General features: G+C 46.3%; 4 protein-coding genes across 15 annotated transcripts; 2 read left to right on the top strand and 2 right to left on the bottom strand.

Moving 5' to 3' along the window:
• Positions 1-7,738: 7,738 nt before the first annotated feature.
• LOC125105228 (cytochrome c oxidase subunit 5A, mitochondrial) lies at positions 7,739-22,988 on the bottom strand. Its single transcript, XM_047738459.1, has 5 exons — positions 22,790-22,988; positions 14,246-14,362; positions 12,672-12,793; positions 9,489-9,611; positions 7,739-7,905 (listed from the first exon to the last, which is right to left on the bottom strand). Exons 1-4 carry the CDS (start codon positions 22,893-22,895, stop codon positions 9,498-9,500), a joined length of 459 nt encoding a protein of 152 aa, XP_047594415.1. The 5' UTR covers positions 22,896-22,988; the 3' UTR covers positions 7,739-7,905; positions 9,489-9,497.
• Positions 22,989-34,175: 11,187 nt separating this feature from the next.
• RPP25 (ribonuclease P and MRP subunit p25) lies at positions 34,176-37,123 on the bottom strand. The gene has a single exon (XM_047738930.1). It carries the CDS (start codon positions 36,621-36,623, stop codon positions 35,982-35,984), a length of 642 nt encoding a protein of 213 aa, XP_047594886.1. The 5' UTR covers positions 36,624-37,123; the 3' UTR covers positions 34,176-35,981.
• A 17,452-nt stretch (positions 37,124-54,575) lies between these two features.
• SCAMP5 (secretory carrier membrane protein 5) lies at positions 54,576-79,286 on the top strand. Of its 4 annotated transcripts, none has more exons than XM_047736551.1 (9): positions 54,576-54,739; positions 66,061-66,124; positions 66,474-66,479; positions 66,864-66,992; positions 70,018-70,174; positions 71,285-71,386; positions 71,789-71,906; positions 72,172-72,362; positions 73,030-74,882. In XM_047736551.1, exons 2-9 carry the CDS (start codon positions 66,118-66,120, stop codon positions 73,103-73,105), a joined length of 786 nt encoding a protein of 261 aa, XP_047592507.1. In that variant the 5' UTR covers positions 54,576-54,739; positions 66,061-66,117; the 3' UTR covers positions 73,106-74,882. The 4 variants fall into 4 exon arrangements, with proteins under 4 accessions (XP_047592507.1, XP_047592506.1, XP_047592504.1 ...); XM_047736550.1 differs by lacking the exon at positions 73,030-74,882 and adding an exon at positions 79,137-79,286 and having other exon boundaries at positions 54,661-54,739; XM_047736548.1 differs by lacking the exon at positions 66,474-66,479 and having other exon boundaries at positions 54,661-54,739.
• Positions 79,148-106,127, top strand: PPCDC (phosphopantothenoylcysteine decarboxylase). 9 transcript variants are annotated; one of them, XM_047736552.1, is made up of 6 exons: positions 79,148-79,287; positions 80,483-80,691; positions 95,297-95,392; positions 96,278-96,406; positions 100,394-100,562; positions 100,987-101,700. In XM_047736552.1, the coding sequence occupies exons 2-6, from the start codon at positions 80,557-80,559 to the stop codon at positions 101,070-101,072; spliced, it is 615 nt and encodes a 204-aa protein (XP_047592508.1). In that variant the 5' UTR covers positions 79,148-79,287; positions 80,483-80,556; the 3' UTR covers positions 101,073-101,700. The 9 variants fall into 9 exon arrangements, with proteins under 9 accessions (XP_047592508.1, XP_047592511.1, XP_047592510.1 ...); XM_047736555.1 differs by lacking the exons at positions 100,394-100,562; positions 100,987-101,700 and adding an exon at positions 105,759-106,127; XM_047736554.1 differs by lacking the exon at positions 95,297-95,392 and having other exon boundaries at positions 100,987-101,886.
• The last annotated feature ends 35,660 nt before the right edge of the window (positions 106,128-141,787 follow it).

The raw sequence follows: 141,787 nt of genomic DNA, 5'->3' as shown, positions 1-141,787 counted from the left end.
GACTTTTATCCACCCCCTACCCCCATTCTTATGTTGAAACTCCAAACCCTCAGCATAACAGTTCTTGGGAGATAAAGCCTTTAAGGAAGTGATTAAATGAAGTCAAAAGGGGGGGACCCTAATCCAATAGAACCGGTATCCTTTTTTTTTTTTTTAAGTTTTTATTTATTTGAGAGCACAGCAGGGGGAGCAGCAAGCAAAGGGAGAGGGAGAAAGAGGCTGGCAGAGCAGGGAGCCCGATGTGGGGGTCCATCTTGGGACTCTGGGATCATGACCTGAGCCAAAGGCAGATGCTCAACGACTGAACTACCCAAGCACCCTAGGGCGGTATCCTTACAAGAAAAGGAAAAGACACCAGGGATTGTGAACAGAGGAAAAAAAGCCGCATTTCTTCATTATATTATTACATTATTATCTCCCATCAGCTGATGGGTAAATATACAAAGATGCTAGGACATAATATCACATCCGTCTTGAGGAGATCTAACTGAATCTCACATCACCTGTGCAGTATTCTTTATAATTTTTATTTTTTAAAAAAGATTTTATTTGAGAGAGAGAGACAGAAAGCATGAGCAAGGGAAGGGAAAATGGAGAGGGAAAACCAGACTCTGCACTGAGTGTGGAGCCCAAGGTGGGGCTGGATCCCAGGACATTGAGATCATGACCTGGGCTGAAGACAGATGTTTTACCAACTGAGCCACCCAGGTGCCCTTAATTTTTAATCATTTTTAAAGTTTTTGTTTATTTATTTGATAGAGACAGACACAGAGAGAGAGGTAACATGAGCAGGGGGAGTGGGAGAGGGAGAAGCAGGCTTCCCACCGAGCAGGGAGCCTGATGTGGGGCTCAATCCCAGGACCCTGGGATCATGACCTGAGCAAAAGGCAGACGCTTGACAACTGAGCCACCCAGGTGCCTCAATTTTTAATTTTTTTAAAGTAACCTCTACACCCAACATGGGGCTCAAACTCACAACCCTGAGATCAAGAGTCACACACTACTGACTGCGCCAGCCAGGCGCCCCTCATCTGTGTAGTATTCTTGCCAAAAATTGTTTAACGGATTTTAATAACGAGGAAGCAAACAGAAAGCAGAATGTAGGGCATTCTAAACCACCACTGCCTGGACTCTCCAGAAAAATGGACTGTATGCATTTTATGGCAAAGTTTTTTTTTTTTTTTTAAAGATTTTATTTATTTACTTATTTATTTGACAGAGAGAGACACAGCGAGAGAGGGAACACAAGCAGAGGGAGTGGGAGAGGGAGAAGCAGGCTTCCTGCAGAGCTCGATCCCAGGACTCTGGGATCATGACTCAAGCTGAAGGGAGATGCTCAACGACTGAGTCACCCAGGTGCCCCAAACTTCTTTAAGTATATTAACAGTATTGTGGTAACGTAGGAAGAGAAAAATCCTTATTTCTAGATAGCTGCTTAAGTATTTAGGGGTAAAATGCCATGACTGCAATTTACTTTCAAATGATTGAGGAAAAAATTGTATATATAGTAGGAATAAAATAAATGTAGCAAACTATTAGTTTTTAATTTTTCAAAATAAAGAATAAGGAAAGAGCAAGTTCAAAACCCCATTCTGTTAGGGTAGAAGCCCTTTACATCAAGCTGTGGAAGCATACTTTTTCTTTAAATTGTGAACGTTACTTATTGTCTATTTCTTTTAGGTAGAACTAGAGTCCATTAAGCTAAAAGATAACCTGTTTTCTCCAGCACAGTAAAGGAGTCAATCAAATTTGACTTATGACAATGAGGGAATTGACCTGGCAAATGGGCATTTGATAGGAGCCAAGAGATTTATCAGTAGACTTAATTTACCTAGTCACCTTTGTTGCTTAGTAATAGGACTAGGATTTAGAAATTTGCTTGCTTTGAAAATAATTTCCATTATTAGGGGTTGACAAACTTTTTCTATAGATTGTCAGATAGAAAACATTTTTGACTTTGTGAACTTGTGGATAGCACACAGTGTCTATCAGCTCTGCCATCGTAGTGCAAAAGCAGCCACAGAAACTGCAGGCGCCTGGGTGCTGTGTCTGTTGAGTGTCTGCCTTGGAGGGGGTTGTGATCCCAGTCCCCCATCAGGCTCCTTGCTCAGCAGGGAGCCTAATTCTCCCTCTGCCTCTAGCTCCCCCTGCTTGTGCTTTCTCTGTCAAATAAATAAAGAAATTCTCAAGAAAGGAAGGAAGGAAGGAAGGAAGGAAGAAAGAAGGAAGGAAGGAGACTGCACAATACACATGTAATTAATGCCACTGAACTGCACACTTAAAAAATCTTGACTTCTGATTTCAGCTCAGGTCAGAACCCTGAGATCAAGCAGCGTACTCAGTGTGGAGTCTGCCTTAAGACTCCCTCTGCTCCTCTGGATGCACGTGCATGTGCACAAGAACTTCAGTCTCTCTCAAATAAATCAATCTTTAAAAACAGAACAATAAAACAAAAACAAAACTTAATGGGACGCCTGGGTGGCTTAGCTGGTTAAGCGTCTGCCTCCAGCTGAGATCAGGATCCCAGAGTCCTGGGATCAAGTCCAGCATCAGACTCCCTGTCTAGTCGGGGCCTGTTTCTCCTTCTGCCTGCCACTCCCCCTGCTTGTGCCTTGCACTCTCTCACACAAAGAAATAAATAAATATTTGAGGGTCTGAGTCAGTTAGGCGGCTGCTTCTGCTCAGGTCATGATCCCAGGGTCCTGGGATTGAGCCCCAGGACGGGCTCTCTGCTCAGCGGGGAGCCTGTTTTTCCCTCTCCCTCTGCCTGCTGCTCCCCCTGCTTGTGCTCTCTCTCTGAAGAAATAAATAAAAATCCTGAAAACAACAACAACAAACACTTAAGGGGCACCTGGGTGGCTCAGTGGTTTGACCCCTCTGCCTTTGGCTCAGGTCAGGATCCCATGTTGGGTGTAGAGGTTACTTTAAAAAAATTAAAAATTGAGGCACCTGGGTGGCTCAGTTGTCAAGCGTCTGCCTTTTGCTCAGGTCATGATCCCAGGGTCCTGGGATTGATCCCCACATCAGGCTCTCTGCTCACCAGGGAGCCTGCTTCCCCCTTTCTCTGTGCCTGCTGCACTGCCTACTCGTGATCTCTCCGTGTCAAACAAATAAATAAAATCTTAAAAAAAAAAAACCTTAAAATACATAAAAATGCAAAAAAGCAGCCATAGATGATATGCAAATGACTACGTGGCAGTGTTCCCTGCTTATGGGCAATGAATTCTGAATTTCATATACCTTTGTCACAAAATCTTAATGTATTGACTTTCATCCATTTAAAATGTAAAAAACAATTCTTAGCTTGTGGGCAGTAGAAAGACAGGTGATGGCCTGGATCTGGCCTGAGGCTATACTTTGCCACACTTATCTTGGAGACAAAGGAGATACACAATGAGAGCAATTTATTAATTTTTTAAGAAAGATTTTATTTATTTGACAGAGAGACAGGGCACAAGCAGGGAGAACAGCACAGGGAGAGGGGGAATCAGGGAACCTGATGCAGGGCTGGATCCCAGGACCCTGAGATCATGACCTGAGCTGAAGGCAGACACTTAACCAACTGAGCCACCCAGGGTCCCAATGAGAGCAATTTAAAACGCAGTGCTTATTTCTACAGTCTAAGGTACTGTTGTAACAAACATTAAGGGGCCTAAAAGTTAGCATTTACAATAAATTTAGAGTACCCATCTGTTTCTAGTAGCACAAATGACTTACTTAGGCAAAAACAAAATTTAGAAATCTCAACAGAACTTACTATGCAAAGAAGACTTCCAACTACCTACCAATTCTTTCCAGCTCCATACAAAATCTCCAGCACGTTAAAAAGTACCAATACTTTTTTTAACTAACACCATCTTTCCAATTATCCTCTTGGGACTTAATTATTCTTTTTTTTTTTCTTTTAAGATTTTGTCCATCAGAAAGAGTGAGCAAGCGATCAAGCACAAGCAGGGTGATCAGCAGGCAGAAGCTGGCAGAGGGAGAAGCAGGCTCCCCGCCAAGCAAGGAGCCCAATGCCGGACTCAATTCCAGGAACCTGGATCACGACCGGATTCGAAGGCAGATACTTAACCAACGGAGCCACTCAGGTGTCCCAGGACTTAATCATTTTTGAGGACTCCTCTCCCCTCCCTCCCGCCTCACTGCCTAGAACCACTTTTTTCACCACCTCTAACTCAGCCACAAGTTCATTATTAAAGCATCACCCAAGCTGAAAATTCCAAACCATGGAATATTATGTCCCATTAAAAAGCAGGAGACAGACATGTGTTAACTGATATAGAAAATGGTTTGCAACAGTAGTCTTGACCTAGCAAAGGGGAGATAAACAAGTTTGTAAAACAGCATGCAAAAAGTATATGCACATGCACAAAGGAGAAACATCTGGAAAGATGGTCATCAGAATACTAGTGGTGGCTGTAACTGGGTGGGGAATTTCAGGTATGTTTTATTCTTGTACTTTTATTGTTTCATGAACATGTATCATCTTTAAAATGAGAAAACCCAGGAGTGCCTGGGTGGCTCAGTCAGTTAAGCATCCAACTCTTAATTTCGGCTTGGTTCATAATCTCAGGGTTGTGGGATCGAGCCCCGTGTCGGCTCAGTGCTGGGGGGTAGAGCCTGCCTGAGAGTCTCTCTTTCTCACATGCCACTTCTGTGTTCTCTCTCATGCTCTCCCCATCTCAAAAAAAAAAAAAAAAAAAAGAGAGAGAGAGAGAGAAAATCCAGTAAAGATATTTTTATTTTAAGAAAAAAAGACCACCACCAAAAATTCCTTTAAAAAAAAAAAAAAAAAAAAAAAGTTGTTTAGGGGCACCTGGGTGGGTCAGTCGTTAAGCATCTGCCTTTGGCTCAGGTCATGATCCTACCTGGGATTGGGCCCCACATCAGGCTCTCTGCTCAACGGAAAGCCTGATTCTTCTTCTCTCACTCCCCCTGCTTGTGTTCCCTCTCTCACTGTGTTTCTGTCAAATAAATAAATAAAATCTCTAAGAAAAAAAAAAAGTTTAAGTCTTTATTGCAGATGTGCTTAAATATACTTTGAAGATATTTCAAAATATTTATTTACAATGAAATAACATACCTGAGATCCGATTCAAAATATTTGGGGGGCGCATGAGTGGCTCAGATGGTTAAGCTGCTGACTCTTGATTTTGGCTGAGGTCATGATCTCAGGTTTGTGAAACTGGGCCCTGGATTGGGCTCTGCACTCAGCAGGGAGCATGCTTCAAGTTTCTTTCTCCCTCTGCTCCCCCACCCACTGTCACTCTCTAACAAATAAATAATCTTCAAAATATTTAGCGGGGGTAAATTATATAGATGAAAAGTGTGGCCATGTACTGATAATTGCTGAAGCAGACTGAGGAGTACCTGGAAACTTATAATAATACTTTTATCTTTGTAATGTTTGACATTTTCTCTAAGCTACTCCTCTCTTTCCTGCTCAATGTACCTGCTCCTGCAATTTCAGCCATTAGCCTACTTTATGTTTGCATCCAAATGGTCTTCCACAGAAATTTCCCTTTTTGTTGTTTCAAACCTTAAATTCTTTAGTTTTAGGCTTTTTTTCAGAACTCTAGGCCTATCCTACCCACTGATGTCTGTAATTTGACAGGTCCAAAATCAAATATATATTTTTTTAAAGAATTTTAAGTCATCTCTGGGAGCCTGGGGGGCTCAGTCATTAAGTGTCTGCTTTCAGCTCAGGTCATAATCCCAGGGTCCTGGGTTACACTGAGCCACCCAGGCGCCCCGTGCTTTTTTTTTTTGAAGATTATATTTATTCATTTGACAGAGAGAGAGATCACAAGTAGGCAGAGATGCAGGCAGGGGTACGGGGAGCAGGCTCCCTACTGAGCAGAGAGAGCCAGATTCGGGGCTCCATCTCAGGATCCTAAGATCACAACCTGAGCCGAAGGCAGAGGCTTAACCCACTGTGCCACCCAGGCATCCCCTGAATTGTGATCTTAACATCAGTTTCTCCAGACTCCAAATCTATTTCTCCTAATTAATGCTCTATTATTAAATACCTGGCACAATGCTTGGTATATAGTAGGTATTCAATAAACGTGGTGTGAAAGCCGCCGTAATACTCATTTCTTACCCTTGCAGATAGTTGTAAACCTATGTTCCCTCCTCAGGCCTCTCCTACGATCTTAAAAGCAGAAACCATTTCTATCATTTTGCATTCCTCCTATAAGGTAAGGGCCCATGATATTGATATGGTCCTTTTCCAGCTAGTTATAGTAAATCCTTTAGATCTGGTGAACTGAAAAAGGAGATTTTTTTTTTTTTAAGATTTTATTTATTTGAGAGAGAGAGAGAGAGATCACAAGTAGGCAGAGAGGCAGGCAGAGAGAGAGAGAGGGAAGCAGGCTCCCCGCTGAGCAGAGAGCCAAATGCGGGGCTTGATCCCAGTACCCTGAGATCATGACCTGAGCCGAAGGCAGAGGCTTTAACCCACTGAGCCACCCAGGCGCCCCTGAAAAAGGAGATTTAAAGGTGATTATTTATGCACATAGGGAAACTGTCAAAAAAAAAAAAAAAAAAAAAAATCCCTCCTCCCCAATGGTGCAAAGGCCAAACATGTCATATAATAAATAAAATTACCTTTTAGATAAAGCTGTGAGTAAACAAAGCACCTCCAATCCTTTAGGCTTCAACTTAAAATGTCATTTCCTCTTCAGGACAGTATCCATATGTACCCATTATGTATAATCAGAACAGTACCCATATGTACGTTCTCAGGTGTTTAAGATAATCTCTGCCATGATGTCTTTATATAGGTGACTGTTCTGTTTATGACCTCTCTTGGCCCCTCTCTCTAGGATTTGGAAGGTAGACCTATGATGATGTCATCCCTAGTGGGAAGCAACCTGACAAGAATCTGGAGGAAAAACCAAGCAGTGTGACTGGGACATTATACTACATGGAATGAGGAGGGGAAGAACTGCCTATGGAGGGGTCAAACCTAAGAACCATACCTACCAACTACACAATTAAATAAACCTATGTGGGGATGCCTGGGTGGCTCCGTCATTAAGCGTCTGCCTTTGGCTCTGGTCATGATCCCATAGTCCTGGGATCTAACCCCACATCCAGCTCCCTGCTCAGCGGTGGGAAGCCTGGTTCTCCCTTTCCCTCTGCCTCTGCTTATGTTCCCTCTCTCGCTGTGTCTGTCAAATAAATAAATAAAATCTTAAAAAAAAAAAAAAAGAGAGAGAGAGAGGAAAGATATCTAAACCTCAACCTAATATTAATCCTGTTTCCCTGGCACTGTAGTCAGAATGGCTATACTAGAAGTCATTTAAACCTAAAATCTTTCTCCAAGAGCTAGTCTCCAATAACATGGGCCTTCTAAACTAAGACGGGATTTGTGTACTTTATTAATTCTCTCAAGAAGTAAACCCATTTATTTAGTTCTTAAAGAACTAAAAATCTATCATATAGATTTTCACATATCAAATATATTAGTATTTGATGTCCAAGGCGAATACTGCACTGCGAGAGAAGAACAGGTAGGGAAGGAAAAGGCCACTAAGAGAGAAGCTGGCTACCACACAGCATATTCTCAAGACTATCTCGATAACCAGTTTTAAATTTATTTCATGTCAGATGGTTTCCAGAGAATTAAGGCAGTTCTCTCAGCACATACTGGCAACAAAACCATGGAATCAATGGCTCTATGATGGCTCATTTTCTGCTTTTCAAAGCAAACACATGGAACGATACCTAATTTCAGTTCAAACTCATTTCCCTTTTATTAAAGTCCAAGTTACCATTACATGGTTTGGTACTCAATAAAGGAAAACTTGTTCAAATAAGGTAATATGTTATCATCAGTATTTCCAGGTGATTGTTTACAATCAAGTAGCATTATGAATAAATCCTTGAGAAGCCCATCTGTAAGAAAAAACATGAAGAATTAGCCAAAAAATAAAGGAAAGGTAGAAATCTTACTAAAAATAACCTTCTTTAGAGCAACAGTCCAGGGAAATCACTGGCTCTGTGTAGCCTTTTCTGTTCTCACTGCCTAGAGCTAATTCACAAGGGACTAGCTCTGTGGCTTTTTTGTGTTTATACACCTAGTACTTACTGGGGTGGTCCTCTTTTCCAATCATAAAGTGTTGGGGAGTTGCCCTATAATTTTTTTTTTTTAAGAAATATGTCATCGTAGCCAGAATAGATTCTATGTACAAAGATCTTCTGGACTCCTGGGAACTACTTGATAAATAAAAATTAAGCTAAAGTGTTTAAATATCCTTATAAGAGTCCACTATGGAATATGAACCACACACAAGAGCTTCAATAATGTAAGGAGGAAATCTATTCTGAATGCCTAGTTTTCTCACAAAAATCATTATTAGTACACACCTTTAAAAAATAAAGCCCTTCATGTATTACAAAGATGAGCTAAAGGACTTCAGGGAGGTGGTGGTGGTCGGGGGATGGACAAAGATAAAATCAAGACTCCTGCTCCACAGCAATCTCTAACCAGGCTCACTGGACCTTTATCCTGTGAGAGAGCTGATTTAGCTCCTTCAAGAATTTTGGGTTCACTTTTATTGAAACTTTTATTAGGCAGTTTACTTCCACTATTTTAAAAATCAATGTCCTCCTATTCTTAGGAAGCAAATCCTCTAAGCCTCACTGTTTACCACTGAGAAATGAATATAGCCTCAGTAAATGCCTACACAGGGTGTGCAGCACAGTGAGAGCAATGGACTTGGGCTGGACTGGCTGGCTTTAAGTGTGGGTTCCAGTACTGGCTATATGACCTTGGACAAGGTGCCTCAGTTTCCTCATTAATAAAAGAGTAAAACGGGAATAATAATAGTAACTACCTCAAGGGATGGTTTATGAGGGTTAAATGAGTTAATATTTATAGAGCACTTAAAACAGTGCCTGACATAAGAGTCATATACACTGTATGTGTTTAAATAAAATAAAAAACAAGTCACTGCTTATGTATTTTCTGCACACTCTCACTATCTAAAAAATCTTGTGGCTGGTTCTATTACCTGCCTTCCCAAAGAGAACAAGGTATCAAGTAAGTTTTTATTATCAGTAAATATTTACTTGACTGTTAAAATTCTAATGTGGGCACACAAAAACGAATGCATCAAATTAATAAAACTCTGTTAAAAATAAAGAGATGCATAAAAGCATGTGTGATGAACACCTTGTATGCAGTGGACTGCTACCTTTAGTTTGGGGGAGGTAAAAGGAATGAAATTTTATGTTTTAAATATTTTATATAGATTTTTAATGGAGGCTTCCTCTTGCCTTTAGACTAGTAAGAGAATATAACAACTAAAAATGACAATTCTAGCTCCTTAAACTTACCATCATTAGTACTCTCTAAATCTTTCTGTTCATGGCCTCTAACGAGGCCAATAAAAGATCTTACGCTGAGAAATTAAAATGTCACTCACTCCCCACTCCTTGGATTCATTTCTTGCCTTATTCAATGGTGTGTTGCTTACCCATGGGGTTTACACTTTGTCAAGGCCCAGTTCCTCTGGAGTGGAGATTCCCAGTTCATTTAAAGTTGGTCTAAGTTCTTGGATGACATAGGGGTAGATTTCCTTATGAGGTCCTGCTTTGTCCTGATGGCAAAGAAAATACTTACATTTAGCTCTCTGAAAAGCTGTCTCTATTAAAAAAATGAACTTGAGAATGTTTTTAATCACATATGCAGAGGCTAGTAGCAGAGAATACATGTCACCTATTTTTAACATAGAACAACTAATGCAGGCACTATTCAAAGTAGGTTTATAAGCACCTCAAGAATAACTAAGACCATTAGATTAAATCCAGAAAAAAACAAACAAAATAAAACAGGTTTTTAAAAAAGATTTATTTGACAGAGAGAGGCACAGCAAGAGAGGGAACATAAGCAAGGGGAGTGGGGAGGGAGAAGCAGGCTTCCCGCTGAGCAGGAAGCCCAAAATGGGGCTCAATCCCAGGACCCTGGGATCACCACCGGAGCCAAAGGCAGATGCCTACCAACTGAGTCACCCAGGTGCCCCAAACAAAACATTTTAAAGCCTCAAATTACTAGAAAAGGTGGTGATGACAGAATTTTGTGAAGATAATTAAACATGCCCAGCAGGCAATAGGAATAATTAAGTTAACACAAGAAAAGTTTTTGAATTTGCTTCCAATCTGAGATCTTAACTGAATTAAGTACTGGTGCTGAATAGATTGATAGCCTACAGAACCCTTAATTATCTACCCACTGTAGATAAAGTCATGTCACACTTTCCCTCTTACAGACTTGCATTTCTTTCTTGTGGACCATGTCCCTTCGTGGAGAGCTATACTTATTCCCAGGGCAAGAGAGTTTTGACAAACACTCTTTGTCTTTGACAAACACCATAAAATGTAATTATACCTATATTTTCACATGCTTCCTCAGGGACAAATATTAAAAAGTCAACTGGGGGGCGCCTGGGTGGCTCAGTGGGTTAAGCCGCTGCCTTCGGCTCAGGTCATGATCTCAGGGTCCTGGGATCGAGCCCCACATCGGGCTCTCTGCTCGGCAGGGGCCTGCTTCCCTCTCTCTCTGTCTCTGCCTGCCTCTCTGTCTACTTGTGATCTCTCTCTGTCAAATAAATAAATAAATAAATAATCTTTTAAAAAAAATTAAAAAAAAAAAAAAAAAAAAAGTCAACTGGGGGCCCCCTGGAGAGTTCACCCCCTGGATGGCTCAGCCAGCTACCTTTGGCTCAGGTCGCAAACCCAGAGTTTTGGGTCAGGCTCCCTGCTCAGCCAAAAGTCTGCTTCTTCCTCTCCCTCTGCTCTTCCCACCCCCACTCGTGTTCTCTCAATCTCTCTCAAATAAATATGTAAAATCTTAAAAAAAAAAAAAAAAAAAAAAAAGTCAAATGGACTAAGAGAGTGCCAAGCTGCTATTCATCTGCCTTTAACAAATTCTAGGTCTCCATAATTGTATTTTTCTAAAAAGATTCATTTTGGGGTGCCTGGGTAGCTCAGTCATTAAGCATCTGCCTTCAGCTCAGGTCATGACCCCAGAGTCCTGGGATCAAGCCCCGCACTGGTCTCCCTGCTCAGCAGGACGCCTGCTTCTCCCTCTCCCATTCCCCTCGCTTGAGTTCCCTCTCTCGCTGTGTCTCTGTCAAATAAATAAAATCTTTAGAAAGAAAGAAAGATTGATTAATTTCTGGCATGCCTGGGTGACTCAGTCAGTTGGGCATATGCCTTCGGCTCAGGTCCTGAGATCAAGTCCTGCATCAGTCTCCTTGCTCAGCAGGTAGCCTGGTTCTCCCTCTGCCGGCTGCTCCCCCTGCTTGTGCTCACTCTCTCTCTCTGACATACAAATAATAGTCTTAAAAAAAAAAGATGTATTTCTTTATTTAAGAGAGAGTGCAGTGCACAAGCAGGGGAAAGGGGAGAGGGAAGGAGAGAACCTCAAGCAGGCTCCCCACCATGCAAGAAGCCTGAGGCAGAGCTTGGTCCCATGACCCTGAGATCATGACCCAAGCAGAAATCAAGAATTAGAAGCTCAACCAACTGAGCCACCAGGCATCCCTTAATCGTTTTAAATTATAAAATTCTTGTTTAAAATGCAATGTATTCATTTTTCATTACAGAAAAATCAGGAGCTATAATCAAGAGAGAGGAGGGCAAGTATATATCCTCCTACATTTTCATCTAAGTATTTTTTAAAAATAAAATGGGGTCACACCATAAAAATTGTTTCATAATTTTCTTCAGTTAATATACTATAAATTGTTAGGGCGCCTGAGTGGCTCAGTTGGTTAAGCGACTGCCTTCTCTGGTCATGATCCTGGAGGCCCAGGATCGAATTCCGAATCCCACATCTGGCTCCCTGCTCAGCAGGGAGTCTGCTTCTCCTGCTGACCTCTCTTCTCTCTTGCTCTCTCTCCTTCTCAAATAAATAAAATCTTTTAAAAAAAGTATATATATATAAAATAAATTGTTGGGCACCTGCCGGTTCAGTTGGTAGAGTGTGTGATTCTTGATCACAGGGTTCTGAATTCAAGCTCCACATTGGGTATGGAGCCTAATTAAAATAATAAAAAAAAAATAATAGTAAGAAGGAGAATACACTACTGTTGAACACATTTCCACAACATTAATAGATAACCTCTTCTGCGAAGTCCCATCTTAAGAAACGACTAACAACATTTAACTTCATACCACAAATAGCACAAATAACCTTTGTACATCCTTAATTATTTCCTTAAGATAAATTCTCAAATGGAATTGCTGAACAAAAGGGTTATTAAGCAGAAATCTTTTTAAAATTTTATTTATTTGACACAGAAAGGGAGAGAGCAAGCATAAGCAAGGAGAGGGGCAGAGGGAGAGGAAGAAGCAGTCTCCTCACTAAGCAAGGGGCTCAATCCCAGGACCCTAAGGTCATGACCCAAGCCAAAGGCAGATGCTTAACCAGCTGAGCTACTGGTCCATGGGCTTGAGGCACCCCCCAAGCACATTTTTAAAACTTTGCATAAATTCTGCCAAATTGCCCTCCGGAAAGATTGCAATTGCAATGCACATTTCCTATAGGTATAAGAATTAATTTTAGGGATTTTAACAAATTCAAAAACAGAGGATACACTGATACCTAACAACAGCCCACCCATATCCAACAACTTTAGCATTGTTATTTCACTGACCTTAACAACCTCTAGGATGCGAACTGCACTAGCAAAATCATTTAACCGTCTGCATGCCCGTAAAGCAGCATCAATGATTTTGGGTTCTGGAACCAGATCATAGCCAACGAGTGTGTTCATCCCTGTCAAATAAAAAAAAAAAGGATCCATATCAACCTGGAATATCCTCATATAAACTACAATTTAATTATTTACATTTTTACTGAATCATAGACATGTGATCTTGTCTGTTTGGACCTCTAGACTCCTGTCTATAAAGTAAATTATGAGACTCTACTTTTAACAAGTTCTAGATAGTAAGATCATAATGGATCTTCCACAGTGAAGTAGTGGACAGAACGAACTATGCAGCCACATGCAGGCTGAAGATTAAAAAAAGAAAAAGAAAAAGAAAAAAGAAACCAGAATGTTCTTAAATGCTAATACTGTTTTTATAATAATTAGCTGGCTCTCTTTCAAACAAGAGGGTCATTTTCAACTCATAGCCTTAACTCTTAGCACAATGTATATACTTTGGTTGCTTTAAAATAGATTTGATTGGAAAATAATCTAAAAACCACCCGAGAAATGATTAAGGAGAGTTAATGAAGCCCAAATGAGGACATTATGGAGATCTAGAGAAGCATTAGTGCACATTCAACCAGAAAATGACGGGCATGATTACTTTCAGCTCTGCACAAAATGACATATCATAAAATTTAAAATTCTCTTAATGGGAATGCAGAATTACTGTTCTTTTCATTACTGCTATTCAAGATTACTCAGTAAGAATTTTCCTGGTTGCAGCAAAGTAAGAGTCATTATTACGTTACTGCAGATAAGTCTGAAGCACTTAGGTGTCCTGCTTTCAGTTATTTTAATATATGTAAACAAAAGACACAGTGACTACAATGCTAGAATATAGTCACAGAGACTGAACTCTTTGTACGAGATAAATTACGTACACTTGAAATTAGTTTTCTACTTGACTCTTAGACTAGTCATCATAAATGTTACCTACTCATGTTCGATGCACATCTGCAAATTAGGAAAAACAACTTCTAGGTTACTTAAACTGAACGGTAATTCAGGGCAAGACAAATCATAAGTTAGAATAAAAGTAACAAAAGACCCAAACCATTACCAAGAGTGGGGGGTGGGGAGAACCAAATGCCTACTTGCTTAACTTATCTAAAAGGTACAAAATTGTTAATTCTTGTTCATCCTGATCTATCATCATAGCGATGGTTTTCAATCAGGGGTGATTTTGTCCCCCAGCAAACATTTTTGGTTGTCACACTGCCGGGTGGTAGGGGTGAGATGGTGGTTGGCACCTAGTAGGCTGAAGTCAAACATCCTACAATGCAAAGGACAGGCCCACAACGAAGAATCATCTGGCCCAAAAAGTCAATTGTGCCTACTTTACAAGAAATACTACGAAGGCTATAAACTTTGCCAAATGCAAGTTGCATGACAATACCTAGTTTACATGAGGCATATTTTCAAAATAGTGGCTTTCAACAGAGTAGTGAAAGACTATAAAGTACTTGCCAATTCTATGCCAAAGCAGACAAAAATGCCCACGTTCCAATTACCTTTACGCAATTCCCAGGCATCAATATCTGGCTTGTTGAAGTACGTCACCCAGCGAGCATCAAACTCCTCATCTGTCTCATGTGACCCATGGGAGTAGCAGCGAAGAGACTGGACAGCTATAATGAAGAAAGAACAATGACTTCAATATACAGAAAGAAATAATACTTGACATACCCTGTCAATACATTAAGGTTATTTGTTTTCTTTTTAAAAATTGTGTTAAAAGAAGTGCCTGGGTGGCTCAGTGGGTTAACCTCTGCCTTCAGCCTGGGTCATGACCTCAGCAGCAGGGAGCCTGCTTCCCCATCTTCCTCTGCCTGCCTCTCTGCCTACTTGTGATTTCTCTGTCAAATAAATAAATAAATAAAAATCTTTTAAAAATATTAAAAAATAGGGACGCCTGGGTGGCTCAGTTGGTTAGACGACTGCCTTCGGCTCGGGTCATGATCCCAGAGTCCTGGGATCGAGTCCTGCATCGGGCTCCCAGCTCCATGGGGAGTCTGCTTCTCCCTCTGACCTTCTCCTTGCTCATGCTGTCTCTCACTGTCTCTCTCTCAAATAAATAAATAAAATCTTTAAAAAAAAAATAAAATAAAAATATTAAAAAATAATAGTAAAACTGTGGTAAAATATATACATCAGGTTTACCATCTTAACCACTTTTAATTGTACAGCCCAAGGAAGTAAACTATATCCAATGCATTAAATTCTGAATCAACTATATATATCATGGTAGGAAGATTACTCAGCAGGTTGAATAAAACAAATCTTATGTATTGATATGAAAAAAACATCTTAAAAACTAAGCAAAGAAAAGCAAGTAGAACAAAAAGTACTATGTATGTATGTTTATACTTTTTCCCCCCTAATGTGTAATATAGCTTCAAATTGTTAAAAGTGGTCATCCTTGGAAGGAAAAACTATTTCTTTACATACTTCCGAAATATGTGAATTTTTATGATAAGCACAGTATTAATTCCTAGTTTTAAAAAAATGCCCATTCTAGTTTTATTTTTTCAAAGATTTTATTTATTTGACAGACAGAGATCACAAGTAGGCAGAGAGGCAGGCAGAAGGGCGGGGGGTGGGGGGGCCAGGGGACAGGAAACAGGCTCCCTGCTGACAGAGAGCCCCCATGCGGGGCTCCATCCCAGGGCCCTGAGACCATGACCTGAACCGAAGGCAGAGGTCCAGCCCACTGAACCACCCAGGTGCCCCCCCCATTCCAGTTCTTAAGCAAATTTTTAATTTGCATTTTTAATACATTAAAAAGAAATATATTCTCCATTAAATTATATTCCAAAATAAATCACTGGGACGCCTGGGTGGCTCAGTTGGTTGGACTGCCTTCGGCTCAGGTCATGATCCCGGGGTCCCGGGATCGAGTCCCACATCGGGCTCCCAGCTCCATGGGGAGTCTGCTTCTCCTCTGACCTTCTCCTTGCTCATGCTGTCTCTCACTGTCTCTCTCTCAAATAAATAAATAAAATCTTTAAAAAAAAAATAAAATAAAATAAATCACACAACCTGACAAAACAACAGTGATTTAAAAAATTATTTTATCAAACTACAGTCCCCTCCTGGCAAATTCTGATAAACCCCTAAGAGGGAACATACTCTCTCTTACACCCCATGAAAAAAAACTGCTCTGTAAGATATCTAAGAAGTGAGAGTTTTAAATATAACAAATGTAGGAGCGCCTGGGTGGCTCAGTGGCTTAAGCCTCTGCTTTCAGGTCAGGTCATGATCTCAGGGTCCTGGGATCGAGCCCCGAATCCGTCTCTCCGCTTGGCAGGAGGCCTGCTCCCCCACACCCCACCGCTTTCCTCTCTGCCTACTTGTGATCTCTGTCAAATAAATAAATAAAATCTTTAAAAAAAATATATATATATATATATATAACATATGTAAAAAACAACAACAACAACAATACAGGACACACTGGGGAAAAGATAGTCTCTTTAATAAATGGTGTTGGGAAAACTGGACAATTACATGCAGAAGAATGAAATGGTACCACTTTTTTACATCACACACGAAAATAAACTCAAATGGATTAAAGATGTGAATGTAAGACTGGAAACCATAAAATTCCTAAGAAAACATAGGCAGTTAAGTTCTTGGACATCAATCTGAACAGTATTTTTTTGGATCTGTCTCCTAAGGAAAGGCAACAAAAGCAAAAATAAACAAATGGGACTATATAAAACTAAAAAGCGTTTGCAGAGTGAAGGAAACCATCAACAAAAGGAAAAGGCAATGTACTGAATGGGGGAAAAGATCTGCAAATGATAAAAGTGGTAAGGGTTTAATATCCAAAATATATTAAAAAATCACACAACTCAATATCAAAAGAGCAATCCAATTAAAAATGGGCTGAGGGCCTGAATAGACATTTCTCCAAAGAAGAGAGACAAATGGCCAACAGACACATGAAAAGATGCTCAACATCACTAACCATCAAGGAAATGCAAATTGTAATCACTATAAGATACTACATTATACCTGTCAGAATGGCTATTACCAAAAGGCAAGAAATAACAAGTGTTGGTGAGGACGTGGAGAAAAGGGAACCCTTGTGCACTGTTGGTGGGAATGCAAACTGGTGCACCTACTATGCAAAACAGTATGGAGGTTCCTCAAAATATTATAAACAGAATTCCATATGATCCAACAATTTCACTTCTGGGTATTTATCTCAAGAAAACAAAAATACTTCAGAAAGATACATACATGCACCTCTATGTTCACTGCAGCACTATCTACAGTAGACAAAACATGGATGGAACCAACCTAAGTGTCCATAAATAGATAAATGGATAAAGAAGATGTGGTATTTATATTTACAATGAAATACTACTTAGCCATAAAAAGAACGAAATCTTGCCATTTATGACAACATGGATGGACCTAGAGTATTATGGAAAGGGAAATGAGCCAGAGAAAGAAAAATAGCATACGATTTCACTTGCATATGGATCTAAAAGATAAACAAAACAAAGAGACTCAGATACAGAGAACAATCTGGTGATTGCCAAAGGGAAAGGAGCATGGAGGTGATGGGCACATACAGGGATTAAAAAAAAACAGAAAAACTGTAGAACAAACATTTAGAATTCTCCTCCCTATATGAGGCAGCTGGTCGGCTCAGTTGGTTGAACATCTGACTCAGGATTTCAGCTCAGGATCCTGGGATCAAGCCCCAAGCCTCGCCACCCATGTCAGGCTCCCCATTCAGCAGGAGTCTGCTTGAGATTCTCTCCCTCTGCCCCTTCCCCACTCGTGCTCTCTCTCAAATAAAGAAATCTTTTTTTTTTTTGAAAAAAAAAAAAAAAGTTTTAAGATTTTATTTATTTGTCAGAGAGAGAGAGACAGAGAGAGAAAGCACAAGCAGGAGAAGAGGCAGGCAGAGGGAGAGGGAGAACCAGACTCCCTGCTGAGCAAGGAGCCCTGACGCAGGACTTGATCCCAGGACCCTGGGAAGGAAAAGGTGTGGGGGAGGAGGAGGAGGAGAAGGAGTCACATGCTCTATGGACTGTGTCAGCCAGGGGCCCCTATCCTACACATCCTTAATGTAATATCTGTCAGGAGAAAGAGCAGAGAAAAAAGAAAACAGAAAGATGAATAGGTGGAACGACTAGCCAGTTCTGGAAATGGACTGTTACTGCTATATCAAGTGAAGATTCTCATTTAAATTACCATTTGAGCCCAGAGCCAAATTCTGCCTAATGGCACAGAGGACCACAATACAAGTAAGTTCCCATCTTCCCATAGACATAAGTAACCTCCTTATCCAAGCTCAGAATGAAGAAAAACATGCCACTGGAAATGCCCATGCTTTACTTTCTATTACAAGAAAAAATAATGTATCTCTAGACTTAAATGTATCTGGTACATAAGTTCCAGAGTAGGAAAAGAGAAGTGTCTGGAAATGAACATTTCTATAAACTCAATCTAAAAAACTATTTCTAACACTACTTTTTGGCATTCAGTTAAACTCTCTGCCTGCCTCGCTGCCTACTTGTAATCTCTATCTGTCAAATAAATAAAATCTTAAAAAATATATATCCTTAGCTGAATACTTAAAGCACAGTAAAAAATGTTATAATCACTTTGGAAGACTGTTTAGTGCTTTTTCTTTTTTTCCCCCGAAGACTTTTTATTTGTTTGTTTATGTGTGTGTGTGTGTGAGAGAGAGAGAGCGCGCACGTGCGCATAAAAGCAGGGGAGCAACAGGCAGAGGGAGAAGCAAGCTCCTACGGGGCTCCATTCCAGGACCCTGAGATCATGACCTGACTGGAAGGCAGATGCTTAATCCACTGAGTCACCCAGGTCATCCTTTACTGCTTTCTTTTTTTCTTCTTTTTTTACCTTTTAAGATTATTCTATCTATCTATCTATTTATTTATTTATTTATTTATTTATTTATTTGACAGAGACCACAAGTAGCAGAGAGGAAGGCAGAGAGAGGGGGAACACAGGCTCCCAGCTAAGCAGAGAGCCCAATGTGGGGCTCGATCCCAGGACCCTGAGATCATGACCCCAGCCGAAGGCAGAGGCTTAACCCACTAAGCCACCCAGGCACGGCAAGTTAAACACACACCCTACCATACTGCTCAATAAATCCACTTCTAATTGTTTTCCCAAGAAAAATTAAATAATACGTACGTATTCCTTCCCTAGAGGTATTTACATGTACCTTTCCTACCACTCAGAAAAGTGTTTAATACCCATTTCCTTTAGCTTACTGCTGGGTATGATTTCACTAGATGACTAGCAGCTTTGTTTTGTTTCTAACCAAAGATAAAGATGACCAGCAATTACAAATCCTAAGCAAGGAGAATGATGGGTAACCTTTAATAATTTGCGCACTTTCCTTCTGGAAGTCCCAAATTACAAACTAATTGTATTAGCAAAAAAGCTTTTATGAAACAACTGTTTATAATACCAAGCATGATCTGGGAACATACATCCCCCTTCCAACATGGCAAAATCAGACTCTCCCACATGGTTCAAATTGTATTACTAACTTCAGTACTTCAGTAAGGGTAGGAGTAGAATCTACTCTCCTAGATGTGCACATGCCCATCATATATTTAACATTTTGATTTTTAGGTGAACTACACAGGCATTCTCTCCCCGCTACCAATCCAACTTATGTAGAGCATTTTCACTTAGGTTTGAGGTATGCAAAGTCCTTTGAAAACAACTGCTCAGTGCTTTTATACAACCTGAAGATTCCAGAGTAGGAAAAGAGAAGTGTCTGAAAATGAACATTTCTTTTTTTTTTTAAAAGATTTTATTTATTTCTTTGACAGAGAGAGATCACAAGTATACAGAGAGGCAGGCAGAGAGAGAGGAGGAAGCAGGCTCCCTGCCGAGCAGAGAGCCCGCTTCCTCCTCTCTCTCTGCCTGCCTCTCTGCCTACTTGTGATCTCTCTGTCAAATAAATAAATAAAAATAAAATCTTTAAAAATAAATAAATAAAATAAAAAAAATAAATAAAAAGCTATTTCTAACACTACTTTTTGGCATTCAGTTAAGCATTCTGTTAAAAAAAAAAAAAAACAAAAACAAACACAAAAGGGGTGCCTGGCTTGCTCAGTTGGTTAAGGGTCTGGTTTGGGCTCAGGTCATGATCCCAGGGTCCTGGGATTGAGCCCCTCATCCTTCCTCTCACTCTCAAATACATAAAATGTTTAAAATCAACAATAACAACAACCAACCAAAAACCTAACATACTTAGAAGAATTAATCCCTTTAGTTTAAATTTAATTAAATCAGAGAGCTTTCCTTTCCACTTAATAACTAATCAGCTCAGATAAAGTCTCCCCAAATGGTCCTTTTGGTGTTGGTAATTCTAGGAGAAAGGGAAAGAAATGAATAATGCAGAGGGCACATAAACAACCTCAAAGGCAGGACTGCTGAGGTGCAAGCCTGAAGAGCTTCCATGGACTTTGGAGCCTAAAGGCTGGAAATCCAGAAGTGTAGGAGTAGTGCAGAAAAGGTTGGACGGTTATCAGAAAGCGCTACCTAAATTCAGCCCTTGGCAAGAAAAGGAAGAGAAAACTCCCACTCTTCTGAGTTATCAGGGTCAGGATGTAGTAGCCAGGACTGTTAAAGTCTTAAGGGCTGACTAAAGAACCTAACTACTATTTTAAAATATTTTAATTCAGCAGTTTTCGGAAAACAATGTTTCAAGTTGGAGGCTTCTGGAATTTAACTAGCCACTTAACTAGAGCAAACTTGAGGTCCCTCAGGTTAACCCCTCCAGAGCTCTCTCTTTTTAAAGATTTTATTTATTTGACAGAGAGAGAGAGAGAGAGAGCGCACAAGCAGGGGGAGCAGCAGGGTGCCCACTGAGCAGGGAGCCCCACAGATGCCAGACTCAATCACAGGACCCTGAGCTAAAGGCAGATGCTTAACTGACTAAACCACCTAGGCACACCTCAGAGCTCTCTTTCAAGTGTACCCTGATTTGGCCTTAACAGCCTCATCCAAAAAATTTTATTCTCTTTGACTTTCAAATTATAAAAGCTGTTCAGTTTTGCATGGATAACAAAGCCTAACATATAATTTGCAAAAATGGAATCTGCTATAATAAAGCAAATATGTATTTAAGCATTTGTGCCAGGCAAGATGCTACGAGTTACATTATTTCATTTAAGCCTCACAACTACCAAAGATCCTGATTTTAGAGATGAGGTAACTGATCTTTAATGTTAATTAACATGCCCAAGGTCACACAATTAGAAAGTAGCTGATGTAAACGTAACCAACACAAACGCTTAAAATAAAGATTTTTGTTTATAAATTATACCCAAGAATGGGAATAGAACTCCTAGAAGATAAACAAAGGAGAAGAATCCCCTTACTCTACAGTCTGCTAAAAATCTCTGCCTTTTCCCTAGCCTGCCACAAAATGGAGCAATTTTTTTGAAGAGGTGACAAGAAAACTCCCCAAAAGGTATCTATATGAAAATATTGTAGTACTTTAGCATTTAGATAAGGAAAATGCAAAATAAAACAAAACAAAAATCATAAAATTTGACAAACATCAGGATGGGCCAAAAATAACTACAGCCAAGAAACTGAAAATAGTTCCACCGCTAGTAAAGGAAATCAGTTTCCCAAGATGCGCCTCAATTTCCTCCTTTTTATAAAATAAGAGTCTTAGTGAAGTGCATGCCAGTTTTACTGTTCTATGATAAACGAAGAGAAAACACATTTCTTAGGTTCTGAAGGATCTAGTTATTAACACTCAAGAGTCAAGAGAACAACCTTATTTCTTTTGCGTTCATAGGCGTAAATTTGCATGCTTAGGGCCTAATTTTCACACCCCACATATACTACTACCATCATGGACCAAGACCAAAGTGCAGTTACGCTAATTAAAAGTACAGTGCTGGGGGTGCCTGGGTGGCTCAGTGGGTTAAGCCGCTGCCTTCGGCTCAGGTCATGATCTCAGGGTCCTGGGATCGAGTCCCACATCGGGCTCTCTGTTCAGCAGGAAGCCTGCTTCCCGCCCCCCCTCTCTCTCTGCCTTCCTCTCCGTCTACTTGTGATCTCTCTCTGTCAAATAAATAAATGAAATCTTTAAAAAAAAAAAAAAAGTACAGTGCTGGAAACAAAATCTCCGCAAACACATATAGGGGGAAGGCACAGTCAAGAGAGAGGAATCAGCAGCACAATTCATATCCCAGCAATCAGATTTTCGACTGGAAGCAAAAAAAGAAAAAAGAAAAAAAAAAAAAAAAAAAGCTTCCCTTCTGTCTGTAGAACTCAGTATTTCTGAGCGTGTGGGGCCCAATTTTCGAAAGATGTATGTATATACTTTGCCTAAGACCTATCAATATTCAGGCTCTGTTCCAGATTTCAGGAAACAACCATACATGGTTTTTCTTAAGATAGATCTTAAGAATGGAAGAGTTGGAACGCGGCACAACAGTCTCTAAAACGGCAGAACGGTCTTCGAAGGTGACATAGAAAACGCTAACCGAAAAGGCCTGATTAAAAAAAAAGTCTACTGTGTTCCACAAGGAAGCATTTGGTGTCCCCAGGAGACGCTATCGGTGTCCGTGCCCGCGTCTCCGGAAGGGCCACCCCTGCCCCTACACGGATCGCGACGCGCCGGGCGGCTCAATGTCACCTTCGCCGACGCGCTGTAAGCCGGCGGCGGACACTCCCAGTCAGGTGGCTGCAGGGGTCAGCGCCGGGGCACGGTCACGGCCCGGGGACCGAAGGAGTTCCGTGGGCGCGGGAGGCGCGCTGCGCCCCTTCCCTGGAGCCCACAGCAGGTCCACACCTGATCGGTCCGCGGTGCCCGCACCAGGAAGTCGCGCTAGGGGAGGCCCCGGGGGCCGCGTCTTCGAGTACCCCATTTAAGTGGAGGCAGCGGGGAGAGAGGACAGCGGCCACCAGGTTCGTCCGCCCGCCCGCAGGGCAGGGGCTAGGCCGCGGGGCAGGCCTGCCCTCGAGTGACGGCGGGGGACCAGGTCACCGCAAGGACACGCGGGCGCTAGCAGTGACGGCGGGGGCCTTACCGGCGGCGGAGCCGGGGACCGGGCTTGAGTACTGGAGGCCTCGAGGGCTGGCACGGGCGGCTGCGGCTGCGGCTACAGCGCAACGGCGGAGAGCGGCGCCGAGCATGACGGCGATGGCGGCGCTCAGTCCAAGGCTGAAGAGAAGCCGGGTGTGAACTCACGGGCCGCTCCGGAGCTCACGGGGGCCGGACTCACGCACCGACGTACGGTGGGTGGAGCGTGAGTCCCCGCCCACTGCGGCGCTCGCGCCTCGGCGGGCAGACTGCGGACGCCGGCGGGCTACGGCGGCGCGCTAAGGACAAAACATTTTCACGCTGTGCCGGCCCAGCCCCGTCCCACCCAGTCTCAGTCTCGCCGTTGGTGGAGCCGGGATGTAAGGTTGGTGAACTGCCGGGCCGGGGACGGTACCGTAGTTCACGTCCGGAAGCGATTCCATCAACCCCAAGTGGGAGCAATAAGGGGGCTTTTGGCGGGCTCAGTCGGTAAAGCATGCGACTGTTGATCTCGGGGTCGTGAGATGGAGCCCCACGTTGGTCTTACAGATTAAGGAAATAAAGAGATTTAAACGGGAGTGTTAACAAGGATAGCAAGGACAAGTTATAATAAAAATACCCTCTTTGTTTAACCTCTTCCCTTCCCTTTTGGAGCCTAAAATAAGAAAGTGGGGAAAAACACAACTGCGTACTTGTAAGGGATTTTATTAGTAACCCTTCTTAGATCACAAACCCGCAAGCATTAAAAAGTGAGCTCAACCACTTCACTCTACATGTAACAAACTCATAAGTCAGGTTGCTTGTTGGCAATCAAGGCTCTCAAATCCCCAGTTCTCAGGACTTACCTGGATATTTGTTGTATACCGACTTGTGATTTCAAACCCATGTTTTGAAATCTTGTTTTGGACAAAGTTGTTCGTGGCTTGAATTTGTTTAGAATGACTTATTTTAATGAAATTGCTTTGAAGTTGGATATTAGGACTTTCTAATGGAACAGTTGCACCTGGAGCACAAAAGACCCCTAGGTCGTTTGCAGCATAGTAAGGGCAGTGGTGTCAATCACCTGATGGACTTTCAAACTTTATAAAGAATTTGTGAGGACTTACCAAGAGCATCCCGCCTGGACAAGACTGCCCTTTGCTGGGTACTTGAGACACTTTCTCCTGCCATGGCCAGGCTGGCTGCTTTTGGTTGTCAGTGGTAATAAACCATACAGTAGTCCCATTAAATAAGGGACATCTGTTCCCGGTTGGCAAGGGTACTCCTTGTAAGCTTGTGATGGTTCCTGGAGTAATAACCTTTAAAGCAGCCTACTTTGCTTACCAACACTAGTGCCTTGGCCTGCTTGCTATGTGCCCCAATAGTGAGGGGTCGAGGCAGGCAGCTGATATCCAGCTTTTAGTTGAAGGACTGACTACCAAGAACCAACTCACAGAAAGATGCACCTCAATTAAATTTGGAATTTTTTTTTTCTAAATTTGGACTTTATTTCTTTCATCTCCACTTTGTTCGGAACAGTAATGTATTTAATTGGTCATTGGTTTGGAATATGTTATTTTTAAATTTCTCCATAAGAGACATTATCCTCTATGCTTTTGGCTTGTGAAATGTTGTTATAAGTTATAATTAAGCCAGTGAACCTGTGTTAAGCAAATTATTGGCAAAGACAATTTCAGTCTCTGAGCATCATTTGTCTCAAATAAAACAGTATTTCTGGCCAGAGGCCTGCCCCCAGTATCTACAGGAGGGCTCCTGTAGCAGGCTGCTGTGACATGGGGTTGATCACATTCCAAGGCTCTTAACAACTAGTCTGGCCTTATTAACTATATCCTGACTTTGAGCTCTTGGGCAGTGGGGCCGCTTCCCCAGGCCTGAATTACCACTATGCCACAGGAGTTAATGAGACAGTCTCTTGTCTTGGTGTCCTTCATTCTCTATCCCTGAACTCACTGAGGAAAGAAAAAATGGACGTTCAGCTTCCTTTTCTCACTCCAGGCCCTTTCTCCTGGGTGTGGCATCTGCCTTTCTGTTTTCCCTCCCTAGCAGTGTGGCTCTAGGCGGTATGATCCTGGCTGGCAAAAGGATAAAAAAGCTTTTCTTGGGCGCCTGGGTGGCTCAGTGGGTTGGGCCGCTGCCTTCGGCTCAGGTCATGATCTCAGGGTCCTGGGATCGAGTCCTGCATCGGGCTCTCTGCTCAGCGGGGAGCCTGCTTCCCTCTCTCTCTCTCTGCCTGCCTCTCTGCCTACTTGTGATCTCTCTCTGTCAAATAAACAAATAAAATCTTTAAAAAAAAAAAAAAGCTTTTCTTTTCAAAGCACCTGCCCTCACCTTCTCCCACCAGCCAAACCACAGAACACTTGGAAAAGCTTTAACCTCATTGCATTTCAATTAATATTTATCAAATCAAGAGCTGGAAGCTCAGGATGAGGTCAGGGCTCCCATAATTAAGAAAGTACTAAATGGGGTATATTGGAATTCAGGCCCTGAATCCCAACTGGTCTCTCTGTTTTGCCTACAGTACCTTAGATTGGCTACTAGAGTGTTATTTAATACAATTATGGCTATAATTTATTATGTGTCACTGAATGCTGCAAATTATTTTTTTAAATAAATTCTACCCCCAACGTGGGGCTCGAACTCACAACTCCAAGATCAAGAGTCATATGCTCTACCAACTGAGCCAGCCAGGCACCCTTACAAACTATTATCCCATCTAATACTCATAACAGCCTTGTGAGATAAGAATTTATCCGTTTTATGGTTAAAGGAATAGACTCAAAGGGCACTTGTCCAAGAATCACACAGCTAATAAATAGTAATTTTTGTATTTGAGACCAGGTTTGTTTGATTCTAGAAATTGTGGTAGGCTTTGATAGCTTCTCAGTGAATTCCAAAGCTCCTGCTATCTTGGGGGGGGCAGTTCTCAGCCCTCATCACCAGTATTCATTTTCTATTGCTGCATAACAAGTTACCACAAACTAAGCAGTTTAAAACAATTCCCATTTATTATTTCCCCATTTCTGTAGGTCAGAAGTCCAGGCATGGCATGATTGGTTCTCTGTTCAGGGTCTCAGAAAACTGAAATCAAGACGTTAGTCTGGTCTGAGGTCTCATCTGGAAATCAGAGTCCTCTCCCCTGCTCGTTCAAGTGGTTGGCAAAATTTGGTTCCTCAGAGTTGTAGGACTGAGTGCCCATTTTTTCTTGCTGGTAGCAGAGAGCCCTTCTCAGCTCTTACCACATGGGCCCTCCCTAGGCCCTCTCACAGTACTGCAGCTTACCTCTTTTAAAGGTTTTCTTTTGGTTGTTTTTTTTGTTATTTTTTTTAAAGATTTTATTTTTATTTGACAGAGAGAGATCACATAGTAGGCAGAGAGGCAGGCAGAGAGAGCGGGGGAAGCAGGCTCCCTGACTAGCAGAGAGCCCAATGTGGGCTTGATCCCAGGATCCCAAGATCATGACGTGAGCTGAAGGCAGAGGCCCAACCCACTGAGCCACCCAGGCACCCCAGCTTACCTCTTTTAAAGACCTCATCTAATTAGGTCAGGCATATCCAGGGAGACCTTTCTTTTTTTCCTTTCTTCCTTCCTTTCTTTCTTTCTTTTTTTTTTTTTAAGATTTTATTTATTTGACAGAGAGACTCAGGGAGAGAGGGAACAAAAGCAGGGGGAGTGGGAGAAGGAGAATCAGACTCCCTGCTGAGCAGGGAGCCCAGTGTGGGGCTCAATCCCAGGACCCTGGGATCATGACCTGAGCCGAAGGCAGACACTTAACAACTGAGCCACCCAGGTGCCCCACGAAACCCTTCTTTTGATTACACTCCAAGTAGCCTAATCTTGGAAATGATATCCCATCAAATTCACAGATTCTGCCCCAATTATACAAGGTCTGTATACCAGCAGGGACAAATCTTAGGGGCCTTCTTTGAATTCAGCCAACCACACCACTTAGGTGTGTGTGCGGGGGTGCTCCTTCCCAAGTTTGCCCCCAGCTGGGCCCCCAGACCCCAGTCCATTCTGTTGCTTCTGGTGGGTGTTCCTTCCCAGAAGGGTTGAGGCCAGACATCCTGGCTCTTGCCCAAGGCTGTCAGGGTCTTTGGTCTCTTCCTGTCATCATCTGCTCTGAAATCATTTTCTGTCCCTCTGGAAGAGCAGCTGCTGGGCTACCGATGCTTGATGGATGTCTTGACCATCAGTTGATGACCACATCAGTTTCAGCCTTCCTCCTGGAGGGGTTGTAACAAGGCCCTTCTGGTGTGTGCAGAGGAGACAGATGATGGCATTGAAGAACTTGCAAGGATAAAGGCACTGTTCCACCCTGGGAATTTCTAGTAAAAGGAAGATCACTGTCCAGAAAAGCTCTTATTTTTCCCTGATGAGCATGAAGTGTACTGGGAAAAAGTGAATGCTGCTTGTCAAGGCTGGAAGTCACCCTTGAGGCCAGTAGTCTGACTGATCCTACATTGCTTCCCCTTCCTCAGGCCCTCCTGGAGCACCTCCAATGATGAGGATCCCACTGCTAGGGGGGTGGGGATGAATGAGAGAAGGCACCTGGGAGAATGACATGCTTGTTGCTACTGTATTATTGCTCTGCCACATGCCCTTAGACGTGTTACTTCACTTTCTTGAACCACTTCCCTCCTTTGTAAAATGGTAATAATAATGGAACCTACCCAATAGGTTATCGGGCAGATTCATAAGATGTAGTGTTTGTTGTGCATGGAAACCATGGTCCTGGCAGGCACACGGTCATGTCTCAATAAATGGTGATGAGAGAAAGCATTTTCCTTGGCTGCCTGGGTGGCTCAGTCAGTTAAGCATCTGCCTTGGGCTCAGGTCATGATCCCAAGGTCCTAGGATCCAGCCCCACATTCGGCTGCCTGCTCAGTGGGGAGACTGCTTCTCCCTTTCCCTCTGCTGCTCCCCCTGCTTGTGCTCTCTTTCTCTCAAATAAATAAAATCTTCTTTAAAAAAGTATTTTGCTGGGGCGCCTGGGTGGCTCAGTGGGTTAAGCCGCTGCCTTCGGCTCAGGTCATGATCCCAGGTCCTGGGTTCGAGCCCCACATCGGGCTTTCTGCTCGGCAGGGAGCCTGCTTCCTCCTCTCTCTCTGCCTGCCTCTCTGCTTACTTGTGATTTCTCTCTGTCAAATAAATAAATAAAATCTTAAAAAAAATAAAAATAAAAAAGTATTTTGCTGTTGTAAAATTATAGTTCTTTTCCCTGGGCAGGGCAGCTTGCGATATGGGGGATAAGGTATGGAGATAATGTGGATAAACATACCACCTTGGTTGCCTGAGAATCAGGGAGAAGGGGTGGTAAAAGGAAGCAGCCTTCAAAAAAAGTCTTGTGGGGCTGCCGTTTGGAGGCTGGCTTGCTTTATTTAGATTTTATTTATTTGTCAGGGAGAGAGAGAGAGAGACAGATGAGCACAAGCAGGGAGAGCGGCAGGCCGATGGAGAAGCAGACTCCCTGCTGAGGAACGCAGGAACCCAGTGCAGGACTGGATCTCAGGACTCTGGAATTGTGACTTGAACTGAAGGCAGATGCTTAACTGACTGAGCCATCCAGACACCCCCAGTAGGAGGCTTTAATGGTCCTTTTTCACACTGTACTTACTTATTTCTAGTATGTAATTTCCCAAAATATTACTTTTTAATTAGAAAATCATTAAAGGAGGGGTGCCTGTGTGGCTCGGTCATTAAGCGTCTGCCTTCAGCTCAGGTCATGATCCCAGGGTCCTGGGATCGAGCCCCGAATCGGGCTACCTGCTAGCGGGAAGCCTACTTCTCCCTCTCCCACTTCCCCTGCTTGAGTGCCCTCTCTCGCTGTGTCTCTCTCTGTCAAATAAATATATAAAATCTTTTAAAAAATCATTAAAGGGGGGCGCCTGGGTGGCTCAGTGGGTTGAGCCGCTGCCTTCGGCTCGGGTCATGATCTCGGAGTCCTGGAATCAAGTCCCGCGTCGGGCTCTCTGCTCAGCAGGGAGCCTGCTTCCTCCTGTCTCTCTGCCTGCCTCTCTGCCTGCTTGTGATCTCTCTCTGTCAAATAAATAAATAAAATCTTAAAAAAAATCATTAAAGGATATAATTTTTGAGATACGACTTACATACTGTAAGGTCCACCCTTTTTTTTTTTTTAAAGATTTTATTTATTTATTTGACAGAGAGAGATCACAAGTAGATGGAGAGGAAGGCAGAGAGAGAGAGAGAGAGAGCGAGGGAAGCAGGCTTCTTGCTGAGCAGAGAGCCCGATGTGGGACTCGATCCCAGGACCCTGAGATCATGACCTGAGCCAAAGGCAGCGGCTTAACCCACTGAGCCACCCAGGCGCCCCAAGGTCCACCCTTTTGAAGAGCACAGTTCAGTTGCAATATACGTACTCTCATGTGTAATCACGATCACTAATTCCAGAACATTTTAATTGCCCCCAAAAGAATCTCTCTACCCAATGACACCCACCAACCCTATTTTAAGCAACTACTAGTTTATCTTCTGTCTCTGTGGATTTGCTTATTCTGGACATGTCATATGAATAGAATCATACAATATGTGTTTTTTTTGTGTGTCTGTTATCTTTCACTTAGCATAATGTTTTCATTGTTATAGCATGGATCAGTACCTCATTCTTTCTTGGGGCAGAATTATACTCCGTTATGTGGATAGACCACATTTTGGATACCCACTCATCAGTTAATGGACATTGGAGTTGTTTCCATGTTTTGGCTATTAGGGATAAGGCGGCTATGAACATTGTGTCCATGTTTTCCTATGGATGTATATTTTCAGGGTGGTTTTTTTTTTTTTAATTTTATTTTCAGTTCTTTTGGGTGTGCCTGTAGGAGTATCATATGGGCCAAATGGTAACTCTGTGTTTTAACTCTTTGAAGACTTGCCTTATTCCAAAGCACCTTCTACTGTTTCACATTCAGTTTTTCCACACCCTTACACTTTTTCTTTTTTAAACAAAGAAAGTGAAGTCTTTGTAACTGATTGGTCTGGACCCCACACCCTCAGTTTCCTTTCTCGAAACAGGACCCAGGGCAGGGACGCTGTGGGCTCTGGGTCTATTAGCTGCCCATTTCCCTCCGCCTCCCAAGTCCTGCAGCCAGTTTCTCTCTCCCAGAACCACCTCTAGGGGGCAGCTCATAACAGTTCTTTAACAGTTAGGTTTTCTCCAGAAAAGGTTCAAACTGGCTGAACGCAAAGGGAAAGAGAAGGGGATTTAATTTCATGTCTCTCCTACCAGTGTGAGTGCTGTTCTTATATTTAAGCTCAGGGAATAGTCAACCCTGATTAACTATCAAAAATCATATGAGGATCTAGGGGTGCTTGGATGGCTGAGTCAGTTAAAGCATCTGCCTTTGGCTCAGGTCATGATCCTGGGATCATGGAATCCAGCCCAGTGTTGGGCTCCCTGCTCAGCAGGGAGTCTGCTTCTCCCTCTGCCCCTCCCTCAGCTCGCCCTCTCTCTCTCTCTCAAATAAATAAATAAAATCTTTAAACAAAAAAATCATGAGGATCTTATTTTTGAAAAATTTTAAATAATTAGAGATAGTCTTTTTTATTTTTAAATATTGAAAACATTATTTTAAATATTTTTAAATATTATTTATCTTACAGAGAGAGCACACAAGCAGGGGGAGCACAGGCAGAGGGAGAGGGAGAAGCAGGCTCCCTGCTGAGCAAGGAGCCCCACAGGGGCCTCTATCCCAGCCCCTGGGATGGTGACCTGAGTCAAGGCAGACACTTATCCCCCTCATGAGGGTCTTATTAAAATACCTATTTTCAGGTCCTTCTTAGGTATTCTGATCCTGTTGGTTTTGGAGTTCAGACCAGGAAATCTGCAGTTTTAACAAGTCCCCTAGGCTGATTCTGCTGATGAACCATGGTTGGGAAGCAAGCTATTATATCCTTTATCCCATAGTAATCTAGGCCATTCTGCAGATGAGAAAGCTGAGGCTCAGAGAATTAACTTGCCCCAAATCACGGCCTTTCTCCAAAGCCTATAGGTTCTATATGACGCCAGGCATTATATTTGGTAGTATAGGCCTGCAGAGTAGAGAGCCTGTGTCTCTACTGGGGGACTGGAAATTCTGGCAGGACTGAAATTCTGATAACAAGGACCTTGGCAAACGCCCTACAGTCCTCTTCCCTACTTCCACTGAATGTGGTGAGAATGCATATTGTATTTGATTCCTAAGGCTGTTTATAAACAAAATACCACAGGCTGGGTGACTTAAAGCAACAGAAATTTATTTTTTCACAGGTGTGGAAGTTCAAAATCCAAAAGCAAGATATCGGCAGGACCATGCATTTTTCCTAGCTTCGGCTGTTTGCTGGCAATCCTTGGCATTCCTTGGTTTGCAGCTGTCTCCATCCTCTCGTGTTGTTCATCTCTCTGTGTGTTTGTCTCTTCTCCTCTTTTTATAAGGACACAGTCATACTAGGTTAAGGACCCACCCTACTTCAGTATGATCTCTTCTTACATCTGCAAAGACCCTGTTTCAAAATAAGGTCACATTCACAGGTACACACTTCAACCCACCATATCTATGATAATATCTATGATAATCAGCAGGTGTCACACAAAACCAGAATCCTCATGCCAGGCATACAAATCCAATCACTATGGTGATGATTCATTTCTAAAAGCAGGTAGAACCTAAGGGTCCAGATGGGAGGAGAAGCTTGGTGGGCACAGGGGAAGATCTGGCCACCGTCCTTGGCAGGTAAGGACTTTGATGTGGCATTAGAATAGTTCATAAATCTGGCTCAACCAGACTTTATTCATTAAGTCAATAGCTCTGTGGGCTTCCTGTGTGCCAAGAATTGGGTGGGGAAGTAAGGCAGGCAGGATCCATTCAAACATGGCTTCTGGTTTTTGGGGTTACTGATAACCAGAGGAACACTCTAATGAGGGCACAATTACAAACTAAGATTTGTGCTCTAAGAAAAACCTGATGTCACCAAGGAGACGCTCCTATGGCTGTATTTTCTCCTTTCTTTCCTTCCTTCTTCACTTCTCCTCCCTCTCTCTTGTCCTTCCTTTCTTCCTCCCTCCCTCCCTTTTATCATTATCCTTCTCTTGTGAGACCTGGAGGTGTTGCAACATCTTATGGACTAGAGGGGACTAGAGCACCCTAGCAGGGTGGGCACAGTAACAGCCCCAAAGTACAGGACTAATGGGGTAGAGGCTGGGAGATGGAGGGATGGGGAGGTTCCTGTTGAGGGATAAGGGTGGGAGAAGGTCTTACCCAGGGTTTCCCCGTACTGCGCAGTGAACGTGCCCTGGCAGACTCATGGCCAATGGACAACAGCTCCTAAAGCTTCTACCAATTTGAAACTGTGGATCTCCTCCCCTCCAAAGGCTTTATTGTTTCAACCTTACATAGCGTGTCCCCTGGGATGCCAAGAAAGCAGGCCTGGCCCTGGCCAGGGTAGGGTTAATGCCACAAGAAGCCCCGCTCTGATCTGGCAATAATGGCTATGAAATCCTACCTAGCCTGGGTAGCTCTCAAATCTGTCTCCATCTCCTTCCCTAGTACCACGGTCCCATGGATGAAGGATAGTTGGAAGGCAGGCAGGCACAAGGGCCCCTTGCCCTAAGAGAGAACTCCTTGAAAGGATTACACCACCCTGGAAGGAGCCCTCCACCCTTTCCCATGTTTGGATGACAGGCGCAGGGAGGGTTAATCAGATGAAAACAGCCTGCGAACAAGCCCATAAAACCCCCTAGACTTAGAAACCCCGTTGGCAACCCTCTTGGGTCCCCTTCCTCCTTGGCAGCTTTGTGCGGCCTTTCTTTTTTTTCTTTTTATTTTATATTCATCTTTTTTTTTTTTTAAGATTTTATTTATTTATTTGACAGACAGAGATCACAAGTAGGCAGAGAGGCAGGCAGAGAGAGAGGCGGGGAAGCAGGCTCCCCGCTGAGCAGAACACGGACCAACAGAGGACGCAGGGCTCCATCCCAGTACCCTGGGATCATGACCTGAACCGAACAAAGACAGAGGCCCAACCCACTGAGCCACCCAGGCGCCCCAGTGTGCTGTCTTTCAATAAACCTGCTCTACTGCCCACTACTCTGCCTGATCTACCTCTCCATTCTTGGAAGTGGCATGGCCAAGAACCACAGGCCCCAAAGGAGAAGAAATCCTGTAACACCATCTCTTACCTCCTTGTGTCCTTGGGGATCCAGTCAGGCTCCTTCCAAGCCACCGCCCACCTATACAAGTGTCAGAGGGATACTTCTCAAATGCCAATCAAACTGGGGCACTCCATGGCTCCCACCGGCCTCCCACTTACTTCAGGGAGGCTCTCAGTGACCTGGCTCCGACTTGGTACTCCAACCCCACCTGCCTCTTGACAGGTATCCTTCAGACACTGTGGCTGCCGCAACACCAGACACAGTATCCCTTCTCTATGCTCTGCTTGGGACTGCCTGTCCAGTCCTGTTCTGCTGGCTACCTCCTTCTGATACTCGGGGAACCACCTCCATCAGCATCCCTGCTTCCCAGCCACACCGTGTGCCTAGACTAGGATCTGGCACAACAACAATGAAGTCCCTTAAGGACCTGCTGAAGATCCACTGCCCATCTAACCCGCGCTCCAGTCTTGGATTATATATACACGTATATGCTCCCAAATTGATGGCGTGACCTGACAATTTCGTGGGTGTGAGTCTTCACTGCCACCCCTAGCCTGCAAGTGCCCCAGGCAGGGCCCAGAAAGCTCCTGGATAGAGGTCACTATTAGAAAGATGGGGTCTCACAGAGCAGCTTCCCCTCCCTCCTGCTCTGCCCTGCAGTCAGGGAGCCATCCCTGAGGTGCTTCTGTAGCCAACTACCCCACCCCCCACCCTCACTGCCTTATTTCAGCACTTCTCAGGTTCCCACCTCAGTCCTGGGGGTGGGGGTGTGTAGGGATATGGGTCCTTCCTTTGGAGTCTGCTCCTGGATCAGCAGGGCTGGAGGATCTGTAAGGCAGGGATAGGGTGCCCATGGGTGCTGGCACCATGAGCACCTATCAAAAGCCTGGGAACGGAACTCGCTGGGGTGGAGTGGGGGGTGCAGAAAGGAAAGTGTTTCATAACCTGCCTTCTGGCATGGGAGGCAGGAGCTCAGGCCACCATCAGGGCAGGTTAATGCTCTGAAGGTAGGGAAGCAAGGCCCTCTCTTCCCCATACCGCAGGATGAATTTCTAGGCAGGAAAGGGACTTAATCTGATCCCCACCGTCAAGAGAAGAAAGCCTCTGCAGACTTCCCTCCCTGACAAGCCTCTGCTTGCATGGTCCTGTGACCGGGCACTCAGGATTTCAGATTCTGGTTTTGGAAAGGTGGCCATTTTCTAGCACCAAGACCAGTCTTCTATAAGCATCTATCATGCAGGACCTCTTCCAAGAGTTTTATCATTTTCTTCAGATGCACATGCCCAGGACCAGCCCAGGGCACCTTAGCTGTCAGGATAGTGCATTTTTTCAAACCTTCTTGGACCACCAATGAGAGTCGAACAAGCGCACATAAACCCCCTGGCCCTTCGCAGGCATTCGAGAACAAGAAATTAGGGAAAGCAAACCATGCTGGAGTCTGGATGACAGGGCTCACTAATCCAAAGCTCGAGGGGAGAACTCCCTAAAGAGCCCCTCCTGTCAGCGGCCGAAACTCACCTCTTGTCGCTGGATTTATTTCAGAGTTCTGCCAGCAAAGTGACTTACATCCTCCCCCATCTCCTTTCCAGAGGTGCCGTTGAGTTGCATGTGGTAGGGTGTGTTTCTGACATCCTGGGGTTAGATGCCACCCCCCACCCTTACCAACTAGAGTCCTTCCAGCACACAACACTCCTCCCCCACCCCCAGCCCGGGCTGACTTCGGCTTGGACTTGGACGGAGAGGCTTTTGAGGCTGTTATCTCTTAACAGACAGCTGTGCAGGGCTGGAGGCAGCAGCTTATCAGGGAGCCTGCAGTGATTCACAACCCAAGTTCCAGCTTCTCTGCTGAATAGTAATTTCCAGCAGTGGATTTGTGCTCGGTCTCTCTCCTCCCCCTCTCCCAAGGGTGTGCTGTCCTTTCTGAGAGAGAGAGCAGTGAAGGGGAGATCCTACGGATGGTGATGAGAGGTTTTGTGCCAGCTTTCTGGATACGGCTGTCAATTGGCAGGAGGCTGCAGGTTTAGGGAGCCCAGTGGGGTGTGCTCCCTTGGCAGTGACACCCCCCCCCTCAGAAGAGTTCACTGGTGCTTGCCTTCCTTTGTTCCTTCCCAGAAAGGCAATGTGCTCCTCCTTTTCCCTCAGTGGTAATGCACCAGGTGACAAAGGCCCCCCTTCTGGCCCCAAGCCCCTGAGACTAGTGCCAGACAGGGAAGGCTGAGAGAGGGAGAAGCCAGGGAGCGGGCAGTGTGCCTCTCGTTCCAGTTTGAAGCTGTCCAGTCTCTGTGTCTGACTGTGAAGACTCCGAAACCCAAAGTCTCCAGGCTGGAGGGGACTGAGACATAGCGGGGCAGGCCAAAGCAGTTTCCATATAGGTTAAGTGCTAAAGAAAAAACCTAGGGCCAGAGCCATTTTTGGGTTTGTTTTATTAGAAGCACGACTTCAGCTCTGAGACTCAGGGGAGAAGGCAAAGAGTTTTGTCCTGGGTCTCTCCTTCTGGGCCAGTGGGAAAGGGGTTTTTTAAAAGAGCTAGAGCCCATAGAGGTGGCCCTGCACCTCGTCTCAGGATGCTCCTTGATAGCAGGGTAAGGTAGCAGTCTCCCCAGGTGAGGGGCAGAACAGAGCCCCATCAATTCAGACTCCCTTGCCTTCAAGCAGTCCTTTTCTCATCCCCTGCCCTCAACCAGTCAATGGTGGAGGTGATTCCAAGAGCTCTCCTTAGGTTACACCCCGGGGAGGGGGGAGCTCATGACTACTACATGCCTTTAACCCTTGGGGGTCCTGAGCAAGGTTCAGGATTCCCATGGTCCACCACTCCCTCCCTGAAGAAGGTTCCAGCAGGGCTCAGAAAAGCTGAAGGTGGAGTTCTGCATCTTCAGACAACACAAGTGGTGGAACGAAGCTTCCCTGGGGTCCCTCTCATTGCCTTGGGGTCCATGCTGACCGTCTGAGGAGCTATGTCCAGAGCACCGAGGCGTGAAAGGCTGGAGATGCGTCTCAAGGTCGAGGCCCTGGGGGTGAGATCCAGCGCATCTACGTGGACCAGACCCACGAGCTCTCAGGCCTTCTGGTCCTCTTCCGCAGCGCTTGGCTCAGGCTGCAACCGCTTCGAAGAGCCTTCTCCAGCCGCAGGTTCCCCTAGGCTCCTCTTGGACGTTGGTGTAGCTGGCTGGGACGAGGGTCCAGGATGGGAGCTCGGGGGCTGGTAGCCGGGTTGGCACGGATCCAGTGCATCCTTGGAAAGTAGGATGGCGAGGCTGGGCACATTCTTAAGTACACTGAGACTGGCAACCGGCTCGCCAGGCTTCTGACTGGGAGTGGGCCCCGGCGGGAGGCTCTGCCACACCTCGCGCACGCTCCGGTAGCGCAGCCGCGTGACCTGATGCAGGCCCGCCAGGCGGCGCTTGAGGATCTCAGCGCACGTGACGGTCTTGGTGGTGGCCCGACCGCAGCCGCTGAAGACGATGGCGCGCGTGGCTGGCTGCGCCATGCTGGCAGTGGCGAAAGCCAGCAGGTTCCGGATCTTGCTGCCCTCTTTGACCCGCATGTGCACAGCACCAGGCGCCAGGTCCGCGAAGGGGCTGGAGCCCGGGCCGCCCCCCTCAGCCCCACCCCCCACCGGCGCCTCCTCCGAGTGCACCTTACGGAAGTTCTCCATGCGCCGTCGTTGCCCGGACCGCGGGGACGCTGGCTTCGCCATGGGGCCGCCTCAGCCCTGGGGCTGCATGGCCGCCGGTCGCGCCGGCAAGGACCGGCAGGGGTAAGGGTGCGGGAGCGGCGTGGACGCTGGCGGGCGGGCTGGGACGGCGCGATCTTCGTCTCCGACTTCACTCCAGCCGGCGCTGCTCTACGCCGTGCTCTCGGCGCCGGGTGCTCCGCGCCTTTAGCGGAGGCCCCGCCTGGGAGCCTGGGAGCCCCCGCCCCTACCGTCAGGCTCCGCCCCTAACTCCGCTTGGCCCGCCCCCGTCCTAGCCTCTGCCGGCTCCGGGATCCAGTCCCGCCCGAGTCTAGCCACTGGGGCTAGGGAGCCTCGCGCTCCGAGAGGTGTAGTGGCAGCCAGGGGGTGACCTGCCGGGCGAAGTTCCCCTACAGTCGCCATCTGCCCTCCCTGAGCCAACCATCATAAACGGGCGACCTAAATAAAAACTGTGTTTGCGGTACAAAAGCTGCTTCAAGCCGGGTCCCCGAGCCTTGCGCGTTGGCCGCCTCTGTCACCTCTCAAGGAGGGTTTTCCGAGAGGCCTGCTGGCGCCTCTTTCCCCCACTCCTCAGGGAACACTCCCACTCCGTCCCTCCCGCGCCGGAGCCGCTCTTGTCGCCTCAAGGACAGCCTGTGCATGGTCAGCAGAGTGCGGAGGCGCTGCCCTCGGACGACTACGTCGCGGCATGGTCTTCGCAGGGCGGCGGGAGACTGAGGTCTCAGCTCGCTGCGCCTGACCGGAGGCTCCGGGACCCCCGTACGCCTGGGCTGAGGGGTGAGGCGCTGGGCCAGGCTGTCCCTGAGGCGAAAGGGAAGAGAACAAGGAGAGCCCTTCTCAAGGGGAGTTAAGCTCCCCGCACCCATGGAGCGTCCGCTAAGAGAGAGGCATGCTTTAGGGTAAGCCAGGCACAGTTCCCTGGTAATGTGGATCCCCTTCTTCCCAGGTGGAACTCGTCAGCCAGCCTTGGCCCCCTGAGACTCAGTGGGGTCCTTTTTCAAAAAGGAGGCTGGATGAAGGCAGGTGTTGGGAGGAGAAGGGAGGAAGGTGGAGAAGTTGAAGCCTCAGGGGCATTAGGAAGCTACCGAGAACACCACAGGGCTGGGAGAGTAACCCCGACATCCTGCCAGGAGAGGTGGACAGTGAGGGTGAGACTGGGGGCTGAAGGGATGATGATCGGAGGGAAGTTAGAAGGAGCTGGACCCCGCCCCCAGAATTGCTCTAGGACTTCGCCCCTCACCCTTTCACGCGCCTGGCGCAAGCGAGGGAGTGGTGCAGACCTGATCCAGGCGGGGTAGCCGAGCACCGCGGTGGCGGAGAGGCGCAGCGAGAGCTGCAGCGGGCGCGAAACCTCAAAAGTGCGAGCGGCCTGACAGTGCCTGGGGGGAGCTGAGTCCCAGCCCCGTTGTGGGGCTGCCGTGTGGACTTCTGCCTTCTCACAGCTGTTGTCGCCTCCTCGCCTCTTGTTTGTCCTAGCTCTCGGCCTCTGCTGTTCAGAACCCAGGCTGACCCCATTACCGCCTTTTGGGGGAATGGCTGGAGCTGGTGGACTTTGCGCCCCAACGTCCGAGTGACCGACTCCGTCCGGGATATCCTGGTCGCACGCTAGGCTCAGGGGCCCTCGGGGTCCCGCTTGGAGCCTGGACTTCGGCTCAGCCCAGCTCCCGCGGGCCCCACTAGGATCCGCCACAGTCGCGGAGGCACAGCAGCCTTGAGAACGCAAAGACTGACTGCAGCGCTTGGCGGCGGGCGCAGGGAACCTCACATTCCGTAAGACCGAGGTAGCTGTGGGACTTAAAGGGCAGCAGTTTCTGCTAGGCCTGGGGAAAAGTCCTGGAACCGGTGGGATCTACGGTAGAAGGGGTTGGTTAGGGAAGAAGCGAGCTCTCCATCCGCAGGAGTATGCAAGCCCAGGCCGAACCTTACTTGGAGGGGATATAGGCCGGATCTGCAGTTTGGTGGACGGGGCCTGGGAGCTCCCGATTTGCGTCGGGTTAGCACGCCCCTCCCCCTTCTCCCACCTCCAGCTGTAGAACACACGGATTCACTTCGCTCCCCCCGGAAGCGAGAGCGCGGAAAAGGCCCGCATTCCCTCCGGGTCCCTTCCCCTTCCCCGCTCCCTCTGCAGCACTTAAAATGTAAATGTACATCGTGATTAGCCGCCGGGTCGCTAATTACCGCTGAAGCCATTCATTACCCTGTCAGCGCGCGTCCTAGCCTGCCGTCTGTGCGCTCCAGCTGGGCGGTGGGGGGTGGGAGGGTGGGAAGGTTCAAGGAGTGGGGGAACTGTGAGTAAGGGTGAGGAGATTGGCCGGGAGGAAGCGGGGGCGGAAGAGGGGCAGTGGGGATGAAAAAATGGGTGGGCGGTGATGTACCGGGGCGAGGCAGGAAGAGGGGAGAAATGCGCTGGCGGCTAGGATTGGGGACAGAGAAGTGGAGAGGATACGCGTGGGGGAGGGCTGGGGAGGGGAGGGGAGAGGAGGGGCGAGGTTAGAGAGCAAACAGGGCCTGGGAGAATACGCGGGGAGGCGGCCAGGAACCCCGGAGAAGGGGCGAACACGGTTGGGAGGGGAGTAGAGGGCTCAACTCGGAAGGTGGGCAAGTAAATTTGCGTATGGGTGGCGCAGACCCCGCGACGGTTGGAAACATGGAAAGACAGTCAAGGCTGTTAAAGAGTTGGGTAGGGCCGAGAGTATTTTTTTTTTTTTTTTAAAGGCGCGCGAGTTGGGGGGGAATCTATTTCCATATGTGTGCGTTTGTAGATGTAAATGTATTTTTAAAATATCTTTAAGAAAAGAGCACACTGCATCTGTTACCTCGGAAGCAGCATTCAGTTTTTGTGAGCCTCTTGAAGAAAAGAGCTACTGAATACAGAATTTAGCACAGAACCCTGGAACAGCCTGTGTACGGGAGGTACTGACCTTGGAGCCCGAGCTTCATTACCTCCTTTTTGCCTCTATGTGACCTTGGGCAATTTACTTAATTTCTGTGCCTTGCTTTTCTCGGCTGTGAAACGGGGCTGACATAGGAACCGGTCTCCTAAACGGGCTGTGAGACACATCGCAGTCTTAGAAACTTGGCTGGTAGATTCTCGGGAAATGTTGGCTAGTATTTTTCACATATGATTGGAGATTTAAATAAATTTAAAAAAAAATTTAAAGGGAGGCGAGGGGGAAAGAAAGCTGGTGAAAGGAAAGGAAAATGGGCAAAGCCTTGGCAAGAGCAGTTTTCCTGATATGTTAGGGACTACTTAGTGGCAGCTTGAAATCCTTTCACCCTCAGAGGAGGTGATAGGGTGGCTAGACTGGAGCCCGGGTTTACCCCCTGCAGCGACAGCTCCCTGCTCTGCAAGAGGACCTTTCCCGCAGCAGTGCACCCTGCCTCTGTGGACAAGTCTCTTCTCACCCCAAAACTGGGAGAAATCCCCAGGCACAGAGCAGGTCTCCTCCTCCTCTGTCTCGATGGCAGGAAGAGCAAGCATGAGGACATGATCCTGAAGAAGCTGCTCCTAGTCCTAGCCCCTCTGGGCAAGGACTTGGGAGCATGCAAAGGAGTCAGGAATTAGAAATTTAGAAGGGGGCCCAAGAGAGCTCACTACAAAGTGCCCAGCAATGGGTCAGGTACTTTTTTTTTTTTTTAAAGATTTTATTTATTTATTTGACAGAGAGATCACAAGCAGGCAGAGAGGCAGGTAGAGAGAGAGGAGGAAGCAGGCTCCCTGCTGAGCAGAGAGCCCGATGCGGGGCTCGATCCCAGGACCCTGAGATCATGACCTGAGCCGAAGGCAGCGGCTTAACCCACTGAGCCACCCAGGCGCCCCCAGGTACTTTTTTTTTTAAGTATTTTTTTTTAATTTTTAAAGATTTAATTTTAAAGATTTATTTATTATTATTATTTGACAGATAGATCACAAGTAGGCATAGCGGCAGGCAGAGAGAGGGGGGAAAGCAGGCTCCCCACTGAGCAGACAGCCTCATGTGGGGCTTGATCCCAGGATCCTGGGATGATGACCTGAGCTGAAGGCAGAGGCTTTAACCCACTGAGCCACCCAGGTGTTCCTGGGTCAGGTACTCTTTTTTTTTTTTTTGGGTCCGGTACTCTTAACAGATATATTCCCCAATGCAATTTTCATAATCTTCCTTTTCATCATTTGGAAACTGTGGCACAGAGAGGTTAAGTAACTTGCCCAGTCATCACAGCTAGAAAGCAGTGACCACACGTGTTTGAATGCAGGTGCTCTGACTCACTTTACTACCTCACCTGAGTGAGTATAAGAGAAAAGGAAACTCAAATGATCTGAGCTGCCTATTAAAGGTATGAGTTGGAGCGCCTGGGTGGCTCATTGGGTTGAGCCTCTGCCTTTGGCTCAGGTCATGATCTCAGGGTCTTGGGATCGGGCGCCACATCGGACTCTTTGCTCAGCGGGGAGCCTGCTTCCCCTCTGCCCCTGCCTGCCTCTCTGCCTACTTGTGATCTCTGTCTGTCAAATAAATAAATAAAATCTTAAAAAAAAAAATAAAGCTCTGAGTTGACTTTGGGGAGAGCAGATGTTTCTACAATGGGGAAGATATATTGCTTATCTATTGCTGCATAAAAAATTATCCCTAGGGGCACCTGGATGGCTCAGTGGGTTGGGCCTCTGCCTTCAGCTCAGGTCATGATCCCAGGGTCCTGGGATGGAGCCCCACATCAGGCTCTCTGCTCAGGGGGGAGCCTGCTTCCTCCTTTCTCTCTGCCTGCCTCTCTGCCTACTTGTGGTCTCTGTCTGTCAAATAAATAAATAAATAAATAAATAAATAAAATCTTTAAAAAAAAAAAAGAAAAAATTATCCCCAAAACTCAGCAGACTGAAACAAAAACAAAACTCAGCAGGTTGGAACAAAAAACAAAAACAAAAACTCAGCAGGTTTCTGAGGGCTACAGACCCAAGAGCAGTTTCGAAGGGTGGTTCTAGGTCAGGGTCTTTCCTGAGGGTACAGGCAAGATGTTGGCTGGATCTGGCAGATCTGCTTCCCTGCTTACTCGCATGTTAGTCTCACATGTTGGTTTGAGGCCTCAGTTCCTTATCACACTGGATCTTTCCATAGATGTGTTCATAACCGTGGACTTCCCCAGAGCAAGTGATGAGAAAGAGAGAGACCAAAAAAACGAAAACAAAAACAAAAAAATGAGCAGGAAGCCACAGTACATTTTGTAGCCCAGGTTCTTCTGAAGAGGAGTTAGGTTCTACTTCATGAAGGGAGCAGTGTCAAAAAATCTGTAGACATTTCAAAGCCACAGCAGAAGGGGAGTATTTGGGAGGCAAACTTAGGAGGAGAGACAATCGGGAATCAACATATTGAAGCAAATATGTGGAAAGACTTTGAATCAGGAAAGCCAAATATATTTCCTGGTGTATGGAAAGCTCTTAATAATTTTTTTTAAAGATTATTTATTGGGGCGCCTGGGTGGCTCAGCAGGTTAAGCTTCTGCCTTCAGCTTAGGTCATGATCCCAGGGTTCTGGGATCGAGTCCCGCATCGGGCTCTCTGCTCAGCGAGGAGCCTATTTCCCTCTCTCTCTCTGCCTGCCTCTCTGCCTACTTGTGATCTCTGTCTGTCAAATAAATAAACTCTTTTAAAAAAAATAAATAAAGATTATTTATTTATTTGAGAGAGAGTGCATGCTAGGGTGTGAGGTTGGGGGAGAGGGGAGGGGCAGAGAGGGAGAATCCCAAGGCAACACTGCTCTGAGCACAGGGCCCAAAGCAGGGCTCTATTTCAAGACCCTAAGATCATGACCTGAGCTGAAACCTGGAGTCAGACGCTTAACCCACTGAGCTACCCAGGAGCACCAATAAATGTTTGCTAAACAGTTGCATGAGTGACAACTTTTCTTTTCTTTTTTAAAGCATCGGTGTTTACTGTTTTTCTTTTTAAAAAGATTTTATTTATGGGGCGCCTGGGTGGCTCAGTGGGTTAAGCCTCTGCCTTCAGCTCAGGTCATGATCCCGGGGTCCTGGGATCGAGCCCCACATCGGGCTCTCTGCTCAGCGGGGAGCCTGCTTCCTCCTCTCCCTCTGCCTGCCTCTCTGCCTGCTTGTGATCTCTCTCTGTCAACTAAATAAATAAAATCTTAAAAAAAAAGATTTTATTTATTTATATGACAGAGAGAGACACAGTGAGAGAGGGAACACAAGCATCAGGAGAAGGAGAGGGAGAAGCAGGCTTCCCACTGAGCAGGGAGCCCAATGCGTGGCTCTATCCCAGGACCCCAGGATCATGACCTGAGCCAAAGGCAGATGCTTAACCATCTGAGCCACCCAGGAGCCCCAAGTGTGACAACTTTTCTGAGATTGTTTTCAAGTCCTTGGTCATTGGGCATAAGCTCACTCACTATAAGCTCACTTACCACTTTACAGGGCTCTCTCTCTCTTTTTTTTTTAATATTTTATTTATTTATTTGTTTGACACACACAGAGAGAGAGATCACAAGTAGGCAGAGAAGCAGGCAGAGAGAGAGGGGGAAGGCTCCCTGCTGAGCAGAGAGCCCGATTCCGGGCTTGATCCCAGGACCCTGAGATCACGACCTGAGTGGAAGGCAGAGGCTTAACTCTCTGAGCCACCCAGGTGCTCCTACAGGGCTTTCTTGAAGGCTGAGTGGGACTATAGCTATCAGAGCTCCTTGTAAATTTAACACTGCTAGGCAATGAAGCCTGGAGGGGGAACTTGGCCTGGGAGAGACCAAGAGCTCAGCCATGGAGAAGTCCCTGTCCAGGCCTGATAACTTCTCACAGACTGAGTCCCCAGACCCTAGGGAAATGCTCTGATTCTAGCTCCTCAGCTCTGTCCCCACCCCAGCCCAGTCTCCTCACCATGCCTCACCTCCAGTTATTGCTTTTGCCCATGGGCCAGCCAGGACAGGACCCAGGAGTCCTAACACCTGTCAAGCCTCTGCCTTCAGGCTGCTTCGTTCTCCTTGCTGGCTCTGGCCTCAGAGGTGGAAAATAGGAGTTTGCGGTATAGACCCAGTGAGCCCAGCAACCTTGCCTGAGATTCGATTGCTTTCCTAGCATCAGGCCAAGTCACCTGAGTCCCAAGAGGAAGTAAAGGAAAGACAAGTGTAGTAAAAAGCTACTCACCTGGGCACAGTTAGAGTTCCCAGGAGCGTGCTGGGCCCCAAAACACTTCCCAAAAGCCTGTTGTGATGCCTGAAATTCCCCATGATTGCTTCCACCTTTGAATCAGCTTTCCCCTGAGAAGATAAGGTTATACTTCTAAATCTAATGGTGGAGATTGACCTAAAACCAAAGAAACAGGATGTTTGAGAACCTTGGTAGGGGAGTGGGGGGGAGGAGAGTATAGAGCTGATAAGGTGAGGGAATATTTACCAATCACAGCTGAGATTTACTGAGCATTTACTGTGTACCGGGCATTACACTCATCACGTACTAGCTCATCTCATACAAGCACTATTTAGGAGCTGCTACCCATTTCGTAAGTAAGGTAGAGCCAGATCCAAAGTCAGGTAGGTAGCCTGGCTCCAGCATCTATTATTATTATTATTTTTTTCTTTAAGAGAGAGAGCGTGGAAGCATGGAAGATGCAGAGGGAGAGAAAGAATCTTAAGCAGGTTCCATGGTCAGCACGAGCCCGATGTAGGGCTTCATCTCACAACCCTGAGATCATGACCTGAGCTGAGTCAAGAGTTGGATGCTCAACCAAATGAGCCACCAAGGTGCCCCCCAAATGTGTTCTTAATCCTGGAACTAGACCCCCTAGAGGAGGGAGAGGCAGCAGGGTGAAAGCCATCAGCTATGGGTCTCTGTAGTCATCCAGAACAAAGGTCCTGGACTCCAGGGTAGATGTCTGCTCTGCCAGGGCTTGCCTGGGATGAGGGGCACCAGGGCTGCTCTTCCTTCTCCAGCTCTGACTTGGGGCAGAGCTAGGGTGCTTAGTTTGTGCCTTCCCAGAATTAAAACTATCCTTTAGGGGTGCACTGAGTTTTTTGATAAGTTAGAAAATGCTGGGGCGCCTGGGTGGCTCAGTGGGTTAAGCCGCTGCCTTCGGCTCAGGTCATGATCCCAGATCCTGGGATCGAGTCCCACATAGGGCTCCTTGCTCAGCAGGGAGCCTGCTTCTCCCTCTGCCTCTGCCTGCCACTCTATCTGCTTGTACTCACTCTCGCTCTTGCTCTCTCTCTCTCCCTGACAAAAAAAAAAAAAAAAAAAAAAAAAATGCTTGCCCATCCAACACCCAGAAGCAGCTAGTGGAGTGATTAAGAATATGGACTCTGGGGGTGCCTGGGTGGCTCAGTCGTTAAGCATCTGCCTTCAGCTTCAGCTCAGGGCATGATCCCAGGGTCCTGGGTTGAAGCCCCGGATTGGGCTTTCTGCTCAGCAGGAAGCCTGCTTCTCCCTCTCTCACTCCCCCTGCTTGTGTTCCCTCTCTTGCTGTGTCTCTCTGTCAAATAAATAAATAAAATCTTAAAAAAAAATAATATGGACTCTGGAGCCCATGGCCTGAGTTTGCATCCTAGCTCTGCCTCTTGCTAACTGTGCCCTTGGAACTTCTCTGTGCCTCAGTTTCCTCTCCTGTTAAATGGAAATGATGATGTAAGTGCTTACCTCCTGGGACTGTCTCAGGTTATCCCCCCAGTACCGCCATGGGATCACCACTCCCACATTTCAGAGACAAACTTGTCCTTGCCCATTTAGCTACTGAACAGTCAAGCTTGTGGGCAAACAGAGGGTGGGGTGAAAAAAAAAAGGCGAAACAGAATATTAACCTCCACGAGGCAGCCAGAGCTGTTGGGCCCCAGCTGTTTGTGGACAGGCAGGAATGCAGGCCCAGTGGTTTTATTTTGCTTGTGTGTGATTTAACATTTTTGGCTTCATTTCAGTGGGGAATGGCTGTATCAGCTTTCCCGAATGCTGCGTATGTAGAGAGCCCTTCTCCCATCGCATCCTGTCAGAGTCAGGCTTATGGAGAAGTGTGTCATTTTGTTGCTGTAGAGGCACGTAGGGTCTGGAGCACTGGGAAGAAGCCAGGAAACAGTTCTGTGTTCCCTGGGTCACCTCTCTTCCTGGCAGTTGCCCCTTCCATGCCTCTCTATGGTGGTGAGAATAGAAACATGACTTTTCACATGACACCCCTGCCACCCTATCCCTCTTCCTGCCAGTCCAGAGAAGAGCCCTCAAATCAAGCTGGATGAATTGGGGCTCCTTCCAGTTCAAGGTTGTTACTTGGTCAAATCCTCTTTAAGGCCGTGAAGATTCCCTGTTACTACCAGCTAATTAATTATGTCCTTCCTTCTCTCCAGCAAAAGATGAAGTTAATCAAATCTGCCTACCATCTATTGTTCCAAAATAACTCACAAGGTGCCCTGTACATACTGTCCCGGAAGATAAATTGTATATATTTCAGCAAGGGAAAGAAGGTATGTTGTTTGCAGAATTTCTGGGAGAACTCTCTCTGCCTAGAAATTATGTGTGTTTGCTGATTAATGATCTTCCTGGGGAACCTGCCTTGGAAGAGATAATAGAGTTAAGAGTGGATGTCACCAAGCCTCATCATTCCCGCCTCCAGGAGAAGTCATGGAGACCGGCAGATCTCTGAAGTTGTTGTCTTTTCTTCTCCTCCTCCTCCTCCTCCTTCTTCTTCTTTCTTCTTTTTAAAATTTTTTAGATTTTATTTATTTGACAGAGCGAAAGAGAGAGAGAGAGAGCACAAGCAGGGGAAGCAGAGGGCAGAGGCAGAAGCCAACTCTCCGATGAGCAGGGAGCCAGATGGGGGCCAAGATCGCAGGATCCTGGGATCATGATCTGAGCCGGAGGCAGACACCCAACCAACCGAGCCACCATGGTACCCCAGTAGTTGTCTTTTGTTTCCACATATCTTCCCTGTGGGTTGAGGGTGCACACCTTCCAGAATCTGCCCTGAATTCCAGGTGTTTTCAAAAAAACAAGCTAAAACACTTCATGGTTATACTTGACAGTTTCATGTTTTAAAATGTCAACCTGCTTCAGGTCCCTACTGCTGGGTAACAAATCACCTTAAAATGTCATGGCTGGGCGTCTGGGTAGCTCAGTTGGTTAAGCATCTGCCTTCGGCTCAGATCATGATCCTAGGGTCCTGGGATGAGCCCCACATCAGGCTTCTGCTCGGCAGGGAGCCTGGTTCTCCCTCTCCCGCTCCCCCTGCGTGTGTTCCCTCCCTGTCTCTCTCTCTGTCAAATAAATAGAATCTTAAAAAAAAAAAAAAAAAAGATGGAGGCTAAACCAACCTTCCTGCTACGGAATTGGGGGTTTTGGAGCTGATCATCAGCAGTTCCAGAGAGAGATGAGGGCTGGGAAGAGGCGAGGACCCAGGGAAGAGTTGAAGTATGTAGAGCAGCCCAGCATCACAGTGGCCCATGTGCTGCTGGAAGACAAGGCCAGGGCGGTAAGTCTCTGAGTTTGGTGATAACCAAAAATGTTCTAGAGACAGTCATGTATGATATTTATTATTTTATTATTTTATTTTTTAAAAGATTTTATTTATTTAGTTGATGGAGATCACAAGTAGGCAGAGCAGCAGGCAGAGAGAGAGGGAGAGAGAGAAAGGGAAGCAGGCTCCTCGCTGAGCAGAGAGCCTAATGCAGGGCCCTGAGATCATGACCCGAGCCGAAGGCAGAGGCTTAACCCACTGAGCCACCCAGGCACCATGTATGATATTTTTTGTTGTTGTTAAAGATTTTATTTATGTATTGAGAGGGAGAGAGAGTACAAATGGGGGGAGAGGCAGAGGGTGAGGGAGAGAGAGGATCTCAACAGACTCTACACTGAGCACGAAGCCCAGCGCAGCACTGGATCTCACGGCCTTGAGATCATGACCTGAGCCAAAATCAAGAGTGGACGCTTAACCAACAGAGCCATCCAGGTCCCTGGGACAGTCATGTATGACATTAACTACTTATTGTTCTAATTGGTCCAGAAATTTATTTTTTTATGGTTATGCTTAACCATGTTTTTATTTTCACAATAAGTTGCATATAAAAACAAAAGAATAGGGCACCTAGAAGCAGCTCATACTAGCCTATGAGAGCCAAATGTTAAGTTTTTTATTTTGTAGTCTGGTTGTTAAACTACAACCACTATTAAAGGTTGAATTATATCATGGGCGCCTGGGTGGCTCAGTTGGTTAAGTGACTGCCTTCAGCTCAGGTCATGATTCCAGAATCCTGGGATTGAGTCCTGCATCCGGCTCCCTGCTCCATGGGGGTTCTGCTTCTCCCTCTGACCTCTTATGCTCTCCCTCACTGTCTCTCTCTCAAATAAATAAATAAGATCTTTAAAAAAATGTTTAATTAGGTATGCCTGGGTGGCTCAGTGGGTTAAGCCTTTGCCTTCGGCTCAGGTCATGATCTCAGGGTCCTGGGATGGAGCCCTACATCGGGCTCTCTGCTCATCAGGGAGCCTGCTTCTGCCTCTCTCTCTGCCTGCTGCTTTGCCTACTTGTGATCTCTCTCTGTCAAATAAATAAATAAAATCTTTTAAAAAAAGTTTAATTATATCAGCTTATAATTAAGTAGCTGCATTAAAAGAAAAGTAATAAATATTCAACTCATTCAAAAGTTACCACATTCTAATAACTTAAGAACATTTTACTATTCATGCTCTTGAATTAATTTAGGCTTCTTGTGTCTGTGAGGTGGTAATACTGTGTAACGGTGTGCTGTGGGACATCTTTGCCTGACACCGCATTCAGGAACATCATACTGGTAGCTTGAAATCAGCCACAGTGGAAGTACTTTCATCACAGAAATTAGCAAACACTACAGATACAGAATTGATTTATTGTTATTTATTTTTTAATCATCTTTGCTCATTCATCAGTTGTAACTGTAGGCTTTGGAGGCAAGTGTAAAGGAAAAACTGATGAGATGAGAATCAGTTGGCTATAAGGAATTGCTAATAAACTGTATTGTGTATTTTATTATGTGTACATTGTGTGTTACACATTCTTTCTATCAGTAACTCTTGCAATAAGTATATATATATATACATTTTTCCTATGAAGAGCTGCTTGTTTAACATTCACCAAACACACTATTCAACCAAGTTTCCTTGTCCCTGTGACTGGCAGTGGGGGCGATGGTGTGCAACACAGATGTGGGCCTGCTCCGTCACCCTTGGCCCTGAACTCAGTCTGATGGGGAGTCCAATACCTAGCTAACAACACAGCACAGGGTGGCAGGAAAGGAAGGGGCAGAGGCATCTGGTCCATGGACCTAACCAGAGGATCTGAGACTCATGTGGGCACTTGAAGTATGAGTGGGAATCAGCTAGCCAAAGGAATACCATGAACAATACCCAGCTGTTGATAGGAACAATGGGAACAGAGGATGGGAAGTTGAGGGGCCCAGGGTGTACTGTGACTGCAGTTAGTGGAAGTAGATTTTGCTGGACATGTCTGTTCTAACTTGACAAGTAAGCGGTGGGTGTTGCATGTTTGCAGCTGCTGGCTAGGCTATAAGGGGTGGTGGTGATGAGGACTTGAGCTGCATAGGCCAATAGGCTACGGGGCAGCGCCCAGCTCTTCAGCAGCCTTCAGAACAACCTAGCTAGCTAGTGGAATACTAGCACTTGCTGGCATTAGTCACTGCAGGCGTGGCTGCCCCCAAGTGGTTTATTGGAGGCACTGCTGATAGAAAGGAAGCAATGTGGAGTGGCCGTGGCCTAGGGCTTGCTACACAGGCAAGAAGTGGAGGTTGGGAATCATATTTGTTTCCCAGACTCAGGCTGTTCCAGTGATCCTCATCTTTTTAAGCTAACAATACTGAGTTATAACTTATAAACAATAGAGGACACAGATCTGAAGTTTTCGGTTTAATACGTTTTGATAATTTTATATAACTTGTAACGACCACCCAAAACAAGATCTAGAGTATTTCTATCACCCCAGAAATGTTTTATTCTGTCTCTTTGAACTGAGTCTACCCACCCTCCCGCCACCCGCCCCCCCAAGTAAGCAACCCCTATCCTCGTTTGTATCACGTAAATTTTCCTGTTGTTAAACTTCATATAAGTGAAATCATATAGTATGGAGTGTTTTTTGTTTTGTTTTGTCTGGCCTATTTTGCTTAATATATTTTAGATTCACCCATATTGTTGGATGTAGTCACTGCTCATTCATTTCACTCCTTGAGTCATATTACATTGTATGAATATATAATAATGTGTTTATCCTTTCTATTATTGATGGCTATTTCCAGTTTTTAGCTACTACAAATAAATAAATTTGCTCTTTGGTGAACCTATGTTTTTATTTCTCTTGGGTTTAGACCTTGCTAGGTCAAACAGTAACTCTATGTTTAACTTTTTTTTTTTTATGTTTAACTTTTTGAAGAACTGCCAGGCTGTTTTCCAAAGTGGCTACACTATTTTACAATCCTATCAGCAGAATATGAGGGTTCCAGTTTCTCCTGTCAATACTGAGTATCTGTCTTCTTGACTATAACCATTCTAGTGCTTGTGTAATGGTGTTTAATTGTGGATTTGATTTGCATTTCTCTGATGACTAATGATGGTGAGCATGTTTTCATGTGCTTATCAGCCATCTGTATATCTTTTTAGGAGAAATTTTCCTTCCTTCCTTCCTTCTTTCCAGGTAAACTCTAGGCCCAATGTGGGGCTTTAACTCACCACCCCAAGATCAAGGGTCGTATGCTTTACCGACTGAGCCAACCAGACACCCCTTCTTTGGAGAAATTTCTATTCAGATCCTTTGCCCATTTTAATTAATTAATTAATTAATTAATTAAAAATATTTTATTTATTTATTTGTCAGAGAGAGAGAGAGCAGAAGCAGGGAGAGCTGCAGACAGAGCAGGCAGAGGGAGAAGCAGGTTTCCTGCTGAGCAGGGAGCCTGATGTGGACTGGATCCCAGGACCTCAGGATCATGACCAGAGCCGGTGGCAGATGCTTAACCAACTGAGCCACCCAGGTGTTCCTCCTTCGCCCATTTAAAAAGTGGTTTATTTTTCATTGTATTATTGAGTTTTGTGAATTCTTCATATATTCTACCTGCAAGTCTTCTATCAGATATGTGGTTTGTCAATACTTTCTCCCATTCTGTGGGTTTCCTTGATGGAGTTTCCAGTCTGGTTGGGGAGAGAAGACATACACAGGGGAGAGGAACTCTATGGGGAGGCCTAGGATGAACTCTCTGAGTTGTAGGGTTGACCACCTGACTAGTTAGTGGACTGAATGAGCTGCTCTGACATTGCTGTGGTTCTGCAGGTAAGAAGGTGGGTCATTGTATACACAGTGCCATGGGATCAGACATATATGCTAAGTGTAGGGACCTGACATCTCACAAGACCAGGAGCATGGAGTGGGATGGGGGGGTGGGGCAGGAGGGTCTTTCTTAAGAAAGGAGATTCCATATTGCAATCTTCCACAGGACTACTGGTTTACCTTGGAGGCAGCATGATGTGACTTGAGAGCCTGATGGACTTGGGTTTAGATCTTGGTTGTAGTAGATGCTACTACATTGTGTTCTCTCCCTTCTTCCTTAACCATTTCTGATGACTTCTTACTGCAAGCCCCTGGGATTTTCTGCCCAAGGACTTTCTGCTCAGAAGGCACACTGGAAAGTCTGAAAATGCCAGGAGCAGCTCTCAACCCTTAGTTTCCTCACTTGTTTGGTGGGACAGCTGTGTTGCATTCTATACTGTGTCCCAGAGGTCCCCCATAATGATGCCCGCCAACCACCCCCAACGCGAACATTGCCCACGGTGGTAACCTGCTCATTATTGCACCCTGAATTGGTTTCCGTTCATTTCTTTGTTTCTGCTTCCTCCACAACTCTACCAGTGTTTCCTGGGTATCATCTCTCAAAAAGGTCATTTGTACTCACATCCTTATCCCATTGTCTGTTTCTGGGGTTTCCCAGAAACCCCTAAAAATACTAAAAAATACTAGTTCTTCCATTTCTTAGAAATCAATTTTATTTCCTTGGGCAAATCACTTCACCTCTTTAAGCCTCACTTTGCTCAGACACAAATTGGGGATAATAGCACAACTTCACAGAATAGTCATGAGGCTTAGCATCTCACTCAGACATATTAAGGGTTTAGCAAATCCTCTTTTATTTTCAGTTTTAGACACATTTTCAGGTTTAGACAAATCCTCTATTATTTTCAGTTGCTTATTGGCCTATAACATAGATACTATCCCAGACACCCTTTGGTGGACATGCCTCATCCAACCATAGCGAGGCAAGAGAAGACAAGTGGCCTGGAGCTGGCCCTATGAGTGACTGGATTCTTGCTCCCAGTTACTTACTCCCTCCCTGCAATTGACATCCCCACTGTTTGTTATGCCTTGCATCGTCTAGAGAGAGCATGTCTTCTGTCTCTCATGCATTAGCCATATGACATGCTTTGGTGAGTGGCATGTGACATTTGCCACATGTGAGAAGAAGCTTTAAATGATTTGCATGATTTGGCTCAGGCTTTTTCATTCCTGCCCTCAACCATGAGAAAGACATGTTCCCCACATGTTCCCAGCACACAGTATAAACAAACAGTTATTAACTGTGTAACAGTCCTTGTGTTACATGTGTCTACATGTGTTAATGCATTTCATTGTCACAGAAAACCTAGATACAGGTCCTGTTCTCACCACCCTTGTTTTATATATGTGGAAAACTAAGGTTCAGTAAGAACAAGTACCTTGATCAAACCACCAAGCTGGGGAAAGGCAGGCAGTCTGCTTTCTAGGTCCATATTCTTTTTTTTTTTTTAAGATTTTATTTATTTATTTGACAGAGAGATCACAACTAGACAGAGAGGCAGGCAGAGAGAGAGGGAGAAGCAGGCTCCCTGCTGAGCAGAGAGCCCGATGCGGGGCCCGATCCCAGGACCCTGAGATCATGACCCGAGCCGAAGGCAGAGGCTCAATCCACTGAGCCACCCAGGCGCCCTCTAGGTCCATATTCTTAACCACTGCATTGTGCTCCTTCTCATTGTAGGTGATCAGCATGTTTGTTGACTAAAAGTTTGTTTAAATGATTGTCATCACTGACAACATTGTTCCTTTGCATTTACCCACACTCTGAAGATGTAATCCACTGGGACAAAGATGGGCTTATGACTCTGGACCTGGATATTTTCCTGTCTTATTTTTTGGACAACTAAGAGGTCCTTCTGATTCTCCTGACTGGGAAAAAATCCTCTGACATTTCTCCGGTAGGACCCACATGAACCACAAGATATCTCCTGTGAATACTGTGTGGAGCCCAGACAGATAACCTATAAACTTCAATGTGGACCTCAGGCCCCTCTCCTAAAGGCTTATGTAAACCCCTATATCTTTCCCTAGGCTCACATGGACTCCCTACATCTCTCCTGTTAGGAGTCATTTTTTTTTTAAGATTTTATTTATTTATTTGACACAGAGAGAGAGAGATCACAAGTAGGCAGAGAGGCAGGCAGAGAGAGAGGGGGAAGCAGGCTCCCTGCTGAGCAGAGAGCTGATGCGGGGCTCGATCCCAGGACTCCGAGATCATGACCTGAGCTGAAGGCAGAGGCTTAACCCACTGAGCCACCCAGGCACCCCAGGAGCCATGTTTGACAACTCCTCAAGTTCCCATTCCTTATCTTATTGAGTCCTCCCCATAGCTCTGTAAATCAGCTAAAGCTTGCATTATAGCAGGGACAGAGAACAGTGACTATGTGAATGAACCAGGGACAGGACTAACAGCAGAACCCAGTGTCCTGCCCTGTAGCACATGATTGGCCTGGTAGCCAGACTATACTTCCTACTCAACCCTCCATAGCCCCTTAAACTCCCTCCCTTCTCTTCCCTCTCCCTCGCTATTTCTTGTCTGCCTTTCTTCCCTCCCACCCTCTTTCCATCCCAGCTGTGGGAGTGTGGTCCCACTCCCAGCAGGCTAGAGCCAGACAATGGGCCATTATTCTGGGCAAAGAATCCCCTCAGTGTCTCCCACCCACGGAGGCCCCCTTCCAGGCGCAGGATGGTGTGAGTGGAGGGCACTATGAAGGGCAGGAGCCATTGGCTGGGAGGACAGAGGGTGGCCTTGGTTGTCGAGATCCCACAGGAGGTTTGCAACATAAACACTGTTCACAATAAAAGTTTCTTTAACTCCCAGCCCCATCTCTCCAAGTGGGTCTCTTAACTGTCATTAGTTCTGGGTTTTTAAATATTTACCCTGGTCTCTACTCTCTTTACATGTTCATCTCTGCCAATCACAGTCTCTTTCATTCTTTTTTCTGTGTCTCTTTAAACTTCTGTCTTTCTATTCCTTTGTGTAGCTTGCCTGTCCCTATTTCTGGTCTCTTTCTCACTTCATCATGTTTTCTCTGTCTCTCCTATCTTCCCATGTCTTTTTTTTTTTTTTTCTTTCCAAATCGTGATCTCACCACGTCTCTCCATGTTTCTCCGTCTCTCCATGTTTCTATGTCTCTGTGTTCGTTGTTCGTGGCTTTCCTCTCATCTTTCTATGTCCATCTTTCCATGGATCTATGTGTCCATTCTCCTACATCCTATCTCTGTTTCATCTGTGATTTTCCATCCTGCATCCTCTATCTGTTACTTTGGGCCTGTGGGTCTTAAGGACCTTTATCAGGTACCCTGCTCACAAAGCTCTTTCTCTCCTCCTTTCTGGTGTGGTCCCAGCAGCCCCTAGGATCGGCATAGAAGTTATTCTCCCCAGTTTACAGATTTGGAAGCTGAGGCTCTGGCTACTGGTACCTGGCTTCCATCTCTGGGTCTCTTTCTCCACGTTCTAGTTCTCTGTGTACTCTTGTCCTGTCCGTGCCCACCGACCACGTGATCCGGGCGTGCCCGGGAACTTAGCACCTCGGACAGTTCCTGCAAGGTGAGGGGGTGGCCAGGCCTTGCTTCTCGCGAGAGTAGGAGGAGCGGCCCTAGAGGTGGCGCGGGAGTCTCGCGAGAGCGGCTGCTGCTGCGGGCGCGGGTGGCGCGGGCGCGTGAGGAGCCGGCCCGAGGAGCGCGCGCGCGCTCCCCGCCCCCAGCCCCGGAGCGGCTCGCGGCAGCCTCCGCGCGGCAACGCTGGGTGAAGCGCAGCGCAGCGCAGCGCGGCGGCCTCTCCGCAACCGAGCGGCAGCGGCGGGTGAGTTCCGGGCCTGAAGGCCGGGAGAGGGGCTTTCCAGGGAAGCTGGGCGCAGGGCGAGATGTGGTCACTTACTCTCCAGCTTTGTGCCCCCTACGCTTCACCTTTGCATGCAGGGGCAGGCCAGGGTGCTGGAGAGGTGGGGAGTTGAGGTGACCTTCCCAGTTTGGGGCAGGAGAAGATCGTCGCAGGTGCCCCCAGGCCTCCAACCCCCACCGTCCCCATTCCCGGCTCCCACAGAGGGAACCCAGGTCTCGGGTGACGTCAGACCCCTGGATTCTGGAGCCTGGGCCTTGGGCCCTCCTTCGCCCCAGCCCCACCTGGTGTTCCCTGGAAACCAGCCTCCTCCTCTTCCTGGGGATGGCTCACGCGACTGGTGGCGGGGTGACAGTGGCCTCCTTTGGGTCCTTCCTCACAAGAGGTGACTGCAGGTGGACCCAGGCTGTGTCCCCCGTCGCTTCCTTTGGTTTGCCAACCTTTAGTCGGCGGGGGATGGGCGCAGTGGCTTGACGAGCCTAGGCCCCACTAGGGTTTTGGGGTAGTGAGTTGGGAGTGCCGGATGTAGCTCATTCCAAAATTGGCAGGAGTTGGCTATGAGGATGGAGGTGAGTTGTTTGGGAATCCATTCCTGTCCCCGCCTCGGGTAGCTCCTGGCCTGGGGGTTGGGGAAATCAAGTAGAGACTCCTACTGAGAATTCACCATCTTTGGCGGTTCAGACCGGTAATGCCCCAGCCGCGGGATGGGGAGATCAGTTAGGGCCTGGCAGTCTTTCCTACAGAGACAAGGAGAAACTGAGGCAAAAGCCAGTGAATAGATTTGCTGGGGGAGGGGAGATTTGGATGGGGTAGAGTCAAGAGAGGGCATTCCCGGCAAGTGGTATGGGCAAAGAGGAGGGAATTAAACACAGCTGTTGGGGATGCGCGCCTGTGACCCCAGCCATGTGACTGTGCCCATGGGGTAGGGGAAGTCTAGAGAATTTTGCAGCCTTTGCTTTTCCTGTTCTACTTGTACAGGCGCAGGGACTGACGGGAGATCTTGCTTGGGGCTACACAAATCTTGCTAGCTTAGATCTGACCTGGGCTTACTTGGTGAGCCTGAAGGCAAAGTCCCTAGAGCTGAGAGAGGATGTCTCTGGTGAATGGGTCACAGAAAGAGTGTCTTAGGTGTAGCAAACCCTGTGGAGAGTTAGTGGGGTCCTGCGAGGAGAGCTCTGGATAGGGGCCTTGGGGTCTGGGGCTGTTTCTTTAACTCTTTCCCTGGCTGGCTAGCTGCCTCTGAACAAGTTGATTCCCCTCTTGGGCCGCTCTTTGCCAGCACCTTCCTCTGGGGACGAAATAATAGGACTAAGTACTGTCCTCCCTTGAGGAAGCTGCTTGATCTAGTTTATAGAGTGTCCCTCCCAGTTCTCCATTTTCCTTTTCTCTCTCCTTCTGCCTCCCTCCCAGTCCCTGCCCCTTCCCCACAGCATTTCCTCTACAGCCTGCCCTTCCTTCCCTGTGGATAGCCTGGAATCACTGAAGGCTGCCCTTCCTTCCCTGCTGATAGCCTGGAATCTCTGAAGGCTGCCCGGAGGAAGTAGCATACACACAGGGTTGACAGAAGTTGTGGGCTTAGCCTGACTGGAAAGGGCAGCAGGTGTTCCACTCCCACCCCTTTGGGAGGGTTTTCAAGTCTAAGGAAGAACAGGGGTTGACTGTGCTCTGTCCCCTGCCCTGTGCTGGGTGCCTCCTGGAAGTCTCATCCATCAGGGAGTGAGGAGAAGATTGGATGAGAATGAGTGCGCACTTGCTGCCCAACAACTGGTTCAGAATTTAAGCAGTGGGATTGGTAGGGTTATCTGGAAAGGCTTCCCAGAAGAGGTGGGATGTGAGAAAATAGTCGGATTTAGAGTTAACAGGGCTAGAGGCACTGGAAATCGAGGGGGTGGCTAGACATGATCTCCTGCATGAAACTGGGTTGTGGGGGAAGCAGATCAGCCTGTGATAGAGAAGTAAAGGTAGTGGTTTGGGATGTTTGTAGCTGATTGACACAAGGCCTTGAATGCCAGGCTCAGGATCAGCAGTGGTCATGAAGAGTCATCATAGGACAGTGATAGCAATGCCAGGAGAGTGCTGTTTTCTGAGGATCATTCATAGTTCTGGGACTTCAGGGCTGGGGATGTGCAGCTTGGGTTGGAATAAGGGGACCAGAGGTAGAGCAAGAGTGGGGAACTTCCCTCTTAGGAGCCTTGCTCTGTGCTCTGGCTTCTCCTGCACTGAGTCATCCAGACTTTGCTACACTGACTTTAGAGCCATGGGCACAAGGAAACAGCATGGGAGCAAGATGGGGGTCAGGTTGGAGCAGGATTAGAGTCTCCTCCTTTGAGTCTTACACAATCTAAGTTATTATCTGCACCCCCTCCTTATTTTCATGGAGGATTTTATTTTATTTTATTTTATTTATTTATTTTAAAAAAAAGATTTTATTTATTTATTTATTTGATAGACAGAGATTACAAGTAGAGAGGCAGGCAGAGAGAGAGGGGGAAGCAGGCTCCCCGCTGAGCAGAGAGCCCGATGCGGGGCCCGATCCCAAGACCCTGAGACCATGACCCGAGCTGAAGGCAGAGGCTTCAATCCACTGAGCCACCCAGGCGCCCCTTCATGGAGGATTTTAGTGCTGGACCAGTCTTTGACTCCATTGCCTCCCTCTACCACCCTTTCTCCCAGCCACTTGGCATGTTACTACCTCTGAACTCTTAAACTCCAGTATCCTCTGAGCACAGTCCAGCTTCTGTTTTATATGCTTTGTGACCTCAGGGAGACCTCTAGTTCTCTGGTACCTCCATTTCCTCTGTCCCATGAGCATGACACTTTCCATGTCCTTCCTGGACCCCATGGTCCAAGACTTTAACCATTCTCTGGCTTGTGCCCTCAACAACCACATCATTTTGCCTGTGTGTCCCACTCCAGCAACAGACTCCCTCTCATTTTTGGATTCTGTACTCAGAATGCAGAAGTTTCTGGGGGCTATCCGATACCAGGGCAATCTGGTTCTACGCCCAGTCTCCAGCCCCAGCTGTTTCTCTGTTACTTGTAGAAACCCTTCCCCTCTTCCCATCAGCTCCCCATTCCATTTTGTGGGAGAAGTATCCCAAGCTGGCCTACTCTCCCAAAGCCCCCAGGGAAGGGGGTTGGGTGGGTGTATGGGAGGTGGAATTGCACCCATGTTTCCCCATTTCTTGAATTTGATTTCTCGAATCCCAGTGGAAGGAGGGCTCTAGTCTAATGTGCCTGCTCTGTGGTATGGATCCTGGCCCTTCCTATCTCCTGGGGTCTTGGTGTCCATCAGCTGTTTTCCCCCTGTTGTATCTTCACTCTCCACAGTTTTCTTTAACGCCTTCCTCCTGCTTCTAAGTATATATATTCACATATTCTATCTCGATAAACTTTTCTAACCCTATGTCCTCCTCCAGCTGCTGGTGTTTTAAACCTAATGCAAAAGTGGTATGAGACCATTGTAGAAATTTTAGAAAATAAAGATAAAAGGAAAGGAAACAAATAACTTATAATCTCATTATGCAGAGATGACTACTATTCATCCTTCGGTACAAGGTCTCTCAGTGTAGTCATTGATATTCTGTGTGTGTGTGTGTGGATTAAAATTTAAGCCAATTTTTTTTTCTTAAAAATTTATTTATTTGACAGACAGAGATCACACGTAGGCAGAGAGGCAGGCAGAGAGAGAGAGGGAAGCAGGCTCCTTGCTGAGCAGAGAGCCCGTGAGGGGCTCGATCCCAGGACCCTGGGATCATGACCTGACCCGAAGGCAAAGACTTTAACCCATTGAGCCACCCAGGCGCCCCTAAGCCAATTTTTTTGAAAGACGAGTCTGCTAGACTGGTCCCTTCTTCCTCTCCCTCCTGTTTTCATTTCGTGGCAGCTGGCCTTTACCCCACCACTTCCTGAAGCTGTGACCTTCGAATTGCCCGATCAGCCCGTGACACACCTGACTGCTTCATGGCGACGGTGGTGTTGATCCAGTTAATCAGTCATTAAAAATATTGAGATAATCTGAATCACTGACATGAAAAATTTTCGAGAGATATTGTTGAGTGGAAAAAAACAGGTTATTAAAGAGCATGTATAAAATGATCTTGTTTTGAGGGCACCTGGGTGGCTCAGTCAGTTTTAACATCTGCCTTCGGCTCAGGTCCCAGGGTTGTGGGATCGAGCGCCACATCGGGCTCCCTGCTTGGTGGTGAGTCTGCTTCTCCCTCTCCCTCTGCTGCTCCCCCTGCTTATGCTCTCTCTGACTTTCTCAAATAAATAAATAGATAAAATCTTTTAAAAAAATAATCTCGTTTTTGTCATATATGCTAGTATATACATTAAAAACAAAAACCTAGAGGTCAATCTGTTATAGAGGTGGCCTCTGAGAAGGTCATTTAGAAGAACTTTTATTTTCAACTTTATGTACTTTTTAAAAAAACTTGTAAATATTTTTATACAAAGCTAAAAAGCAACACATTTTCATTTTATGAAAAAACTATAAAAACTATATATGAGGATATATATATATATTTAGTTTTTACTTAAATTACAGTTAACATATAAGGCGCTCTTTCTCTTTCTTTTTTGTTTGCTTTTATTGTTTTAGAAGGGGGAGAGGCAGAGGGAGAGAATTTTTTTTTTTAAGATTTTATTTTTAAGATTTTATTTGACAGACAGATCACAAGTAGGCAGAGAGGCAGCCGGGGGGGGGGGGTGAAGCAGGCTCCCCGCTGAGCAGAGAGCCAGACAAGGGACAAGGACGCAGGGCTCCATCCCAGGACCCTGGGATTATGACCTGAGCTGAAGCAGATGCCCAACCAACTGAGCCACCCAGGCATCCCGCCAATTGCTAATATTTTGCAACATTTGCTTTATCTGTCATCTATTGAACTATCTAATTTTTTTGCAGGACCCTTTGAAAGTAAGTTGCAGACAAGACGGTGACCTTTAAATACTTCAGCACATATCTCCTAAAAATGTTCTTGAGAGCTGTGATTTAAAAACCTAGGATCCACTGTGGGATCTCTCATGTGTCTTTAGTCTCCTTTAATTTAGATGCTCCCCTATCAATTTTTGTCCTTTCTGACATTAATATTTGTCTTAAAGAATTTCCCACAGTCTGGTTTTGTCAGATTGTTTTTTTCCTAATTTCAAATTAAACATTTGGGCAGCAATACTATATAGATGATCTTGTGTACTTCTAGGTATATCACATCAAGACATGTCCTTTTGTCCCAGTGTCACTTGTTCTGCCGGTTGCTCTCTTTGTAGAAGTACCTTTCCTCTATTGTGACTGATAAGTAATGGGAGGGGTGACAAACGGAGAGATGCTTCTCCTCACCGCGCCCGCCCCCCCGCCCCGTGTTTTTAGCACAGCCATCAATGACCCCAGTCTATATCAGATAGTGACTTTTAAAAATTGTCCTTTTGTTTATATTTATTAGAAGAACATTCCCTCTCCTTCCTTTTCTTTTGTGTGTCTCCATAGACTCTTTTCATTTATTGTGTTGTAATCCATTACTGACATTATTCATATTCTGCTCCAGCTTTGTATTTGGAAAACTTTTACCCCAAACTAAAGTTGAAGGGACATTTATATTGCTTCACCCGGATTCATACCCTGTTCACATTTGCCACATTTGCTTTGATTCTGTATCTATCCATCCATCATTTTTAATTTTCTGAGCTATTTGAAGCAAGTTGTAGACATAAGACACATTATTCCTAAGCCCATGAACACATTTTCTAAGAACAAGGGCATTCTCCTGTGAAACCTCAATTCCATTATCACACCCAAGAGATGTAACATCTACACAATCATATTATCTAGTTTCCTTTGTTATCCCAGTGATATCTTGTGGTGTTTCCCCCATGAATACTCCAGTCAAGGCTTACACATTGGCTCTGGTTGCCATATATCTTTAGTCTCCGTTGGTTTAGATAATCCCTTATTTTATTTTGTACTTTTAAAAATAGTTTAGGATTTTTAAAAAGATTTTATTTATTTGCTTATTTATTTATATATATTTTAAAGATTTTATTTATTTATTTGACAGAGAGATCACAAGTAGGCAGAGAGGCAGGCAGAGAGGGAGGGGGAAGCAGGCTCCCTCCTTAGCAGAGAGCTTGATGCGGGGCTCGATCCCAGGACCCTGGGGTCATGACCTGAGCTGAAGGCAGAGGCTTTAACCCACTGAGCCACCCACGCACCCCTATATATTTATATTTTAAGATTTATTTTTAAGTCGTCTTTATCCCCAATGTGGGGCTCGAACTCACAATCCCAAAATCAAGAGTTGCTCCACCAACTGAGCCAGCCAGGTGCCTCTAGATGATGGCATTTTCTAACAGTCCAGGTCAGTTTAGTTTTTATTAATTTGATTAGTTATTTTATTAGTTATTTATTAGTTATTACTTATTTTATTAGTTTTATTTTATTTTATTAGTTTTTATTAGTTTTTTATTAGTTTTATAGATTTATTTTATTAGTTTTATTAGTTTTATAGATTTTATTTATTAGTTTTATAGATTTTATTTATTTATAGATTTTATTTTATATATTTATTTTATTTTATTTTATTTTATTTATTTTTTAAATTTTATTTATTTATAGATTTTATTTATTTATTTTATTTATTTATAGATTTTATTTATTTTAATTTATTTTATTTATTTATAGATTTATTTATTTATTTTAGAGCGGGTGCTCACATGAACAGGGGGAGAGGCAGAGGGAGAGGAAGACAAGCAGACTCCCTGCTGAGTGGGGAGCCTGTCACAGGGCTTGATCCCTGGACCCTGAGAGCACGACTTGAGCTGAAATCAAGAGTTGGAGGCTTAACTGACTGAGCCCCCAAGCACTCCCAGGCCAGTTTAGTTTTTAGAATGCTCCACAACTTGCATTTGTCTGCTTATTTCTCATGATTGGATTCAAGTTAAACATTTTAGGACAGGAATACTAGGTAGGCGATGTTGTGTCCTTATTGGTGCATCATACTGGGAGGCTGTAGTGTCTGTCTGTCCTGTTATTGGTGACATTAAGTTTGATCACTCGGTTAAGGTTGTATCTGCCAGCCTTCTTCACGCTAAAAGTGCCAGTTCCCCTTTGTAAGTAGCACGTCATCTTTGGCATGGTACTTGGGAGACTGTGACTGTCCTCCCCACAGTCTCTGGTCCAGTGGTTTTGGCAGCCGTCGTTCAAATCAGCAATTATAGTGATTGTGGCACTGGGAGATCTTCTAATTCTGCCACTCCTATGTTTATGGCTAGCTTCTACAAAGAAGAGTTCTTCCCTCTCTTTTTTAAAAATGAGAGTGTCCCTTTGGACTCATGGATTATTATTTTTTTTCACAAAGTGGTAGTACTTATTTTTGACTTTTATATTTTATTTTTTTAAAAGATTTTTATTTATTTATTTGACAGAGAGAGAGGCACAGCGAGAGAAGGAACACAAGCAGGGGAGTGACAGAGGGAGAAGCAGGTCTCCTGCCGAACAGGGAGCCCAATGTGGGGCTTGATCCCAGGACCCTGGGATCATAACCTGAGGCGAAGGCAGAGGCTTAATGACTGAGCCACCCAGGGGTCCGTGACTTTTACATCTAAAATAGCACTTATTATTCATCTTATTAAGAAAGTTGTGTATATTTGTTGTAGAGAATTTGGAAAATATATAGGGGAATAAAGGAAAAGATTAAAATCACCTGTGATCCCCACCATCAGATGAAAATTCCTGAGAGCATTTTGGTGTATCATGGATTATTGTTTAACATTCAGGATGTCATATGTCACTGTCATTCTTATTTTTGAGACTCTTGATTGTCTCAGATTTGGGTGGTGGTAGCTCTTTTAAACTTGTGTCCTTTTTTTTTTTTCTTTTTAAATCTTTTTTTTTTTAAAGATTTTATTTATTTATTTATTTGTCAGAGAGAGAGAGAGAGAGAGAGAGAGAACACAAGCAGGGGGAGCAGCAGGCAGAGGCAGAGAGAGAAGCAGGCTCCCCGCTGAGCAAGGAGCCCGATGCGGGACTCGATCCCAGGATCCCGGACCATGACCTGAGCTGAAGGCAGACGCCCAACCAACTGAGCCACCCAGGCGTCCCTTTTTAAATCTTTTTATTTATGTATTTATTTGACATAGAGAGATCACAAATAGAGCAGCAGGCAGGTGGTGGTGGTGGGTGGGGAAGCAGGCTCCCCGCTGAGCCGGGAGCCCGATGCGGGCCTCGATCCCAGGACCCTGAGATCATGACCTGAGCCGAAGGCAGAGGCTTAACCCACTGAGCCACCCAGGCGCCCCTAAACTTGTGTCCTTTTGACCTGCATCCATTTGTTGTATACCTGCTTGTCTCTGGTACCTCACGATATTCTAGGCTATTTTGGTATTTCCTTGTCCTGGCTTGAGACCAGCCATATGTTTTTTAAGCCGTGAGTTCATACTGATTCCTCATTTCAAATCCAACAACACAGGCCTCTTACTGTCCCACCTTGCATATCCTCTCTCCGTATTTTAACAGTGAGAACCCAGGTCCTACAACAACCCGTACACTTGTATGTCCTCTCCTCTGGGACACATGACAGAGCTTCAGCATCACCACACTATATAAACCTGCTTATACTGAAGCTTTCTTTCCAGTTATTTTTATCCTGGAGATATATCCTTTTAAGAGAACACAGAGTGCTCTGACCAAGTTACTTGGCCAGTTCTTTTTTTCTATGTGGTCGTGTTATCAATTTCCTGTACAGTTAGCGTCATTTGCTTTTGTTTATTTCAATTTTAGGGTTTGTTTTTCTTTCTGGTGTAAGTTCTTGAATGTGTAAGAGATTATATATACAAAAAGTATGTGTAAATCTTTACCCAAGGAAATCTCACTAGTCATCCTAGCCCTTCCATCCTGTAGGTGACCATTTTTATAGTGCGTGGTTTACTTTTCCTGTGTTTCTTTTGCAAAAATAAGCAAATTTGTATGTATGTTCTTATCCCCCACCTTTTACGTAAAAAGTAGCATATTATATATACTTGTCTGTGCTTTGCTTTTTTTTTCATTTAATCATTCCACAACAATTACTAGAGATCCTCTTCATTCTTTTTTTAAATTAAAATTTTTTCAGTGTTCCAAAATTCATTTTTTTAAAAGATTTTATTTATTTATTTGACAGAAATCACAAGTAGGTAGAGAGGCAGGTAGAGAGACAGGGAAGCAGGCCTCCTGCTGAGCAGAGTGCGATGTGGGGCTGGATCCCAGGACCCTGAGACCATGACCTGAGCCGAAGGCAGAGGCTTAACCCACTGAGCCACCCAGGCACCCCCAAACTTCATTTTTTATGCACCACACCTGGTGCTCCATGCAATACATGCCCTCCATAATATAGTACTCCATTGAATGATATACCATAGTTTATTCAAACAATTGCATTTAGGTCACTTCCAACATTTTCCTATTGCAAAATAGTGTCATTTTGAATGACATGTATTTATTGTTTCTTATTTGTGGGTAAAAAAGCAGAAGTAGGGGCGCCTGGGTGGCTCAGTGGGTTAGGCCACTGCCTTCGGCTCAGGTCATGATCTCAGGGTCCTGGGATCGAGTCCCGCATCGGGCTCTCTGCTCTGCAGGGAGCCTGCTTCCCTCTCTCTCTCTCTCTGCCTGCCTCTCTGTCTACTTGTGATCTCTCTCTGTCAAATAAATAAATAAAAATCTAAAAAAAAAAAAAAAAAAAAAAAAGCAGAAGTAGGATTGTTGGGTCAAAAGGAAAAAATTTTTATTCTCCTCTCCCCTCCTTTTTTTTTTTATTATGAAAGTTAGCATATTGTTTTGACTGTTCTGTGTCTTTTGTTTCCCATTGTCTAGACTATTCTATATCTATGTCATTTTTTTTTTCAATGACTAGTAATTGTGGAGATCTTTTCATAACAGTATTTTCTTTTAAAGAGCTGCAGAGCATTTAAAAAAAACAGCAGAACAGCCCATTGTATGAGTGTACTGTTTATTTCCTTATCCCCTAATGCTGTGTAGATTCTTTACAGTCTTTTGGTGTTACAAACAATGCTACAATTAATGCAGCTGTGCGAGGGGATCATTTCACACAGGTTTCTACCCTGCCTGTCTTTTTCCCTTTTGTGGTAGATGTTGGTTTTTTCTTTTTTTTTTTAAGATTTTATTTAGAAAGCAAGCATGAGAGGGGGAAGGTCAGAGGGAGATGCAGACCCCCCCCACCCCCCGCTGAGAATGGAGCTTGATGCGGACTCGATCCCCAGACTCCAGAATCATAACCAGAGCTGAAGGCAGTCGTTCAACCGACTGAGCCACCCAGGTGCCCCAGTGTTGTTGGTTTTTATTTTAAATCTGTATTTGATTTCATATCACAAAGGGGCCATAAAAGATTACAACTGCCCGTTTCTTTAGTTGGATCCAGGGAAATTTGACTGGAGCTCTAGGAGTGTTTTGTTTTGTTTTGTTTTAATGCAAACTTTAAAAAAACAAAGATTTTATTTATTTATTTTGTGGTGTAAGGGAGAGAAAGAGAGCACCCAAGCCACCCAGGTGCTCTTAAAGCAAACTTTTAATTGAAGTATAACACACAACAAAGTGCACAAATTGTAATCTCATGCTGGATGAATTTGCACCAAATTGACACTGTGTAACCTTCTCCCAGACCCAGGAACAGACCAGTCCCAGTACCTCAGCTTATGCTCCCTTCCTCAAGGTTAACACTATCTTGATTTCAATTTTTTTTTGCCCCCTCCCCCCAAGCCTTGACTTTTAATGCCTTGCTCTGTGTTATGCATATTTTTTTGTTAGCCACCCTTCCCTTTTAGAGGCTGCATCACACAGGTTATTGACTATCTCCTGCAGAGGGCAGAAACCCCATCTGTCTTACTCTCGCTGCCTCCCCTGCCATCCCTAACAAACGACTGAAGGCAAAGGCTGGAGAGAGGGGAGGCCAGCCTGTGACTCTTGTCAGGTGTGTCATGTTCAGGGTCAAGGAATAAAATTCTCTCTTTCAGAGGTCCCTAGTCTCCTCAGGCCTTCTCTGTCACTTGCCTCTGCCTCATGGGGTCCCTTCCCAGGTTCCTTTCCTACCCTTGGATAGGGTTTTCTGAAGATAAACCCAATGCCTTGAGGCAAAGGACAGGAGTGCCTGGAAGGAGGTAGCTGGTGGTGCTGCCCCTGCTGGGCTCCTGTGGGATGTGGGAGCCCGTTCTGCCCCAGGGAGCTTCCAGCCCTGCTGGGGCTGAGACAGGGTCTGGGTGATGTAGGGCCTCATCCTGCTCTGGTTTTGTTTTCCTTCCAGGTCAAGACAAAGAGGTGTGGGCAGGCCGCTGGGCCGGCTGGTGCCATCCTTGCCATCATGGCAGGTAAGGACAGGGTCATGTAGACAAGACATGCAAATGAGCAGAGGGTGGGTGGCCCCCTTCCTAGTCTCCTTATCCCCTTTAGTTTTTGGAGGTCACGTTCTTTCTGTCCTCCCATCCCTGGGCTTTCCCTAGCTCCCCTCTGAGGCGTGTCTGTCTGACACCATCAGCCTGACACTGTCTAGCTCTCTGACCGTGGGAACCCGAGACTGAGAACCCTGAGGCTCTAGTCCTGCCGGCCATCTGGCTGATAAGCAGCAGAGGTGGCTCAGTCCCTGTCCCCTCTGTCATCACTGCTCTTTAATACTCTGAGACCCTTTCCTTCAGATTTCTGAATTGTTGGCTTCCAAAGGCTCAGGTACAGAATGCGGGAGCTGGAGGGACCTTTAGAGACAGTCTGGCTCAAGCCCCGCCCACCCCCCCTGGATAAAACGAGAACATGGATATTGGAATGGACACGGGAACCCCTTCTCCAGGCTCACCCATCCTGCTTCATCTGCCTGGATCTGGACAGCATTTATTGTTTTCTTTCTGAGAGACAGCAACACTGGCTCAGGGCCTTTGATTACTTTGGGAACCTCCTAGCAGAGGAAGTGGGGATGGCTGGGAGGGGTTAGCAGTGTAGCCTGGGACCTCAGGGGCCAGGGGTGGGGGACTGCTGAAACTAGGGCAGGAGGCTCATATTGGGTTATCGGGGAGGGGACCATTCAAGGTGATGCTGTGCCATATGCTTCACCCACAGAAAAAGTGAACAACTTCCCACCATTGCCCAAATTCATCCCCCTGAAGCCATGTTTCTACCAAGACTTTGAGGCAGACATTCCTCCCCAGCATCTCAGCATGACCAAGCGCCTCTACTACCTCTGGATGTGTGAGTGCTGTGGGATGGGGGTGGGCCGTGGAGGGCGGGGGGAGGAGGGAGGGAGGCTGGAGGGTGCTGGGCACCAGGTGGGGTGGGGTGCTGCAGGCCCGGCTGTCCATCAGCCCCACTTGCAGTATCTGCATGGGCCATCTCCCAGCAGCCTCTTCACGTGGGCCAACCCCCATATGGACCCCAGTTTCCCTCATCCCCCCACCCTCCACTTCCCATTCACAGAGCATCTGGATGAGGGTCTCTGTCCACAGGATCATTTCTCTTTTCCTTTTCTCCCTTCCCTTTCCCACTGGGGTAGTTTTCCAGGGAGCCAGTGGTGGCTGCCAGGACCTTGGGTTCTGGATGCAGAGAGGAATCCTTGTCTTGAAGCCACATTTGTCTTGCTTTCTTTGGAAAACTGCTCAGAGAAAATAGCATTAACTGGGAGTTGGGAGATACGGGATTCAACTGGGCTGGTTGTCCTACTCCCCAAGCAGCAGGTTCCTCACTTATAGAAAGAGGGTGTTGGCTCAGTGATCACTATGGTTCCAAGGAGTTCTGCGTTGTGTGGTCTATACTTTACTAAGAATGTAGAGTTCTAATGTTCTACAGTGTTGAGGTCCAAAGTGTCAAAGTCCTCGTTGCTGATGGTTAGTGGCAGGTTGGTGGGAAAGTGTCATCTTAGAGGGATGGCACTTGGCTGTGCCCAGGCTAGTCAAAGGTACCTTTAGGCGTGTACAAGGAAGGCAGGCTGACTTTCCCATGCTGGGTACTGGCCTCAGGGAAGCTTAAACCTACAGTGTGACCACAGTCAAGGTCTGTCACATGTGATGTTGCCTTGAGTCTGCCCACACTTAGCTGCCAACCTGAGGAAGTGATTGCTTGTGCCCAGAAGAGGTAAAGAATGCTATCTTTGCAGGTTCTTCATGGGGTGGTAGAAGGAGTGCGGAGATAGACTCTGTTTCAAGTCCTGGCTTGGCCTTTAGTGGAGAAGGCTTCTTCTCTGTGTAACGTGAGGGAAGGAAGAGATGGGGGCAGGTGGAGGTAGGTCTGTAGATGTTGGGAAGAGAATGAAGAGGTCACCTCTGATGGCTTCTATTTTTTCCCATCAAATGTGATGTAGAAGTGGGGATGGGAACTTTGAGGAAAGTGGGATTAGAATGAGAGCACCTTTGTGGACAGAAGGTGAGGACGCTATCCAAAGACACATGACCCCTAAGATTTCTGGGCCACGCGCAGGGTTCATTTGAGGTTGGCTGATGTGAATTTATAGTCCCACCAGGCTTCTCTGTAGGCTCCTTTCCTAGCAACGTTAAGCTCTGGTACAGATGGGAGTTGTGTTCATCCCGGGGGAGGGTCACCAAAAGACAAGGCAGGGGAGAGCATTAGGAAACATGTAATGAACTATGGAATCTAAGCGGGACAGGGAGAGAAATAGAGATGAAAAAAGCTCAGTGGCCACGATAATGGATGTCTGTTCCAAACAGGGGGTACAATAATTACAATAGAGGAACTAGAACCTCTAGCTAGAACCTCCCTGCCTCTAGCTAGAGAGAGAGGGATGGGACTGGGAAGAGAGGTGTTAACCAATATAGAGACAGGTTAATGTCTGTTCTATGTAAAGAGCAAATAAAATCACTTCTGGGAGTTCTGGAGTTCCGGGAAACTGGGGTGCAATGAACAGAGATGGAGGAAATGCAGCTGAAGTGCAGAAGAAGAAATGCTCACCCTTGTCGTGAGGGACCCTGAGGTGGGTGTACCTACACAGGTGACAGCATTGTCCCGCCAGACTTGGGGATCACCCCACTTGGCCCTGGGATCTGGGAACTCTGCGCCTGAGAAGATCTCATCCAGGAGCTGGATTTAAGGGCTATAAATATCTTCCTAAGTCCTCACTAGGCACCTGCCGGATTCTTTGCTCCCAGGGAAATGCAAATGATCCTTGAGATGCTTAAGGGCTCTATTCAGAAGCCACTACCGGATGCCTGGTTGTTGGAGGCCAAGATGGAGGGCCCCCCCAGCCTTTGTTTATTCAGCAGGTCTTTGTGGAGCCTTAAAGGGACTCAGCCAAATGTTTGAGGAAGGGAGTATCCTGATGTCAGAAGCCCTGGGTGTGTGGTAGTGCCAGCACGAGTCTTTGAGGTTTCTGCTGACTGTGACTTGGTGATCCTGTGATTCTGAGTTCAACTAGAGAATATGGGCACAGAGGGGTAGGAGCCTTTGTTCTGCCCCTGGGGAGCTTCTGGTGTGGTTGATGGGCTGGAATTTGTATTTGGGGAACTGTGCATGAGAGCAGCGCAGGTCTGCAAGAGATCAGAGGGATGGGACACAAATAAGACTGCAGTAATGAAGGAAGGTTCTGTGGAGGAGGTGGCATGGTCTGAGAGATGAATTAGATAAAGACTAAGATCCCAGCCACTGCTGCCTGCCCCGTGTAAGAGCAGGGCAAATGGTACAAACGGTTTGAAGAGAGGTTTCTACAGGACTTTTACTTTCCACTTTTTGTGCCCCTTGCAAGAGGAGATGTTGAGGTTTCCTGTACCTTGGTCTTGGTGACTACTGTGAGTCTGGGAGGGCCAGGGGCTGAGGCCATTCTTATAAGGAGAAGAACATTTCTACCACCTGGAGCCTTTGGGGGCCCTTCAGTGGGGCTTAATTGGACTGAGGTTCTGGGTTCCTGCTCTGGAGACTCTGTTCTTTGGATTTCTCAGCTCCCTAGGAATGGGTTTGGGGAGGGGAATTGTTCTAAGCTCCCAGCTTTCTTTCTTACAGTCTACTCTTTCTGTGTGTGTATGTATGTGTGTCTCATGTATCTGTGTGTATGTGTGTGTATTCACTGATGTGGGTTGTGGGTACGAATCTCTGTAAATGTGGTTTTCATGTACGTTTGTGTGTATCTCCGTCTCTGTGCATTATGCTGTTTCCATGTGTTTGATTGTGGGTCTGTTGAATTATGGGTGTGTGTGTGTCCATGTCTGGGTGCTCACGTGTCTCTGCATGTGCCGGGGTGTCTGTGTGCATGCATGTGCTCCTGGGTCTGCAGTGAACAGCGTCACGCTGGCCGTGAACCTGGTGGGCTGTCTCGCGTGGCTGATCGGAGGCGGGGGAGCCACCAACTTTGGCCTCGCCTTTCTCTGGCTCATCCTCTTCACACCCTGCTCCTACGTCTGCTGGTTTCGGCCCATTTACAAGGCCTTCAAGTAAGTGGTTGGTACTGACCCCAGCTCCTAACCTTGTCTCTTTGCCCATCTCCCCTATTTCTTCTTCTCTGTATATTTTCTCACTTTCGTTTGACAGCCCCCCCAAACTCACTTTCACTTGTTTACCCTCAGCTCAGACTGCCTAGTAGGATGTGGGCTTCCTGAGAATTCAGTGCTGGGGATGAGGGAGCTGGGAGTCAGAGCCTTGGTTCCCTCTTTCCTCACTCCTCACTTCCTTGGGTGGGCATCACATAGAAGTTAGGCCTCTCTTAGCTTTGCCTTCCCCAGGCAGCTGTATGTCAGATTTGCCAATGGGGCCACCTGTGTCGGTGGAGCTGCTTATCTTGGCATCTGTGGGGCTAGCTGATTTGGTACCAAGTGGATATCTATCCATGTGCTAACGGAATTAGTCATCCATGTACTACAGACACTATGTGCCAATGATGTCATCCAACTCTGTGCTAAAGGGACCATTCATCCATGTACAAGTGGGGCTAACTGTCTTGGTGCCAATGGGTGTCGACCTTTATAAAAGGGATTTTCAATCTTGGTGCCAATGGGACTGTTCATCCAGGTACCAACAAGGCTATCTGTTTTGGTGCCAATGGAGAATCATCTCAGTGCTAAACGGGGCCTCAATATTTTTGCCATTCCATCTGTATGCCAATTAGGCTACTGTTTGGAGCTGGTTGGGTTCCATTCTTCTATCAGTGGGGCTTTCTGTCTCTGAGCTTATCCATCCATGTACTGGTGGATCTAGATATATTGGTGCCAGTAAGGCTGTCTATCACCTTGACAATGGGGTCATTTATTCTTGCCCTAATTGACCCATCTACTTCTATGCCAGTGGGGCCAACTATCCCTGTACTGTCCCATATGGTGGTCCATTTTTAAGGAGATCTCTCCCTATGTAATGATGCTCACACAAGACTAACACATGGAAACTTGCAAAGATTCATGTAAACACTGTTCCATGTTTGCCTCTCAAGGCCTTTAAGTGTCTTCTGTCCATTGCGTACTCATTTAAACTTGGAAGTTCTGGGGGCTCTTGAAGACAGGGGAAGGCTTCGCCCTCTGCCCAGGTAATGAGAGTCCTCTTCTCTGCTGCAGGACTGACAGCTCCTTCAGCTTCATGGCGTTCTTCTTCACCTTCATGGCCCAGCTGGTCATCAGCATCATCCAAGCCGTGGGCATCCCAGGCTGGGGCGTCTGGTAAGACATTGGGATGTGTGGGATGGCCCCAGGGCTGGCATGGGTGGCACCTTGCGTGTGTCCTTTGTTTATGCCTGTGTGTTAGCTGCTTGGCCTGCGAGAGGATTCAGTGTAGTGTAGTAGACGCAGGCACAGCAGCAGAGGAGTGGTTTTTGGGAGTTCCCAGGGATGGTAGGCATCATGGAAGAACCCAAGGGAAGGAAACCTTATGTCTGAGGAGTTTGTCTCCTGAGCCATGGGAAAAGATTCTTTTGAAACACTGCCACAGGCCCTGTGGCTGGTCTTTTTGCATCCAATGATATGGCCCCTCCCTGTGACAATGAGATGGCTCCTGGCTGTGGTGGTGGGGCTCCCGGTTACCCCTCAACATGCCGGCGGCCCACAGCTGGCCTCTTCCTGCAGTGGCTGGATCGCTACCATCTCCTTCTTCGGAACAAATGTTGGCTCAGCAGTGGTGATGCTCATTCCCACCATCATGTTCACGGTTGTGGCGGTGTTTTCCTTCATTGCCCTCAGCATGGTACGTGGTCACTTCAAGGCTGAGAGGGTGGCTTTGGAAAGGGGCTGTGATCTGGGACAAACCCTCCTCCATATTACAGGAGGACCTGGAGGTCTTCCAAGGGACTCACTCTAGAATGGCTTGGCGGACTTTGCTCCTAGTACACAGGGCGGGTATGGGAGGGAGGATTGGCTCTTACAGGGACTTGTCTCTGGCTTCCAGGTTTTTCCTGGATGGGCTGCCCCTTCCCTTCGATTAATCCTTCCTTGTGCTCCTCCTCCTACAGGTTCATAAATTCTACCGGGGCAGTGGGGGAGTTTTCAGCAAAGCTCAGGAGGAGTGGACCACGGGGGCATGGAAGAACCCACACGTGCAGCAGGCGGCCCAGAATGCAGCCATGGGGGCGGCCCAGGGTGCCATGAATCAGCCGCAGACTCAGTATTCCGCCACCCCCAACTACACGTACTCCAATGAGATGTGAGCCAGCCGAGCCAACCAGGAGGGCAGGGCTGGGGGTCCGTGGGACGGGGACTCAAGCCACATTGTCGGTTGTGGTGACCAAGCAGGGTTCCCCCCTCCCTTTTCTCCTCCCCAACTTTGTACAAAGAATCAGAGTTATATATATATATATATATGTATATGTCTCCCCCCTTTCCCTGCTCCTTTGGATTCTGTTCTCAGTACTCTGAGAGCTGTGGGCTGCACGTGGAGCTGTCCCGTGCAGTGGTAGCCATGTATGTGTCCCCTTGTGAAGTAGTATGCAGTGGAGGTCTCTGTTGTTGTGGTGCTAGATGTATGTTTAGAACTAAACCAGCCCCCACCCTCCACCAGGCTGCCCCCTCTGACCTTGCCCTGGAGACCCCTTATGGACCAGGGGGAGGAATAGCAGAAAGCCTGGCCCCCTCCCCAGGGTTATGAGCTAAAACTGTCTCCACTTTCGGTCTCACTGGGAAGCAACAGTATTTAGCACTTATGGGGGTGGGTAGGTAGTAGGGTGGGGACAGGCCAGGGATCTTCCTTTGCTCCTTCGGATCTGGTCTCCTCCCCCTCCCTTCCCTCCTCCTGGTGTCAGATTCCCTGTGGCTTCTTTTTCTTGCCCAGGGTCTCTCCCATCCCCATGTGGCTTTTCTTTGTCTTTCCCAAGGCCAGGTGTCCCAGTGGTATATGCTCCTGAGACAGCCCATTCCCAGATCAAGGAAGAAGACAGGAGTGAGCCTTAGGCGTGATGTGGGAGGGTACACGGCTGGAGATGCACAGCCCACCTGGGTACCTCACTCCCAGGGAGTGGAAATGCTGGGTCATCTCAGAGCTTGGCCTGCAAGGGGGGGGGCTCCTTTCTTCTCTACCCTGCTTCCCCTCCTCTTCCCAGAGCCCCCTTGAGACCCTCTGCCTATGTCCCTCCCCGTGCCCCCAGCTGCTAGCCTACCCCCATCCCATGCTAGGTGGCATCTGTCATCTGTGAGGTCCAATTCCATTGCCTTCTCTGAAGAGCTGGGTGGTATCCAAGTAATTTTCAGGTATAAAGGTACGGCTGGAGCAGAGGATATATAAATAATTATTGGTCCCTGAGTGAGTTCTGACTGGCCCAAGGCCACTGGGCAGGTACGAGGTATCTCTGAATGACCATTGGATTCCTGGGAGCAGATAGCTGTTCTGCTTGGGTCTGGTAGAGGGGCGGGCTCAGAGGGCTGGGCCTGGAGGGAAGATGGGAGGAGAAGGCAGCCAGGACCCAGGGAGAGGAGAGCCTGCCTCCTCCCACCCCAGCTTGCTTTTAGTCACAGAGCAGTTCTGGGCACTTGAACTCAGGGCCCAGGAAGAAGCTCATGCTCAGTCCTATCCCTGAGCACAGTGGCTGGAATGGGGTTTCAGATTAGGTGGGGTGGGAGGGGACGCCTTCTGACATTTTTTTTTTTCCCCCCAAATCAAGATCACCTACCCCCTTCTGCCTGTTAGACTTGGTCTTTGGACCTTTCTCACCCCGTCAGAACCCGCTTTCCCTTGCAGGGTAGTGATTTAAGGCTACCTGGGGCTACTTGGGGCTGTTCTGTTCCAAGCATTGTGAAAATGTTGCTGGTAGAGGTCCTAGCTCTTTCTGAGGCCTAGAGGAAGTGGACTTTTTTACCCAAAGAGCAGCTGCCTGTTTTCTATCCTCCCTTCTCCTGTCTGGAGGAGATTTCAGGCTATTTGACCTGAAAATTTTGGCCAGCCCAGCTTGGTCACTCTGGGTTGGCTCCAGCTGGGAACCCAACACCTGTGCTTCCAGGTGCCATCCTGAGCTTTGAGCTCCAGGCACTTCATTTTTCCTATAAGGGGAGCCAAGTCTTCTGAAAAGTTCTCTTCCTAATGGTCCCTGATGCTTGGGCCAGAGTATGACTGACTCTCTGCTCTACCATTTTCTCTCCAGAAAGCAGTTGTCCCAGCCTCTATACCTAAAAAGAGACTCTATGTCTAGGTTTTCTTCCCTTTTCCTTTCCCCTACCCTAGACCTCTGGCTCCCTTTCTCTTAGTGTATCTGGTAGCTCCAGGAGGCCTGTGTGGTAGCGCTCATTCCTGTTGGATGCCATCTGCAGTCAATTTCCTGTCCTCCTTGCCTCTCTTCTTTCCTGGCCCAGACCTATATGGCCACGCCCTGGCTCTGCTCTTGGGAAGGCCTGCTACCTGTGTGTGACCCAGCTTGTCCAGGCCCTGGGATGCTGCATCTCTAGGCAACTATGCACTTTCCTAGGGAGGGAACCAGTATGAGAATTGGGGGCTGGGCATGAATTCATCTCCGCTGGATGATCTGTCTTGGGGGTGTGATGGAGGAAGGCCCAGGTCACTTCTGGGAATCCTCAGGTCTGGCCAGCCAGTGACCTGCTTTTGCATTTTGCTGGTGCCTACTGCTCCTCCTTGTTTCTGGGAGACACAGACCATTGTCCGCCTGGCAGTTGACCTGCCTGAGCTGTCTGTCTGTGGTAATTGAGTGAACCATAATAAAGGGGAACATTTGGCCCTGTGTGTCCTGCTGCGTCATGTGTCTTCATGTGGGCCTGTGTGGAGCCTCACTGTGGGCTGTGGGGCATGGAGGTAGGGTGGGTCAGATGGGTCTGTGCCTGTCATTCCCGGGGGCCAAAAGTCACACACTTCTGTGTGATTCTTTCTGAGGCAGCCTTGAATAGGCCTTGAAATCATCACAAAGGCCTCCTGCCTGTTGGAAGGAGTTCTGAATTGCCTGAGGAGGAGGTGGAAGGCTGGATTCATAGGGGAGAGGTGGTTTGGTTCAGATGCAGACAAAGGCAAGGGTAGAACACAGAGGGCACCCCCCCAGCTCTCACTGATGGAGAATGGCAGAGGATTGAGCAGCCTCAGCACACAGAGCTTGTGGGGGTCTTGATGCTGGATAATGAAGAAGGCAGTGAGGTGTACCCAGTATGCTTTCTCCTGCCGCTTTTCCTTTGCCAACGCTGTGCCTTCCATTTGGAGACACTTCAGCTAAGCTTATGGCCATACTTCAAGATTCACCTTGATTGACTCCTCTGAGAGGGCTTCCCTGCCTCTAGTTTTTTGGTCCTTCTGATTGTTCATGGAGGATCTTATTCTGTAATTTCCTGTCCCCCTGCTTGTCTGAACAGCAGGGACACTGATTTAGCTCCGTATTCTGTGCATTTAAAACAGGAGAGGTTCCGCAAATGTTCAGTATAAAGTGCCCCAATGATGAGCAGTGTGTCTGTGTGGGATAAAGGTGTGGGGTGAGGAGGTCAGGCAATTAGGCCAGACCCCGAAGAGGGCACCAGCACTGCTAAGAACAGCAACCGGATGTTCGCGGCAGGATTCTCTCGACTGGACTAAAACGACCAGAGACAGAGAAATAGACTACAGCTCCCAGAAGGCTGCGCGACACGTAGGCAGTCGGGCGCCCTCGAGAAACTACGTGGTAGGCGGAAACAGTGGGAAGGGCGGCTGAGATATCGCGATGTTTGGGGCCGGCCCGAGACGCGTCAGGCGTGGGTGAGGAATCTAAGGGCGTTCGGAGGCTGTGTCCTTTCCGCCCCGCGGTGGGGAGACGCTGGGAACTTCGCTGACTGTCGGTCCGCGACTGTTTGTGCGTGACCTTCCTTTGGCCCGCGCGCGCGCGTGTATGTGTGTGAAGGCTGTGGGTCTGCGGGGGTGTCTGACCTCAGTTTCCTATCTCTGCCCGTGAAGCTCAGCTCGCCACTGTGGGTTGGCGGCTGTGTCTGTGTGGGTAGTGTCGAGCCTTTGGGACTGTACTTACCTGCCTGCCGGCGCATTTGGGACCTCTTCCTGGCTCGAGTTTGGAGTGGGGGATTTGTACCTGTGTTCCCACCCCTGCTTTGTGCTGCACTGCGACTCTTCAGTGCCGTTTAAACTAGTTTAAAAGGTGGCCCCATCAGTTCCCCTTATTTTTAAAATTGGTAAAATAGAAAAAGGAAAGCCTTGGTACGTTGGAATTATATCCCCTAGATCCGCCTAAAAGTGCTGATGGTTTTTAAAATTAGAATGAGACTAAATTTTGCCGAAGAAAAACTTCCTACTGTCCTTTAAAGGCCTGTACTGGATGATAAGCAGGAGAGATTGCTATAGTTGGGGAACTGGTGAATGTCTTGGGAGCAGGGTTTTTTCCCCACATCTCTGGCAGTGGCTGTAACTAGCTTGCTAGTAGGCTATGTGTGTGACCATGATACTTAGTTAATATACGATATATAGCAATATAACAATATTATATTATTAATGTAATATAATATAACAATACTATATAATGTGTTATACAACGTATATTAATGTGATACTGAAATATATAATATATACAATATATATAATAAAAATATATCATATACCCTATAGTATATGTATATATCCTCAACATGTGGACTTGAGGAATGCCTAAATGGGATTACAGAAGCTGCAGAGTCAAACATGCCTGCCTCTAGTGACAGAGAAGAGCAGTTTTAGCAGAATTCCAACGGCTTGAGCTCTCTTGAGTTCGTTGCCTTACCTTGGGGACAGGGATTTAAAGTGCCCTATAGCCTTTTAATATCTTTGGATTGGGGAGCAGGGTGACATTTTGGGGAACTAGAAGTTGCTCATTATTAGGGGGGCAGAGTATAGTGCATTGACTATTGGGAGATAGGGCCAGAGCAAAAGCCTGGGGCCGGGAGTGAGGGGCTTTGACATTAAGTTGAAGATTATAATCTCTTAATGGATCCTGGATCCCTGTTCCCCCAGTCTTCCATGTTTAGTTCTGCTTTGTTCTAGGCCCCAGCCTCTCACTGTTCTTGTGTTGGGCAGTGTTTGTACTGTCTGGCTGTTTTTTAGCCCTAGTTATGTGAGGCTCCACATATTCCCCTATTGTGACTGGCAGGTGTTCTTGAAACCTTTACTTAACTCTGCCTGCCCTAGTTAAAGTCAGCAGAGAGACTTACACATCACAAGCTTGCCATAAGCAAGCTCTGGCTCTGCCTTTTTTTTTTTTTTTTTTTTTGAGTAAGAGAGCAAGACAGTGCATGAGCAGCAGGGGGAGGGGCAGAGAGAGAATCTTAAGGAGACTTCACGCTCTGCGTGTAGCCTGATGCAGGGCTTGATGTGGGGCTCGATCTTATGACCCTGGGATTGTGACCTGAGCTGAAACCAAGAGTCCCACACTTAACCTTCTGAGCCACCCAGGTACCACTGTCTGGTCCTGTCTTTTTAAGGGATAGAGAACCTGCCATTTTTCTGGTTGTGGCTTACCAACATGACTGATGTCCTGGGAGCTTGAGGCTCAGTAATCAGAACCTTCAGCCCTTATAACCTCTCTGTGATAACTCTTTCTGCTCAAGAGTTCTTAGGAGTCTAGCAAAGCCCAGAAAAATCAGGCACTGTCTACAGCTACCTTGGCTGTGCAAGTAGGTGGTTCTAACAGGAACTGGCTAGAGTAACAGACTTACTAGTTTGGGATTTGATCTTTTTTGAGAATGAACATAAAGACTGCTAGCTATTACACTTCACGAGACTGTTAGGTTGAACCAATTTGACTTTGCTTTCAAATGTTGGTTAAATTATCCACTTTCTGTTACTCAAGTACTTCTTCCCTACTCCCAACACCCAACCCACACACACTTTTCTCTGAAGGTAGGTAGGCTTTGGTCCTTATTGGTCCTTAGCAAGTCTTGCTCAGCAGGCTAAGTGGTAAATCTTGGGCTATACCACCCAGTGTGTGGGGAAGTAATTGAAATCCCCAACATGGCTTCATGCCAGAATTTTTTTTTTTTTTTTAAGATTTATTTATTAGAGAGAGTATAAACAGGGAGGAGCAGAGGGAGAGGAAGAGAGAGAATCCTCAAGCAGATGCCCTGCTGAGTGTGGAGCCCCTACTCAGGGCTCAATCCCAGGACCCTGAGTTCATGCCCTGAGCTGAAATCAAGAATTGGCCGCTGAACAAACTGAGCCACCCAGGCACCCTGTTCCCTTGATTTAACTGATGGCTTTCAGTAACCTGTTTCTTAGGAATGATACCAGCTTGATGTAGAGGAGGTTTGTGGGCTGCAGAGATGAAGTTCAGCCTCTGGTTTGGCAGGAGTCTCCCTGTCCTGGCACCAGTGAGCTGGGGTGGGACGGGGTTGGGGTTTGAGCTTTAGCAGGTAGGTTTCCCCAGAGAGTCAAGAATGCCTCCATGGCCTACTGAGGGTGCTCATCAGTATGCTGATCTGGGAAGGCGCTGGCTGATAGGCCATCTAGAGCTTGCCATGTGCTGAAACAGGCTCCCCAAGCTCTGGAGTAGACTTGTTTCTGGTTTGGGCAAGCAAGGCCCTGGCTGAGGCCCTGATTTAGAGCAGATACTGAAACAGAGCTAGCAAATGGAACTTCGGGGAATTCTTGCTCTAGGGAACTGATCTGTGCTTAACTCCTGCTGATTAATCCCTGCGTCTGGGCCTCTGGGAGATCTTTGTGGGCAAGGGCTCATGTAGGTGTGTGCCTGAGGCCTGAAGGCAGATACTGGGCGAAGAGGCCCTCAGGAGCCAAGGAGCCTCTGGAGTGAAGAGGAAGCCCCTGTGGGTGTGCAGCCTCGGAGGTAGCCATTGGGTGATTGAGATAACTTCCTTCTTGATGTTTGCCTTGGTTTCCCCTCCTACTGCTGATTCTGCCCATTTTGAGTCATCTCGCAGGACTCTTATACAGAGAGCCCTTATATACATCGACTTTCATACATTGACTCAGAAGTTTCTACTGAAAGGAGCTTCAGAGATCACCTGGTCTTACCTCTGTATTTTTCAGATGAAGATACAGGTCCAGGGAGGGAAGTACCGTGGGCCAAGGTCACACACCAGCTCAGGAGCACAACGATGGATGGGGTCCAGGGCTCCTGATGTACCAGCTGGGCTTTTGTGCCAGTGTCCTGTGCCCCACGCCCACCCTGCTTCAGAAGGTACAGTTCATTATTCCTCCAGCAGTGGTTCAGGACCTATCAGGTGCCTGGCTGTTGATGATTAGACCTGGTCACACATTCAGGGAGCTTGTTGGTGGCAGTGGTGGTGGTGGGGAAGTGGAGAGGGAGAGGCAAGGAAACACGGAAAAAATGGAATCACTAATTATTACCAGGCAGGTGCATCCCAGAGAAAAGCCTATCTCAAATGATTTCGGGTGTGACTCCTGTCTTCTCAACTCATCTACAGATTCCCCAAAGGCAGTGGTGTGTCTTGAACAATTCCTTTGCCCAGTGCTAGATGTCATTGGCCCTCAGTGATTGTTGCTGATGGAGGGGGCACGTTTTGCTGGCCCAGCTTGCAGAGTGTAGGTTTTGGTGTGTCCATCAGCTGTATTATCTGGGGCACTCACTCCTAGCAACATCTGAGGGCCAGAGGGAAAAAAACCAAGCAGCTGGTCCCACGGGAGTGGCCAACATCCCCTTCATGCTTGTTTCGTCCTGGGCTTAGGTTTGTAGAGGGGTGTCCAGTTTGATCTTCAGGGACAGGGACAAAGATGCAAATGTCTCCACTCCCCGGATCATCTGAGTCTTCCGTTGCTTTGGGTTTCCCACCTCTCAGGCTCCCTGAACCCATGCCATTGTGCTACTCCCTTCAGTCAGTCCAGCATCCTCCTGTCTCCACCTTAGGGCCCCCTCCACACTTGGCACCAGCACTACCTTTCTAAAATGAAAACTCACCTTGGCCCTCACCACCCTTCACTCTTCCCTTGACCTGATTACAACCTTACCTCCTGCCACCCCCTACCTCCCATCAAACTTTAGCCTCACTCCTAAGCCATTCCTTGTTCCCCAAACTTGCCACCCTCCTTAGGCCTCTTCACCTTTGTGAGATTTTTCCTTCTTGCATGGTTCTTTCCTTCTTTCTCTGGGAAACGTACTGGTCCTTCAGGACCCAAGCTGTCCTTGTTCGGGTCTCTGACTTCCTCAGATGGTTAATCTTGGGCAGCCACAGCCCCCAGTAAAGACCTTCCTCACAACACTGGGCCGAATTACACGGTACCTGACCTCATCAAATCGTGTGCTCCCAGCCACTGGGGCTGGTCACCCCTCAGTAACCCCAGCATCTGGCCCAGGGTCCTCAAGATAGTTTGGTTGAACGTATGAGTGAAGTGGGTGCCCCTTACTCTGCTTTTAGATTTTAAGTCCTGACAGAGCCTTGTGGAGGCCCATCCTGGTAGGCTCCTGGGATTCGAAGCTGTTAGACCCCACATGGAATCCAGTGCCTCGTGTCCAGCTGCTGCACCCTTGGTGAAGAAGCAGTTCCATGTTCTCGTGGGTGTCACTGGGAGCGTTGCAGCCCTGAAATTGCCTCTTCTGGTGTCTAGGCTTTTGGACATTCCTGGCGTGAGTATGCTTCTTAGCCAGTATGGCAGTCTGATGGTGGAGAGCTTCTGCTCCTGGGGCCAGGCCATTTTTATGCAGTGCACGGGTTTTTTTTGTTAATGATGGTGTTTTTGGAAGCCCTCCATGTGCATTAGTGTGTAGTAGGGGAGGCAGTGGAAGATAGTCCAGTATAACTGGGAGCTAGATGAGAGGGTATGGACAGTGTGAGGGGAGACTTGGAAAGGAACACTGTGCTGAATGGAGGGTTTGGGTTCCCATATGCTGACCCTGGTTCCCTGAGATTCTGGTGTGGGAAAAGGCTGGCTGGAGACATGGAACACATTTGCAGTGTCCCCTTGCTGCCTTGGGTGCCCCACCCGCACTTCATCTTGAACACTGTGGCTCTGTTCTCCCTCCTTGTTAGATACCATGGCTGTCCTGTCTGCCTAGATGCACTGGAATGTCAGGGGTACTCTGCTGCCTGCAGCTCTGGTTTCAGACTGCTTCAGGTGTTCAGAGATGCTAGGGGGCACCACAGTGTATTGGGGGTGAGGGAAACCTCCATTTTGATCAGTTATATATATATATATATATATATATATATATATATATATATATATATATATTTTTTTTTTAAAGATTTTATTTATTTGACAGAGATCATGAGTAGGCAGAGAGGCAGGCAGAGAGAGAGGGGGAGGAAGCAGGCTCCCCGCTGAGCAGAGAGCCCGATGCAGGTCTTGATCCAGGACACTGGGATCCTGACCTGAGCTGAAGGCAGAGGCCCAACCCACTGAACCACCCAGGCGCCCCTATATATATTTTTATATATTGAGGTCCTGGGGCAGATTTTTCTCGGGAAAAGTTCAAGGCTTTTTTTTTTTTTTTTTTTAAAGATTTTATTATTTATTTATTTCACAGACAGAAATCACAAGTAGGCAGAGAGGCAGGCAGAGAGAGAGAAGGGAAGCAGGCTCCCTGCTGAGCAAGAGCCCGATGCAGGGCTCGATCCCAGGACCCTGAGACCATGACCTGAGCCGAAGGCAGAGGCTTTAACCCACTGAGCCACCCAGGCGCCCCAAAAGTTCAAAGCTTTAAACAATGTGAAAGCCGGCAGGTACTGACCTCATTTCCTTGTCTGGTCTCCAAGGTCTGTTGAACTCCCACTGCCTACACTCCACTCTAATGGCCCTTGCTTTGGCATGGCCCCTGCCAGGCTGTGCTGTTGTCCTTTTCCTCTGCCTCTCTAAATTCTGCACAAACACTTTACAGGAAAACCTTCCTGGCTTGCTTCGGCCCATGTGGCATTGTTCTCTTCGTTTTAAAACTCATTTGATGAGGGGCACCTGCCTGTCTCGGTAGAGCATGCGACTCTTAAGCTCCAGGTTGTGAGTTCGAGCCCCACATTGCACATAGAATTTATTTAAATAATAAAATACTTAAAAAAAAAAACCCCAACTCATTTGATTTTTTTTTTTTAAAGATTTTATGTATTTGTGTGAGAGAGAGCTCAGAGGGAGAGTGAGAAGGAGAAGCAGACTCCCTGCTGAGTAGAGAGGCCGAATTAGGGCTTGATCCCAGAGCTCCCAGGATGCTGAGATCATGACCTGAGCCAACGGCAGAGGCTTAACCCACCGAGCCACCCAGTCACCCTCATTTGATGTATTAAAGAAAAACCTGAGATGGGCTGTAAGGTGGTAAAAACAGGGTTTATTCAGAAAAACTATCACAATAAGGGAAAGAGACCTCAGCAGAGAACTGGGCTTGATTCCAAATACAACAGGGAAAAGTGGGGGTTTATAGGCAAGGAGCAGGTGGAGGGCAGTGGATGGAAAGTTACTAAGAGGAAGTATCAGGAGTAAGGAGGGTTCTGGCTAACTGTCCTGACAGGATTCTTGGTGCAGGCAGGCCAAGGTGACCTGTCATCACGTGGGGGTTGTTGAGGGTTGAGGAGCCCCATGAGATACCCAGGCTGATCAGATAGCGAGAGTGGGGGATTCTGGCCAAACCTGCTTAACAGGAATCTTGCTCTTAAGGATCAGGCCCCAGGATGAGCCTAATCAAAAAAATGGTGTAGAGGAGCCTGAGTAGAGTTTGGTCTAGGAGAGAATCTTGAACAGGGTGTGAGGAATCTTAGGTTGGCTTTGACATTGCTCGTGCTGTTGCACATTACTTTTGTGGAGCGCACTGCTGGGCCCATGCTGCGCTGTTCCTTGTTGTCTGTGCCACCTCATGTGGTTGCCCAGTTGCTTGTACCAGTGTGTCCAGCAGGGGGCAGTGCTCCCTTGCTGATGACCATGTCAGGGCTGAAGGCAGGGGTGAGCAATCTTTTTTCCCCTCCTCTTACTTTCCCCAAACTTATAGTGAGAAAGTCAGCCTTTCACCCTACCCCTCATACTGCCACAAGCAATGAAGCAGGCAGCCAGGGATGCCACCAGGCCAGAAGGGGGGAAGGAGGTGAGTCTCGTGCTGCTGGGCAGCACCCTCTGTGGCCTGGTCCCTCTCCCCTGCAGGCCCAGAACTGTTGGTAGGAGCTGGCTCCCTAGACCCGTGAGAGCGGGAGGCCTGGAGGCCTGGGAGGGCTTGTTGCAGCAGTGACAGCCTCTGCCCCCTTGGGAGGGAGGGAGCCATGCAGTTCCCTTTTCCCATAGCCCCAGAGCAAGTGAATTTCCGGACTTGGGGGCGGGTGGGGGCAGGGCGTCCTATCCCAGGAAACAGATGGGCAGCCTCAGAGCTGGGGGAAATGGCAGCTCCCCCATTTCCTGCATCCCGTGCAGCCAGCATTTACAGGACTGTGAGGAGGCTCTCCAGCCCACCTCAGGCTCTGGCCTTCTGAGGGGGACAGGCCTTGTCTGGAACAGGAACTTGGCTCTCCCTCTCTGGCTAGAGTCAAGCTGAAAGTCAGGCAGCCAGAAGGGCACTGACCTAGGAGGGAGGACTTGGAGCCTGCTTTTCTAATTTAAAATAAAGGTGATTACTGCCACCCATCTCCTCAGGCTCTTGTCCAGGCTTGGGGAGGGGACACAAAGTTTGTTATTCTGTGCCAGTAGCTAGGCACAGCTCCTGACACACAAAAACACTTGCCAGTGTTTGTTTCCTGTCCTTCACCCTCTCCTTTCCCCTTATGTCCTTTGGGCCAGCCACATGGGGAGGGGAAGGGGTTGTTGGGGTTGGCAAGACAGCCCATGTTAGGAGAGCTGTGGGAGCCACAGTCCATCTGCTCCTGTGGAGGGGCCCGCTGCCCTCTCACTTCTTGGCCGGCTCATCCTTCAGGTAGAATGGTTCTCCAAGGGGCCTGGGTTTGCTTGGTAGAGTCTTGTGAGGTGTTGGCAACCAGAGGGGGGTCCTTGCTTGGCCCGATGTCGTGGCCTCCCCACACTCCCTGATGGTACTGATTTCCCCATTGCCTTCTTTTTCTGGGTCACCCGCAGGAGCAGTCTTTGTCCCTTGGAACGGTCCTTCTCAGCTGTTTGCCTCCATCATGGAATTACACGCTCAGGGCTTTTCTGAGCTCCCGAGGCATTTCTAGATTTGGACCCGCAGATGTGCAGCTGAAGGCTGGGCCCCGGGGAGCTGGGTGATGCCACAGATCTGGCCCATAACTGCAAGTGTACCTCATCTTACCGTGCTCTGCAGATACTGAGGTTTCTTACAGATCCAAGATTTGTGCCAGCCCTGCATCAAACAAGTCTCTTGGTGCCATTTTTCCAACAGCATTTGCTTACTTTGTGTCATTTTTTTGGTCATTCTCCTAATATTTCAAACTATTTGATTATTTGTTATGGCGATCTGTGATCAGCGATTACAACTTGCTGAAGGTTCAGATGACGGTTATCCTTTTTTTTTTTTTTTTTTTAGCAATAAACTATTTTTATTTTTACTTATTTTTGTTTATTTTAGAGAGGTGGGGGAGAGGCAGAGGTGGAGAGAATCTCAGGACCTGGGGGCTGGATCTCACAACCCTGAGATATGAGATCGCGACCCAGAGTGGGATGTTCAATGGACTGCACCACTGAGGCGCCCCACAGTAAAACACTTTTAATTATTTTTTTTTTAAGATTTTTTTTTTTTTTTATTAGAGAGAGAGAAGGAGAGAGCAAGCACAGGCAGACAGAGTGGCAGGCAGAGGCAGAGGGAGAAGCAGGCTCCCTGCCGAGCAAGGAGCCCGATGTGGGCCTCGATCCCAGGACGCTGGGATCATGACCTGAGCCAAAGGCAGCCACTTAACCAACTGAGCCACCCAGGCGTCCCAACCACTTTTAATTATTAAGGTATGGTCAGAAGTGGGGGAGGGAGAGTGAGGAGTTCTCCAGCCTGAGAAGGCACTTTGAGACTGAAAAGTGAGCCGCTCCATACCGTTACAGGGATTTACTCAGGGGAGCTTGCTGAGGAGCGGGAGGGCAGGCGGGCTGGCTGGATGACTGGTTGGTGGTGCAGGCGCCGGGCGGCTCTTCTCTGGCAAGTCGGGACCTCAGTCTACAGCTTTTATGGAGTGAAGGGCATGGGGAGGTCAACGAGTCCTTCTCTAATGTGGCGCCGTCTGTGCATCCCTTCAGGAAAGGTCAGAACAAACGTTCCTGCATTCTGGTGAGGCAGACGTTACCCACCACAGGGCCTGTAACACGCTATCTGGAGGGAGGGCACTGCTCGGGCACAAACACGGTGGAGAGTCTGCTATGGGGTTGGTGTTGTCGGCACCCCTCCAGGTACGCGTGCTGCTTTCTTCAGACAGAATGCTCTCGCGCATGTGAGAGACTACAGTATGGTGCAGTATGACTTTTTTTTTTTTTAAAGATTTTATTTATTCGACAGACAGAGATCACAAGTAGGCAGAGAGGCAGGCAGAGAGAGAGAGGAAGAAGCAGGCTCCCTGCTGAGCAGAGAGCCTGATGGGCTCGATCCCAGAACCCTGGGATCATGCCCCGAGGCGAAGGCAGAGGCTTTAATCCACTGAGCCACCCAGGTGCCCCTGGTATGACTTTGATATGTGCTGGGAAACCGAAGAACTTACTTGGCTAGTTTTATTGTGATATGTGTTTCATTGCAGTGGTCTGGAACCAGACTCACAGTGTCCCAAGGCAGGCCTCTATTCCTCACTCACTGGTGTGTCCAGGCATCCCAGGGTAGCCGCTGGCTGGAGCCAGGCTGGGAAGACTGTGGAGGGGTGCAGGAGAGGGGTGGATGTGTCCTTGGGACTCAAATGCCAGCGGGTGGGCAGAGAGGCCACCGCCAAGAATCCTGGGACGCTTTCTGTAGTGGGGGGAGTTTGCTAGTGGGGGCCCGCTGTACCTCAAGAGAGGCATCCGAGCATAGAGGATTTCTCATGCCGCGATTCTGGGCGACTCAGGTCATCTTTATGGCATTGGTCTTCTTAGCCCTGCAGGGAAGTGGGGGTGGGGGTGGGGAGGGTACTAAAATTACCCTTCTCCAAGGCCTATTCTGGCACTAGTGGTCGAAGATTCTAGATGCGAGGCCAAAAGGAATAGATCCTGAAGGCATCCTGAGAGAAGGTCCTGGGATGCAGGAGCGTCAGGGCGTTTGCAGTTCCACAGTTGTCATGGCACTGGGAGGCAGTTCCGTCTAGGCAACCTCTCACTTTGGGGAAGAAGACGCCTTGCTAGCTTTTGCGTCAGCGGGGTACAGCCCGCCGGGGATTTCTAAAGGTGGAGAGAGTCTCCCATCTGGGGAGCTGGCAGGACAAGGTTAAATTTCTTTCTTTTTTCTTTCCTTCTTTCTTTTTTTAAAAGATTTTGTTTATTTGTTGGAGATAGGGAGAGAGAGCAGGAGCAGGGGGAGGAACAGAGGGAGAAGGAGAAACAGATTCCCTGATGAGCAGGTGGTGGGGGGTGCTCCATCCCAGGACCTTGAGATCGTGACCTGAGCGGAAGACAGACACTTAACCAACTGAGCCACTGACGCGCCCCAAAGGTTAATTTCTAGAATGCCTGTCAGGACATTTACCGCGGTCAAGGGTGAGGGAAAGAAGGCCCCATTCATATGCAGTATAAAGTAAATTCGGCTTCTCTGGAGGACCATTTGGCAATTTCTAGAGAGAGAGAAAGTGTTCCTAGCCCTTGATTCACCCACAGGTTTGACCCCTGTAGGGCACAGAGATTCACTGTGTGTATGGGGAGGTTCATGATAGCATTGCTTAGCATTTCAAAACAAAACCAAAACTGGAAATAAAATGTCCAAGGATAAAGAGCACTCTGGTGCAGTTTGGGTCCAGCCTTGTGAAGGGTTAAGGCAGCGATTCAGAAGGCCTGGATCTTGGTGTTGATGCAGTACAGTCCTCAAGACAGAGATGAAATGGGCCTGGGACAGGAGTTGGCAAACCGGGGCCCATAGGCCAATTCTGGTCTCGTTACCTGCTTCTGTGCTTTTGTATGGTCTGTGAGCTAAGAATGCTTTTTACATTTTTAAGTGGTTGAAAAATTAAAAACAGTATTTGGAGACACATAAAATTATGTGAAATTCAAATTTCAGTGTCCATAACGCTTTTGCTGGAACACAGCCCCATGTTTATCTAAGTGTTGCCTAGGACTGCGGTCTCGCTACTACAGAGTCGAGTAGTTGTGTCAAAGCTGAAAATAGTATCTGGTCCTTTAGAGAAAAAGTATGCTGACCGCTGGCATATTGAATGGTTCCTTTTATATGTTCACATTATCTGAGTTACTGCCTGCACATTTTCCTCTGGAGGTAGTCACCTTTGCGTGGGAAAGGAGGATGAGAAGGGAGACTTGGATTTATATCATTCTGTTCAATCTTCGTTTTTTAACCTCTGTGTATATTTATTTTTAAAGTCAGTGGAACTCTTGGTGGGAAAATTATAGAACATTCCTTGTAACTTTATGCTTTTTTTTTTTTCTTTCTATTTTTTAATGCTCACTGAGAAAAGGAAGCAGGAGAAACAAGGCCTGGTTTGAGGTTTTCCTCTCTTTCTGGGCAGGGGCTACCTGCCTGCCCTGTGGTCCTGTTGTGGAAACTGGTCTGTTCAGCAGTGCTGCTCTGAGGCATTTACTTAGGTTTCTGCTGGTTTGGCCAGCCCCTTCGGTCCCTGGCCAGCCCCTCCAGGGAGTGAGCTATGTATTCTGCCTTTCGAGTTCCATTCTTGAGAATTTTCTCTAGCTGGGGAAGGGCACTGAGGGATTGGCAGCTCAGTCCTGCTTGAATGGCAGGAAGGACTGTTGAGACCAGAACTCTAGCTCCCCCAGGAGGCCCACTGGGAGGCTGATGGAGAATGGTTTTCCCCACAGAGCCTGGTGGGAAAGGGCAAGAGGGCTGGGACGGCATAGTGAGCTGGATGGGCCCCTTGAAGGCCTCGTGGTTTAAATGTCTCATGGTTCAGATGAGGAAACCAGGGCCAAAGAGGAAGAGGGATTTGCCCAAGACCTGCCACCCTCCCTCCCCTAGCCAGTGAGCTGGCAGAACTGGTGCTTGGGGCCAGGTTTCTTGACTCCTGTCAGCAAGTGAACTTGAGGAGCTGGGATCTGGAGCATAGGCATTCTGTGCTCAAGCTCACCATGGCTGTGAGGATGAGAATTCCCAGGACACTGTGGACTCTTACTTGGTCCACCTTGCTTCACGGTCAAGGTCATATATACCGCACCTACTTGTCAGACTGAGTCCTTGCTGAGGGGAGCGCTTGTATCTTACCAGTTGTGATCCCCACGTATATGTAGGCTCAGTAAATGTTTGACAAGTCAAGACGTCGGGCACCTGGATGGCTTAGTCAGTTAAGCATCTGCCTTCAGCTGAGGTCATGGTCTCAGGGTCCTGGGATCGAGTCCTGTGGGGACTCCTGCTCAGCAGGATGTCTGCTTCTCCCCTTCCCTCTGCCACTCCCCCTGTAGCCCCCTTTTGCTGTCTCTCTCTCTCAAACAAAGAAATAAAAATTTAAAAAACATTATGAGCGGGAACATTATGAGTTGGGACACCCACTCAGTCAACCAGAACCCCTCAGGAATTCGTTAATGAGGCCTCCTCCTCCACAGCTCCCCACCCTATGTGCTGACTCCTCTGGGCACCAAGAGTCCTTTTTCCTAGAGTATACCCACCACCTCCAAGCTCAGGTTCGTGCCAGCGTCTGGCTGGTTCCCAGGCTCTGGGCACGGCCACTGTCAACACTGGTCAGCTTAGTGTCAGAGGCCTCTGCTGTGTATGCTAGCCCAGAGGCCTGAGTCACCAGAGCTCCAGGTTCCTTGCCCTGTGGCATTGCAAAGCACGGTGGGTGCTTCCTCTTTGGAATCCTCCACAGCCCCCTGTGATGCTGTCATCTCCTGCCTACTAGAAACACCTGCTCTTTTTGGGCCACTCAGATGGAGGTTCCAGCTGTGTCTCTCCTTTCCTTATATATGCTAGAACTGTGCTATCTAACATAGTAGTCATTAGCCACATTTAAATTTAAATTATTAAAATTAAATTAAACCAAAACTTCAGTCCCTCAGTCACATTAGCCACACCTCAGGTGTTCAGTAGCCACATGTGGGCAAGTGGCTGCTATACTGAGCGGCACAGATGTGACATGTTTCTGTCACTGCAGAGTTCTGGTGTATAGTCCTATAGAGAACTGGTTCTCACCTCGGGCAGCTTTGTGTCCCAGGGGACATTGGACTATGTTCAGGAACGTTTTTGGTTGTCATACTTGGGCAGGGGTGCTACTGGGTCCTGGTGATAGTAGTTAGAGGCCAGAGATAGGGGAGGGGGAAGTTCAGGTCATGGGCTTTGTCTCATCTGATGGCTATGAAAGTGCTTCTCCCCAAGTCCCTTTAGTTGTCTGCCCCAGAAACAGCCTGGGCCAGACTAGGCCTGACAGTAGATGCGGAGGTATCACTCCCAAATCTGTTTCCATATCCCCCTCCCTGACTCTCCAAGAACCGCAGATGGGATTGCTAATGTACCTTCAGCAGAGAAAAGGAAATGAGACTTGCCAACTGGTTTCTGGAAGGAAAGTCTATAAATGCCAGGCCAAATGCAGACAGCTTATATGATAAGGTCTGGCTAAGCCTTGGTCATGTCACACAAAGAAGTTCAGGTTTTAAATATTGGATATTAAAAGCTCTTGGCAGGGGTCTCACCAGGGGACCAAGCACAGAGCTGCCTTTCAGGAACTCTCCAGTGTGTGGGAACTTGTTTTAATCCCAGCCCTGTTTCTCTCAGGACCCATGAGGGGTATAAGAAAGCCAAGGCTGGTTCCTGCCCTTAAAGTTTTCTGCCCTGACAGAGCCCCTTGGCATTTGCTAGGGGAAGGGTCAGGATAAATGAATAAGTAATCCGAATTATTTAGTATTTCAGAAGGTAACACAACATGTCCTTTTTTTTTTCTTTTTAAGTATGTGTGCTGCCAAAGTGAGCACTCCTTTTTTTTTTTTTTTTTTTTAAAGTGTGTGCAAACCCAGGGCCTAGTCCTTGGCTCCCAGGACATTTGGCAGAGTGAATGAAAATGAAAGAACAAAGCCCATAGGGCTGATGAATTAGATCAAGTGACATCCCTCTAAAACCAGAAAAACGGGCTTGGGCCTGCTGGACAACACGAGGGTCAAGTCACTGCCAAGAAGAGGTAGCTGCTTCAGTGGGGTCAGGGGACGGGCATCAGGAAGGATTGGCTCATCACATACTCTTCACATTACTCTTGAGGTAAAGACGTTGGCCCCAGGAAGCTCCCGGACAATGACTGTGTAACCTGGGAAGGTAGCCAGAGAAGGATGGACTTAGAGTCTGAGGGGAAAAGCTCAGAGGGAAGAGTTCAAGCAGGGGCCCCAGGTGGGAGGCTCACCTGGATCTGTGGTTTGAACTCTCTAGGGGCTGGGGGAGGCTCAGGCCATGAGGGGGATGCAGGCAGAGGTGAGAGGGAGGAGGGCCATTACCAAACTGGAAATATTTCTGACTAACCCTAGGCATAGTCCTTTGGAGAACTGACAGGCAGTTTGGAATTAGGGAAAGCAGGGGAACTAGATCTTCAGGAAGTAGCTTTCAAGATTTCAGAATAGGGGACAAACTGGAATATTCTTTTTTTTTTTTTTTAAGATTTTATTTATTTGATAGAGCATGCACAAGCAGGGGGAGTAGCAGGGAGAGGGAGAAGCAGGCTCCCCACTGAGCAGGAAGCCTGATGTGGAACTCGATTCCAGGACCCTGTGATCATGACTGGAGCCGAAGCAGACACTTAACTGACTGAGCCACCCAGGCACCCCTGAACTGGGATATTCTTTTTTTTTTTTTTTTAAAGATTATATATTTAGGGGCGCTTGGGTGGCTCAGTGGGTTAAGCCGCTGCCTTCGGCTCAGGTCATGATCTCAGGGTCCTGGGATCGAGCCCCGCATCGGGCTCTCTGCTCAGCAGGGAGCCTGCTTCCTCCTCTCTCTCTGCCTGCCTCTCTGCCTGCTTGTGATCTCTCTCTGTCAAATAAATAAATAAAATCTTTAAAAAAAATAAAAAAAAAGATTATATATTTATTTATTTGAGAGAGAGACAGAGACAGAGCTTGGTGGAGGAGGGTCAGAGGGAGAAGCAGACTTCCCACTGAGCAGGGAGCCCTATTAGGGGCTCAGTCCTGGGACTGTAGGATCATGACCTGAGACAAAGGTGGTTGCTTAACCAACTGAGCCACCCAGTGCCCCTGAACTGGGATATTCTTTTTTTTTTTTTTTTAATTTATTTGACAGCGAGAGAGGGAACACAAGCAGAAGTGGGAGAGGGAGAAGCAGGCTTCCTGCTGAGCAGGGAGCCCGATGTGGGGCTCGATCCCAGGATCCTGGGATCATGACCTGAGCCAAAGGCAGACGTTTAACCTACTGAACCACCCAGGTGCCCCTGAACTGAGATATTCTTGTTCAGGGTAGTTGGGAAGCTCTTAGAGACGAAAGATAGTGGTCCTCATGAGGGAAAGAAAGCAGTATCCAGAGACCGATGTGTCTACCTGGGAAGCTCTCTGTTGAAAGAGATTGGAAAACAGGTAAATGGAAAGGAGGACATGTAGCTAAAAATGGAGGTAAGATCATGGCCCAGAGGCAACCCAGAATGAGCAGAAGCTTGCCCTGAAACTCAGGATGACCAAGGGCTGTTACATACATTTGGGAAAGGAACAAGGGTTATGTCCCATTTTGTTTCTGTCTTTTGAGCTTGAAAAAGCAGGACAAATGGTGATAGAAGGGACTTGAACCCAAGTTGGGTGGCTCATCTCCTGGGCAAATTTCTGTCTGGTTGGTGGCCTGCAGGATGGGTGGGAAACAGCAGAAGGCCTGGGAGCTAGAGATGACGAATCTCCATTTATTAAAAAGGCAAATTACCATATACAGTGTCTGCGAACACTTAGAAAAGCTCTTAGAAACTGGTAGTCATTGGGGCTTCATCAGGCTCATTGGGAACAAGGCCTAACAATTTCAGGGTTTTTTTTTGTTTTTGTTTTTGTTTTTTTGGACATCAAAGTACTTCTGGGGAGTGCCTGGGTGACTTAACTGGTTAAGCATCTGCCTTCGGCTTAGGTCATGATCCCAAGGTCCTAGGATTGAGCCCCAAGTCGGGCTCCCTGCTCAGTGGGAAGCCTGCTTCTCCTTCTCCCTCCTGCTTGTGTTCCTTTTCTCGCTGTTTCTTTCTCTGCCAAATAGATAAAAATCTTAAAAAAAAAAAAAAAAAGTTCGGGGTTGAGGTGAGGCCCTTATAGAGTCTTAGGATCTGGACCATCTGATGGTGATGTCAGCATGTTAAGCCCTGTAAGATCCCATTTTCGGAGGGTTTGTTCTTGATTCCTTCCCACCTCTCACCCCACCCCCATGGACCTTAGGGAAGAGCTCTGCTCTTGTCTTTGTTCTGTTCATGATAGGGTTCATGTCTCGGGGTGGGGGCAGAGGGCTCCTGATGGTGGTGCTGGCTAAGAGCGGGACTGAGATCTTAGGAGCTCTCTGTGGGCCACGTCTAGAAGGCGGAATTTACCAGGGAAGTGTGACAGACTGCAGTTGGGACCAGAAAAGTAGCTGTGCAGGTACAGGCTGGGGTTTGTGGCCTAGCAATGTGGTGAGGAACTCTTTCGAGCGTGCTGATTGCAGACCCTGTATATATCAGCAGGAGGGTGTGGCCTCCGGAAGAGGCGCTGTGGGCCCAGACTCCATAGACAGACACTCAGCGGGTACCAGGGACATGACACTCTGGTCCCCTGATCCTGACCAGATGGCACTAGGGAGGCAGAAGAGATGGCTCCTGTCTCTGACTTCTTTATTTCTGGGAGATTCCATTCCATTTCTTGTCTTTCTTTTTAAAGATTTTATGTATTTATTTGACAGACACAGTGAGATAGGGAATACAAGCAGGGGGAGTGGGAGAGGGAAAAGCAGGCTTCCCGCTGAGCAGGGAGCCCGATGCAGGGGTGGATCTCAGGACCCTGGGATCATGACCTGAGCTGAAGGCAGGCACTTAATGACTGAGCCACCCTGGCGCCCTACCATTTTTTCTGAACGTTTTATTTTTAAGTAATCTCTACATCTAACGTGGGGCTTGAACTCATAACCCCTAAGATCAAGAGTCACATGCTCTACTGACTGACCAGCCAGGTGCCCCAGTATATCCTTTTATTTTAAATGTGTCTTTTTAGACACGTTTTGATATGATTGAGGGTTTTAAAAAATCCAGTATGAGAGTCTGAATTTTGATCAGGAAATTTAATTCATTATATATTACTGTCATAACTATTATGTTAGGACTTAGCTTCTGCTGTCTTAATACCATTTCACATACTTGTCATGTGTTCTCTCTGCTCCTTTTTTCCCTTTCCGATCCTTTATTATGTAGCTTGAGTTTTCTGCTGGTTTGAGAGTTACCTGTTCTTCTGGGTACCTCTAACTTACCGTTCCTGTCTTACCTTGTCACTGTTTTGTATCTTGAGAGTCTCAGGACTACCCTGCCTCCCTCTACTTTCTCTGCCTGTGCTGGTCCTGTGTCATCTCCAGGCCTGGGTTCTGTGGAGAGAAGGCAGCCCTCTTCATCTGCCATCTTGTTCAGAGCTGTCCTGGAGGGGCCTCCAGTGCTCAGTGGGGGTTTGGTTTAAATGACCTTTAAAAAGGTCACTGAGGTTTTGTGCAAGTTCTGGGGATGGTAGATTCTAAGGGAGAGTGAGGGAGAGGGGACCTGTCTGAGACCTCTCCAGTGGAGCTAGGAATAGCAGACCTTCTGAAGTACCACATTTTGCTGCTCCGAGACGTCTGCTTCTGAGCCCCAGCTTCGCTCTTACGTGCTGTGCGGAATGCTGTCATTCATTGTTGCAGGACAGGCAGGACACAGATGAGGAGGGGGGCCTCAGTGAGACGATAGGGAGGGATGGGGCTACTGGGAGTTGGCATGGGCATGCCCCATCCGAAGAGGTAGCCATGACGCAACACCACCATTATCAAGGAGGAATGCGGGCTCCAGAATGCCAGAGTTTTAGTTTTTCAAGAGAAGCCAGGAAATTGGATTTTCTTTGTGAAATTTCCTGATCTGTATATATTGGCTCAAAAATGTTTATAACCTCATGTAGGCCACGAATCATGTCTGCAGGCTGGATTTGGCCTACGTGCCACACAGGATTCCTGTTCCAGCCAGCTGATGAGTCTGTCTTTGTCATCCTTGACTCTTCCATCTCCTGGATAAATGTCCCCTAGAGATGTGATTTTCTTTTTTTTTTTTTTTTAAGATTTTATTTATTTGACAGAGAGAGATCACAAGTGGGCAGAGAGGCAAGCAGAGAGAGAGAGGAGGAAGCGGGCTCCCTGCGGAGCAGAGAGCCAATGCGGGACTCGATTCCAGGACCCTGAGACCATGACCCGAGCCGAAGGCAGAGGCTCAACCCACTGAGCCACCCAGGCGCCCCGGGATGTGATTTTCTACACTTTACCCTCCCAGCCACTTCTTCTGAGCTCTTTACTCTGCCAGCGTGTTGGATTAACACGGCACTTTACAAATGATGGCAACTGGTTAGTGCCGTCCGCACTATGGTGCGCTGTTTCTCATGGCCGTCTAGTCTGCCAGGCACCTTAACCATTCCCCTGTTTGCATTATGAATTACTTGTGACCGAGGAGTGTGAAAGTAAACGTCATTCTTGCCCCACGAGTGTAGGGTGGACGGGTTTGGTTTTTCTTGAGTCTGTCTGCAAGTAGAGCCCACGAGGCCTCGTTCCTAGAAGTCCGAGAAGGGACTGTGCCTTGTGTTCTCACTGGGGCATGGCGGCAGAGACTGTGCCAGGCCCCAGCTGCTCAGAGCCTCAGCCTGCAGAGGGCAGGGTTGCCGTGTGGATTAGAGCTCAGGACCTGTAAGCCTTTTTGGGGGTGACCCCTCTTTGCCCTGCATTCCTTCCTGTCTGCCTCTGCCTCTAGTGCTGAGTGGCAGGAGCCTGCAGCTTTATATGCACTGGGCAGTTGGTGACTCATTCCTCAGCAGCCCCTCAGATGGGGAAGTGAAACGGCCACATCTGGTGGGGGCTGACCTTTGGGTGACATCGGAAGTAGCTATGCAAACATGGGGCTCACTGCCGAGGAGGGAGAAGTCTTTTCCACAGCACTTGCCTGGCCTGGCCCCGTGTGGCCTCCAGGCCCGTGGCTCTGGTAACAGTTTCCTTTCCCTTTCCCTCCCCGCCTCCATTTTTCTCTCGGTGACAGCTGGAAGTAGCAGTGGTCACAACTGAGAGAGCCAAACATTTCTACAGCCCCCAGGACATTCCTGTCCCTCTCTACAGCGACGCTGATGAATGGGAGGTCAGTGCATGGGGGCCCCAGGGCCGAGTTCTCTCGTGTTTCTACCAACAGGGCAGGAGGGTCCTCCCCACAGCCTGTGGTCCCGGAGGCCAGAACAGACGGGCCAGGCTCACGTCAGTGGTCAGGGCCCTCTGGGCAGAGGCGATGAGGAAAACATCTGTCTAGCTTCTGGCCTGCGGGAGGCCCAACGTCTCCTCCCACCCCAGGCCGAGTTCAGCCCTGGCCCTGGGCCTCAGGTTGAGTGTCCTTGTACTTATCTGGGCTGATGAAACCACAGAGGAGCTCTGTTCCCACCACCCTTGTCCACGTGGCTCCCAGTGTCAGGGCTGTCGAGAGTGCCTTGCTTCCCACGGCTGCAGGGTTCTGCCTCTGCTCTCCCGCAGAGGGCCAGGCACCGCCAGCTCACCAGACGTCGAGTGTGGGCCTCACAGGGGTGCCCTGCCAGGCATTTTTAAACATTCTCAGCCTAGAACATTTCTGGCTGGCCTGTCTCCTCCACCCCGCCCCCTCCATTCTCGCTGCCCCAGAGCCCTTCCCCTGGCTTGGACAACCCAAGCATCCGCCTCAAGCAGACAGGCCAGGAGTTCCCTGCCAGATGTCAGTTCTCTTGAAAACCAAACCATAAAGGGAATAGCTTAGAGAGACAAGGGGCGTTTGTTTCCTTGGGCCTGGTTTCTCTCAGGCTGTTGGCTCCACAGCCAGTGCTCCCCAGCATAGCTGTGAGAGGGAACAGCAGTAGACTTGGGCAGGGCTTGCCCAGGTGGTCTCCCTTGGTTTCCCATTCAAGTTTCTACCCGGCCTCATTGCCCCCCACCCCGCCAATCTTTCTCCCTCTGCTCGGAGAGAGTAGCCAGCTTAATGACCCCATTTCCTTCCCTCTGCCAGATGTGGAAGTGCCGATCCGACCCTGTTCTCCACATTGACCTGCGGAGGTGGGCCGACCTCATGCTGGTGGCTCCTCTTGATGCCAACACCCTGGGGAAGGTGGCCAGTGGCATATGTGACAACTTGCTTGTGAGTGACTCTGCCTTCCTCCCTCCCTGGGCCTCACTGCTGGTTTGCTGAGCTGTAGACTGCCTTTGTATGGGGTTCTTGCCTTGGAATTCTTTTTATGGTGGGCTGATTTGCCCAGAACCCTGTCCCCCTGGACTCTCTCCCCTCCACCTGGTGTCAGCTGTGTTCCGGCCAGTAGGCAGTTGGATGGCCTCAGCTTGTGTGTGCTCTCTGAGGGCATCTACCTCTCACCTGCCCCTTGGTGCTCAGCTCTTCTCCTTTTGTCCCTCATTCACGGGCTGCCCTCGATGTGCTCTTACATTGGTCTCCCTGCCCAGCCCTGCTGCTTGTCCCACTTGGCCCTGTCTTCTCCCCAGGATCTGGATATCCACATGGGGAATCTGATAAGAGTGTTTACTTCCTCATGGATCTGTTGTACACACTTATCTCTCCTGTAGCATTGGCCCCAAGGCAGAAATGTGGTTTTCCTGTGTGTTAGGGAACGCTTAGAGGGGAAGGGAGAAGAAAGGCTGGATGAGAGGAGCCAGCCGATGGCTGGTGGTGGAGAGGAACAGAAGTCCAGCTGCACAAAGTGGGGACTGTCATCGGCCTGAGGGACCTCCAGGAAGCCGTTGTCCTAAAAGGCCTGTTTATATGATCCTCCTGGGAAGAACTAGGTGTGTGATCTCTCTCCTCCCTCCTCTCCATTATTACTCCACTTCCCTCATGCATTGAGCGGTTCCCTAACATGAACCAGGCCCCATGAGGGGGGACACACAGGACACGGGGCTCCCAGTTTGGAAGAAGGCGGCTTTTGGTTACACACGCAGATTAGAAGGGAGTATACTCTGGTGTGTGGTACAGTCTTTAGTGACCCCAGGTGGTGCTTTGACAGTGGACACGGCTGGGCATATAGTAAGTGTTCAGTAAATATTTACTGTATGTAGGAGGTCATCAGTCACTCTGCTTTGGCAAAGAGCAAGGAGATTTTCAGAGTTCAGTAGATAAAGAAGTGAATAGTGAAGCTGGGTCAAAATGTTGGGGGGTCCGATAGGAGGTTAGTCTCCTTGAATGCTTATTGATGAGTGCGTAAGGCACTTCTCGAAGAATCCGCTAGTGATTGAAGCGTCATTTGAATAAGAGCCCAGGGTGACCAGAAGAAGAGTGACACACAGATTCTGCAGCCAGGAACAGGGGTAGGGGAGTACAGAGAAGGGTGAGTCTAGAGTCAGTATTATTCAAAGGGCTTCCCAGTGGGGCTGGTGCATGGCTGACCAGGCAGTTGGAGCAGGGAGGCTCCTGGCCACTTTCATCTTTGTAGGCCTGAGTGGTGTATGCCCTGCACCATCTCAGCAGGTCTGCAGTCTTCCCACCGGCCGGTCAGCAGCGGCTGATGTGATGAAGTACACTGACCTCTAGGAGGTGTGCCCCAGGCTGGACTGGCTCTCAGAGGGCTCTTTTCTTCCCCTGCAAAGCTTTACTTCCCTTTTTCCTTCAAAGCTGCCCCTGCTCCATGAAATCTTTAGGGTTCCCTCTTCCTGAGTTGACTGAGCAGTGTTATATGTTCCTAGGACCAGTTCCCAGGCCATTTGCCTCAAAAGGTTTCACTCGAAGGCACACAAATTTCAAGGAATTACAAATCCCATGGTTTATTTTATTTTATTTTTTAAAAATTTTATGTATTTGAGAGAGAGTGAGTGAGAGAGAACAGGAGCAAGGGGAGGGGCAGAGAGTGAGGGAGAAGCAGACTCCTCCCTGAACGGGAGCCCAATGTGGAGCTCGATCCTGGGACCATAGGATCATGACCTGAGCCGAAGGCAGACGCTTAACCAACTGAGCCACCCAGGCTCTCCTCTCATAAAGTTTAAACTGTCATCCTTGCTCTATGGCTCTGTCCTCAATCGAAGATGTTTTGTCCTTTTATCCCTGAAAACATCACCCTGCTGCCCCCTTCCATCAGATCCCCTTTCCAGTGTCTAGAACCCAGGGTCCCGGTAGAGCAGCGTGCTAGGTGTGAACCTGTGTGCCAGGCCTCTGGGCCCTTGGCCTGGGTGAGGTGTCTCTCTAGCCAGCCCTCTGACCTACTCGGGCCCTGGCCCCTTCTTTGTGCTAAATAGCCAAGCAGAGGGCTTCCTGGCTGTCTCAGCTGGTAGAGTGTGCAGCTCCTGATGTCAGAGTCATGAGTTTGAGCCCCACATTGGGTGTGGAGATTACTAAAAAAAAAAAAAAAAAAAAAAAAAAAAAAAAATAGCCAAGCAGAACCAGAAAGAGGAGTGACTTCCCTGGGTCACCAGTCTAGCTGGGTGCTTGTCTCAATCGGGATCTAGGCCTTCTCTCCTCCCAGGCAGCTTCCCAGGGGCAGAGCTTGAGGTACTGATTGAGCAGAGCACTGACCAAACATATGTGACCATGGGAACTGTTGCCCCCTCTCATCCCTCCTGCTGCCAGAGGTTCAGACGAGCTGTGGTTTGTCCGGGAAGGGCTGAGCTGCGAGGTGAGGTGGGAAAAGCTAGAGAGGCATGGAGGTATTGGGTTTGACCTCTGGTTGTTGGTGTGCTTTGCTTTGAAGACGCTTAGAAACCCCAAGCCAGCCCTGACCACACTCCACACGCAGAGGGGCTCCTCTAGGTAGGTTCGTTTTATAGAAGCGGCAGGTGGCACAGGGCCAAGAGGAAGTGGGACTAAAACTGTCCACTCAGCCTCGTTGCCACATTGAGAGGACTCGGTGGGAAACAGACACTGGTATCTGGGACTACACAAGCAGCCAGGTCCTGAGGCTCTGGGCCGTCCCACTTCCTTCCTGTCCCTAGGAGAGGTCCAGGGCATCAGGAGGGGCAGGCATCAGCTCGGTCCTGCTCATGGCATTGTTTTCTGAACTCCCCCTGCCCCTTCCCACATGGGCTGCACTTCAGGCAAGGGAAGGGGTGTGCTGACCATTGTCTCCCCAAGGGGCCCACAGCTGGGGAGGGGGTACCAGAGCAGTCAGGGCACAGGGGAGCACCCTCCTGGGGGGCCCTAAGGCTTATTTCTCCCCCAGGCAGCCCCTGGCCCAGGGAGCCTGTGCCTAAAGTAGTAATAGGAGCTACTGTCTTGGGAGTCTGTCCTTGATGCCAGGCCCTGCATGAAGAGCTTTAAGCATTTCCAGCCTTTGTCCTCACAACCACGCAGTGAGGGGGGCTTTTGCAGAGAGGAGGCTAAGACTCCCAACCTTAAATTACTCCTCCCAGTTCTCATGGCTTGAAGTGGGAGTAGATAGCACAGTCGGGATTCGAACCCAGGTCTATGTGATTTGGCAACCCACTGAGCGGGCGGGTCCCTCTCACAGCTCCTCTGGTGTGTGGCTTGGTGGGATGGCCTGGAACTCGGGAGGTAGTGAGGCTGTGTGGGATGGTGGCAGATCCCACGGGGTGGCGTGCAGAGCTCCATGCCCTGGATCGTCTCCATGGGACCTTGGGGAGTGCAGCTTTCCCGTCCGGGACCCAGAGCAGCTTCCTTACAGGGTCATGGTGAGGTGCGTGGGGTACTGCGTAGGAGAGGATTTTTGTCACGTTCAGGTGTTCTCACTGCCCAGCTTTAGTTGGCCTCGAAGTAGAGCTGGTGTTGGGGTGGATGGGCCCCAGCCAGTGAGTAGTCTGGGCCTTTGCTTTGGGGGTAACTGCTCCCCTGACTGGCTTCTGTCTGGGAGATGTGTCCCACAGTGGAGAAGCCTTGTGCTTTGGCTCGGAGAGAGCGTTCTGCATAGGAGTGGGGGTCTGCGTGGAGGTGGCTGGGCTGCTGCGAGGGTTAGTGGAGGACCTTCTCTGCGTCATGCCCTGTGCCAGCACCCATGGGGGTGTGGAGAGGCTGAGGAGACACAAGATTGGGGGACACGGACGAGTCTCACCTAGTCATCCCCGGCCCATGGCTGGCTGTTACCCAGAGGACGGTGGGTGGGATTGGGAGTGCTGGGGAGGGGTGACAGGCAGAGCAGCAGGCACCCGCCTGCCACACCCTGGCCCTTCTCCACAGACCTGTGTCATCCGAGCCTGGGACTGCCGCAAACCCCTGCTCTTCTGCCCTGCGATGAACACCGTCATGTGGGAGCATCCCATCACTGCTCAGCAGCTGGGCCAGCTCAAGGCCTTCGGCTATGTTGAGATACCTTGTGTGGCCAAGAAGTTGGTGTGCGGAGACCAAGGTGCGCACCTGGCCAGGCTCCCTGTGGCCCTGGGTCGCAGAAGGGCTCAGCTCCGGGGTCAGATCTGGGTCGGCATTGCAGTCTATTGTGACCTTGGGCAGAACTGTTCTCTGGGCTCAGTTTTCTTGTCTGGGAAATGGAAGTCATGATTCCTCTCAGACTTGGGAGGATTAAATGAGATGTCAGGTGCCTGGTGTCCCTGGCACACAGCCCGTGTGCAATTCTGGACAGCTACTGCGACTCTTCCCAGGGCCTGACCTCGGGGTGCCTCAGAAGGGATTCGATGGGTCTGGCTCCTGCAGACATGGTCCTGGCCTTCAATCATCGGGCTTTGGGTGGAGCACTCAGGGGAGCATTGAGCAGGGTGGCTGGGGGCTGGGCCCTTGCCTCAGTCTGCAGGCCATAGCAGAACCTTACTCCCTAGGTCTGGGGGCCATGGCCGAGGTGGGCACCATTGTGGACAAAGTGAAAGAAGTCCTCTTCCAGCATGGTGGCTCTCAGCACAGTTGAACCCAGGATTTCTGTCATGTGTATCACTCTGCATTCAGCGTGTTTTCAGGCCAAGTTTATGAAGAAGGTGGACATTGGCATAATGTGGTGAAGACTCCTGTGTTTACTGGGGGGTCTGGCCTGGGCCTGCTCCAGAGCCTCCCTGGGGCCTGGCTGGCCTCAGGTTCAATGAGACCAAAGGCCCAGGCCCCAACTTCTTTCCAGCTGAGAGATGCCTGCTTTCCAAGACCCTCCTTACCTTTTCCTGGGATTGCCACAGCAGGCTACTGTACGTCCCTGTGCTCTGGGAGGGGGACTGAGGGATGACGGAGAAACCGTGATTCTCCCTGGTGCCTGGGAGCCGCTTCAGCTCCTTGGTGGGCTGCCCAGGCACCGTGCAGTCAGGGCAGCCTGTGATTGGCAAGACACTGAGATTCTCCATAAACCATGCGGTGAGATCGGTGGGGCGAGGGGGTTGCTGACTGGGGAATAAAGAGTGACCTTTAGGAGTCTGTGTCCTTCTTTTACCTCTGTCTGTGGTCTCGGAGATCGGGGCATTCCTTGGTGTGGCTGGGAAAGGGTCAGGGCTGACAACGGACTGGCGTGTCTTCCTGCCAAGCTCATATGGGTGGTTGAGGACTCAGAAGCCCGACAGACCCTAGTTGAAATCCCAGCTCTGCCATGTGCTAGCAGTGGGACCATGGCTCAGGGCTCAGCCTTTCTGACTCTGGCTTTCCGCATCTCGGTTATCTTGCCCTCATGGAGTTGAGAGGATTAAACGAGGTTATGTGTACAAGATACCCACCTCCCTGCCTCTTACATAGTAAATGTCAACTAAAGGGAAGTTAAAGCCAAATACATATCATACCAGTGAGCTTTGCTTAACATTTACTGAAACAGATCCTCTCATTTTGGGAGAAGTAAAATCCCCAGCCCTAAGCTGACGGGGCCTTTATGCAAATGACAGCCACACAGCTGGCAGGGTTGGAACCTGTCCTTGCTTCCTGATGTCCTCATCAGCTTTGCTGCACCTGAGACTGGGACCTGGGTGTCTTGTGCCTCCCCTTCAACCCCACCCCGTGGCACACAGGAGTGTGGGAAGTAGACTCCAGAGAGAAACATGTTCTGCCCTAGAAAACCCCACCACCCTGTCTCTGACCTCACGGCTGCCCGGTGGCTACATCGGGGAGGGGCTTGTGTGCCTATTTGGAGCTGAGGTTGGGGCTGGCTTCCTGCCTGCCAGGCCTGGGGTGTGTGTGGGCACTCCATGCATGCCCCTGGACCCCTGAGGGTAGAGATTAACCTTTGAGGGGCACCAGTAAGCCTCTTGGCTGGGACCAGGGCTTCCAAACCTCCACGAGCCTTTATCTTGACTTAATCAAGTGACCCTTTGGGATAAAATAATCCGAGGGCAATAAAGAAAATCCACTTCAAAGCGTAGCATCGCACACCAACCTCTTCGTTAGGCTTGAAGTTGGGGGATGGGGAGGGCCTGGATAACTGAAATCCAGAGACAATCCCAAAGTCGTTCTTACAGTGGTTTCCAGCATCCCTGGTGTCCACATTGCCCTTTCTTTCCCTCAGCAACCTATTAATGAGTAGTGAGGCTCTCCAGGTTTAACAAACTGCTACCATTTACTGAGTGCTTACTGTATGCAAAACCTTGTGCTGGGCACTTCAGGGAAGACAGCTGCCCAGCAGACCTGCTGCACGATGCCAGTTCTCGAGGGCTGTAGGAGCAGAGAGGCTGATTGGCCTCTCGCTGGCACATCTGCAGGCAGCTGTGGCTTCTCAGAGTGGGACCAGGGAGGTTGTTGGCTGGAAGGAGAGATGTCCCCCGTGGATGTGGGCCAGCTGGAGGCTCCATCCCTGGGGTGTGCCACTCTGTCACGGCAATCCTGTATCCCCATTGCACAATTTGAACTGGGGTCTGGATGAGTGGGCTGGAGCTGGGGCTGAAGAGCCTGGGTGTCCCCTGAGCCCCTGACGCTGGAGTTGAGAGAACAGTGTCAGGCTGCTCCTGCCTGGCCCTAGCTGCAGAGGAATGAGGGGCACAGCTCGCCCCACCAAGAGTCAGAGCTCTGAAAGTGGTCAGCATAGCAGTTAGAAGTATTTCTCAGAGAAGATGCTAGTTTCTCTCATTACTTTTATTGAATTCTGGAAGTCTGACAAAACTGAATATTTGGGTCTGAAACTCACACTCTCGTTCGGCAGCCTGGAGCCTCTCTGGGCTGCTGTGGCTACTGCGGAGTGAGAGGCGCAAGTCTCCAAGCCAGGGCCTGGCCCCACACTGGGCTGCGTCTAGCTCTTCTGTGATCCTGTGATTTCTCCCCACTGCCTCAGGGTAAGGCCCTGACTCCTGGGCCGTACTCAACTTGGCCCTCCATGAACCGGCCCCTGCCTACCTTTCCAGCTCCACCCCTGTTACATGCCACCATGCAAGGCTCCCCATCCCCTTGCCCGACTGGGCAGCCTTGACAGAGCCCTGTTGCTTCTTACCTTTGCACCTGCTGCCACTTGGCCTGGCTGACCCCTGTTCTTCATCTGGCTGACTCCAGGTGATATACTCATGCCTCGGATATACCTGGGTGCCACCTCTTTTGGAAAGCCTTTCCTGGCTGGCTCAGGCTAGATCGAGTGGTCCTTGCCCAGTTTCCCATGGTGCCCCCTCTTCTTTATTATAACACGGAATTGCAATTGCCTGTTTGCTTTGTAAACAGGGATCTCCTGGAGGACAGGAGTTGGCCTGTTCTCACAAAGCCTGGTATGTCATTCCAAGCTTGAACTGACAAAAAAAAAGATGTGTGTGTGTGGTGGGGGGAGGAGGGGCAGTCCTCCTTTCTGAGCAAGACACACAACCTAGGAGCCATAAAAGCAAAGACTGATAAATTTGCCTACAGAAAAATAAACAATTCCACCTAGCAATAGCCCAAAGGCAAGGTCAAAAAACAAACATAAGTGGGAAATTATCGGCAGCTCAAGTAACAAAGGACTAATTCCTCTAAGATATAAAGAGCTATACGTTGATTCCCAAAAGACCAAGAATACAAAAGAAAAGTGAGCAGAGGATAAAAAGATCAAGTCCACGTGTTTATCCGCATGCACACACAAATGCACACCCACCACAAGGCTCTTAAACGTGAAAAGCTACTCAACTGCATTCACAGGGAGAGTGACGCAAAGCAGACTGCACCCCCACGGAGGTTTCCGTCTGTTAGATTGGTGAGGGCGAGGGGACGGGCACCTGCTACCTCAATAGCAGGTCTGCAGGTTTGCTACAACCTCGCTGGAGAACAATCTGGAAATATCCATCAAAATCATGTATGTCCTTTGCTCTTTCACCCAGCAATTCTACTTCCAGGGATTAGTCCCACAAAAAGGCTGGCATATAGGACATTATATCTGAATAAGGCTGTTTATTACAGCATCGTACAAGCCGGTAAAAGGCTCGGAACACCCTCACTATCTCACAACTGGAGACCGGTTGCATCAGTTACGGTTGCCCCTACACAGGGACACCAGGCAGCCACAAGATGAGAGCGAGGAAGCCCTCTAGGTGCCCCATGGGATGCCGTCCAAGACAACATTGCTAAACAGAAAATGCGAGACGCAGAACAATGTCTGTTGCATGTTAGCTTGTGTGCAAAACAAGTGAGGGGCGGAAAGGAGGCTGTGTTCCCATTGGCTTGCAGGTGCATCGAACACTATGGAAAAATAAACAAGAAACCAGTCAGTCCATTGTTTGGCGCTTGGCAGCAAATGGTGGAGAAAGGTGGGAGGTTGAGAGAGGTGGGAGACCATCTTAAGTTGTGAGGCAGATGAGTCTATTATCAACCACACAGGCAGTAAATACACACATTTTAAAAAGGGTTCCTTCTGTCCTTCATCCAGAAGTTCCTAAAAATGACTTGGCAGAGAGTTAATGCAAAAGGCTTGGCAGGGGCATCTGGAGATTTCCATCAAGGCCTCTGGAGTAAGAATGGGTCTGTTTTTCCTGTCATGAGCTCATAGAGGACCCTGGATGCTCCTTAGGATCCTGAGACCCCTGATTTCAAGCAACTAATGGTCTTATGGGAAGAAGACCCAAGGCCTTAAAACAATCAAATTACCGTGAGAATTGAACGTGAGACTGTGTGGTACAGACTCAGTGTGTGGCTCAGAATTGAGAAGTAGGAAGGCTGGGCCTGGTGAAGGGTGCAGAGCTCACGCCCATGCTTCCTGGAGGGCGAGTGAAGGGACAAGAGGACAGGAAGGCTGGAGACGTGCTGCCTGTGCTTGATGTGGGACACCTGGATAGGAACTTGGGCTTCAGGGGCTAAGGACCTGGGGAGGTTCAGAAGGGGAGCGAGGAGAACGGGGAGTGTGACAGAGGTCAGGTGCGTGGTTCCCAGGACAGACTGGAGGACTGAGATGCTGGAGTTGGGGAGGAAGCCACACTAAGCAGGGGAAGCGAGGCTGTGCTGAAGGCCTTGGCCAGACCTGTGGTTCTGGGGAGGAAGGGGGTGCAAAAGTGAGTGACGATGGGACAAAAATCCAGGATTAGAAAGCGTAAGAACCACTGTCCTGTGGCTGGAGGGTGTGGGGCTGGGTTGGAGGGGGGCACTTAATGACAACTGTGTGTGTGTTGTCGCAAGATTTATTACCAGTCCCCTGTGCCACCCACTAAAAAGAGTTTTGCTTTGCTTACCACAGTTTTTTTTCCCTCAGGGTTGTTTAGTCTGCCCTCATGGTTCCTGGGCATTCTGTGGTGTGGAGGAAGCAGGAAAAACAGACGGAGCCAACAGAACTGAGGAGATGGGAAGAGGGGGCAGGGAGTCTTGCTTTTTGTGTTTTGTCTCCTTTGTGAGGTAAATTCTGGTACTGGGCAAAGGGGGAGAGAAATTAAAGCCCAGAACAGAGACTCGATGTACTCCGTAAGGAAGAGTGGAGAGAGGCCTGAGTAGAGGGGGCAGCAGCAGAGCCTGGGAGTTGGGGTACAGTTTGAGAGCTGGCTTCACAGTCTTCGAACTGCTGGGGAGTGTTCAAAAAGATGGAGGTGTGGGGCACCTGGGTGGCTCAGTGGGTTAAGCCGCTGCCTTCGGCTCAGGTCATGATTCCCAGGGTCCTGGGATCGAGCCCCGCATGGGGCTCTCTGCTCCGCAGGGAGCCTGCTTCCCCCTCTCTCTCTGCCTGACTCTCTGCCCACTTGTGATCTCTGTCTGTCAAATAAATAAATAAAATCTTAAAAAAAAAAAAAAGATGGAGGTGTTTGAGGAATGTTGCTGAGGATGGTGAGTTGGACACACGTCAAAGTTCTTCAAGAGATCCGTATAAGGATTGAGGTTCCTTTTAAATTCCTTGGCCCGTGTGTGCATTCTGAGTGGGACTATGCAGGACCGAACCACCTGGAGCCCTCATTCTATTCGGGTTACATACGTGGGTTACGTGTTCCCTGTCCCGTTACATTTGCTTGATCTCATTCCACCGTCCTGACGCCCCAGCTTCGTGATGGAGCTAGCTAGTCTAACCCACCTTACAGATGGGACGGTGAGGGTCCCCCCAACCAGTTTCTCTGCCCAGGAGCCACCTCCGTGGAGGCTGTTGCCGCAGAACCAGCGCTACCCCCTTCGTGAGCCTGTACGGCGCCGGGGTTCCTTGAAACACTCTGTCTACCACACACCACGACTACCACCAGATACCTGTTTTTTTTTTTTTGTTTTAGTTTTAGTTTTTAGTTTTTTTGAGTTCCAATTTAGCAGCTGCCTCATTACCTTTTTCCTCCCATAGCTTCCTTCAGACATACATTGCAGTTTCTGGGGCAGCACAAAAATCTGAAATGTCACGCAGATGCCTCGGAACAAAGAGGCCTGGAATCAGATCCCAGTGACTGACAGGTTGTTTACACCAGAAGCTTCCTGGTGGAACCAAGTCTTCTGCGATCGTCAAGGCGGGTTTGGTACTACCTGGGGCAAGGCAAGGATTGGGCCGGAGCTGCCAGTGGTCTAACAGCAAAGGAATGTCAGGAGTGGGTGGGTGTGAGGGCAAGAGGCACGGAGACTGGGGCTTCGGGGCCTTTGGAGGACGTGCTGCTAATCCAGCTATGATCTGAGACCATGTTATTCCCTTGGTGCAACCGGCTGGTCTCATGGTGGCTTTATCCGCTGAAGTTACACAGTTACCTTTTGCCTGCTGACCCAGATAGCAGGTCCCCGGGGATTGGAGGCCCAACAAACTCCCTTTCGGGCCTCTGGATTCCTGAAAAAGTGGGAGAGTTCAAAGGCGCCTTCACTCCCTGTGGGTGAGGGCTCGGAAGCAGCCAGCTCAGGCATGCACGCAGGGAGGAGAGGCTGGGGTGCCCCCCAGAGCCTGCAGGGGAGCTTGGGGGTGGGGGTGAAGATCATTTCTTGCACTCTCGGAAAGAGCACAGCTTGGTATTTCATATGTTACGTGTAACTTCCACAAATCACTCTCTCGGCAGGGGAGAAGTCGAGCTCTGGAGCTCTGCTCTTGGGAAATTGGCACGACGGGAACTGGGGAGAGAAGGCCCTTGGAGGGAACTCATGCTTCTATCCGGCCCCTGGTGTGTGCTTTGCCTTCCTTATTTCGTCCTTCTCACCATCCTTCAGGATAGGCATTGCTTTCCCATTAAAATCAAGAATCTGAGGCTCAGAGAGAACTATAGACTGAGATAAGGCCTCTCAGAGGGGAGAGCCAAGTGGGCACTGTGTGCACAGGCTGGGCCTGTGTTGGGAATGGGAAGAGGGGCCAGTAAGCTCACTTTGTCGTCTAGAGTGAGCTCTTCTGAGGGAGTAAAAGGGGACAATGAACACATCAGGAGCACAGGCATCAACAGGGGCTGGCCAGGGTAAACCAGGGTGCGTGGTCACCTTCTGCGCAGAGCCGCAGGAGGAAGTACTGCTCAGAAGTGACTGCCGCCATTTTTACTGTAATCCTCATGGCCATCCCTAGGGTGGGATGGCCCAATTGGCAGATGAACACACTGAGGCTTGACTTCCTCAGGGATCCACAGCTTTGAAGCGGGAGAGCATGGGTTGGCTCCAAGCCCTTGCTGCCTCTCAGGCCTAGAGCCCTTGGAGGACCACCAGACGACGAGACCCACTGGAGGAACAGCAGGTGAGTGAGGGTGTGGTGGGGGGCTGGGACAGGGCGGAGGCCCCAAAGGCTTCGGTAGCATTCCATGGTCGTCCTGGACCTCCAGGGGAACGGTGGCCAAGGCAGGGAATTTCTGAGGGGGAAGAAAGTCTTCACTGAGTTGCCCCATTTCTACCATTGGTGAACAGGAACGCTGAGAACTCTCCTAGTGTGTCTCCTGGAGCCAGGACTGGCCCCTCCGGGCTACGGGCTCCAGCTCTGTCCTTCTAGGACTCCCAAAGAGACTGCAGTCGTCTGGGATGCAGGAATACTTAGGTCATGGGGCAGAGGGTGGGTCTGATCATGTGTCGGGGGAGGGTTTGTGAGCCTTGCGGTTGGTTCCTCCTATATCCACCAACCCGGCTGGTCTCCCAGGAGTGGGTCAGCAGCAGACATGGAGAGCCCAGGGCAAAGGTCAGATGGCCTTTGCAGACCCCTGGGCATGTTGCATCACAGGTGGATGGGCAGGGCTGGCACTGTTGTGTCATCAAAGGCCGATTGGGTTTCTTCATCCATTTAAAAATTAAAGAGAAAAAGACAAAAAAACAAACAAATAGGCTTTACTTTTTAGGTTCACAGCAAAGTTGAGTGGAAAGTATAGTGAGTTCCTGGGTACCTGAACCCCAACACATGCCCAGCCTCCTCCCATTCATGCATCTTTCCAACTTTGTGTCCAGACACTGTCCTGGCCCAAGGCCCAGCCCTGACCTCAAGACACTTCCAGTTCAGTGAAGTAGACAGAAGAGCAGATAGACTAGCCCAGGGCAGGGGTAAGGGGTGGGAGCAAGTAATCCTGGGGTGCGAAGGGGGCTCTTACTGGACCACCTGCCTAGCCTGCAGGGGCGCTCTGATGAGTAAGGAGCTCTAAGAGTAGGATAGGCATTAGCAAAGAGGTCCAGTGGGGTGGGCAGGAGCTGGGTGCAGAGTATGTGCAGAGGCCTGGGGCTGGCTGACCCATCTGACCCCGACTCTGGATCTGGCTTCGAGATTGGATGTGGTGGGTGGAGGCAGGAGGAATCCCATTCTGCAGAGCCTAAAGCAAAGTGGTTTAGTTTGAGAAGGAATGGTCCAGGGCGGCTGGAGCAGGCAGCAGGGGCTTACCTGTACAGCCCTTGGAAGAGTCTGTGAAAACTCAGTTACCGGGTTGTGCAACTTGTGGCTTTAAATGTGTCCTGAAGATGCTTCAAGCGTTCTCACTGATGCCTCAAGTGCAAGCCCCTTGAGGACAGAGTCATTTTTCTGATGGCCCACGGGCCAGTGCCCCCCTTCTCTTCCACCCAGAAATAGCCTTGGCCGACAGTCTCATCTCACAGAGAGGGAGCTAAGACCCGTCAGGCACAAGTCTGGTTCATGTCAGTGTTTCTCCATTTATTTATCCCTGGTGGTGTTTCTAGGAAAGGGACATGAGAAAAAGGAAAAACCCCATTCTTTTTTATTTTTTTAAAAAGATTTTTATTTATTTGACAGAGATCACACGTAGGCAGAGAGGCAGGCAGAGAGAGAGGAAGGGAAGCAGGCTCCCTCCTAAGCAGAGAGCCCGATGCGGGGCTCAATCCCAGCACCCTGGGATCATGACCTGAGCCGAAGGCAGAGGCTTTAACCCACTGAGCCACCCAGGCGCCCCAGAAAACCCCTTTCTAACAGAGCAAGCTGACAAGGCATAGAGAGGGCAAGGACGTGGACCCCTCGCCCCAGCAAGCCTGAGGCACAGCCAGAGTCCCCTGGCTCCCAGAGTCCTCTGCGAGGGGCATCAGCCAGGCCCAGGGTAGGTGACGGTGCCCCGTGCAGCTGGGGCTCAGAGCCTCTGCTTGCTTGCTTGTTCAGCAAATGCAGACAGTCCAGTGTGCCCTTTCCCTGTGATCCTGAGGACAAGGAGGCTCTGAGGCCATCTGACAGCGAAGACAGTCCTGAACCAGAGTAGAGAATTCCCAGAGCAGTTCTCTCCATGAGGACAGCCTCTTCCCTTCCAACACTGCTTTGGGCCTGCAGCAGAGGGGCTCCTGCATGGGGGACAAGGACCTACCTGTTGGAGGTCCGAGGCTGTGCACACGCCCCTCTCACCTGTGTCCCAGCAAGGAGACTCGTGTTCTGAGCATTGTGTATTGGGTTCTTTGCCCCCATGACTATTTCATCTATCATCCTGTGAGGTGGATACTGTTACCATCCCCATTTTACTGGTGAGTAAACTGAGGCTCAGAAAGGAGAAGTGATCACCGAAGGCATAATCTGGTTGGTGGCCATGCTGGAATACTTCCTCTCACGCCGGGCTGGGCGGGATGGAGCAGTGTGGCAACAGAGGGGGCTCGGCCTAATCAATAACACTGCGCCTCATTCATTCATTCCCTCCATCCCTCTTTATTGTACAGACACCTCCTGCCAGGCACTGTGCTCAGTGTTGGGGATGGGCTACTGAGAGGAGCAGAAGCAGGTGTGCTCCCTGCCCTCAGGGGCTAGCTATCTAGCACTAGAGATGGACCTTTATCAGATACGGAAGAGGAAACCCTCTGATAAGCACCTAAAAAGAAAAGTACAGAACGCTCTGAGAGTGGTAACCACAGAGCCTAATTTTGTGAAGGCGAAAGGGGGGTTTCAGGGAAGAATTCCTGGAGGAAATTTGTCTTATTAACCACTCTGCTTAAGGCAGCATGATGGCAAAGTCTTATTAACAGGAGTGGCCTGTCCCTCCATAATTGGTAGAGGCGTGATCACGAGCATATGATGTCAGATAGGAAAGGAGGGAGAAAATAAAGAGAACTGCGCATCAGTGCTCAATGCAGATGGTAAGGATTAACTAAACTACCCTAGATCAATTTGTGAATGGGAAAGGCTGGGATCTGTAAGGGTTTATTATTATCCTCATTTTACTAGAAGAGAAAAAGATGCTCAGGGGATTTACTCAATCAGAGTCAAGAAGCAGGAAGATGTGGAGATGTGACTGACTGCAAAACTGCCTCACTCTGTCCTCCATGGAAAGTGATCTTCAGGTGCCATGAACACACCATCAGGTTGGGATGTCTAGCCCCAAAACAAAGAGCCATAATCTCCAGACATTGGAGGGAAGCCTTAACATGTAAGAGAAGCCAAAACAACAGGAAAAAGAAACTCAGAAACAGAGATCTCAGAAATGAAGATGTTGCAAAGGGCAGAAGAAAACCTCAAAGAAACTATCGATAATCTCAGAGAGACCAGAAGAAATATGGCATCCTGAGGTGCCTGGGGGGAGCAGTCGGTTAAGTGTCTGACTCTAGGTTTCAGCTCAGGGCATGATCTCAGGGTCCTGGGATTGAGCCCCTGGGTCAGGCTCTGCACTCAGCTTGGAATCTGCTTGAGATTCTCTCTCTCTCCCCCTTTGCCCCTCCCACTCTTGCTCTCTCTCTCTCTATCTATCTATATCTATATCTATATATATATATATAAATTATATATATATTGCATCCTGAAACAAGAATGAGATGCCACAAGGAGGGGAAGGAGAAGTAAAGTTAAGTGATAGAAAAGATAATCAAGGAAATCTTTCAGAAAGTCAAACAGAAAGGAACAGCAATAGATAATAGAATACAAGAGATACGAAAATAAGATCAATCTGAGATTGACTATCTGACTGATTCCTTTTCCTGAAAGAGAGGACAGAGACAACTGTGGGGTGGAAGATAGATATATACATATAGATACATATCTTATATATGTAGATAGATACCATGTATCTATATTTATGTGCCACCAAAACCCACAATAAACATTTTCAGATCAAAAGTCCACTGACTGGGGTGACTGGGTGGCTCAGTGGGTTAAAGCCTCTGCCTTCGGCTCAGGTCATGATCCCAGGGTCCTGGGATCGAGCCCCACATCGGGCTCTCTGCTCAGTGGGAAGCCTGTTTCTCTCTCTCCCACTCCTTCTGCTTTTGTTCCCTCTCTCACTGTGTCTCTCTCTGTCAAATAAATAAAATCTTAAAAAAAAAAAAAAAGTCCACTGACTATCCAGCACAGTAGATGAAAACAAAACAAAGCTAAACCTCTCACCAATCTTAGAATACCAGGATTTAAGAGATCTTAGGGACATGATTTCTGGAATGGTGACAAGCACTCTGCAGATCCTCTCCCTAATAAAACAACCATAACTGATGAAACTTAATCAGAAAATGAAATTCTTTAGAAACTATTCTAAAGGCATACAGCAAAAAAGAAACATTTATTCAAGAAAATCTACTAAAACTTGGTAAGAAGACTAAGCAACTGTGGCATTTGAGCTGACTTGCTTCCTTCCTCTCCCCTCCCAGCTCATTGTATGAGAAGCTCCATCCTAGGCAGGGACAGCCAAGAACACAGGGTTCTTGTTAGCTTTGGCTCCCAGTTGAGGGCTACTGTATCGTCCCCCGGGGGTGACAGACCACCAGCATTTCCATTTCCCCTACCCCTGTGTTGCAGAAGTTCTAATCCAGAAAACAGTAGCTGAGGGGACTGGGCCTTTCTACCTCAACACTTCCTCAACTCATAGGGTGGAAGCTCTACCCAAAGCATGGCAGGCTGAGAATACGGAGGCCCTGATCTTCACCCTAGTTCACTCATAGAATGGGGTTTCCACACTAGGAGACGGCAGTTTAGAAAACTAGAGGCTAACCCAGCACCCTTATAAAGGAGGAGTGTCACCCCAAGACACACACTTCAGAGTAGTGACACACAGGTTTTGTACAGGGAGGGAGGAAGACCTTAAGAACAGAATGCTGATTCTCTCCCCAAGGAAACTGACTTTACTTGGAATAGAGAGTGGAGAAATTCAAGCCTGTGGATGCTGTCAAAAACAATGGAGATATTGGTGGTAAGCTGAAGAAAAAGCTGGTACCTCCATGAGAAAAACAAACTATTTAACCAGCTAGAAGTTTGTCAGAGAGAAGCAGAGACCCTTGAGAAGAGCCCTTCTGGGTTCAAAACAAATCTCAATGTCTAGCCTTAAAGACAGCCCCTGTGGGCGCCTGGGTAGCTCAGTGGGTTAAGCCGCTGCCTTCGGCTCAGGTCATGATCTCGGGGTCCTGGGATCGAGTTCCGCATCGGGCTCTCTGCTCAGCAGGGAGCCTGCTTCCCTTCCTCTCTCTCTGCCTGCCTCTCTGCCTACTTGTGATCTCTCTCTGTCAAATAAATAAATAAAATCTTAAAAAAAAAAAAAAGACAGCCCCTGCAAAGGGGCTTAATTTAATTGGATTAGACTGTGAAGCAATTTATGCCATAGGCATTGTTGAAAATTAGAGTAATCAGTCAGCAATTAGTGGAGACTAACAGTGAGGCAGGATACCAATAGAGACAGCTTAACTGAAAAGTCAAGGAAAGTGACAAAGCCCTCTTAAAACTACTCTCATCCCAAGGTGACAGTGCACATGTCCAAGGCTGTGCCTTTTAGGTGTGTCATCAGACCATGCACACTGCAAAAGAAATACTTTTCAAAATAGTCCAGCCAAATCATAAATAAATAAACAAGCAAACTGCAAGAGGAAACTGTGTTGGATTAGAGGCTAGTATCCAGTTGCTGCAATATATTATCTAAAATGTTAATGCATTTTTATATTGCTAATATATTATACATTTATGTTATTATATAGTAAATAAAAATAAACTACAGTTTTAAACAGAAATTATGAGACATGGAAAGAAACAGGAAGGTGAGACTAATACACAAGAAAAAAAGAGTAAACAAAGACTTCACAAGGGTCATTACAAATTATGTTCAAAGAACCAAAGGAAATCCTGTATATGGAAGTAAAAGAAGGTATGATGACAATATCTCATCAAATAGATAATATAGATAAAGAGATAGACTAGACATTATAAGAAAGAACATTCTGAAGTTGAAAAATATAAGAACTGAAATGGAAAATCCGCTAGCAAGGCTCAATAGTAGATGTGAGCTGACAAAAGAAAGAATCAGCAAACTTGAAGATAGATTGATGGAGAATATGCAATCTGAAATAGAGAAGAAAGATTTAAGAAAAATGAACAGAGTTTTAGGAAAAAGAGGGATACTGTTAAATGCACCAACATAAGCATAATAGGACTATCAGAGGGGAGAAAAAGAACAGAACATAAAAAATATTTGAAGAAATAAAACTTCCCAAATTTGATGAAAAACATTAATCTACACATCTAAGATGCTTAATGAACTCTAAGTAGGATAAACGTGAAAAAATCCATACAGACATTGTGTGTGTGTATGTGTGTTTTAAAGATTTTATTTATTTACTTGAGAGAGAGAGAGAGCATGAGAGGGGAGAGGGTCAGAGGGAGAAGCAGACTCCCTGCTGAGCAGGGAGCCCGATGCAGGACTCCATCCCAGGACTCCAGGATCATGACCTGAGCTGAAGGCAGTTGCTTAGATAACTGAGCCACCCAGGCGCCGCCCCCCCCCCCCGGCCCCCAACACACACACATTGTAGTAACATTTGAAAGTTAAGGACAAAGAAAATCTTGAAAATAGTAAGAGAAAAATGACTTGTCATGTGCAAGGAAACCCTAATAAAGTATCAGCTGCCTTCTCATCAGATACAAAAGAGGCTGGAAGGCAGAGGAATGACATATTCAAGATGCTAAAAGGAAAAAAAAAAAAAGACCTGTTAACCAAGAATCTTATATTAGCAAAACTATCAAAAATGAAAGTGAAATAAAGACGTTCCCAAATAAAAATTGAGAGAATTTGTTAATAACAGACCTATCTTATAAGATATACTAAAAAGGAAGTTCTTCAGCCTGAAAGCAAATGAACCCAGAAAGTAATTCGAAACCATATGAAAAATCAGAGTGCCGGTGAAGGTGATTATGTAATTGTAAAAGACAATATAAGTGTATATTTCTTCTTCTTTCTCTTAAGTAATTAAAAACTATTGTATAGAACAATATGTCTATAATTGTATTATTGGGTCTATAACATATAGAAATGAAATAAATTTGACAATAAGAGTAGAAAGGAGGTAGGTGGAAACAAAGCTGTCCTGGAGTAAGGAAATGACAATAGGTTGCAACTTGGATCCACAGGAACAAAGGAAGAGATCAAAACTGGCAAATAACAATCTCTATAAATATATATACTTGTTGGGGGCCTGGGTGGCTCAGTGGGTTGATGCCTCTGCCTTCAGCTCAGGTCATGATCCCAGGGTCCTGGGATCGAGCCCCGCATCGGCTCTCTGCTTGTCAGGGAGCCTGCTTCCCCTCCTCTCTCTCTGCCTGCCTCTCTGCCTACTTGTGATCTCTGTCTGTCAAATAAATTAAAAAAAAAAATATATATATATATACTTGTTCTCCTTCTCTCAGCTTTAAAAGACATACAAATATATAAATGTAATAATTTCAACAATGTAGTGTTGAATTTATAACAGACTTTTATAAACACATAATTTATAAACATTTTAACATATTTATAACAATAATATATATAATATATAATAGCACAAGGAAAAGGGAACAAGACTGTATAGGAGTAATGTTCTTATATCTCACTGTAATTAAGGTAGAATAAATTTGAAATAGATTTTGGAAAGTTAAGTTGTATATGGAGGGGCCCCTGGGTGGCTCAGTTGGCTAAGTGACTGCCTTTGGCAGATCATGATCCTGGAGTCCTGGGATTGAGTCCCATATCAGGCTCTGTGGGGATTCTGCTTCTCCCTCTGACCTTCTCCCCTCTTATGCTCTCTCTCTCCTTCAAATAAATAAATAAAATCTTAAAAAAAAAAAGATGTATATGGAGATCCTAGAGCAACTACTGAAAAATAACTAAAATATATAGTAAAAATATAGTGAAAAATTATTAAAGAAATTAAAATGTTACACTAGAAAGTATTCATTTATGTAAAACAAAGTAGTAAAGGAGGAAGAGAGAAATAAAAATGTTGTTAAATGTGTAGAAAAAAGTAAAATAGACATAAATCAATATATAATCCATATAGTGTAATATAAATATAATAATATAATATAAATAAATATAAATACCATAAGTCCATAAGTGTAATATATGTCAATATTACACTAAATGTGTCAGCTATAACCAAAATTTTAAAAAATCACTAAATTTTACTGTATATCTAAAAAGGGGTTATTACTGTATGCAAACTACATGACATTTAACTGATTTTTTAAAAAATTACACTAAATGTGAGTGGATTACACAATCTGATCAAAAGGTAGAGATGGTTATACTGGTCTAAAAAAGCAAGCCCTGCCTAACTCTATGCTGTTTATAAGAGACACACTTCAGAATCAAAGGTACAAATAGATTGAAAGTAAAAGTATGGGTAAAGATCTCATGTAAAACAAAAACTAACAAATCTGGAGTGGCCATGCTAATAGACACAATGGACTTCAAAACAAAACATGTAATTTTTATTACATGTTTTATTATTATTATTATTATTATTATTATTATTATTATTATTCTATTTAAAATAGACATTTTATAGTGATAAAAGAGCCAGTACGTTGGGAAGATGTAAAAGTTACAAACATATATTCACCTGGAAACAGAGCACCAATATACATTAAGCAAAAACAGAAGGAACAAATAGAATATTCAGCAATAATAGTTGGAGACTTCAGTATCCCACTCTAAATAATGGGTAAAACAATTAGGCAGATCAACAAGGAAATGAAAGAGTTGAACACATTATAAACCCCATAGATCTAAGAGATGTTTAGGGAACTCTCCACCAAACAGCAGAATATATATTCTCAAATGCACATGGAACATTCTCTGATACAAACCATATGCTAGCCTATAAAACAAGCCTCAATAATTGTAAAAAGATTGAAATTATAAAATGTGTGTTCTCTGACCATGATGGAATACAATTAGAAATCAATAGCAGAAAAAAATTTGAGCATTTCACAAATATATGGAAAAGAAGAACATACTCTTTAAATAACCCCTATGAACTAAATAAGAAATCACAAGGGAAATTAGAAAATACTTTAAAGCAAAAAAAATTAAGACATAACATACCAAAACTGGGATGCAGCTAGGCAGTACTTTAAAGAGAAATTTATAGTTTCAAATACCTATATTAAACAACAAGAGGGACATCTAGGTAGCTCAGTCAATTCAGTGTTCAACTGTTGACTTCAGCTCAGGTCATGATCTCAGGGTCATGAGCTCAAGCCACTGAGTGTGGAACCTGGTTAAGATTCTCTCTCTCCTTCCCCTTCTCCCCTACCACCACTGTGCACTCTTTAAAAATAAGCAAATAAACAACATGAAAGATCAGAAATCCATAGCCCCACTTTCTACTTTAAGACACTAGAAAAAGGAGGACAAACTAAACATAAAGTGAGCAGATGGAAGGAAATAATATAGAGTGGAAATTAATGGAAAAAAGAGTAGAAAAACACAGAGAAAACCAATGAAATAAAAAAGTCAGTTCTTTGAAAAGACCAATAAAATTGAATGAAATTTTAGCTAGCCTGAACAAGAAAAGAGAAAGAATGCTCAAAATTCTGAAATCGGGAATAAAAGAGAAAACCTCACTACTGACCTTGGAAACATAAAAAGGAGTATAAGTGAATATTGTGAACAACTATATGCCAATAAATTGGATGAAATGGAAAAACTCTCAGAAAGACAAAAATGATTGAAACTGATTCAAGAAGAAATAGAAAATATGAATAGATTTGAATCAATAATTTTAAAACTTCCCACAAGAAGAGCCCAGGCCCAGATTTCACTGGTGAATTCTACCAAGCATTTGAAGAAGAATTAACACCAGTTCTTCCCAAACTCTTACAAAAGATAAAAGAGGGAAAACTTCCTAACTCATTCTATGAAGCCAGTATTACCCTGATACCAAAGCCAAAGATATCATGAGAAAATAAAAATTACAAACTAATATCTCTTTGAATACAGATGTAAAAAATCAACATCAAAATACTAGCAAACTAAATCTAGAAACATGGAAAAAGTCTAGATTCTTTTGTACATTCTTTTTAAAAAAAATCTAGAAACACCATGACCAAGTGGAATGTTTCCCAGAATGTAAGATTTGCTCAACATATAAAAAACAATAAAATACACCATATTAATAGAATAAATAACAAAAACCACACAATCATTTAAACAGATGCAGAAAAAGCATTTGACCAAATCCAACATCCTTTTGTGATTAAAAAAACACTCAGTAGGGCACCTGGGTGGCTCAGTGGGTTAAGCTGCTGCCTTTGGTTCAGGTCATGATTTCGGGGTCCTGGGATTGAGTCCCACATCGGGCTCTCTGCTCAGCAGGAGCCTGCTTCCCTCTCTCTCTCTCTCTGACTGCCTCTCTGTCTACTTGTGATCTTTCTCTGTCAAATAAATAAATAAAATATTAAAAAAAAACACTCAGTAAACTGGGAGAGGGAACTGCCTCAACCTGATATAGGGCATCTATAAATGCTAAGATCATACTTAACGGTAAAAGTCTGAAAACTTCGCCTTATGATTAGGAACAAGACAAGGATGTTCACTCTCACCATTTCTATTCAACATGGCATTGAAGGTTTTCCCAGGGCAATTCGCCAAAAAAATGGATATATAAGACTTTGAATCGTAAAGGAATTTCTATTTGGAGAGGACATGATCTTGAATATTGAAAACTCTAATGAATCCACTAAAAAACCTGCTATATCTAATAAACAAGTTCAGTAAGTTTGCAGAGTATAAGAAAAATATACAAAATCAGGGTGCCTGGGTGGCTCAGTTGGTAAAGCAATTGTCTTCAGCTCAGGTCATGATCCTGGAGTCCTGGGATTGAGTCCCCACATCGGATTCCCTGCTCAGTGAGGAATCTCCTTCTCCCTCTAACCCTCTCCCCTCTCATACTCTCTCTTTCATTCCCTCTCTCAAATAAATAAATAAAATCTTTAAAAAAAAAAAGAAAAAAGAGAAAGCTTTAAAAAATATACAAAAATCAACTGTCTTTTTACACATTAGCAATGAACAATGTAAAAGCGAAATTAAGAAAACAATTCCATTTACTATAACATTTTGAAAAAGGATAAAATATTTAGGAGTAAATTTTTACTTTCATAGATTTTTAAATTATTATTATTATTATTTAAGATTTTAAAATTTTATTTATTTTGGAGAGAGAGAAGGTGGAGGAGCAAAGGGAGAGGGACAAGCAGACTCCACACTGAGCATAGAGTCCAGTGTGGGTCTTGGTACCACAACCCTGAGATCACAACTCGAGCAGAAATCAAGAGTCAGATGCCTAACAGACTTAGCCACCCAGGCACCACTTTAAGAGTAAATTTTTAAAAAGAAGTATAAGTTTTCTACTCTGAAAACTCAAACATTGCTGAAAGAAATTAAAGATGATCTTAGGAGCACCTGACTGGCTCAGTCAGTGGAGCATGCAACTCTTAATCTCGGGGTTGTGAATTTGAGCCCCATGTTGAGTGTAGAGATGACTTAAAAATAAAATATTAAAAAAAATAAAGATGATATAAATAAATAGAAAAACATCTTATGTTTGTGAATGAAAGACTTAATATTAAGATAGTAACGTTCCCCAAACTGATCTGCAGATTTAATACAGTTGGCATCTCTGAAGAAATTGACAAGTAGATTATAAAATTCATATAGAAATTCAAGGAACCCAGGGCACCTGGGTGGCTCAGTGGGTTAAGCCGCTGCCTTCAGCTCAGGTCATGATCTCAGGGTCCTGGGATCGAGTCCCGCATCGGGCTCTCTGCTCAGCAGGGAGCCTGCTTCCCTTTCTCTCTCTCTCTCTCTCTCTCTCTCTCTGCCTGCCTCTCTCTCTGTCAAATAAATAAATAAATAATCTTAAAAAAAAAAAAAAAAGAAATTCAAGGAACCCAAGTAGCCAGTCTTGAAAAAAGAGCAAACTTGGGAGACTCACATTTCCTGATTTCAAAACTTACCACAAGTCAATGGTAATCAAGACAACATGGTACTGATACAAGAATAGACATGGATAAATGCAATAGAATTGACAGTCCAGTAATAAACCCATATATCTATGGTCAATTGATTTTCCACAGAGGTGCCAAGACCATCAAATGGGGAAAGAATAGTCTATTCAACAAATGGTTCTGAGAATCTTAGTATCCACATACGAAGAATGAAGTTGAATACTTACCTCACACCTTATACAAAAATTGACTCAAAATGGATCAAAGACCTAAATATAAGAACTAAACCTAAAAAACTCTTAGAAGAAAATATAAGGTAAATCTTCATGACCATGAATTTGGTAAAGTATTGTTAGATATGACACTAAAAACATGAGCAACAAAACAAAAAATAGATACCTTAGACCATCAAAATTAAAATCCTTTCTGCTTCAAAGGGCCATTTTCTGTTGGTTTCAGTCTGTCGATAGTGATACTATTGACTAGAAAGGCCCAAGGTTCTTGCCTCAGCCCATACTACTGTACTGCACCCCCCCCCCCGACATTTCTCTCTCTGGAGCAAGTTTTGAGGCTGGACTGGCCCTGGTGGGTCTTGTTATGATTTCGAGATGTACCTCAGCAATAACCATCAGGGGGGAAGCAGACTCCCCACTGGGGAGGGAGTCCAACATGAGGCTCAAACCCAGGTCTCTGGGATCATGACCTGAGCTAAAGGCTTATGCTTAATCAAATGAGCCACCCAGGAGCCTCTCCTTATCTAGTTGTTTAGCTAGTAGCTACATCATACAGCTGGCAGTATGCTTATTCAAGATGGATGTCTTTGAAATGGATGCCTCAGCCATCAAAAGCTTAACACCACAGGCTTATATTACAACAACAACAAAAAGCTTAATGTCAGGCATTTACACTACAATTACACTACATTTACACTACATTAATTTCCCAGGGCTGCTGTTAAAAAGTATCTCAAACTAGGTGGCTTAAAATAAGAGATATTTATTTTCTTGTAGTTCTGGAGTCTGGAAGTCCAAAATCAAGGTGTTCACAGGGCCATTCCCTCTGAAACCTATAAGAGAGAATCCTTCTTTGTCATTTCCTAGCTTCTAGTTGTCAATCTTTGCATTCTTTGGTTTGCAACTGTAGAATTCCAATCTCTGCCTCTGTGATATCCTGGTATTCTCTGACATCACAGTGACTGGTAATGGATATAGACTTACCATGTGTGACTTTACATCATCTTATAAGGACACCATTCATATTGGATTAAGGCCCCCTCTTTCCAATCTGATCTTGGCTTAACTAATTACAACTACCCTGACTCTTTCCAAATAAGGTCACCACATTCTGAGATACTGGGGGTTTAGGATTTTAACATATCTTTTTGGAGACCGTAATTCAACACATAACATACACTGTCAAGAAAGGGCAAAGACAATCTATAGATTTAGTGTTCTGAATATATTATGCCAGTCCTTTCTGGCCTTCCAGGTCTCTGTGGATAGGTCTGCTGCCAATCCAATATTTCTACCATTGTATGTTAAAGGCCCCTTGTCCTGAGCTGTTTTCAAGATTTTCTCTTTGTCACTAAGACTTGTAAGTTTTACTATTAGATGACGTGGTGCTGACCTACTTTTATTGATTTTGAGGAGAGTTCTCTGTGCTTCCTGGATTTTGATGCTTGTTCCCTTCCCCAAATCAGGGAAGTTCTCTGCTATAATTTGTTCCAATATACCCCCTGCCTGCTTCTCTCCTTCTTCTTTTTCTGGGATCCCAATTATTCTAATATTGTTTCATCTTTTGGTATCACTTATCTCTCAAATTCTCCCCTCTTGGTCCAGTAGTTGTTTATCTCTTTTTTTCTCAGCTTCTTTATTCTCCATCATTTGGTCTTCTATATCATTCATTCTCTCTTCTGCTTCATTTATCCTAGCAGTAAGAGTCTCCATTTTTTATTATACCTCATTAATAGCTTTTAAAATTTCAACTTGGTTAGATTTTAGTTCTTCTATTTCTCCAGAAATGGATTTTATTTCTCCAGAAAGGGGTTCTCTAGTATCTTCTATGGTTTTTTTTCAAGCTCAGCTAGCATCTTTATAATTGTCATTCTGAACTCTAGTTCTGACATCTTATTAACATCTTTATTGATTAGTTCCCTAACAATCTGTTTCTTGTTCTTTTTTTTTTTTTGAGGTGAATTTTTCTGCTTGTCATTTTATCCAGAGAAGAATAGATGAATGGGATAACAAAATACTAAAAGGGTAGCAACAACCCCAACAAAAAAGATACACTAAACAAATCAGAAGAGGCCCCAAACTGGGGGTGGGGCTGGGGGGGGGGAGAAAGGAAAAAAATATATATATATTATTAAATATATATATGCATCTATATACAATATATATATATTTAGACTGGTGAATAAAACAGAGCCACAAACTTGATTTTGGGTATATTTTGGTCTGTTAGAAGAAAATGCCTCCCAAAATTTTAAAGAAAGAAAAACTTATATATATACAAAAATAAGGGTAAACACGATGGATGGATGGAATATGGCTGTAAAGATGAAAATAAAAAAGATTTTTAAAAAGGAATTGATAAGATAAAAAGTTGGTTGAAAAAAGAAAAAAAAAAAGGAGAGAATGTGATCAGGCTGGAGACTAAAACAAAGCCATATGCTAGATTTAGGGTATATTTTGATCTGTTAGAAAAAAGTGTATCCCAAATTTTTAAAAATGTTTTATTTATTTATTTGACAGACAAGAGATCACAAGTAGGCAGGAAAGCAGGCAGAGAGAGAGGGAGAAGTAGGCTCCCTACTGAGCAGAGAGCCCAATGCGGGGCTTGATCCCAGGACATTGGGATCATGACCTGAGCTGAAGGCAGAGGCTTTAACCCACTGAGCCACCCAGGTACCCCTGTATCCCAAAATTTTTAAAGAGATTTTATTTATTTGACAGAGAGAGACCACAAGTAGGTAGAGAGGCAGTCAGAGAAAGGGGGAAGCAGGCTCCCTGCTGAGCAGAGCCCAATGTGGGGCTCTATCCCAGGACCCTGAGATCATGACCCAAGCTGAAGGCAGAGGCTTAACCCACTGAGCCACCCGACACCCCCCAAAATTTTAAAGAAAGAAAAACTTATATGTATACAAAAAATAAGGTTAAATACAATGAAGATATAGAATATGACTATAACAATGAAAATTTTAAAAGATTTTTAAAAAGGTATTGAGAAGATAAAATAGTTTAAAAAGGTTAAAATAGGAAAGAGGAAAAAATTTTAAAAATAGAGTAAGAAAAAATTTTTTTTAATTTAACTTTGAAAGACTAAAGAATCATGGGGAAAAAGCCATGAATTCTTTGTGTTGTATTCTCCTAGCTCTGAAGTTTTGCACTTCTCATTGGTGGATGAACTTAGTCTTCGCTGGATGTTCTTGCTGACCTTCTGGCATAGGGGCCTGTTGCAGTGATTCGCAAACGTTTTTGCCCAAGGTGAATTGCACCGCCCTTCCGGGGGCCTGGCTAAGTAATCTGCTCGGTTCATTCTCAGGAGCTTTTGTTCCCTGAATGCTTTCCTGTACTGCTTTGGAGAGCGGGAATGAAAATGGTGGCCTCCCAATCTCCAGCCTGGAGGAGCCGAGAGCCCTGGGCCCCACTCCTCAGTGTGCCCTTGGAGAAAAGCAGTCAATCCCTCCCGTCTCCTTGATCTCCGGCCACACTCCATGCTCACCCAGCCTGTGACTGAGCGTTTCTGTCTCTGGTGCACGGCCCCGTTTGGAGTCTCCAAACCCAGCAGATTCCTGCCGTGCACTCCTGTGGTGCTCCCCCCAGAGGAGGAAGGTGAGTCTCCCCGGATCTGCCACTTGTGGGGTTCCTGCTCGAAGAGTAGTGGCCCGAATGTGCCACAGATCACAGTTTAAGGTAACCCTGAGCTGAGAGCTCACTCCTTGGCTCTGTCTCTGCAGCCGGCTTCCCTGCTCTGATACCTGGGAGCTCTGCCACACTCAGGCACCCCTGGTCTTTCTGTGACCCCACAGGTCCTGAGACCACACTGTCCCCATGAGGGCTCCACCCCTCATGGACGTCCCTCAGTGGAGCAGACTTCTAAAAATTCTGGTTTTGTGCTCTGCTGCTCTACCACTTGCCGGGGCTGGCCCCTCCCACTGTGGTCTCTCTTCCTGTGTATATCGCCTCAGATTCACTTCTGCCCGTGTCCTGCCTTCCAGAAAGTGGTTGCTTGTCTGTTCATAGAATTGCTGCTATTCTTTTCTTCTCTCTCCTATTGAGTTTGTAGGTGTTCAGAATGGTTTAATAACTATCTAGCTGAATTCCTGGGACCCCCTGAAATTTAGGTGTCCTACTCCTCTGCCATCTTGCTTCTCAATAAAGCTATTTTTAGGGGCACCTGGGTGGGTCAGTGGGTTAAGCCTCTGTCTTTGGCTCAGGTCATGGTCCCAGGGTCCTTTGATCAAGCCCCGCTTTGGAATCTCTGCTTAGTGGGGAGCCTGCTTCCCCCATCTCTCTGCCTGCCTCTCTGTCTGCTTGTGATCCCTCAAATTAAATAAATAACATCTTTAAAAAAAATAAAGCTATTTTTAAAAATGGAAAGTAGATCCTACAAGAGTCCAGAAAGTGACATCAGATCTTATACAAATGATCAGGAGTCAGACCAACATTAAACCCCTCAAGAGCAACATAGAAGCTGGAAGTCTGAAACAATGTCTTAAAGATGCTGAGGGAAAATAATTTTCAACTGAGAATTCTATACCCAACCAAAGTATCAATACAGCATGAAAGTAGAATACAGATATTTTCAGATATGCAAGGTTTGAAAAAATTATTTTCCAAGAAAATTTCCTCAAGAAGCTACTAGAGGATGGCATAGAAGGGCATAAATGAAGAAAAAGAAATGGAATCCAGAGAACCCAGAGATCCATTAAGGAAAGAGAAAAAAAGAAGTTTCAGGATATGGCAAAGAAAAATTTTAGGATGACTGTTGTGTAGCTGATCTAGAGAGCCTTTAGTTCAGGTGGAGGCAGGAGAACCAAAGGCTCCAGGAGGGGTGTCTCAGAGGAAAAAATATATATATTTTAAAGGAACTGGAACTGATAGTGAAAATGTGTATTGACAGTCATTTTGTAGGGCTTTTGCAGGATGTGAGAAGGTTTAACTATGGGTCAGAAATATATATATTTAAGCAAAGCAAAACCAAAATGAGTCAATGATTAACTCTGTAGGGGAAAAGAAGTTTACAATGAAAGGAAAGGTAGTTATGGCATATTAGTTGGTTCAGCAGTGATAAAGAAAATTTTTAAAATTTAGTGCTTGTGGGCACTGCCCCTGGGCTCCCAGAGAAGCTGTACTTTAACATTTACCAAGGTCAAAAATAACTCGGGAAAACCTCTAAGCATGGGCACTGTATCTGCCCTGAGCACATTCTATACATCTCCTTAATTAAAGAAAATAACTAAAAAGGAGCATTTTGAAAAATAAGAACAAAGAATCAATCACCTTGGTCCCCATAAGATTAAATTGATATAGCCCTGCTTATGCTAGAAACTTAGGATAAGGTCTGCAACTTTTGGAAATGTCCTTTGTCTTTTCATGTAAAAAATTATAACCCCACACCAAATATTCCTTTGCTGGAGCACTCTGCTTTGTGAAGATTGTGTACCTGGACAGCTGTTCTAACTTGGGCTCCAATAAAACTCTCTTCCTTTTTTAAAAAAAAAGATTCTATTTATTTATTTATTTGTCAGAGAAAGAGAGATCGAGCACAAGCAGGCAGAATGGCAAGAAGAGGCAGAGAGAGACGCAGGCTCCCCGGTGAGCAAGGAGCCTGACAATGAACTCGATCCCAGGACTGAGCCACCCAGGCATCCCTTCCTTTTTTTTTTTTAAGAAATTCTAAAAGCCTTGTTTATGGGGTCCCTGGGTAGCTCAGATGGTTAAGCATCTGCCTTCCATTCAGGTCATGATCTCAGGGTCCTGAGATTGAGCCCTGTGGGCTCTCTGGTCAGTGGGGAGTCTGCTTCTCCCTTTTCCTCTGTCCCTCCTTCTCATGCTCTCTCTCTCTCTCCCAGATAAATAAATAAAATCTTAAAAAAAAAAAAAAAGCTTTGTTCATTTTGCATTGACAGCAATGAATACTATTTACTGACTGAGACTATAACTAGGAAATGTAGTGTTGTGACATTGAAAGGAGAGGAAAAAGCATGTAAGTGAACTTCATTTGTCATGGTAGGAAGGCCAAAGAGACAGTATCTAAATCGGACCACTCTGGAGATAGCAATAATAGCGGTAAGTACTTTATTGCAGAGGTAAAAACAAGAGGAAATAACCGAATGAATTGGAGTGGTTGCTTTTGGAGAGCAGAAGGGAGTGGGGTAGGAGAGTGCTATTTTTGTCATAGCCCTTTAGCACAGTTTGACTGTCAGTGCTTTGCATGTATTACTTTGGGAAAATAAGAATTAATTAAAAGAGGTATGAGGAGAAACCATGACAACAATAAGGGTCTTCCCTTTTGAGTGTTTCCTGTCCTCTGAAGCAATTCCCCTTTTAAAACCGAGCAAACAGTTCTATAGTTTTTCAATCGTGCCATAAAGTGCATTCTCATCCTCTTAAGTGTTCCTGGGAGGCAGGCCTTGATGGGGTTCTTGTGAGGACCAGGAGAGGGTGCTTTGCAAGATAGGAAGTTGCATGTTGTTTAGATGGTTGATATCAGGCATGACTGAAGGAAATATCCTCATTTTACACACACAAAAATAGAGACCCTCCCACTCCTCAAATCACATAGCCTGGTAATGGCAGAGCTGAAGTTCTGACCCCCTGTCCTGTTTCCACTCAGCTGGCATCAGGCCCAGCTATGTCTTGGTGCTCATGCTTCTAATTCTCCCCTCTCCCCCAACTGGCAACCCCTTGCCTTCAGACACTGTCTACACCTTCTGCGAAGGGTGATCCTTAATGTGAGGGCCTTGATGCCATCACAGACAGAGCCCCGATCCCAGTCACAGACAGTCCTGATGCTGGTTGTAGACCCAGCCCTCACTGCTTGCTACTAGCTTCCTTAATAATTGTTTACAACTGAACATGAGCTGGGCCTAGCCTAGAAGACAAGGATGGCTGGGTTCCATCCCTTTCTAGTGCTGTCTCAGGGGCAGAGCTGGTGCAGCTGTGGCCTGGCTAAACTCTCTGACGTGGTTTCCCTCCATCCTGGATTAGACTCAAAGCCACGATCTGTGTCCAGTCCATTTCTGTCCCCTCCCACTGCTCCTCCTTGTGCGGGTGGAGGATTGTGGGGCCCATGGTGCTCTCCATGATGAGTCATCCTCGCTCAAAACAAAGAAGTCTGGCATGGAAAGCACTTTTTATGGGTTCTCTGCTGCAAGGGAGTAAACTCACCAATCAAAATGTTAAAGTACAACCTTGAATTGGCTGTTTCCCACCTTGAACTCTCCGCTTCTGTCCCTCACCAAGTCAGTATTTCTCCAACATGATTTCCAGGAGTTGCCAGAAGACTGGCTTGTTTCAGCTGCTGCCCTGCTCTTAGTGACAGACACCCTCCTCTAGGTAGTTGGCTGGGGTCAGTTGGGAGAGAACACCGAGGTCCCAGGAGAGGTCCTAGAGCTGGACAAGTCAGATAATTAGGAAGGACTTCTTTCTGCCCCTTCCTTCTGTCTCCCTGGGCCTTCTCTAAGAGTCCTCTGCTGGCCTCAGGGGGTCTTGTGGTCTGCCCCTCTGCCCAAGGCTGATCTTTAGCACCAAGAATCCACACTTTGGGGGCACCTGCCCTGCTCCTAGGTCACTGTGGGATCTTAGGAAAGTATTTCTGCTGGGGACCTCACTACTTTCACTTTGGTGCAGGGGCAGGGAAGAGTCTTAACAGCTTGCTGACTGCCTTGACATTTTATGACTCAGTGATATATTAAGACCATGATCCTGTGCTTGTTCCCTGCTGACCCCTTGTCTTCTCCCTGCCAGGTAGCCCAGACCAGACCCAGCATCTGCCATTGCCCCACCCTGACTCTCCACCTCTCCTGGGCACCAAATCTTTCCTTGAAGGGGAATATAGGCATTGCAACTCTGTGCCCACTGTCCTGGATTTTAGCAGACTTTTGATGAATGCTAAATGAACGAATGAATGAATGAGTGAATGAAGGAACTACTTTGAAAGAAACCCCTAAAGCATTTTAGCCTCATTCTGTCCATTATTTAATGGGTATATCTTCTACACTCATGCTGTGAAAGGCAAAGCTCATTAAAAACACCACAGCCCATGAATGTATGAGGTTCTTCCACTTCTTAACAGTTGACACCCTGAGGTCAGGGCTAGGGCACTGAGGGGTGGGGAGGGGAATGGAGGCTAGGTGGAGTGGGCTTGGCAGTTTGTGGTTTTGTTGCTTCAGGGGAAACCACAGCTGCCTCCTCCTCAGGGTGGTCAGTGAGGCCCAGGGGAAGGAAGGATCACTCACAGGGTGAGCCCCGGCCACTGAATCACCACCCAGAGGAAAACCACAGCTTCAAGAGCCCGAAGGCTAAGGAGAGTTGGCAGGTGAGCTAGGCGAGAGCCAGCATACAGGAAGTGAGCAATTGGACAGTCTCCTCACCTCAAGAACCGTCCCTGTCCCACCTGGCAGGGCAGAACCTATTGTATGCCTTAAGAAAGAATGGCTCAGTCACAGATCTCTGTGTAAGAGAGTAAGAACAAGACCCTGGGAAAAGAACCACAGCTCTCTGGTCCCCTTCTCCCTGATCCCCCAGGAAAAAGGGGGCATTTCTTGAATGCGAGCAAATGTATCTAGGATATCCTCACCTGAAGACTCACAGTCTGCGACTTGGCTTATACAATAATTTAACCATCATCATTACAGTCTAGGGAGCTGCTGTCTGTCACATTGCATTCATCTACTGATTCCTGTAATAACTGTGAATTGTCTTCCTCTGTCCATTTTCTTCTTCTTCTTATCTGTAGGAAAATGAAATATTCTGAATTCTCATCTGTGTGCGATGGAAGCTAAAAAAAAAAATACAACTGTAATGTCTCCAGACTTCTTTTACACGTTCTTAAAAGATGATCTAATGCTTTGGACCAAGCAATAAGAAAACTGAAGGATGGTAGAATAGTAATGATTCATATCACTATTGAATCAAACTTCCAGGCACCTCCATCATTCTTCTGTTTTCTTATTTTAGTGTCTCTTTCTCTTATTTTAGAGCATGATTGGGAATAATTGATGAGTGATGAAATAGTTCTTAGGAGGATGAAATAGCAAAATGTTTTAAGACTTAGGAAAAATAGGGGCACCTGGGTGCTCAGTTGGTTAAGCACTTGCCTTTGGCTCAGGTCATCATCCCAGGGTCCTGGGATTGAGCCCCACTTTGGGCTCCCTGCTCAGTGGGGAGCCTGCTTTTCCTTATCCCTCTGCCCTCCACTTGTGCTCTCTCTCTCACTCTCTATCTCAAATAAATAAATAAAGTCTTAAAAAAAAGATCTAGGAAAAATAAGATCAGCAAGTTCAATATGTTTTGTTTCCTTTTTAATGGTGATAAAATTTAGATTTAGTCAGCTAGGCTCAGTTTAGATAATCCCAATTTTTTCTTAATGATTTTATTCATTTATTTGACAGAGAGAGAGATCACAAGCAGGCAGAGAGGCAGGCGGGGCGGGGTGGGGCGGGGAGGCAAGTTCCCCGCTGAGCAGAGAGCCGGATGCAGGCCTCGATCCCAGGACCCTGAAGTCATGACCTGAGCCGAAGGCAGAGGCTTAACCCACGGAGCCACCCATGCGCCCCTATAATTGCAATTTTTTGGGCAACATCCAAAGCATCAGTCAGGAGCCAGTCAAACATATGCCTTCTTCTCTCCATCTGGCCAAATCAGGGTGTTGACCTTGGCCATGTCGTCTTCTTCCCAGCTTGTTTGACCTGATATTTGTTGACCTTGACATCCTCAACAAACACAAGTGTATTGTCTTCTGTTTTCTTCATGGCTGACTCAGTAGGCAGGGAGAGTTTGATGGCATAGTGGTCAAGCTTGTTTCTCCTGGGGGCGCTCTTTGTAGTATATTTGAGCTGCTTTCACAGACCTAGTGTCTTGGGCCATCAGAAAGTAGGTGATGCGTGGATCTTTTTTTTTTTTTTTTTTTTGTGACTGTGGACACCTTCCAGCATCACTTTCTTGGCCTGCAAATCCTTTGCTTTGGCTTCAGCTTTGGGAGAGGCAGAGATTTCCTTCTTCACCTTCAGTGCCATCTTCATGAAAGGACAATGTTTTAGATTTATCAAGGATCCAATGGATTGATATGGTAATTATGAGAGAGAATAAGCTCATTCTATTAAAAAAAATTGAAGTTTCACTTTGGTTTTTGGAAGACCTCTGTGAAAGAATAAAAGTTATAAAATATCAATCCTATGCATAATTAGAAATCAAAAAATAAACTTAAAAATTAAAATTTGAAAAAATTAAAAATTAAAAAAAATTAAAATTGAGTCTAATCCCCTGATGGTATACTGTGAATTAAAATGAAATTCCCCTAAGGGGATTTAGCTGAAGGTCCACTTCTTCTTTTATGCAAATAAAGAATAAGTAGAAACTATAAATTTGACACAAAATGAGACCCCATGAAAATGAATGACAAATGACAAGCAAAAAATGCAAATAAATGAGGACAGTGGTGAGGACACTGGTGTTTCTAGTAGACAAGAGATACCAAGTTCCTCTGGTGGAGGATAGTTCCAAGAAAGCTGTCCCATCCTCCTTCCAGGGACTCCCCTTGGCCCTTCTGGATGAGAGACCCAGGCCCAAAGCTTGTTCTCACTTCCTTACTCCCTCTTTCAGCCATCCATAGAGGCCACATTGGCTCACAGGACCCTAGGGCTTGATACTCCAGGTTCTTGCCTCTGCCCTGACACTCCATTCTCCTTGTTTCATGGACTCTGGCACCAAAGTGTGGCACTGGGTATAGGGCACTATGGGGTCAAGAGAGGAAGCATGGGTTATGTTCTTATGGCACTTAGTGACCTCCTTCAAGGTTTTTCCTCTTCTGTCACAGCCCCCATATGTTCAGCTTTCTCTTCCTCACAGCTCGCACAAATTCATTGTTTCTACTTCATCTTTTAGCTTGCTGGGCATGACCTCTGAGTTCAGACATAGCTTCATGGCCTCTTTGATACGTACCTTGTCAACTTACTCAGCCCCAACTTCTTAAATCCCAAAGGGAGGAACTTCCTACCATGGCAGCAGTCATTGGTTTTAGAGTTGAATTTTCTTTGGTAAACAACTATAAATCCTAAGCAAAAAATAACAAGAGTTTGCAGACACTTGACAGCAGCCAGTGTTTGATGGTCACTGCTTTGATGCACACAAGGTGAGCCCTATATTTACCTAGATTTCCCCCTGTGGCTATTTCCCCAAATGAGGTGCAGGGAGTTGAACCAAGCAGGAAGTGAGTATCTCACTGTATCTGAGATATTCAGATACAGTGAGTATCTCACTGGGGGGAAAATGTATATATGTATATTTATGTATAATATATAATTTTAAGATATATATCTGTAATCGAATTTGGATTGTAGGATACAAAAAATCTTTGTAAAGATTACCTTTGGTTCCTTGGCCAACTCTTCACCTGCACATGCTCAGAGTGAGGCTTTAAAAGATTCAGCAGAGAACAGCCATTGAGAAGCTAGAGAACTGGGGAGACTTCAGAGGCCAAACAGTCCCGGAGAGATTTTAAAATTCAGGCCCAGGCAAAGAGGAGATCTTGGTGAATGTACCAGAGCTCCAATTAGGATTCCAGAAAAGCTATGTACCCTGGGAATAAAGGGTAAACTCTAGGAGAAAGGGCAAAACTGAAATGACCACCTTAAGAAAGCCTAAAATCAAGTCTCTACAGATGAAGGTTTTCATCAGAATAGTGGTAATGTAACTGGTAATGTATTTTATTTTATTAAAAGATCTTATTTATTTATTTGTCAGAGAGAGAGAGCAAGAGAGAGCGAGCACAAGCAGGGTGAGCAGCAGAGGCAGAGGAAGAAGCAGTCTCCCTGCTGAGCAAGGAGTCACATGTTGGACTCAATCTCAGGACCCTGGGATCATGACCTGAGCTGAAGGCTTAAACAACTGAGCCACCCAGGCATCCCTGGCCCATTGGTAATTTAAATGCTTACGAGAACACAACCTAAAACTTGTCAGAAGAAGGTAATAAGATTCACAGATTCTAAAGTGTAACAACTACAATCAAGAATCACTAGATAGGGGCCCCTGTGTGGCTCAGTGGGTTGAGCCTCTGCCTTCTGCTTGGATCATGATCTCAGGGTCCTGGGATTAAGCCCTGCATCAGGCTCTCTTCTCAGCAGGGAACCTGCTTCCCCCGTCCCCCCGCCACCTGCCTCTCTGCCTACTTGTGATCTCTGTCTGTAAAATAAATTTTAAAAATCTAAAAAAAAAAAAAAAAGAATTACTAGATATATGAAAAAGCAGGAAAAAGTTACACAAAATCAAAAGATAAAAGAGGTAATAGATTGAGAGATGATCTAGATGTTGAATTTAGCAAAAAAAAAAAAAAAAAAACAACCCAGCTTTAAAATAAGTAAGATTAATATATTGAAGAGAATAAAACAAAAGATGGGTAAAATGGGTGAAAAGACTGAGTATTTTTTAAGGGGGGAGGGGCAGAGGAAGGGAGAGAATCAGTGTGGAGCCTGATGAGGGGCTCAATTTCATGACCCTGAGATCGTGACCTGAGCCGAAATCAAGAGTTGGACACTTAACTGACTGAGCCACCCAGGTGCCCCAAGACAATGTAAACAGAAACACTGAATCTATAACAATGAAAAACTGGAGGTCAAGGTACAAAATAGGATATCTGAAATTAAGAACTCACTGTGGGGGGGGCACTCATGGCTCAGTTGGTTAAGCAGTTGACTCTTGGTTTTTGGGTCAGGTCATGATCTCAGGTCCTGGGGTCAAGCCCCATGTCAGACAACACACTCAGTGGGGAATCTGCTTGAGGATTCTCTCTCCTTCTTCCTCTGCACCTCCCCTTGCTCATGTACACGCTCTTCAAAAATAAATATAAATAAATAAATAAATAAATATTTTTAAATTACTGTAAAAAAAAAAGAACTCATTGGATGGGTTTAACAGACTGTATACAGCAGAAGACAGGATGACTGACCAGTCAATAGAAATTATCCAAATCGAAGCACAGAATGAACAAAAATGAAGGAATACAGAACTGAGCATAAGAGATGTATAGGACATGTTCGAAAGGTCTAATGTGTTTTGAATCTCACAAGGAGGAAAGAAAAAGAATAGGACAGAAGAAATATTTGAAGACCTAATGACTGAAAGTTTTCCAAATATGATGAAAGGCATCAAGCCACAGATTCAAGAATATCAGTGAACTCCAAGCAGGATAAGTATAAAGAAAACTATACATAGACCCATCATAGTTAGCTTCTGAAAACTCAGACACCAGAAAATCTTGAAAGCAACCACATTTTTAAGCAGAGAGAAACAGAATAGAAACAATACAGTTGATGGCTGACTATGGAAGCCAGAAGACAATAAAATGACATCTTTAAAGAGTTAAAAGAAAAAAAATCTGTCAACTTAGAATTCTATGCCCAGCAAAATATCTTTCAAAAATGAAAGCAAAATAAATGTATTTGGATGACAAAAATTGAAAGAATTTGGCTTGTCAATAATAGACATCTGTACTACAGGAAATTCTTAGGGAGTTCTGCAGGCTGAAAGAAAATGATCTCTAATGGAATTGCAGAAAGGAATGAAGTGCTTGGTAAAGGGTAAGCATGTATATGATTATAAGTTAATATTGACTATTTAAAATAACAACAATATTTCATAATAATTAAACATAAAAATAAATATACAACAATAGTACCAAAGATGGGAGGGGACTAAATGGACTTAAGTGTTCTAAGGTTATTGCATTAAGCACTAACTGAAAAAGTATTAATTTAAAGTAAATTGAAATAGGGGGATGTCTGGCTGGCTCAGTTGGTGGAGCGTGTAACTCTTGATCTTGGGGTTGTGAGTTTGAGCCCCATGTCAGGTGTAGAGATTATTTAAAAAAATAAATAAATAAACTTTTAAAAAGTTAAAAAAATAAATTGAAAAAGAATGTATATTGCAATCTCTGGGATGAACACTAAAATGACAATAGAAGAAGATACAATTAAAAAGCTAATAGGGGACACTTGTTTGGCTCAGTAAGTTAAGTCCCTCAGGTCTTGATCTTAGGGTTGTGAGTTTAAGACCTGGTGAGCATGGAGCTGACTTAAAAAAAAAATTTTTTTTTAATTAAGAAAAGCCAGTAGGGGCACCTGGGTGGCTCAGTCATTAAGCAGCTGCCTTCAGTCAGGTCACGATCCCAGGATCCTGGGATTGAGCCCTGCATTGGGTTCTCTGCTCAGTGGGAAGCCTGCTTCCCTCTCTCCCACTCCCCCTGCTTGTGTTCCCTCTCTTGCCGTCTCTCTCTGTTAAATAAATAATTAAAATCTAAAAAAAAAAATTAAAAATAAATAAAAAATTTAAAAATGTAAAAAGCCAATAGTCTAACAAAATGGAATAAAACAACAACAATAGGGATGCCTGGGTGGCTCAGCTGGTTAAGCAGCTGCCTTCGGCTCAGGTCATGATCCCGGCGTCCTGGGATCGAGTCCCACATCGGGCTCCTTGCTTGGCAGGGAGCCTGCTTCTCCCTCTGCCTCTGCCTGCCACTCTGTCTGGCTGTGCTCACTCTCGCTTCTCTCTCTATAACAAATAAATAAATAAAATCTTTAAAAAAAAAACAAACAAAAAAACAACAACAATAATAACTTGATTAACCCAAAATAAAGTGAAAAAAGGAATAAAAATACCAAGAATAAGTAGTAAACAAATAGTAAAATAAACCCAATTGTATCAGTAATTACAATGAATGTAAATAGTATAAATATGCCATTAAAAGAGAAGGATTATCAGAGTTGATTTAAAAAAACACACATACACACAATTCATCCCTGCTGTTGACAAAAGGCTCACTTTAAATAGAAAAACACAGAAAGTCAAAGTGAAAGGTTATAGAGCAGTATGTCTGCAACCATTAACCAAAGAAAACTGATATGGATACATTAATATTAGAAATATACACTTCGGGTGCCTGGGTGGCTCATTTCATTGGGCATCCTACTCTTGATTTCAGTTCAGGTCATGATCTCAGGATTGTGGGATCAAGGCCTCTACTGGGCTCCATGCTCAGTGGGGAGTCTGCTTGGGATTTTCTCTCTCTCCCTCTGCCCTCACCCCTGCCCAGTGCTTGCTGTCTCTCACATAAATAAATAAATCTTAAGAAAAGGAAATATAGGCTTTAAGAAGTATTATGAAGGGAAGAGGAATATTTCATAATAATAAAATTCCTAAGGGACTATTTGGCCCATTTGTACAGCCAGACAGAAGTTCCAAGTACTGGGGCTGGGAGAACTACCCTCTCAGCAACTCTGAGTGGAAAGGTATGGGCCACTTGCCACCCTGATCACTCTGGTTTGCTCCCACCCATCCCATGTTTGATGTCTGAAATCATACCCACATATATGTTTCCCTCATCCTAGTCAGGCTCTCCTCTGTTAGGGACTCAGCCTGAATCTGGGGTGCATAAACACTCCAAGCTTGGATCTGAGCTACAGTCCATCCCAGGACCTTTGGCCTTAGAGTGGGGATTGAAAATCCTATCTCTTTGGCCTTAGCCACCGTTCCCATGGACAGTGACCATGTGTCCTCCTGACTGGTGGCTCAGGCTATTCTGTCACCCTCGTGGACAAGCAAGTCTTTGCCACCTACTTGTTGTGCAGACTGTGTAGGGCAGGACCTGCAACTCCCCAGTAGGGCCACAGTTCACGACTGATACACCTTAGCACATCATCGCTGGATTTCTGTGACATCCCTCTTCTATGCTTCAGAGAAGATATGGGACAGGGTAGGCTACATTGTATCTGGGTCTCTGCGGCTCTAGATCTAGCCTCTGCCTCAGCTGTTAGCTCTGATCTGTTTATTTTCCTCCTTTGGACACTGTTCCATCCTACAAAGTCCAGCTGTTCCTGCCCCACTGTTGGGATCCCTCCCTCTGAAAGAAGAAATGAGATATTTTTCATGGTTCTCCATCGCTGGCTCCCTTTCCTCCCCATTCTTCTGCTTTTCAAGGCCATGTGGGTTGACAGGCCTCAGTCACAGCTCTTGTCCACCCAGCCCCAAGCCTTGCTCATCTGGGTGGATCCTGATCCACTTCAGGTCATAGCCTGGACTAATTTGGGTACAGGTCCCACTTGTACTCCCAAGAGTCATTATCTATCTTGCTGGAGTCTAATATTCCCTGTCAGACCTTATAAACTATGGCAGATGCCTGACATGTAGTGATTATGCTCAAAGATATTAATGGGTTTTTAACCTTGCTCTGTGTGCTATGGGATTAAAGAATACAGGTTCTGCAGGCAGGCCTGGGCTTGAATCCCATCTCTGTGATTCTAGACATGTGACTTAAACTTTTTGTGCCTGAACTTACTCATCTGTAAAATGGGTTAATATCTACCTTCTAGAGTGTGGTGAGGAATAAATAAGATGATGTATGTAAAGTGCTTAGCATACTGCCTAGCACATAAAAAATGTCTACTAACAACACAGATGTGAGATTGTTATTTCTGAAGAGCTCTGCTGTAAGTATTCCTTTTAAAATTGGGAGATAATTGAAATAAATTATATTAGTTTTGGGTATGCAACATAATGATCCAATATCTGTATATATTGTGAAATGATCACCACAATAAGTCTAGTTAACACCCAACACTATACACACTTACAAATTTTCTTTTTCTCATGAGAACTCTTAAGATCTAGTCTTTTAGCAACTTTCAAATATACAAGACAGTATTATTAACTATAGTCACCATGCTTTACATGACACCACCATGTCTTATTTATAACTGGAAGTTTGTATACCTTTTGACTCTCTTCACCCATTTTGTCCACACCCCCAGTCCCCACCTCTGGAAACCACCTATCTGTTCTCTATATCTCTGAGCTTGATGTTTCTGTTTCTTTTTGTTTTAGATTCCACATATAGTGAGATCATATGGTATTTGTTTTCCCCTGACTGATTTCACTTAGGAAAATGCCTCAAGTTTCAGCCATATTGTAGAAAACGGCAAAGATTTCATTCTTTTTGATAGCTAAATAATATTCCTTTGTACATATATACCAGATCTTCCTCATCTATTAATCCATTGAGGGACATTTAGGTTGCTTTCACTTCTTGGCTGTTGCTAATAATTCTGCAATACACATAGGATTGCATATATCTTTTTGATTAATGTTTTTGTTTTCTTCAGGTAAGTATCCAGAAGTGGAATTTCTGGGACAAATGGTAGCTCTATTTTTAATTTTTTGAGGAAACTCCATACTGCTTTCCATTGTGGCCACACCGATTTATATTCCCATCAACAGTGCATGAGGGTTCACTTTTTTCCATATCATTGTCAACACTTGTTATTTCTTGTCTTTTTGATAACAGCCATTCTAACAGATGTGAAGTGATATCTCATGGTGATTTTGATTTGCATTTCTCTGATAATCAGTGATGTTGAATACCTCTTCATATACCTGTTGGCCATCTGTATGTCTTCTTTGGAAAAATGTTATTCAGATCCTGAATAGATCCATTTATAAATAGTCTAAGAAACCATATTTCCGTTTCATTGTAGTTGGGTTATTCTATTTTGGGGGGTGGGGATTTTTCAATTTTTTTACTTTTTAAAGTTTAGAATATATCATATATACAAAAGAGTATGCCTTATATAACATATATGTATAGTTTAAATAATAACAAAATTAATACCTGCATACCTATTATCCAACTAAAATTGAACATCCCCAGTTCCCTGAAGCCTCTTCTGTCTCCTCCCAAATTGTATCTCCTCCTTCCACTCCAGAGGTTACCACTATCCTGAATAGTCTAGTGTAAATGAAGGCCATGTGGGGAGCAGTAAGGAGACCTACCTGGCCCTTACATCCAGGACATTAGCAATGGAGGTACAGGGGGAGACAGAACTCCCATACCCTTCCATCAGTAACAAGTAGTGCTCCTAGTTCAAGAGTCAATGGAGACTATTATAAACTGGATTGTTGCCCCTCACCACCCAGTGGCAAGTTGAAGCCCAAATTTGGGTAATATGGACATTTTGACAATATTTGTTCTTCCAATCCATGAGTATGGAATGTTTGTGTCATTTTTAATTTCTTTCATCAATGTTTTATAGTTTTCAGAGTACAGGTCTTTAACCTCTTTGGTTAGGTTTATTCCTGGGTATCTTATTGTTTTTGGTGCGATTATAAATGGAATTGTTTTCTTAATTTCTCTTTCTAAACATTTTTTTTAAAATTCTCTCTCTGCTGATTCATTATTAGTGTATAGAAATGCAATGTGTTTCTCTACATTGATTTTGTATTGTGCAGCATTACTGAATTCATTTATCAATTCTAGTAGGTTTGAATAACAATAAAGCTATAAATCAATTGGGGAGAAATAACAACTTTACAGTACTGAAACTTTCTATCAATGAACATGATGTTGTTGTCCATTGGTTTTCTTACTGTCTTCTAATGAGGTGCTATAATTTTCTACACAAAGGTTTTGCGTATCTTTTGTTAGATTTATTTTCAACTACCTTTTATTCTTCATAGCTATTGTAAATTTTTAATTGCATTTTCTAACTTTATTTGATGGTGTTTGTAAATTCATTAGACTTCTATTTGTTGGACATTGAATTTATATCATCTTCTTTTTTTTTAAGATTTTAATTTATTTATTTGACAGAGATAGATCACAAGTAGGCAGAGAGGCAAGCAGTGGGGTGGGGGGAAGCAGGCTCCCTGCTGAGAAGAGAGATCATGATCTGAGCAGAAGGCAGAGGCTTAACCCACTGAGCCACCCAGGTGCCCCTGAATTTATATCTTCTCTTGGGCTCCGGATTGCTTTTCATTTTGTAGAGTGTGTTGAAGATCACTTGTTTTAAGCATTTTGATTATGATGTCCCTTGGTACAATTTTCTTTATGCTTTTTCTGCCTGGGGTTCACTGAGCTTTTTTGCAATTATTGGTAATTTTCATAAATTTGGGAATTTTATGCTGCCATTATTTCTTCAAACTGTTTTCTGTGTTTCCCTCTCTCTTCTTTTCTGGAACCTCAATCACTTGTATATTGGGTTTTCTATCTTTTTTCTGTCTGTATTACATTTTGAATAGTTTCTACTGCTATGTTTTCAAATTCATTAATCATTCTTTATTGTCTAGTCTGCAGCTAATTCTATCAAGTATATTTTTAATCTCACATATTGTATTTTTCTTATCCAGAAATTAAATTTGGGTTTTTGGAAATAGATTTCATGTCTCTTACTATGCTCAAGTTTTTTTTTTTTAAGATTTTATTTATTTATTTATTTGACAGAGAGAGAGAGAGATCACGAGTAGGCAGAGCAGTAGGCAGAGCAGCAGGCAGAGAGAGAGGGGGAAGCAGGCTCCCCACCTAGCAGAGAGCCTGATGCAGGGCTCGATCCCAGGACCCTGGGATCATGACCTGAACTGAAGGCAGAGGTTTAACCCACCGAGACACCCAGGTGCCCCTATGCTCAGTCTTTTGTCTGCTTTCTCGAAGATATGGAATATATTAACATATATATATATGGAATATATTAACAATATATTAACAATTGTTTTAATGTCCTTGTCTAGTAATTCTATCACCAATATGATTTCTGGGTCTGTCTCTATTGACTTATTTTTTTCATTATGGGTCATATTTTCCTATTTCTTCATATACCTGTCAACTGTTTTTTCTTGAGAGTATGTCAAGTTTATTAGCTTGTTAGCAAGGCGACCGAAGTATGCTGCTTCAGAGAGGGTGCGAGAAGGAGGAGTGAAAGAGTATGGAAATAGACGCTTGGCTAAGCACAGCATTGCATATCCAGGAAAGGGGGCAGTTCTTTCGGCAAGATCCTAGCAACATTAAGTCTGTATCATTTTATCAGTTGTCACAGAGAAACTGTCTGTGTCAGGTAGCTTTAGGTGCCTGTCATCAGTAGCAGAAAGACATGATGGGGACACATTGTGTGTGAATTGGAACCACAAGGCTCATGCCCTCAAGGAGTGTCTCATGGGCGGGTTGGCAGAAGGCAGGAAGCGGTGTCACCTCAGAACAGCCGCTGGTCTCCGCGACAGGAAGGAATTGGAAACAGGTGCAGGGTACCCCCAGTGCTTTTTCTCAGCCTCGGAGAGGCAACACACTGCAGGTTACCTATCCCTTAGTTTGTGGACAAGCACATGTTTCTGTGCAATTTCACTTCTTAGAGGGAATTCCTAGCGGTTTGTCAGCACCTGTGCATTTGCGAGGCCTCTGACCCACCTCCGCCGCCACTTCTGTCGGTTTTACCTCCATGTGGCTCGCTGGCATCTCTCTGTGGTCCATCGTCACTTTCAGGATGACAGCACTGAAGTCCCCTCCGGGTCTGACTCCAGCCCAGATTCACTGTTTCTCCCCGCGTGTCCTTACCGTGTTCTCTGCGCCATGCGGTTCCTTGATGCCGCACCCCTTGCTTTTCCCTGCGTGGTCGCATCTGTCTGCCCTTAGGCCCAGCCCGGACGTAAGCTTCTTTGGGGAAAGGGAGTGTCTGTGGATTCCTAGGCGGGCTTCTCTCAAGTGCTGTGCCTGTGCCACCCTCTCTGTGCCCCCCCCCCACTTTGTGGCACCCTTGTTACAAGTTAGAATGCTGTCATCTGGGGCGCCTGGGTGGCTCAGCGGGAAGCCTCTGCCTTCAGCTCAGGTCATGATCTCAGGGTCCTGGGATCAAGCCCCACATCAGGCTCTCTGCTCAGCGGGGAGCCTGCTTCCTCCTCTCTCTCTGCCTACTTGTGATCTGTCAAATAAATAAATAAAATCTTTAAAAAAAAAAAGAATGCTGTCATCTTCCTCCACTGGCCTGGGGACTGCTAGTGGTCAGGTTTTGTGGCATAGTTCCTGCCCATTTAGTAAGTGGACAAGGGTAGAGGGAGAAATGCTTTTATTATATTACATGAACAGCTTCTCTTTTGACTCTTGTCAGCATAGTAGGGTTTGATGAGCATGTGTGGGATGGGATGTCTTATTACTATTCCCAAGGACACCTTTTCTGATGATGATGATACCGTTGGAGGATACTTAATTGGCTCTGCCTCTTTCTTCTTCAGGCCTACTGTTTCTTCTTTCACGAAGTCAGTCCTTATTTCTCCTTCTCTCCCCCTATCCATCCCTTCCTTGCTCCTTCTCTTTTTTTCTATTTCTGCTGTTACTCTTTAGTCCAGGTCCTTCCTGCTCACAGCCTATCACTGGTGGCCCGTGCACTCCAGCTTGCCTGCTGTATTTCTGATGACCTTTCTCTCCTATCACTGCTAGTGATGTTTGCAGTACGACCTTGCTGTGACCATGCCCTGGAACTTCTCAGTGCGCTCCAGCCTGACCTCTCTTCCTGCCGTGCTGTCTCTTCCCATTCTCCCCAGGAGCCAGGCTCTTTCTCTACTCCTCACCATTACTGAGTTGTCCTTCTAGATCTGCCCGTGCAAAGGTCTTCTGTGAACCCCATGGTGCAGGGTTCTCCAGGTTCTTCTTCCTCTTCATTTTTTTTAAAGATTTATTCATTTTAGAGAAGGGGG

Source organism: Lutra lutra, chromosome 7, assembly GCF_902655055.1.
Source record: "Lutra lutra chromosome 7, mLutLut1.2, whole genome shotgun sequence".
NCBI lineage: Eukaryota > Metazoa > Chordata > Mammalia > Carnivora > Mustelidae > Lutra > Lutra lutra.
Note: the sequence above shows the minus strand (reverse complement) of the source record. Positions and strands in the feature narration are given on the sequence as shown.

Coding starts and splice junctions, on each gene's coding strand:
- LOC125105228 (XM_047738459.1), bottom strand. CDS start 22,895: ATGCTCGGCGCCGCTCTCCGCCGTTGCGCTGTAGCCGCAGCCGCAGCC. Junction 14,363..22,789: donor GGTCCCCGGCTCCGCCGCCG/GTAAGGCCCCCG, acceptor TCTTCATTATAG/CTGTCCAGTCTCTTCGCTGC. Junction 9,612..12,671: donor GCATCCTAGAGGTTGTTAAG/GTCAGTGAAATA, acceptor CTTTGCCATCAG/GACAAAGCAGGACCTCATAA.
- RPP25 (XM_047738930.1), bottom strand. CDS start 36,623: ATGGCGAAGCCAGCGTCCCCGCGGTCCGGGCAACGACGGCGCATGGAG.
- SCAMP5 (XM_047736551.1), top strand. Junction 70,175..71,284: donor CCCATTTACAAGGCCTTCAA/GTAAGTGGTTGG, acceptor TCTCTGCTGCAG/GACTGACAGCTCCTTCAGCT. Junction 72,363..73,029: donor TACACGTACTCCAATGAGAT/GTGAGCCAGCCG, acceptor GTCTTTCCCAAG/GCCAGGTGTCCCAGTGGTAT.
- PPCDC (XM_047736552.1), top strand. CDS start 80,557: ATGGAATCCAGTGCCTCGTGTCCAGCTGCTGCACCCTTGGTGAAGAAG. Junction 96,407..100,393: donor GCATATGTGACAACTTGCTT/GTGAGTGACTCT, acceptor CCTTCTCCACAG/ACCTGTGTCATCCGAGCCTG. Junction 100,563..100,986: donor GTTGGTGTGCGGAGACCAAG/GTGCGCACCTGG, acceptor CTTACTCCCTAG/GTCTGGGGGCCATGGCCGAG.